General features: G+C 42.6%; 2 protein-coding genes across 5 annotated transcripts; both read left to right on the top strand.

The window, feature by feature from the left end:
* The first annotated feature begins 23,643 nt into the window (after positions 1 to 23,643).
* Positions 23,644 to 93,868, top strand: KLKB1 (kallikrein B1). 2 transcript variants are annotated; one of them, XM_045986523.1, is made up of 15 exons: positions 70,224 to 70,301; positions 70,887 to 70,945; positions 75,331 to 75,493; positions 77,086 to 77,192; positions 79,074 to 79,233; positions 79,654 to 79,763; positions 83,172 to 83,331; positions 84,063 to 84,169; positions 84,330 to 84,492; positions 84,592 to 84,704; positions 84,870 to 85,038; positions 89,537 to 89,715; positions 90,680 to 90,775; positions 92,707 to 92,846; positions 93,382 to 93,868. In XM_045986523.1, exons 2-15 carry the CDS (start codon positions 70,888 to 70,890, stop codon positions 93,559 to 93,561), a joined length of 1,905 nt encoding a protein of 634 aa, XP_045842479.1. In that variant the 5' UTR covers positions 70,224 to 70,301; position 70,887; the 3' UTR covers positions 93,562 to 93,868. The 2 variants fall into 2 exon arrangements, with proteins under 2 accessions (XP_045842488.1, XP_045842479.1); XM_045986532.1 differs by lacking the exons at positions 70,224 to 70,301; positions 70,887 to 70,945 and adding an exon at positions 23,644 to 23,746.
* Positions 93,869 to 99,514: 5,646 nt separating this feature from the next.
* Positions 99,515 to 118,253, top strand: F11 (coagulation factor XI). Of its 3 annotated transcripts, none has more exons than XM_045997893.1 (15): positions 99,515 to 99,843; positions 100,876 to 100,931; positions 102,883 to 103,045; positions 104,729 to 104,835; positions 105,488 to 105,647; positions 106,971 to 107,080; positions 107,740 to 107,899; positions 110,048 to 110,157; positions 110,260 to 110,422; positions 110,512 to 110,618; positions 113,850 to 114,018; positions 115,117 to 115,292; positions 115,897 to 115,992; positions 116,723 to 116,862; positions 117,497 to 118,253. In XM_045997893.1, exons 1-15 carry the CDS (start codon positions 99,812 to 99,814, stop codon positions 117,656 to 117,658), a joined length of 1,911 nt encoding a protein of 636 aa, XP_045853849.1. In that variant the 5' UTR covers positions 99,515 to 99,811; the 3' UTR covers positions 117,659 to 118,253. The 3 variants fall into 3 exon arrangements, with proteins under 3 accessions (XP_045853849.1, XP_045853852.1, XP_045853850.1); XM_045997896.1 differs by having other exon boundaries at positions 107,878 to 107,899; XM_045997894.1 differs by lacking the exon at positions 100,876 to 100,931.
* Positions 118,254 to 144,179: the final 25,926 nt, after the last annotated feature.

Here is a 144,179-nt window from a genome sequence, read left to right on the forward strand (position 1 = left end):
GAGTATCATGCCTCCCTCAGAAAGGATGAATACCCAACTTTTGTATCACCATGGACGGGACTGGAGGAGAGATTATGCTGAGTGAAATAAGTCAAGCAGAGAGTCAGTTATCATATGGTTTCACTTACTTGTGCAGCATAAGGAATAACATGGAAGACATTGGGAGATGGAGAGAAGTGAGTTGGGAGAAGTTGGAGGGGGAAACAAACCATGAGAGACTGTGGACTCTGAGAAACAAACTGAGGGTTTTGGAGCAGGGGTGGGGGGTGGTGGGAGGTGGGTTGAGCCTGGTGGTGGATATTACAGAGGGCACATATTGCATGGAGCACTAGGTGTGGTGCATAAACAATGAATTTTGAATTTTGAAACACTTGAAAAAAATAAAATGAAATTTTAAAAAATGTCTTTGTTGTTTTTCATTTTGTGTGGGCAAAAACATGTTTGTTTTAATATTAGGGATAATGATATGCTTATCCCCATCAATGCCAAGCCAACCTGCAGAATAGGTCCAGGATTCCTCAGATAAGCAACCCCAAACTTGAAAACTGACCCCAGCCTACCTTTCCAACATTATCTCTCTTCTCAGACTCCACATTCCAGCTAGACTGGAAGGACAACTCTTTTGTCCTGGCCAACACCCTCTGTCCATTTCTCTCACGGTCTCTTCGGGCCATCTGCCTGTGGCATCCTGCACAGCCTATGAATTTGACCTTCCTTTCCTAGAGCCGAACTCCTTCCTCTCCCCCAGTCAAAGCAAGTTCTCTGCCCTTGCCTCACAGCATTTGGTTATATCTCCAAGAACACTTGGCAGAGTCTGACTTGCACTCTGGATCTTTGTTAAATTCTTCAAGACAGGAAGCAGGTATTATTCACTCTAGAATTTGTTTATTCTTCCTCACACTCAGACATAATAATATATGTTTACTTGTTAAAGTACACCGGGGACAAGTAAATCAAATTATCACAAACATTAAACTATTTCTTGTTTATAAAATTAACACTTTTTGACAGGTCAAGATGTCTATCTATAACTATGATATAATGGCATTCAGTTACATATATAGTGTATATAGAAAGATTGAGATATACCTATATAGATAAAGATACAGGTAGACATCTCTGTAGGTAGATCTTTGTATATACATATACATATATATATATATATATATATATATATCTCCTTTAAATTAATGAGAAACAATTCATTTAAAATTGGCAAAGGATGGGGTGCCTAGTTGGCTCAGTCAGTAGAATATGTGACTCTTGGTATTGGTGTAGTGCGTTAGAGCCCCATGTTGGGAGTAGCACTTACTTTAAAAAAAAATTAAAAAGGAATTGAAAAGGATGCTTGGGTGGCTCAGTCGGTTGAGTGTCTGCCTTCAGCTGGGGTCACCATTCCCGGGGCCTGGGATTGAGTCCTATATCAGGCTCCCCAATCTGCAGGGAGTTTGCTTCTCACTCTCTGCCTGTCGCTTCCCCTGCTTGTGCCCAGGACCGTGGGAATATGACCTGAGCCAAGGCAGGCGCTTAACAACCGAGCCACCCAGGTCTCTGAAATAAAATCTCTAAAAAAATCAAAATAAAAGGAAATGATCAGACCATTCACGTAAATGAAAACTTAATGACCAGCATGAGAAAACATTCAACTTCACTAGCAATCAGGCAAATAAAAACGGATACAAAGAGATACCTACTAGATTTAAAATATATAGATATTTGATATCTATTCTATTCAGTAGAGTAGACAACCAGTGATTTTGCTGAGTTCTCATGACACTTGAAATGAGTTCTCAAGAGATTTCTGAGATTTGGGTAGAAATTTCGTGAGAATTGCCTGAACTCTCAGGATATTTGGAATGAGATCTCTTGAGATTTGGACTGAGGTCTCTCACGATTTGGAATAAGTTCTCATGGGATTTACACCAAGATATTTTGAGATCTGGACTGAGATCTCATAGGATGTGACTGAAATCTCACAAGATTTGTAGCGAGTTTTCATGAGATTTGGACATAGATCATGAGATATCCCTGAGATGTCACAATATATGTGAAGAGTTCTCACAAGATTTGGGTAGAAATTTGGTGGGATATGCCTAAATTCTCCTGAGATTTCGGTTGAGATCTCATGAGATATGGACCATGATCTCATGAGATTTGATTGAGATCATGTGATTTCCCTGAGTTCTCATGATATTTGAAATGAGTTCTCATGAGATTTCTACCTAAATCATGAAATTTGGGTAGAAATCTCGTGAGAATTGCCTGAATTCTCAGGAAATTTGGACTGAGATCTCTGGAGATTTGGACTGAGATCTCGAGATTTCCCTGATATCTCAAAATATTTGGAGTGAGTTCTCACAATATTTGGGTGAAAATCTTATGAGAAGTGCCTGAATTCTCATGAGATTTGGACTGAGATCCCACAAGATATGGATTGAGATCTCAGGAGGTTTGGAATAAGTTCTCAGGAGATTTGAGTAGAAATCTCATGAGAAGTGCCTGAGTTCTCACTACACTTGAACGGAGATCTTTGGAGATTTGGATTGAGATTTCTCAAGATTTGGAGTAAGTTCTTATGATATTTGGAATGAGTTCTCATGATATTTGGGTAAAAATCCATGAGAACTGCCTGAGTTCTCATGAGATTTCGATTGAGATCTGATACCTCCAGTGGTGGGAACCAACACTGCCCCTCCTTCCAGCATCTTACACTGCAGGTCACCATTGCCTCTGGTGGTGACAATCTGCACAGCCACGCAATCTCTGGTCCCACACTGCATCTCGACACTGTCTCTACTGGGAGTGAAGAGCACTACAAAACCTTTCAGCTTCCCTCACACTGCTGCTGACCCCTGCCTCCAGTGGCAGGAACAGACACTGCCTTTCTTCCAGCATCTCATACAGACATTGCCATGTCTTCCAACATCTTGCACTGCAGCTCTCCACTGTATCCAGTGGTGTGAAAGTGCATTGCAACTTCTTCAGCCTTTTGCATTAGAGCTCACCACTGCGGGAAATGACACTGCAACAAGTTCTGGCATCCTTCGCACTACAGCTGACCACTGCCTCCAGTGTCAAGAATCGACACAGTTCTTCTTTACTGTCTCACTCTGCAGCTCACCACTGCCTCCAGTGCTAGGTAACTAGACTGCCACTCTTGCAACGTCTCAAATTGCAGCTCTCCACTGCCTCCAGTGGTGGGATACATCCCTGGCTCTCCTTACAGCATCTTGCATGGCAGCTTAGCACTGCCTCCAGCAGCAGCAGGCAGCGCAGCCACACCGTCCATGGTTATGCACTGCATCTCAACACTGTCTCTAGTGGCCATAAACAGCACTGCAAAGCCTTTAGGAATCCCTCATACTGCAGCTGACCACTGCCTCCAGTGGCAGGAATGGACAAAGCCTCTCCTACCAGCGTCTCTCCCTGCAGCTCAACACTGCCTCCAGTGGTAGGAAACTGCACTGCTACTCCTCTCAGTGTCTTAAACTGCAGCTTGCCACAGCCTCCAGTGGAGGGATAGTTCACTGTCTCTCCTTCCGGGTCTTGGGTGGCAGCTCAGCAGTGCCTCTAGTGGCAAGCTGCAGAGCCATCGCATCCATGGTCTCACACTGCATTTCAACACTGCTTTAATGGCTGTAAGCAGCACTGCATCTCAACACTATCTCTAGTGGCCATAAGCAGCACTGCAAAACCTTTAAGCATCTCTCGCACTGCTGCTAACCACTGCCTCCAGTGACAAGAATCAACATGGCTTCATCTTCCATCCTCTCACTATGCAGCTCACCACTGCTTCCAGTGTTAGGTAACCTGAGGGGCACTCTTACATCATCTCAAATTTCAGGTCACCCATGCCTCCAGTAGCAGGAACTGACACTGACACTTCTTCCAGCATCTCACACTGCTGCTCACCACTGCCTCGTGTGGTAGGAACCTGTATGGCCACTTTTGCAGGTCTTGCCCTGCAGCTCTACACTGCCTCCAGTGACAATAAGCTGCACAGCCACACCACCCTGGTGTTGCACTGTCTCTCACCACTGCCTCCAGTGGTGGTAAGGAGCACTGCAAAGCCTTCTGGCATCCCCGCATGGCAGCGCGGGCAACACACTGCATCCAGTGGCAGGATACTTCACTGACACTCCTCCCAATGCCTTGAAGGGCAGCTCAGCACTACCTCCAGTGGAGACAAGCTTCACAGACCATCCATGGCCTCACACTGCCTCTAGTGGCCGTAAGCAGCTCTGCAAAGCCTTCAGACATCCCTCACACTGCATTGACCACCCCCTCCAGTGGCGGGACCGTCACTGCACATCTTCCAAGGTCTCCTGGTCTCACACTGCAGTTCCACACTGACTCCAGTGGCCACATTCTGCACCAGCATGCCATTGTCTCGCACTGCAGATCATCACTGCCTCTAATGGCATTAAAGAACACTGCAAAACCTTTAGGCAACCCTCGCACTGCAGCTGACCACTGCCTCCACTGGTGGAAACCAACATTTCTACTTCTAGGATCTCACAATGCAGCTCACCACTGCCCCCCAGTGGCTACAAGCTGCATTGTAGCCATTGCAGCTCAGCACTGCCTCCAGTGACAGAATTCTGCACTGCCGTGCCATCAAGCAGTTCTCCTAATTCAGCTTTCCACCACTGGAGGCAGTGCTGAGCTCCAGTGCAACAGATGCTGAAAGATGGGGCAGTTCAGCTTGTTGCCAAGGGAAGCAGTGCTTAGCTGCAGTGGGTGAGACACTGCAAGATGTGACGCTGGTGCTTCCTGACAGTGGATGTAGTGAACAGATATAATGCAAGGCACAGGAAGGAGAGACAGTGCGGATTTTTACCACTGGAGGCAGTGCTGAGTTGCAGTCTGAATGATGGTAGAAGATGTGCCATTGTGGCTTGAGACCAGTGGACCAGTTGTGAGCTGCAGTCAGAGACCCTGGAAGGCCGGGCAGTGCAGGTTCACACCACTGGAGGAAGTGATGAGCTGCAGAGTGAGAGTCACTGGAAGGCATGGCAGTGCTGCTTGCCACCACTGGAGGCAGTGGCGAGCTGGAGTGTGAAAGACGCTGGAAGAGGAGTCCGTGCAGCCTGTCAGCACTGAGGGCAGTGGTGAGGTGCTGGGTGAGAGACCCTGAGAGGCGACACACTGCAGCTTGTTTGTACAGAAGACAGTGGTGAACTGTATAGTCTGTTTCCCTAGGCTCAAGAGTGGTGGTAACAAGCCCTAGAGCCGTCCACCAACTCACCATTGTGCCCTGTGTCCCTGGGTTTGGTGGTAATGGGCTGTCAGGATGGTGCAGGAGGGACCTCCCAGTTGGGGGTCTGGAGTCTGGAGGAAACCAGACCCAATTCATGTTGCATTTGAACCAATGAGCGCTTTTTGGAAGTAACTTCACTTCTCCAAAAGAAAATGACATCAGTTGACTTTAGAATGAAGCTAATTACTACTTAAGAAACAGGCATGTGTCTCCCCTTCTTCCATGAACTGGAGCAGGTGTATAGGCCTTAGGTCAGAGGTCCCTTATCCCCACCTGACAACACTTCTTCATTCTAGCTCCAGAAGACCCAAAGTTTTGAACATCAGCGTATGAGTCAGTCATGCAGCTCGTCACAAGACATCAGCGTTCAGAGAAAGCAGCAGGTACATTGGGCGCAATGTCATATTCATGTCAGGATGGGAGACAAAACTTCTCTTTAACCCCAAACCTCCTGGGCTTTTCTCTGTCTCTAGTGGAGCTATGAAGTAAAACTGAAGCAGCTGTCAGCAATCTAGAGTGGGAGCAGGAGTTCCTTAGTTTCCCTGCAGGTAGAACAATGCAGGGGTCCCATTTTCTCTGTTCATTTCTGGCTTACAAAGGTATTTGGAGCATCTCTTTCCCAGGCAATCACTTTGATTAGAAAGGGAAGATGAGATTTACTCTGTGTGTTTTTAACATATAATTTGTTCCTTCATCTAACAACGTTTATTCCATTGGGCCCAGGTTGTGGTGGAGTGACCAGCATCTAGAGTTATGTGACTTTTTGTGGTCAGATAGAGACTTGGATGGTGTCTTATCATTTGTCAAAGGTGATGTTTCCTAATTGATTAGTCTTTTCTTTTTTTGAAAAAAGATTTTATTTATTTATTTATCAGAGAGAGAGCACAAGCAGGCAGAGTGGCAGGAAGAGGCAGAGAAAGAAGCAGGCTCCCTGCTGACCAAGGATCCCAATGCAAGACTCAATCACAGGACCTGAGCCAAAAGCAGCGGTTTAACTGACTGAGCCACCCAGGCATCCCTGATTAGTTTTTTCATCCAAAGAGTTACAAAGAGGGTGGAGGGAAAATTAAAAATGATTCCAAGGAGCCTTTTATGGTTTAAAAGTGACACTTGACTTTCTAGTTTCACTAAATGGATTATCTAGATATTTTGATGTGCCATATTTCCTCTGTAGTTTCGTTGGTGCTAAAGTCAGAAGGAGAGTCTTAGGGGATTCTCCTGAATAGAGACATGCTGGGGGCTTCAAGGGGCTTGGTGTCAGGAACCCTGGAGTGAATTTCTGAAACTGCTTGCCTGATGCTGGGTGAGTCAGGTTATCCCACAGGTTTTCCGTTTCCTCCTTAGAAAATTGTTGTGCTTAAAGCAGACTGCTCCTGCACTATTGGTGGGCGTGCAGGCTGCTGCAGTCACTCTGGAACAGTCTGGTGGTTCCTCCGAAAGCTAAGAACTGAATGATGCTAGGATCCAGCAGCTGCAGTCCTAAATATTGACCCAAAGGACACCAAAATGCACATTCAATGGGGAACAAACACCGTGATGTTTATAGCAGCGTTATCAACCATAGTGAAATTGTGGAGGGAATCCCAATGTCCATTCACTGATGAATAGAGAAAGGAGTTGTGGGAGATAAAAACACAATGGAATAGGACTCAGCTTCACAAAGAATGAAATCTTACCGTCTGCAAGGATGCGGATGGACCTAGAGTGGACTAAGCTAAACAAAATCTGTAAGGAAAGACAAATACCCCCTGACTTCACTCCTCTGGAATTTCAGAAAGAACATGGTTGAACATAGTGAAGGGAGGAAGATAGACAAATGAGAAAACAGACCCAAACTCAGCACAAACCAAGAGTTGCTGGAGGGCAGGTGCCTGTTGGGGGAAGGGCTAAACGGGTGATGGCTATTGTGGGGGGCACTTGTTGTGATGAGCCCCGGCTGTTCTATGCAGGTGAGGAATCATGAAATCCTACCTCTGGAGCAAAAGAATGAACACTGCATGGAAGCTAACTGGAATTGAAGTCAACGAAGAAAAGAAAAAGACCATGTTCTGCTTCATGAAGAGTGAAGTAAAAATGGAGTGATTTTCGCTCTCCTTTTCTGTAGATGATAGCTTTCAAACACACTGTGGTAGGATACACTAGTTTCTTGCTGCACAAGGAGTCCTCAGACAGCTGCCATGAAAGATTCAGATCTCAGAGAATGTTCATGTTCCATTGATATGTTACTCACAGTTTGCCCAGGTAGGAAGGTAAGTGCAGAGAACTACAACAGAAGAGGAAAGGAGGTGTTAAGCATTCAGGAGGGAGCCTTCTGCCTTTCTCATGAAAGCCTTGGGCCAGTGTAATTTTGGAAGGGGGATGTCCTGGAGCTTTACAGCAGAAAGGGGGGCTCCAGGCCTGCCTAGAGCTGACAGGGGTTCCGGAGGAGAGTGGAGTGTGTTCTGCAGGAGGCTGTGGGCAAGGCCAACTCCAGGGGTGGCTGTGTGTCCCCAGTGTGACAGTTGTGACAGGTCAGGGCTGTGAGCAGGTTCCTGGCTGAGGACAGCTGAGGCCCAGGTGGAGAGCTGGCCGAGCACCTGCTTCTGGGCCACCAGCCTCAGCCACACACATGAGCTCTTTGTTTGTCCCTGTCACTCCAATTCAGACTTCTCCGCATTGCCAAGCCGAGACACTGGTTTGGGCTTTGTCCCTTGCATGTGGGTGAAGTTTTAAAAGTTAAATGGTGGAAATGATGGGTCATCAGAACATCTGTTCCTCTTTTATTTCCTGCTCTTCTTCCAGTCACTGGCGTGAATCAGACCTGCTAGTGGAAGGGACAGTCTGTGTGTTTTTCTTTCCTGTTCTAATTAAACAATGGAAAAACTGTCTTCTGAAATAGTCAAAGAATCCTTTGTGGGGGTTAATGTTTTTCTCTTCTGTGAACCACTTTCTCATATTCAAAATTATTTTTGAGGGGCACCTCAGTCGTTAATCATCTGCCTTCAGCTCAGATCATGATCCCGGGGTCCTGGGATTGAGCCCCACATCGAGCTCCCTGCTCGGTGGGGAGCCTGCTTCTCCCTCTCCCTCTGCTGCTCCCCTGCTTGTGTTCCCTTTCTCGCTGTGTCTCTCCCTGTCAAATAAATAAATGAAATCTTTTTTAAAAATTATTTTTTAAAGTAAAGCACAGCCTCAGAGCTGTAACAGGGTACAGTGTCCTTCATGAGGGGGGAGAAAAGGAGGAGGAGTGTGGGTTGTTCAGGAGCCCAGAGAGTGACTCATTGTGCTCCCAGTGGAACACAAGTCCCTGTTAGCCTTCCCTGGTGGCAGGGTGGGAGGTGTCCTGCTCACCTGGTGGCCCCTCCTGGGCTCTGAAACCTGACCAGGTGAATCACTTGTGATTTGAACTGGGGAATTGATGAAGAAAACAGAATGAACCCTGGAGGGTGCCTGCATCCTTTGCACTTGGACAAGTCCATGGAGCAAAGGGATTCATCACCCGTGAGGCCTGCCAGGATCCCTGAGGGTGTGGGCTTTGCTTCCTGGGAAGAGGTTGTGTCTTCATCCGTATCTGAAACAGAGCTTCTGGAGACCCAGACCTTTACGGGACCATGTCGTTATTATTCTTCTTATTTTAAGAGAGAAATCTAGGCATTGAGTTCGGGATATAAATATCTAAAGGAAAAACAAAAGATCAACTATATATTGGATGACTGAACTTGTATCTCTCGTTAGTATGGGCAGCATAGGGCTGCCCAGATGAGAAAGAACAGGAGATTCTATTTGGGTAGAAGTGTGCTCTACACACACAGTGCTTTATTCTATCCTCTTACTTCTCTGAAGGGAAAATAGAGCAGTGCCTGGAGCTTGGTTTCTGATTTGAAGGAATGGGAGACAAGAGATTTGAAAGAGCAGTGTTCATGCTGACGTGCTGCTCTGTGCCCTGTGAGTGAGGTTTGAAGCTTGGACTTGGAAGCGTTGTTGTTCAGGGAGGAGGATGTTCAAGTTTCCTGTATACAGAGTTGGCTGGTCTGCCTAATCGGATCTGTTCCTGCCTTTTTTTTTTTTTTTAAGATTTTATTTATTTGACACAGAAAGAGAGATCACAAGTAGGCAGAGAGGTGGGGTGGCAAGGGAAGCAGGCTACCCGCTGAGCAGAGAGCCATATTCAAGGCTCAATCCCGGGACACTGAGATCATGACCTGAGCCGAAGGCAGAGGCTTCACCCACTGAGCCACCGAGGTGCCCTCTGTTCCTGCCTTTTGAAGGGCAGCTTGAAGGTGGCTTGAAGCCCTAGGGTACCTGAAGAATGATCTGGAAGGGACACCTGGGTGGGCCAGTGTAGACAAACCCAGGGAATTCCAGAGCTAACAATGAGCATGTTTCTGAGGCTGGAGTTGGCTTCTCTGTGAGTAGCATTGAGCTGGGGAGGAAAGCAGTCTCTGGGTCTTAGGAGTCACCATGTCAGCCAGTGTGAGCCTGGCAGGGGAGTCGGATCAGATAGCTGGGAGACTGTGAGCCATGGCAGTGGCCTTCACTCTTGATCCACAGGCCATCGTGCTCCAGGGACAGGGCTCTGCTCCCCAGCCAGCCCTTTTGCTGCAGATGTGATAGGAAACTTGCTTCCTGTTTTGTTCTCCAGCCCTTGTCTCAGCAGGGGGCTTGGAGGGAAGCAGCTGACAGGCAGCATTATGGACTCTTGCCCAGTGTGCCCCTTGCTTCCTCGGATGAGGCACTGCAGGTGTCCTCTGCCTGGCATCTGTGATTTCAGCCACCAGAAGCTCTTCTTCCAGAGCCACACCCTTGAGAAATCCTCCCCTTTCCTGTGCGGTATGGAAGAGGCCAGTTTTCATCTGGAACTGAAATCTCAGCTCCAGCCATTAGGCTCCAAGGCCACACAGCACACCAGTCTCCTTGACGCTCTAGTTCCACATGGGGCCTCACGTGTGAGACTGAGATGGAACCTGGGCAGCCTGCTGCTGCTGCTGCTGTTGTTGCAGGTTCCTTCCTGAAAAGTGTGCAGCAAAGCCTGGCTTGTGATGATGTCCCAGGAAAGAGGGACAGGTGTACCATTCTGCCCCAGCACAGGAGGATGCCGGACATCAATCACAGGTGTCTGGTGCAGGAAGGAGAGATGTCTGTTTCCCAGGCATCCCTCCCTTGGCCAGAGGGAGATTTGGACCCTGGGATGCTTCTTTGCTCAGCTTTCTCAGATGAGCTCCTCAGGCAAGTGGAGGAAGTGTGTGTGCTCTCCTGCAATCGAGGAAGAAAGTGCTTTCAGGTTTCATGTGCAAGTGGATTCCTCTTATGGCTCATTTTCCTGATGGTCTTCAGGGTTCCATAGGTGGGCCCATTGTCCTGGGCATTCTGGCTGTGCAAGGGCTCTGGTCATCTTTTCCCCCAGGGCTCTGGACTAGGAAATCAGAGGGGGTCAGTGGTGAAACAGTCCGAGTAGGGTCCCTTTCTCCCAATGGCCTGGTGACTGTGATGACTGCTCTGGAACTGTGAAGCAGGAGACAGGGCTGGGGTGCTGGAGGGAAGGTGGCGGTGGTGCTTGCTATTCACATAGGGGTCAGGTGGGACTTCACCTGGGAGGAGATGCTTGAGTCAAGTTCCACAGAAGGTGAGTGATATCACATCAAGAGACTTCTAAAAGGAAGGGAAAGCATATGCAAAGACCCTGGAGCAGGAGCATACCAGGTATGTCCAGGAGCAGCAAGAAGGCCCTGTGGCCACAGGAGACAACTTAGGACATGACCTCAGGGAGGTGAAAGTAGGATGACAAAAAGCCATCACAGGGCTGTGACCCCATGGGACCCTGTTTCACTGGGCCATCCTGGCTACAATGTTGAGAACAGATGACACAGGGTTGAGGATGGGCAAGGGAGGCTTATGATGAAGCTTTTCCAGGAACTCAGGCAAGAGTGGGCTCTAGTGTAGACCAGACAGGTGGCCTTGGAAGGAGGGATTAGTGCTATTCTGGATACCTGTTGAAGATGGAGCTCACAGGGTTTGCTGATGCGTTCAATATTAGGAGTGGGCAAAAGGAGGAATTGGGGTAATTCCCAGCTCTTGTTGGTTGTCCTGAGCAAGGTGAAGGAGGAGGTTTCTGGGGGTAGGAGGTAGGCCATGTTCCACATGCTGTTGTTTGTGTCTGGGAGAACTTTGAACTTCTACCCCTCAGCAGCTTTCAAGTACAAGTCTCCCTGACTTTTCTCAAAGTTCCTGGTAAGACACTTGGCTTTTTGGGAAGATCTACATTATTACCCAGCTCCAATAGCAGGAAGAAACCCAAAGAGGATTTCCCTCTTATGAAAAAAGTCAAAAAGTGGGCATTGCATTCAGCATCTGTTTTGTGGGGAACCACTACAGAGGCGGCATGTACCCCAACCAGCTCCTTCCTGGGCGTTGCACTCCGTGTCCAGCCACAGCACTTTGAATTGTGTCTGTGAGCATCTGCTGTGCTTTATCTCCATGTATTTTGGGCATCCGTTAGGATGTTGTCTTCTGAGGCCTAAGAAGCGCCATAGAAAAGGAACTTTTGGGGTCTGAATATGCTCACTCATTTTTCTATAGAAATGAATGGTCATTCCTTTTTCATTTTACACCATTTCTGCTGTGAAAGGCTTCCTAGGAACACTGTACTTTCAAGTAGCGGGGAAGCCTGTACCCCATCTTGTAGGGTTAGCTTTCATCTCCATGCTGCACAGAACATTCCGTTATTTGTGGATTTTGTCACTCGACATGGCACCTTGGACCACCTTCACCCCTTTCCCCCTTCCCTGAATCTGGCAACCACCAATCTGTTCTCAGTATGCATGTGTTCAGTACTTTTTGGATTCCACGTGGAATGTCCATGAGAGTCTCCGAAGTTTGTCTTTCTGTGTCTGAATTACTTAGCATACTGCTCCCAAGATCGATGTTTCCTTGTCTGGTTATTGTGAATAATGATGCCGTGAACATGGGAGTGCATCTCTCTTTTTGAGGGAGTGTTTTTGTGTTCTCCAAAGAAATACTCAGCAATTACTGGCTCATGTGGTAGGCATATTCATTTTTTCCCTGGACCTTCCATAGCATTTGTCACTCTGGCTGCCCCAATTGGCATTCGCACCAACAGTGCACAGGGTCCCTTGTGTACACACCCTTGACCACGCCTGGTGTCTGTCTCTGGGACAACGGCCATTCCAACAGTTGTGAGGTGAGAGCTGATTGAGGTTTTGACTTATGTGTCCATGATGACAGTTAGTGATGTTGAACAACTTTTTCTGTGTCTGTTTGCCACCTGCATGCCATCTTTGGAAAGTATCTGCTCACATATTCTCCCCAAGTTTTATTCAGTTTTTGTTTAGCTTTGAAGGAGTGTTTTGTGTGTTTTAGATATTAGCCTCTTCTCACACATAGGATTTGCAGATATTTTTTTCTCACTGGGGAGGTTGCCTTTTAAGGATTTGATGGTTTCTTTTGTCATGCAGAAATATCAGTTTGATGTTTTTCTACTTGTTTTTTTTTTTTTTTTCTACTTGTTTATTTTTGCTTTTGCCTTTGCTTTTGGTGTCTGATGTAGAAGACTTTTCCTCAAAACCAATATTGAGACAAACCATAAATGACTCTTAATCTCACAAAACAAACTGGGGGTTGCTGGGGGGAGGTGGGATTGGGAGAGGGGGAGGGGGCTATGGACATTGGGGAGGGGAGGCGAACCATAAGAGACTATGGACTCTGAAAAACAACCTGAGGGTTTTGAAGGGTCAGGGGTGGGAGGTTGGGGGAACAGGTGGTGGGTAACAGGGAGGGCACGTTTTGCATGGAGCACTGGGTGTTGTGCAAAAACAATGAATACTGTTATGCTGAAAAAAATAAATAAAAATGGGAAAAAAAAACACCAATATTGAGAAACTTACCACCTGTGTTTTCTTCCTGGAGGTTTAGGGATTCAGTTCTTATGTTCAAGTCATTCATCCACTCATAATTTGTATGTGTGGTGCAGGAAAGTGATCCAGGCACATTCTTCTGCATTTGCTGTCCAGTTTTCCCAGTACCATTCACTGAAGAGACAGTCCCTTCCCCCATTGTATATTTTCTGCTGCTGTGTTATAAGTTAAGACCATACACATGTGGATTAGTTTCCAAGTTTCTCAGGTTTGTTCTTTCTTTCTTTCTTTCCCTTTCTTTCTCCCTCCCTCCCTGTCTTTCCTTCCTTCCTTCCTTCTGGTTTTACAGTTTATTTTTTGGGAAAATATTTTTCCTGTCGGACTATATGCAGTGTGGACTTCATTGGTGACACTCTCTGTTAGGACTTTTCTCTGACATCTGTGTTTTTGTAAATGAGTAGTTGGCTCTATAGGTTTCAACAGGTTGAACATTTGGACAGAACTACTTAAGTGGTATTATATTCTTCCATCAGACACCAGATTGTGTCTGATTATCTTCTTTTGTGATGTTCTCAGTTGTGATGATGGATATCTATATTTCTTTTTCTGCAGTAGGTTTATTAAAGTGAATTTAATTTCTCTTAAAAATGTGTATTCTATTGGCCATCTGGATGTCTTCTTTGCAGAAATGTCTGTTCATGTTCTTCCCATTTCTTGATTGGATTATTTGTTCTTTGGGTGTTGAGTTTGATAAGTTCTTTATAGATTTTGGATACTAACCTTTTATCTGATATATCATTTGCAAACATCTTCTCCCATTCTGTCAGTTGTCTTTTGGTTTTGTTGACTCTTTCCTTTGCTGTGCAAAAGCTTTTGACCCAGATGGTCAATAGACACATGAAAAAAATGCTCAGCTTCACTCGACATCAGGGAAATACAAATCAAAACCACAATGAGATACCATCTCACACCAGTCGGAATGGCTAAAATTAACAAGTCAGGAAGCAACAGATGTTTGTGAGGATGTGGAGAAAGGGGAACCCTCCTATGCTCTTGGTGGGAATACAAGCAGGTGTAGCCACTCTTTTTTTTTTTTTTAAATATTTTTTATTTATTTGACAGAGAGAAATCACAACTAGGCAGAGAGGCAGGCAGAGAGAGAGGAGGAAGCAGGCTCCCCGCGGAGCAGAGAGCCCGATGTGGGGCTCGATCCTAGGACCCTGGGATCATGACCTGAGCCGAAGGCAGAGGCTCCAACCCACTGAGCCACCCAGGCGCCCCAGGTGCAGCCACTCTTAAAAACAGCATGAAGATTCCTCAGAAATTTGAAAATAGAGCTACTGTATGACCCAGTAATCACACTACTGGGTATTTACCCTAAAGATACAAATGTAGTGATACAAAAGTGCACCTGAATATTTATAGCAGCAATGTCCTCAATAGCCAAACTATGGAAAGAACCTAGATGTCCATCAACAGATGAATGGATAAAGAAGAGGTTATACACACACACACACACACACACACACACACACACACACACACACACAATGGAATACTATGCAGCCATCAAAAGAAATAAAATCTTGCCATTTGCAATGACATGGATGGAACTAGAGGGTTTTATGCTAAATGAAATAAGTCAATCAGAGAAAGACAATTATCATATGTTCTCTCTGATATGAGGAATTTGAGAGGGAGGGTGAAGGGTTTGTGGGGTAGGGAAAGTTAAAATGCAGTCAAATGCTTTACCACTGAGCTATATCCCCAGGGAAGGTTAAAATGAAACAAGATGGGATGGAGAGGGAGACAAACCATAAGAGACTCTTAACCTCACAAAACAAACTGAGGGTTGCTGGGGGTAGAGAGGATAGGGAGAAGGTGGTTGGGTTATGGACATTGGGGAGGGTATGTGCTATGTTGAGTGCTGTGAAGTGTGTAAACCTGGTGAATCACAGACCTGTACCCCTGGGGCTAATAATACATTAAATGTTACTAAAATAACTAAATATAAAAGTAGATTTTAAGTCATCCTAATTTCATAATATATATTTATAGAAAATAGTAAGTTTAAAGAAATTGACTTATTGGAAACAATGGTTGGAACAGGACATAAATATTATTAATTCCCATTCAGAGTTAATAATTCTATCAGAACCAAGTTTAAATATACCTTTAATATACTAAGAATAAACTTTGAATGAATAAGCTAAAAGTACTATGATTATCAGTTTCTGAGTTTTCTATCATGTTCCATTGGCCTGTGTGTCTGTTTTTATGCTAGTACCATACTGTTATGATGACAACAGCTTTGTAATCTAGCTTGAAATTGGAGTGTGGTGATGCCAAGTCATTTAATCAATTGTTTCCTTGCTTGCTTGCTTTCTTATCAGTGAGATGATATATTTATTTATTTTTACTTAGTTTACACTTATATTCTAAATGTTTTTGTATTTTGTGGTATCATTATAATAGCTCATCTTTCTTTTTTAAAAGTTTTTTCCACATTTTAAAATTTAAATCAGTTAGCTAAGGTATAGGTTTTGATGTAATGGTCAACAATTCATTAGTTGCATATAATACTCAGGGCTCATCACCACATGTCCCCTCCTTAATACCCATCACTCAGTTACCCCGCCCCAAACCTACCTCTCCTCCAGTTTGTTTCCTATGATTAAGAGTCTCTCATGGTTTGTTTCCCTCTCTGATTTCTTCCCATTCAGTTTTCCCTCCCTTCCCCTGTGGTCCTCCACACTATTCCTTGTGTTCCACATAAGAGTGAAACCATATGATTATTGTTGTTCTCCACTTGACTTATTTCATTTAGCATAACCCCCTCCAGTTCCATACATGTCGATCCAAATGGGCATTCATCACTTTTGATGGCTGAGTACTATTCTAGAGCATGTATGTACCACATCTTCTTTATCCATTCCTCTGTTGAAGAACATCTCAGCTCCTTCCACAGTTTGGCTCTTGTGGACATTGCTGCTATGAACCTCAGGGAGCATATGCCCCTTCTTTTCACTGCATCTGTATCTTTGGGGGTAAACACCCATTAGGGCAATTGCTGAGTTGTAGAGCAGCTCTATTTTTAACTTTTGGAGGAAACTCCATGCTGTTTTCCAGAATGACTACACCAGCTTGCATTCCCACCAACAGTGTTAGAGGGCTCCACTTACTCCACATCCTCGCCAACACTTGTTGTTCCCTGTCTCGTCAACATTAGCCATTCTAACTGCTGGAAGGTGGTATCTCATTGTAGTTATGAATTCCTTGAGACAAGTGATGTGGAGCATTTTTTCATGGTCTGTTGGCCATTTGTGTGTGTTCTTTGGAGAAGTGTCTTTTCCTGTCTTCTGCCCATTTCTTGAGTAGATTCTTTGTTTCTTGGGTGTTGAGTTTGAGAAGTTCTTTGTAGATCTTGGATACCAGACGTTTATCTGTAATGCCATTTGCAAACACCTTCTCCCATTCTGTAGGTTGCCTTTTAGTTTTGTTAATTTTTTCTTTTGCTGGTGCAGAAGCTTTTTATCTTGATGAGGTCCTAATAGTTCATTTTTGCTTTTGTTTCTCTGGGCTTTGGAGACATGTCTTGTAAGAAGTTGCAGTGTCCAAGGTCCATTGGAGGTTGTTGCCTGTGTTCTTCTCTAGGATTTTTATGTGAGACAGGAATCCATTACCTTTCTTTCCTGATTGCATTTGAGCTCTCTCTCTTTCTTGGTGAGTCTAGCTAAAAGTTTGTCAGTTTTGTTTATCTTTCCAAAAGAGGCAGCTCATATTTTCATTGATTTTTTTGTCTTTTTAGTCTCCATTGGATTTATTTCCACATTTCATTTGTTATTTCCTTATATCTACTGACTTGGGGCTTTGCTCTTTTTTTCCCCCCGATTCTTTCCCCTGTATATTAAGTTGGTTATTGGAGAGCTTTCAAGTAGATTGATGGGGATCTGAATTTCTATGAACTTCCCTGTTAGAGCTACTTTTGCTGCATTCCATAACTTTTCATATGTTCTCTTTTTCGTTTGTCTCAAGGTACTTTTAAAATTTCTTTTGATTTTTTCTTTGACCATTGGTGGTTTACTAGCATGTTATTAAATTTCTGCATATTTGTGACTGTCCCATTTTTTTCTGTGACTGATTTCTACTTTCATACTGTTGTGGCTGGATAAGATTAGAACCAGAGCATGAAGGGAGCATTCAGTTTAAAGTTTAGTTTCCTGGGGTATTTTCTGAGGGTAGACCATGACTTCCATGAAGACAGAGGAAGGTTTTGTGAGACTGGGAGGAGGGTCTTGTTAGAATTACCGATGAGTACCATGCAGGCACTGTACCACTGTTCACACTGTAGTCCTGATGGACTCGTACTTCCTTAGAAACCTTTTGTAGGAGGTGCAGGGGTGGCCTTCTCTAACAGAAAGTTGCTTGTGGGTTCAAGTGTTTCTACATCAGGGTAGATGATGCAAAGTATAGTTTCATAGTAAACATGACAAAAGACATTTAAATGACAGAATAGCATGTCATTAAATGTACTCTATACTATGGCAGTGACAGGAAAAGTGAATGATGGGGTCAAAAGGGGAATGGGAGTTCCAAGAAGCAGGCTGGAGTAGTTGGGGGTAGGGGGTGTCACATGGAGGAAGGGACCAGGAGACTTGTCACGGGTTACAACAGTACAGCTTCAGGGTGTGCACTCTGCCTGACCCACAACACCCAGGGGCATTGAGGGCGTTCTAGATTCAGAGGATCTACAGTCTGCAAATTGGCCTGAGCAGAGCCTCTGTGGTATGTCTTCTTGGTTCCTGGGTGTGGCTCTTTCTCTGCTTCTGGAAGTTGTTGATTCTCTTTTTGTTTTCCTCTGAGTTGCACTATTTTGTGTGGATTCAGTACTGTTAGTTGACACAAATTCTTCCTGAAAAGGAGTGGACTAGAAGTCACCCTTTTCCCCCATGTAGACCTGAATATATTTAATAGTAATAGCATTTTCCCAGGCCCCTGGGCCTTCATCTGTTCACCAACTCTGAGATTTTTGGAAACATCTTATATTTTTAACAGGTTGAAAGAATTGGTTTGGTTTTTAAAAAATTCAACAAGGTCACACTTTTCATAATCTATAAAATGAGCTGTAAACACTGAACAAGCCTTGACAGGATGAAGGAAGAATTGGCTTTGTGGTGGGTCTTGCACCAAGGTTTACTCATTGTTGCCCCCGTGTGGCCACTCTTCAGATAGCATGTGGCCGAATGTGTTCCAACTTAGGAGATTCAAGGGAGAATAAGAGAAAGTTGGTCCCTGAATTCCTTAGCTCCAAAAAAACATTCTCTAATTTATGACCGATATTCTAAATAGAGTATATCTTTACTAGATATTAGGGTTAGGGTCAAGGTCAAGTTGTATACATTAACTATGGACTGCTTTTTGTATGTCACTCTTACCTGCCTAAATTTTTTTTTTTAAGATTTTATTTATTTATTTGACAGAGAGAGATCATAAGTAGGCAGAGAGGCAGGCAGAAAGAGTGAGACGGAAGCAGGCTCCCTGCTGAGCAGAGAGCCCGATGTGGGACTCGATCCCAGGACCCTGAGATCATGACCTGAGCCGAAGGCAGCGGCTTAAACCACTGAGCCATCCAGGCGCCCCCTTACTTGCCTAAATTTTTTAAAAAAAATACAATGAGAGAGGATATAGTCACCAAAGCACTGAGCACATTACCTGTCTCAGGAAATAGTTAACTAAACATAATTATTGTTTCATCTTACTTGAGGAGCAGGAGGTGGGCCTATAGGTACTTGGCAGGTAGCATCTATGACTAGCTGGCCATCTCCCTCCAAACACCCTCACCCAGCTCAGCCCATCCTCTGTTCTGTTCAAGGGTAGCAAACAGATGGACCAGGTACAGGTGTGACTCCCTCCTGTCAGACGTGGTTTGCTTCCAACAGGTAGAGAAGTGGGCCAGCTTACATACACATGACATGTTCTTTTGGTTCCTTGATATCTGCCTCCCCTTTCTGTCATCCTGGTTCTGAACCTTTAGCTCCTGTGAGAACTTGGCTTTGCAGATTTCTATTGACATTTCGAAGTGTAGATCTGTGTTGCCTTTGTTCCTTGTCCTTGGGTCAGAGATGAAGGCAGGAGAAGTCATCATTCTCTGAAAGCAACAAAAAGAAATATCAGGTATGCTCTGCCCCCCCGCACCTCAGGCTTGAAAGCAATGGCCAACTATGTACTTCATGTTCTAGGGAACATGAGTCTAGGGACTCACAGATGCATGTGAAATGAAATTGTACCAAAAGAAATCTTGTTACTGAACTTTTGCCTTGCAGAAGACAGTTTAGGGACACCACCGCTCGCCCACCCTGTCATTTCCGGTCTGGCCAATGCCCAGTCAATCTGACATATGTAGCCACACAAGGGCACAACTGTGACATCCTCCTGGATCCTGATCCTGATGCCCCCCATTTTGGCCAATCCTTCACACCCCAGTGCTCCTGAGTGTCCTCTGTTGTGGCACTTGTCACACAAAGTTGTTGTTTATTGTCTCTTGGTCTCTCCTTTCTGCTTGGAGTAGATCTCTCTCACAGAAGCCTGGCTGCATGACAGGTAGATGAATGGTTTTGTGATCTTTGGTCCTGGAACAGCAGGTGTCCTTCAAAACCCTGATAGGCAGGGGGAGTCTCTATTCCTCTGTGTGCCCCCAGCCTTGGTGGAACATAGTATCCAGGACAAGGGATTTGGGAGTCCTCGCAGATGAAGTTTGTTCTATGAAGGTGGCTTCCTTCCGAGATCATTATGGAACCACATTGCATGGCCGTTCCTGTGAGACAGAAAGCATGCTACGGTACTGTATTTTCCTTGCACACTGTGGGTATCAAAGAGGAAACACACACTCACATTCACAAGTTCACACTTACACCTCCATTTCGGAGCATCACTACCATGTAAATTACAGTAAATTCCCATTGGGCTGCAGACATGTAGACGAGCCATTCAAGGTGTAAATAGAGGAGGATGGGAGGATGGTTATGGATTTCTGGCTAAAAGGATGGAAGTCCTTGCCTTTGGGGGTGAGGAAATTAGATTTTACCCAGAAGGCACTATGTTATACTCAAAGAAGTGACATAATCTTAGGATCTTTGAGACCAGGGATCAGCACAGACTTTTCTGTAAGTTCTTCTGTAAAGATTTTCTGTTAGGTGTTATAATCCATGTGGTCTCTCTGACATTGATTCCTCTCTTGGACTGTGGCTTGAAAACAGCCACAGACCATCCATAACTAATGTTCCAGACACACTTGATTGAGAGAATACAGAGGGAGGTCCCATTTTTCCCATGGGTGGTAGTTTCCCACACCCCAGATCTGCAACATGATAGATGATGGGGGAGAGGGCTCCTTTTTTCCAATGGCAGTGGGAGTACGCTGGGATCTATCCTGCCTGACCCTGGCCCCTCCACTTGAAAGGAAAAAAAAGAGAATAGTGAGACTGGCCAACAATCAAGGCCTCAGCAATTCCCCTGCATTTCTCTGTAGGCCTCGAGCTTCCCACGAGATGTTTGTTGGTGGTTGAATTCCATGTAGGTATTGTTTGGAGGAGTATGTCCCCACTGCCTGGAGGGTATATCTTGTGGGTTATATATCACACAGATGGTCATCTTGTTCAGGCCAAGACCATGAGAACATTTAGGGTTCTCCTGAGTTAGCGGAGGATCTAGCATGTGTGGGCTTCAGGATGAGTCCAATTCAGCTCTCAGCAATGTTATGGAGCACCTGGCTTCCTGGGCCTTGGCCATTTCTGCAGTTGCAATGGAAAAGTCCCCAGCATGGGTGGTCCACCCCATGCTTGGCTCTTTAGACTGAGACCCAAGGTTCCTCCCACCTTATTGGCTGAGATCAGGTCCCGTGCACATGGATGAACCAATCGCTGAAGCCAGGGAGTGGAGCTGTGGAGATTAGCACAGATTGTCAGAACCTCTGTTGTAATGACTTTTCTAATGGCCATAGTCTCGAGATCTTCTGGGATGCATCTGTTAATAAAATGGATATTAATTTCTGATAGTAAGTGCGTCCAAGGTGCTAGCTTAGCACCTAGCACCTAGCACCTCAGTCCTAGCTCCTCGGTACAACTGTACCACTCTGCAGAGACAGTGGCTGAGGATGAGCAAAGCGGATGGGAACTGGAGTGCACAAGGGAAGGGTGTGTGTGGGAGGGGGGATTGGGAATAATAGCGCTGGCCAAGCTGTATCTCCAATTTACCTAGGTTCAAAAGGTGCAGGGAATCCGTGGTGTTTCACCATCCATTTTGTAGATGGAGAATATGCCTTTTGCATGGAGTATGACGAGACTTGTTCCAAGTAGTCTCTCGTTGGTATGAAAGTTGGGAAGAGCAGCACCCTCCATCTGCTAGGATAGGTGTGAGAGGCTCCATGCTCTCAAGCAGGTGTCTGGCTTTCACAGGGCTCACTGTGAGCCTGCACACAGGACTGAAGAAGACAGTTCATGTTTCTGTTCCTAGGATGGATTCTTGGAAGAATGCGGTGTCCTGTGTAATCCCAGGGAGGGTACAGACCTGGAGTCCACTGTAGAGTTACTTCATGGGAGTGGTGGTGATCTGCTGCATCCGCTTCATGAGATGTCTGTCCTTTATTAAATTCTGGATGGGGTTTCTGTGACTTTGTCCTACTGGCTGGGATTTCCAAGGAGTGGGATTTTTTGGCTTCACTATAAGAGTTGGTCCACCGGGACTGGGCAAGTCCCGTTGTGCTGCTGAGAAGTGTGTCTCTAGAGGTTGGAGTGTGTATGACAAGCCTAGAGGTCAATGGTGAGGAGGTTACAGTGGCCAGCACGCTATTGTTATTGATGATTTTATGGGTGACTTCCATAGGATGAGATGTTAGATCTTATGGTTAGGTATCCTCATTAAATGCCCATAAAGGGTGCTTTTTCTGAGTTTCATATTTGATATCTGTTTATTACTACTAATAGCCCTCCTTGTACTTGGTATTCCAATGAGCAGTGCATTACAACATTGCCTGCATTTAACCTGTGTGTTAATGAGGATTTGAGAAAGGAAAATGTTATCAATGCTCCCACAAATTGTACAGTGGAACAGCCAAACAATAAAATGTTATTTCTGACACAAAGGAGGATGTATCCTGCTGTGATTCTTAGTTTAAACCAGGGGAGGGGGCCCTCTTTTGGTACTGGAAATGAGTACCATAGGCCTTCCTAGGGAACATTATCAGGTTCTATTGGAAACTTGGTCTTTGTTATTGTGGAAGAATCAGGAGTCAACCAATTATTTGTCTCCTGTTTCATTTTCCCTGAACACTTCCCCAATATTTCATTTCACATCTCTACCATTGTGAAATCATCCCAACTTTGGCACCAGCTCACCCTTCTCTGCCAAGAGTATGTTTGGGCCAAGAAAAAAGCTGCTTCTGGGTGACTGGGAGACTCTAGGAGCAGAATGCTCTCAGTAGGGAGTTACTGGGACCCTAAATTCCAAACCAGCTTCTGACACCCAGAGGAAATACATTTCAGATTTAGAAACTTCAGATAGAAATTTTCTGTCCATGATGAGAACTGAAGAAAATGTATCATCCCTAAAACTAAGCTTAACCCCTAACTTCAATGCTGAAACCTAACCTGACCTTAAAGCCCAAACTGGGACCCTGAATCCCAAACCTGAAAGTGAACCCAAAGCCTGGACTCTGAACCTGATCCTTGGAGCCAAACCATGAACCATGAACCCAAACCCTAAACCAGAACTCTGAGTCATGAACCCTGAACCCAAATCCCAGCATGAACCCTAACCCCAAATTTGACCTTGAACTTTATCCCAGAAGCCCTGAGCCTTAAACCCTAAATCATAAAGCTAAAACCCTAAATTCTAACTCTAACTGTTCCCTTGCCTCTCACTATAAATCCTTACCTGACCCTAAACCCAAAGCCTGATCTAGAACTCTGACTGAAACCTGAACCCAAACCCAAATTCAAACTATTCACCACACTTTGTTTATGCATTCACCATTGATGGATATTTGCAGTTTCTACCTTTTGATTCTTGTGAACATTGTTTGCATTGGTGGCTAGAGTTAGGGTCTTGGACTGGGGTCAGGGCCAGACTTGAGATCAAGTTGAGGTCAGAGTACAGGTCTGCCTTAGGGCCAGGGTCATGTTCTGTGCCGCGGTTTGGGTCAGAGACTGTTGTCATTCCATATTGTTTCCAATGTATTGTTCCTTAGCTATTTTTGGAGAAGTTGGGGGATATTTGGCTCCATGCATCTTGAATTTCCAGAATGAAATGGCTTCAGCTGGACTCGGAAATGAAGCTGGTGCTTCCCCTGAAGGGTGAGCTCCCCTAGTCCTGCACTGCCTCCACCGCCTGCAGAGGGCGCAGGACCCCCAGCTCCCGCCCTGAGCCTGGCCTGCGCAGCCGCAGCTGGGCAGGAGCTGGGCCTTCTTGGGACCTGCTGTGGAGACTTCTGGGGGATGTGGGGCCGCTCCCAGGCTGACAGGAGAAGCTGGGGAGGATGTGGGTCCACATCTACACTGACAGGACCCGCTGTGGAGGACATGAGGCTGCGTCCACACTGACAGCAGTCTAGCCTCCTTATGATCCGCCGCTGGAGGAGAAGGTGAGGGGAAGCCGCCTCAGTGGGGACTGGCGAGGGGGTGCGTGGTCTCAGGATCCCACGGAGGAAGGGTGCGCTGTGTAGACACTGGGGCTTCCGTGGTTTTGTGTGTGGTGGCCTGGTGCTGTGCATGGGGCTGTGGGGTCTCCCCTTTCTGGGCGCAGGTGTTCTCCGGAGTCCCACGTCTGTGTGCGCCCCCGGATTCGGTTCCTCAGACAGTTGGCAGTCAGGGAGCGGCCGCAGGCTCCGTGCTCCTGTTTCCCCTGCCTCGGCCCTGCAGAATCCTTCCGGTGTCCACACCGGCTTCAGGGCTGGTCCGGAGTCTAGAAGTTCGGGAGCTACAGCTCCGACTGTGTAGACGGCTTTGGGGAGAGTAGGTATTTTCCCAGTGTCGGTTCTTCCCTGAGCACAGTGTCTTTCCATCTCCGTGTGTCTCCCCCACCGTCTGTCATCAGTGTCCCACTCTGTCAGAGGACAGGTCTGTCACCCCCTTGGTTCAGGGGACTCCTAGGTATCTTGTTCTTTTGGATGCAGTAGTAAATGAGATCATTCTCCATAGTCTCTTTCTGATGGTTCCTTCGGAGCACGTAGAAATGCAATTGATTTGTGTATATTGATTTTGTTCCTTGCAAGCGTCTTGAGTTTCTTAGTTCTGTTCGCCTTAAACTCAAACTGCCAGTTACTTGACCAGCAACATAGGTTAATTTGGGAAGAACAGAGAATGGCAATCTGGGCTGAGCAAGCTGCGGTCCCATCACAGGCAAGTGCAAGAAACAAAGGAACATTATTTCATGGAGAAGGAGGAAGAAGTTGGGAGGGTTGTTGGGAAGGAAAAGTCCACTGGAGAAAGGCAGGGCTTCGGGGTGATGGAGGATTCTCACCGGCTGAGCTGCGGGGATGGTGGAGAGGAGGGAGCAGGCTCCCTGCTGAGCAGAGAGACCGATGTGGGGCTCGATCCCAAGACGCTGGGATCATGACCTGAGCCGAAGGCAGAGGCTTTAACCTACTGAGCCACCCAGGCACCCTGCTTCAGTGTTTTTGACCCCAAACAGGAACAATGTCCCTAGAACCACTATGTAACCCCAAGTGAGAAAATCCTACATTTGAATCCAGACCACAGGCCCACTTCAGGTTTCACCCCCTGCCTGATGGTCTGAAATGTCTTCTTCATTTGGATCCAGTTTTCTTCTTCTGGAACTTCTTCAAGGACTTTTCCTTCTTTGGGTAACCTTGGTGGACTTAAGGAGCACAGACAGCTCCAATCTGAGTGGTATTTCTACATGGCTAATGTCACTGGGGCTGTCTTCAGTGTCCATCCACATTGTGACATGCATTAGTCCTTCATTCACTTCTTCACAGTGACTAAACATAAGAACACTGCCCCTTAAAACATTTCCGATACACAGTTCTCTGGCCTTAGCTGAATTCCCATGGTTGTACATCATTCTCCAGAACTTTCTCATTCTTCCTGAGGGAGACTGTGTGCATGAAACACCACCTTCCCACTCCCCTTTCCCCTTGGCCCCTGCAGCTGCATACAACATTGTGTGTCTGGATACTTCATATAAGTGGAATCATACAGTATCTGTCCTTCTGTGACTGGCAGATTTCACTCAGCATAATGACTTCTGGGTTCAACCTGTGTTGTAGCCTGTGTCAGAATTCCCTTCTGTTTTAAGGCTGAATCGTTTTCTATCGTGTATGTACCACATTTTGTTTGTCCATTCATCTGTCAGTGGATGCTTGGGTGGCTTCCACCTTTTGGCTGTTGTGAGAAATGCTGCTCTGAATATGGGTACTTGTACTTTCAGTTTTGGGGAGGGGAGCATATAGGCTGCAGTGGAATTCTGTGTTTAATACTTTAAGCAACCACCATATTTTTTCCCCACAAATGAACCATTTTACTTTATTCCTTCATAGGGCAGAACAAGATTGTGACTTATGGATCTACCTCCTTTTCTTTATCCTTTTCCCCATGGGTGGACATTTGCATAATTTCTGAATTTTGCCTATTGTAAACACTGCTGCTTTGAATATCCCTGCACATTTTTGTTTGTTTGAACCAGTGTTTTCAATTTTGGGGGTATATATCTAAGAGTACAATTGTTGAGCCAGATGATAATTCTGCTTTGATCTATTTGAGTAAATGCCAAACTATTTTATGCATAGACTGCACCATTTTTCACAAGCAAGGTTTAAGGGTTTCAGTTTCTCAACATCCTTTTTTATTTTTAGTTTTCTTGATTATAGTGATTCTACTTGTGTAAAAGGACATCTAACTGGTTTAAATCTTCATTTCCATGAAGACTAATGATGTTTAACATCTATTCATATGCTATTCACCATTTGTATGATTTCCCTGGAGAAAGGTCTATCCAAGTCCTTTGTCCATTTTAAAAATGGGGTTGTCTTTTTGTTGAGGAATTGCAAAAACTCTTTACATATTCTGGGCAACAGACTCTTATTAGGTAAATAATGTACAAGTATTTCCTTCCATTCTGGGGCTGTATTTTCACTTTCTGGATAGTATCGTCTGATGTACGAATGTTTTTAATTTTTTTACATTCCTTTTTTAAGAGTGAGTGAGAGAGAGTGTGCAAGTGGACAGGGGAAGAGGGAGAAGGAAAGAGAATTTTAAGCAGGCCCCACACTCAGTGTAGAGCCTGATGTGGGGCTTGATCTCATGACCCTGAGATTATGAGCTGAGCCAAAATTAAGGCTGGATGTTAACCAACTGAGCCACCCAGATGCCCAGGACAGATTTTTAAGTTTGAGGACATTATTTTATCTATTTTTTTCTTTCCCTTCTTATGCTTTGGTGTCAGATCTAAAAGCATTGCTAAATCCAAGGTTATGAAGATTTATCCCCATTTGTTTCTTCTAGAGTTGGTAATTTTACCTCTTACATTTAAGCCTTTAACTTATTTTGAGTTAATGTTTACACGTGGTGTGAGGTGAGGGTCAAGTTCCATTCCTCTGTACATGGATAGCCAATTGTCTAGCACCATTTGTTGAAAAGACCCTTCTGTACCCCCAGTGTAATGTTGTCCACCCTTGTCAAAATTCAATGGACCATAGATGAAGGGGTTTATTTCTGGGCTCTGAGCTAAATCCCACTGATCTGTATGTATGCTTAAAATTTTTTATTTTATTTTATTTATTTAAAAAATTTAAAAAATATAAATTAAACTAATTAACATATAACATATTATTTGTTTCAGGGTGTATGCATACCTTTATGACAGTATCACAATGTTTTAGTTACTGTTGCTTTGTATTAAGATTTGAACTTTGGAGATATGAACTTTCACCTCTGATTTTCTTTTTCAAGATTGTTTTGGCTATCTTGTGGTCCCTTAAAATTATATAGGACTGTTACAATTAGCTTGTGCATTTCTTCCCGAAGGCCTTTGTAAAATTTCTTGGGAACACATTGAATTTCCACATTGCATTGTGTATTGTTGCTGTCTTATCAGTAGTACGTCTTTTCATCACCTTGGGGTGTCCTCAGATTTGTTTAGGTTTCCCTTTCTTTCAGCAATGTTTTATAATTTTCAGTGTATAAGACTTACACTTTGATTACATCTATTCCTAAGTATTTTGTCAATGTTGATGTTCCTTAAAATGGAATTGTTTTCTTAAATTCCTTTTTGGATGATTCATTGCTAGAGATTTTTTGTGTATTGATATTTTGTACTGTAACATTGCAGAATTAGGGTGTATATTACAAAGGTCGGCGGGTCATGCAGGGGGTCGGTAAACTCCCGGTCAATCATTGTCTTGGGGTCCATCTCATGGGTCTTGCTGGCATCTGGGAGTGGTTATTGCTTGAGGGGTCATTTTGGTGCCTGCAGTTTCTTTGGCTTGAGTTAATAGATGAGCCAGAAGGAGGGAGGTCGTCATTTAGGAAGTACAGATTAAGGTCAGAATGGAGATGGGTAAAGGCCTCTTTCACTCTGAGAGTGGGGAAGTTCTGAACCTCTGCTACACACCTTGCCCGGCTGATCTCTTCCAGCTGCCTGATCCCAAGTGCTGTCCTTTTAATGAACTGGTCATCCAGGAAGTAACATGTTTTTCTAAGTTCCATGATCCACTAGAGCAGATTATTCTAACCTGAGGAGGAGGTTGTGAGGATCTCCAATCTGTAGCCCATAGCTCGGAAACACAGGTGACCTCTCTGCCTAGCCACTGACTGCCCACTAAGTTAACAGCACAGGGATCCAGTGACCACACACAACAAAGAACACAGACTTGACAAAGTCATTTCAGAAAAGTCACTAAGCCAACAGTAGCAGCCACAACAAGCAACCACAACATGAAGCTTGAGGAAGGTCTGATTTCAGGATGCTTCCATTATAATCATTATCACACCCTGGACTTGTGAGTGGGGCCAAGTCGCCTGGCTGGGGGTCAGGTAACTTCCTACATGTTCCACCTGCCTCTCCCTGGCTCCCCCAGCCTTGCACAGCCCTGTATTGCTTCCCAGCAGAGGGCGGTTTTAACTAAGGTCAAAAAGACAGGATGGGTTTCCTGACTCCACCTGCCACCCCTCCCCCTGCTCCCCAGTGCTGCAAGATGGGAAAGTTTCCTTCAACTCCTCTTAAGGTCCCTGACTGGATCTGGAAATTGACAAAGACAGATGAACGGGAGAAAAGCAGCCAAAGTGTACTGATTTTTTTTTGGTGGAAGCCTCACGTGAACATGGAGACCAGCAGAGGTGACTGGAACAGACAGCTCTTCTACCTTTTAGACAAAGAAGCAGTCAGTGTGTGAAGAATTGAGAGACACCAGACTTTGGACTAGGGTGGTAAATGATAAAGAAGTAACTGGGAAGATAAAGGTTAGCCTTTGTGGCCCTAAATTCCTTAACTCTGGTGATAAGCGTGTCCTCCCTGCAGTCTGGGCAGAGAAAGTGCCATATGGGAATATTCTGACTTGCTTCATGGAAGAAGGGCTGGTGGCTGGGGATCAGAGGGTCCTTCCTGCTTCTGCTCTATCCAAAATTCTTTCAGTTTCTATATTTAATTTGCGAAGGTGCCATATTTGGGGCAGTGTGCCCTGACCCTCACTGGCCTGGTGCTGTACTCCATCTCCTCCTAGTATCCAGTGCTGCTGTGGAGACCTCCCAGCACTGGGGCAACACCTTGTCCAGGGAGGCATCTGCCTCCAGGCGAGGATTGCCTACGACTTTCCACATGGGTGCCCTGTTTCTAAGGGTGGCCCCCGCTCCTCTGAGAGATTGGGTGAGAGTGTGCAGATCTTACTTTGAGAAACTGACTTCATTTCCTGCAAATGTCTACCCGGTGGTGGGATCATACAGGAGTTCTATTTGTAGTATTTGGGGGAAACTCCATACTTTTCCCACCATGGCTGTGCCAACCTCCAGATGATTTTACCTATGAACCAGAGATTTTTCAAGAACCTCTCCAGCAGAGAACATGAGAAGAACGTTTTCAAGGCCTTGCAAAGTATACTAACCATAGGAACAAAATGGTAACTCAGAAACTATTGCCATGAAAAACTGGTTCTCCTTCTTCCGTTTCTGGCTAGTGTGCTAGTCTGTGGCTGGATCCACCTCAGGCAGCTGGAAGGTTGACCTCCCAGGTCGGCTGCCACTGAGATGGCTACCATTTCCAGAAATTCTTCAGAGTGTGGCTGGGTTTCCCCACCTGTGCACAGATCAGTTTGGTGACCTCTGACAGTGGAGCCGTGGATCCTCCAGACATGGTCCTCCCCCATCCCCCACTGGAGCCATCACACTGAGGGTTTAGGGAGTCAGGAGCTGCCCCGAGGCAAAACCACCCGAGATTCCCACTGTCCCTACCTGACCTCCAGATGCTCCTCAGTTACTCCTGTGCCACTGGTGTCTTCCTGGAGCCCTGACCTGGCTTTTTTCAGACAGCTCGTCTAGCAGTACCCTCACTTTCTGGGAGGGGGATTATCTGGAATCCACAGTGTGTCCTGCTGCCCCACCTGGATCGCTTTTTTTTAAAAAATATTTTATTTATTTGACAGAGATCACAAGTAGGCAGAGAGGCAGACAGAGAGAGAAGGAGCAGCAGGCTCCCTGCTGAGCAGAGAGCCCGATGCGGGACTCGATCCCAGGACCCTGAGATCATGACCTGAGCCGAAGGCAGAGGCTTTAACCCACTGAGCCACCCAGGCTCCCCCTGGATCGCTTTTTGAAGGCACATCGTCTGGGGCATCTGAGGACCCAAGACCACGGGCCTGTGGCCTGGAGGGGTTCTGAGCAGAGCTGGTGGGATGGGAGGGCTGCAACGCTCAGAGGCAGGTTTCCAGAAAGCTGTCTGGGGTCCCTGGCATCATACCGTTTTTGAATCAAAGCCCCGAGATCGTTAAAATGCCAGCAATGTTACAGCGTGGGCCAGAAAATCACATGTCTCCGTGCGCCCAACACCACCTAAACTACGGACCATTTCTTGTCACTTGAGCTGAGTACAAAGGGTTGGGAGTTGCAGCTTGAGGGGGGGGTCCTGGGCCAGACTTTGTGTTTGGGGACACAGGTCATCCAGACAAGCTTGTGCTGAGCCTGAGGAAGGGACCTATGTGGAGAGCCCAGCAGCAGGCACTGCTGTCCGCTGATGTTCCCTCAGCCCGCCCAGTGCCCCTGCGCTGGGGGAGTGCCTGCCTCCTCCTCTCTGTGGAGGACTCTCTCCTGCACCAGCCGTGCCCCTCCCCTGCCAGTCACAACAGCCTGCAGCCTGGGATATCCAAGGGACTCCAGCCCTGGGGACAGATCCGGGGCAGGGAGGACGTGGTTTCCCAGCAGGCCTGAGTGCCAGGTCTCCATGGTGCTCACTCTCCTCCTGCAGGCTCACTGTAGCATGTCCTCCTGTGGGCTCTCTGGGCCTAACTCTTCCTCTGCTCAGGGACTGTCCTTGGCCCAGGCTCCACATGGTGGGACTGGGAGCAGGTCGTCTGGACCTTCTGGACTTGTGCCTCCATGGCTGTGACCTGGGCACAGGCTGATCTCACAGATTTGTCAGAGGGGACCCAGTGCAGGAAGTTGCAGGCCACTGCAAGGGAGATGCCAGGTGACCCCAGAGGGAGAACACAGGACTTGCAGAAAGCATGGGGCTCATGGAGCCCAGTGTGGGATGTGGGCACCCAGCCAAGGGGCACAGGGAGTCCTGGCGAGGGTGGCCCTGGTTGGGGGAGGGGAGACCACACAAGGGTTGCAGAAAAGACAGGAGATGAGGAAGAGGACAGGACAGAGCTTCCCAAGAGGTCGATGGAAGGATCAGAGGCTCGCAGAGACCCTTGGGAAACTCGGAGGCCCGGGAGATGTTGGCTGAAAAATCTGTCCTTTGGTCAGAAAAGTTGTGTCACAAACCCCCAGTCAACGCTGGATGATTTACTCTTTGTTTCTTCTAGGAATCCTGGCATACGAATCATTAGCATTCACATTGCATGACATCTAGAATATATTTACTTTTCATCACTTTTCAGGACTAGTTTTTTCTAGATGATGTTCTAAGCATGGGTCTCTCCATTCTTTTCTTTGTGCAACCGGCCTCTGTTTTCAGGAGCAGATTCCTAGTGCTCATCACCACTGCTAGTCCTGACTAGCAGGGGACGTGCCCCCTGTCACCTCCCACAATGGACAAGACCATGTGGGTTGGGGGGTACTCACTGATGAAGCCCCAGTGCTCAGTACAGAGCAGGGATCCCAGATCTGCTGAGTGAAGGAGGGCATGAGAGAGGGAAGGAGAGGAGGAAGGGTAAAGAGGGAGGGAGAGAAAAGAGGGAGCAAAGGAAAGTAGGAAGGGTGGGGAAGGAGGGAGGGAGTCAGGGAGAAAGGGAGGGGAGAGAAGGAGGATGGCAGGGTAGAAGGGAGGGAGGAGAAAGAGGGAGGGTGAAAGAGGGAGGGGAAGGAGGGAGGAGGGATGGGAGGGAGGCAGGGAGGGTGGTGCAGCGAGGGAGGGAAGGGAGGGGTGGAAGGGAAGGAGAGAGGGGGGTAATGAATGAGTGAATAAATGATGTAGGGAGGGAGGGAGTGAAACCAGGAAGCTGGGTGCATATATCAGGAGCCATTATTTAGGGTGAGGTCTGAGGGCATCACAGCCCAGACCCTGGATGGTGGCATGGGGCACATCCATCTGTCCTCCCACTGCGGACCTTCCTTCTCCTTGGCCCTTTGTCATCCTAGGTCCTCTCCACCTCCTCCAACAATTCTAAATGTTCCCAGGAGCAGGGTGGCAGGAGGGGGTCTCAGGAAGGGCTTCCCCGATCCTGTGCCCAGACAACACTGGGACAGTAGCTACAAGACATTCTACCATGAGAACTGGGACCAAGGTTCCTATCCATCTCCTTGGGCATTAGCGTTGTTCCATTCCCTGCTCTCTCCACCACCGCTGTGCTGAACACTCCAGACAATACATCTGTGAAAAACCGTGCCAGAGTTTCCAGGGCTGAGTCCCAGGTTGAGCGCTGCTAGGTGATGGGTGCACCTGTGGCCTGGGATGGGTGCTGCTCACTGTTCTCCCAGACAGGGGTGCCCATCACCCTTCTCTCCAGGAGACCTGCTTTGGGCTTCCAGTTCTTCACATTCTACCCAGGGCTGCTGGTCCCAGACCTGACACCTGCCAGCCTGAGGGTGACCACTGCTGCCACCATAGGGTTTCCTTTGCCAGAGTCCTTCCCCGGGAGCTCCCGCATCTCTGACACATACTCCCCACGTGCCTGTCCTCCCCCTGGATTTGCATGCATTTGGTCTCTGTCCCTGTGGAACCTCGTGATTTGGAGTCTGGTTTGGAGCACAGTTAGGTGAAACCTTGGGTTTCACCTCTGGCCTTGGGTTGTGAGCAATGTGTTTGCCCCCTGTGGTGTGTCTTCCAGCTTTCTTCTTTTCCCTGGGTGGGCCACAGGATGAACCAGCCATGTCCTGTCTGGGGTCAGGCTGTGGTGTCCCAGCAGGAACAGGGTTCTCGGCCCCTAGATTGTGCCCATAATTCCTAAAGGGGCCTCTATGATTACATCTCATCTGTAATCCATCAGGGGTTTCAATAGCGAATAAGGGAAATTCTATGTCACTCAAACACAGAAAAAAACGAGTTCCCTTTGTAAATCGGTGGGCAGACACAAACACACTTATTGTGTGATTACACATACAGAACCATCCAGAACAGATAAAGGAACAGAGAGAGAAAGCAGCATAGGGGTTGGGAGCGGCTGTGCTGGAAGAGAAATGGGCAGAGAGGGCTTTGGGTTCAGGGTCTCCTTTGGGGAAGGAGACATCCTGCAGCGATGTTCTGTGGTGTGGTGGCACAGCCTTGGGAATGTACTTAATGCTCATGATGTGTTCAAGTGAAAACAAGTAATTTTATTTAAAACAATAAACAGTATGCAGACCATGGAAAGATAAAATAACAGTTACTATGTACCAGAGAGAAAGAATATACAGGTAGGGGAGGAAACATTCCTGCAGGCCGTTAGGGTCCGGGGATAGAACAAGGGATAGTTGTACGAGGAGCAGGGCTGCGGGCTCTGGATGTGGCTGTGGGAGCCCTGCAGGGGCAGGCATAGGGGCAGGGGTTGCGATAGGGGCAGGGACAGGAGCCAGGACAGATGCAAGAGCAAGAGCCCAGGCTGCGGCAGGGAAGGGGGGGTGGTTCTGGCAGGGACAGGAACAGGTGTGGCAGCATGGGCTGGGGCAGGGACAGGAGCAGGAACTGTAGCAGGAGCAGGGGCTGGGGCAGGGTCAGGGGCAGGTACCAGCTCTTCTGGGACAGCATCAGGCTCTCTGTGGACAGGTGCCTTGTCAACTGCTGGGTCCTACTGAAGTCTCTCCAGGCACTCTCCAGCCACCTCTAGAGCTGTGGATGGAATTGGGGCCAGCTCTAGCTCTTCAGAGCTAGACACAGGACACCAGGCACCCACATTCCAGAGACAGACCCCTGCCCAGTTCATTTCATTGGAGATCCTTGAATTAAGAATGACTAGGGCGTTGAGCTGGGCAGCCTTCTCTGCCACCCCTTCACCCATCAGGGACAGTGTGGATACCCCAGTTTCTGGCCTGGGTCTCCTCCCATTGACCAGATCCAGTTCTGCCACTCATCTGCCAAGTTGGCCCAGGGAGGGCTAGGCTGGAAATGAGGCGGATCTGAGGGGAGTTCCTTAATATACTCAAGTTTCTGGATAGTTCTGGTCCCTGGGGCCCACCCTGGGGTCTGCACCAGGATTACGGAGGATGCGCCAGTGAATCCTCCCAGCCGTGGACTTGTGCACACTGACCCAGACCCATGCCTCTTCCCCATCCTTCTCTTCTTTCCTCATCTAAGTGCCTGGCAGATGAAGGAGTTTTCAGGAGCTTTTCACACTATATAACCCGCCCTTTTTGTATGCACAGTGGGCGGCTTTTGTATGTACTTGCAGCGTAGGGTGGGGGGCATGGGAGGGAGGGGTGGGCCCTAGAGGAGGTGGGGAGGGTGGGTGACCCCTGCCTCACACCTTTGTTGTTGTTGTTGTTGTTTGTTTGTTTGTTTTTTAACACTCCCTGCTCTCAATAAAGAAGCCTTTTTTTAAAAAAAAAAAAAATGCCTTTGCAGAGACAGAGCTCAGCCCAGCGCTCTCAGAGAAGCTACCACCAGGAGGGAACCCTCACCAGGACATCATCCTGACTACAGTCCACCTGCTGGGTGCTCTGAGCCCAGTCCTTGCTTGTGGCCCCACACCAGCCTCTGGGGTCTCCTGCCTGTGGGGCCTGGCACTGACCCACCCCCAGACACCCACGTACACCCAGCCCTGGCCTTCTCACCCTTGGGCTCAGCTCTGTGAGCTCCGGGTGCTGGACCACAGCCTGGTGTGGCCACTAGGGACACCTGGTGTACCACTAGGGACAGTGGCCTGGGCAGTGTCAGAGGCCTTCCTAGGTAGTCCCCAGTCCCTGCTCCTGGAGAGCCCCCTACAGTCACTCCCTGTGTCTGGGAAATGGAGCAGGTGTCCACCAGCCTTCTCCCTATTTCATCATCCCTGGTGTTCTGCAAAGACAGGGACTGAGATCTGGCCCGGACACATCAGAGCCCTGTCTGGCCATCCTCACTGTCCTCCTGCCCAGTCCCCTGCTCCTCTCAGATCAGACACAGACCTGTTTGTGCACAGCCCCACACTTGGGACAGGGGCCCATACCTGCAGGACACAGGATAAACCCTGGGGAGAAGCTCACACCCCCCCGCACCTTATCTCACCCAGCCAGCCTTGACCTGGGGTGTGAACATGATCTGCCCACCGGGCATCTGACTCTTCATCAACTTGCTCTTGAATGGGGTGGGTACACCCCACATGAGCCTGCTTTACACACACACACACACACACACACACACACACACACACACACACGGGGAGGGGACCTGGATGTCCAGGTTGGATCAGAACGTATAGAGCTGGGGGCTGGCTCTGGGCCTCATGGTGTCACCTTTCTGTCCTTTTGGCCAAATGTCCAGAGATCTTGGGGAGCCCTGACACAACATCCCCAGAGAGGGAAAGTGTTTGCAGAATGCCTTTCCTCTGCCTGCAGCCTCCGGACTTTGGGATGCAACATGTAAACATGTTCTTCATTCGAGGATCTCCAACAAAATGAGCTGGGCAGGGGACTGTCTCTGAAATGTGGGTGCCTGGTTACCTGCATTCCAAATTCTGTTGGGCTCTGTTGTCAGGGAAGTGAGGTCACCACTACCTAGGGTCCACTTACCTGACTTCCTCCTCACACAAGAGCTCCCTGAGGGCCCCCCATCCCCACATGCTCAATGTTCACCCTCTACCCCATGCCCGGTCCATACAGTGACACCCACACAGCCCACCCACAGCCCACACGAGGCCTGGGTGTAGCTGGTGTCCCTGCTGTGAAGACACAGAGCTGGGTTCAGACTGGGTTCTTGCTCATGCACAGGGGTGTGACCCTGGACAGACCCTGTGCCTCTCAGGGCCTCCCCAGGCTCCCATATGCACAGTGGGGTCTTCTGGCTCCTACTTCTAGGACACCATCAGAGGTAGGACCTCTGTGTTCCATACCTGCTATTACTGGAGGCTGGTACATGCACTTGGCAATGCAAGAATGAGTTGGGGGGCTGGTCAGGGCTTGGAGCACAGCTCAGAGGGGCCTGGATCTGCTCCAGGGTCCAGGCAAAGCCACCCTCCTCCTGCCTGTCTCCCAGCCCCAGGGGGAAGGTTGCAGTGAACTGATTCTCACCTTGTCTTCTTGTGACACAGACTTTTTTAGGGGCTTATATTAGGTGTAAGCCCAGGTCCCAGGGCCTCATCTGTGCCCTTGTGCTGGGCAGTCCTCACAGTGGTTCCTGGCATTCCAGAATCCTGGTCACACATGCCTGTGGAATTCTCTCCCCTCCAGAGTGGATAGCCTGTGTGAGTGTGCTCTAAGGAACAGAATGGAGCAACACGATGAGATGTTGTTTCCAACCTGATTGAAGGAAGTCTGTCACTTCTCCTGGTTCCTTCTCTTGTGTTCATTCTCTGTCTCTGTCTTCTCTGTGTGTCTCCTAGGAGCAGGACCTGGGGGCTCTGGGGGTGATGTGAGAAACCCCAGAAGCTTCTCTTCTCCCCATTTCTCTTTCCTGTCCTGGTGCTTGTTTCCTTCCTAAGGCCTCCTCACCCTGACCAGAGCACTGACTCAGTAACCTCTTCCAAATGGGGACCCTGAGGCTGCAACAAGGAGGGTCCTGACCTTGGTCCCCAGACCAGTGATCCAATGTTGTGCCACGTTTTGCAAACCCAGGTCATCAGGCCCCCAAGCCCGTAGGCTGACCTTAAGGGGGTACAAAGCATTTTCCCAGGACTGGGAGCACAGTGGGTCAGTAATGGAGATCCAAGGCCAACAAACTTTTCTACAAGCCTGTGGGACCCTAGGGACACCCCATCTCTACAGTCCAATTGACAGAAGAGTAAGCTGAGGCCTTTTGTGCTGTAGCCCCATCTAAACTTGGGGGAGTGTCTCTTCCTACTTCCAGTAGCCCAGGATGGTGATGGACACCAGACCCCAGACCCTGTCCTCTCCCAGTGCCCTGGCAACCCTCCGGGCCCCTTGGGGACCCCCTGACCAGTAGTCTGGCCTGTCTCCCCTCCCCAAGCTATGGATCTGGATTCTTGCCAGGGGTCCTGATGCCCCTGCCCCATGGCCCAGCTATCTCCAACCTCTTTCTTCTTTCCCTTGTCACCCACCTTGCTCCCAGGGTGTCCGCCCCTTCTCACCCCCAGCTGGGCAATTAGAGTGGTGTGTGTGTGTGTGTGTGTGTGTGTGTGTAGATGTGCACATGCCTCTACCTGGGAATGCCCAAGGTCATGTCCCCACATGGGACAGGGTAGGTAGCTATCCCTGAGGATCTGAGGGGTTCTCACCCCCAAAGTGAACCTCAAGGGAGGGTTGGGGCTGGCCTAGGACTGGGGAGCAGCTCCGCTCCTTGGACTCTGTACCCCTCATTTGTCCTGGGCCAGTCCCTGCCTCTCTTGACCCCAGGTTCCCAACTGTCCCTGAGGGTTGAACATGGAAATGCTTGAACATGGCCACTCCTCCAGGGGTAGATGGAGGGCGGTGTACCAGGCACACAGGTCTCCCTCCTGAGAGAGCCAAGTGTGCACAGGGGACCTGCACACAGCACTTGTACCATGACCCAGACCCACGGAAGATGTGCACGAGACCCATGGCCCCGCACCTGGCCCATCCCCTGTGTTCCCTCACCACCATCAAGTGCTCTGTGGCCCTAAAGTCCACTGAACCCCGGAACCATGCCCATCCCAGGCAGCAAGGCTCAGGGTACAAGGCCGAGTGGGTTGGACATCTGGGGATGCAAAAGTCACTGAATACCCCCACCCAGCTGGCCGGGAATGCAGACTCCCTCCCAGGGTCCAGCTGAGTGCAGGGCTGGGCCAGAGGACCTGGAGGCAGCAATGGAGACTGACTCAGGGCAGGGAGGAGCAGTCCACTCCTTTCCCTTCTCCTCTTTGCCTTTTGCTTTGTCTTCCCGGTAGTACCCTGGGACAGAGGTCCACCCTGTCCCTGGCTGCAACCCTGGCTAGAGTCAGAGGTGTGGGAAGGAGGACAGGGAGGAGGAACTCACCACCAGGATGCCTGAGTATGGAGGATTTTAGTACTCTAATGAGGGACCCTGTGGGCATTCAGGGATTTCAGCCCTCTTTAGGCATGAGCAGTGGCCCGAACTCAGCCCCTGCCCCATCCTTTACCTCCCACGAGGCCCCACATCTCTCCCAGCCCAGTCCTTGTCTGCAGCCAGTCCTCCCTCCAGCCCCAGGAAATCCAGCTGCTCTGGGAGGCTGTAAACTCATTACAAGCTGGAGCTGAGCTAGCCCTTTGGAGCCTGGTTCCAGGTCCTGGAGCCACACAGTGAGGAGAGTGATGCAGCACAGGGGCTGGGAGAGGGCAGAGTGTTGTGTGCTGGCCCCGAGGTCACTCAGACTCCAGCTCCCAGGCAGGCTCCAGGAGGGAGACCAGAGTGTGGCTCCTGCTAGTTCAAAAGTGTCACTCTGTCCTGTAGCTACAGCCTGTCCCACCAGGTGCCCTCCCCTTCCTAGTTGGCCAGCAACACTCTCAGGGCCGAGAACAACAGTCCATCATCCAGCTCAGGGGCCAGTGTATGGCTGGGCAGGCAGGGGAGGGCTTGCTCTGGGCTCAGAGAGGCCCTGGCTGGGCTAACAGGGGCTCAGGAGGGCTGACCTTCCAGCCCCTCTGCTGACCAGCACTGTGACTAGAGCCATTTTCCACCCCTCTCTGGTCCTCACTGTCTGCCTCTGTGCGATGTGGTGATGCTGAATGATCGCTCCCATGGCAGGAGCATGGAGGGTGCTGGTGATTGACCTAAGCTGGGCACAGAGCCTGGACTGCAGAGTGCAGTGGGGGATGGTGATCAGTGTGACCAGTGAGCATCCCTTGCCCCAAAATCCATCCAGGCTTTCCATGCAGCCGTCAGGCACCTGGGAGACCATACTCCTGACACCAGGTCCCTGTGTGTGGCTCTTCCTAAGCAGTGGACAGGGTGGGGACCATGGGACATGGGGCCAGCTCCTCCCTCTGAGGGCATGAGAGAAAGGAAGACTTTCCCTGGGGCCCCCCAAGACCACGTAAGTGGGGAGGTGGCCACCCCCAAACAGGACATTGAAATTTTGCTTCTGTTAGAACCTGAGCATTGGGGTTTGGTTCTTTCACTTGCTGGGCAAACGAGACACACACAGCTCTCCATGACTCCTCCTTGAATAAAGAGATTTTATAGGGTCCCAGGCATTCTGGACCTGTGGAGGGGAGAGGGGCCAGTCCCCTCCCTGGCTCCTGAAGGAGACCTGTCCTCCCAAAGACATGATCATTTCAGGTCATTATCCCAGGCCAGGATGGGAGACAGCCTCTCATGGCTCCCAACTCTGAGGCTGAGGGGGCCTTTCTCAGACAGAGCAATGTCCACTGAATGCAGGGGCTTCAGAAAGAACACATGCCTGGACCAGGTCCTGCCCCAGGATGGTGGCTGCCTTCCCCAGCGCCGGAGGAAGGGGGACATTGTCTGCTTCTCTGGGTGGGGGTCGTCTGACCCACGAGCAGGCCCTGGAAGGGTTCTAGTCTGTCTCCGGGAGTGCACAAGCATTGAGTGGGCCAATCACTGTCCACACACGAACATGGACAATGTGCTAAGGAAGCACCAGAAGTGATCCTGTGCAATGGCCTGCGGCTGATGGGGCTGGCGGCTTCAGTGCCCTCCAGTGGGCCCTCTTTCCCCGGATGGGAATCCGCCTGGAGTCTCTGTCCTCAGAGCTCCCTTCCTGCTGGTTTCAGGACCAAGGGAGGGACTGTGGAGTGGCATAGAAGGCTCTACCCGAGCTTCCCCACTTTTGCACACATTACTGCTCCCCAAGAAGCAGGTGCTGCTGCTCCACGCAAGGCTGCTTTAAGGCACTCGTTCCCTCCATGGCCCAGGCTCTCTGGCTCTGTCACATACATGCTGGCCACGGCTGCCTGACTGGGCCAGGAGTCCTAGGAGAGCTCTCCTTTCCCAGGATCAGGGTTCATATTCTGGCCAGAGAAAGAAGTCCCATCTGTCCTCAGCTAGAGAAGGCGAATTCCTGGGCTGGGTGGCCCTCAGGTGCCTGGGGACATGGGGGTCCCCTGGAGAGAAGGGTGACGGGCACCCCTGTCTGAGAAAACAGTGAGCAGCACCCATCCCAGGCCGCAGGTGCACCCATCACCTAGCAGTGCTTGTACTCAGACTCACCCCAGGAAACTGGCACAATTTTTCATAGATGTGTTTTCAGGAGTCTTCAGAACAGCGGTGGTGGAAAGAGCAGGGAATGCACCAATACTAATGCCCACGGAGATGGATGGTGGCTCAGTCAGTAAAGCCGCTGACTCTTGATTTTGGCTTAGGATGTGATCTCATGATGTGGGATCGAGCCCCACGTAGGGTCAGTGCAGTGTGGGCTCATGATTCTCTCTCCCCACTCCTGCCTCTTTCACCACTTTCATGCCACGCTTTCTCTCTCTCTAAAATAAATTAATAAAATCTTTATAAAAATGGAATCATACAGAAGGTACTTTTAAAAAATTATAAAACATCCTAATACCGATTTTTCAATTTTAAACATTTTCAGTATAAAGTCCGGCAGTGTTGGGGCGCCTGGGTGTCTCAGTGGGTTAAAGCCTCTGCCTTTGGCTTAGGTCATGATCCCAGTGTCCTGGGATCGAGCCCCGCATCAGGCTGCTCAGCGTGGAGCCTGCTTCCTCTTCTCTCTCTCTGCCTGCCTCCTTGCCTACTTGTGATCGCTGTCTGTCAAATAAATAAATAAAATCTTAAAAAAAAAAAAAGAAAAAAAAAAGTCCAGTAGTGTTAAGTGTATTTACACTGGGGGAGCCTGGGTGGCTCAATGGGTTAAAGCCTCTGCCTTCAGCTCAGGTCATGATCCCAGGGTCCTGGGATCGAGCCCCACATCGGGCTGTCTGCTCTGCAGGGAGCCTGCTTCCTCTTCTCTCTCTCTCTGCCCGCCTCTCTGCCTACTTGTGATCTCTGTCAAATAAATAAATAAAATCTTAAAAAAAGTATATTTACACTGCTCTGAAACATATCTTGAGAATATTTCATCATGCAAATCTGAAGTTCTGTACCCATTATTATGTTTTTCATGCACAAAGTATCTATTTATTTATTTTCAGTTAACCATCATACAGTACATTAATTTTTGATTCATTAATTGTGTGTAACACCCAGTACTCATCACAACATGTGCCCTCCTTAATACCCATCACCCCATTACCCCCTCCCCCACCCCTCTGTAACCCTCAGTTTGGTTCCCAGAGTCCAGAGTCTCTCATGGCTTGTCTCCCTCTCTGATTTCTTCCCATTCAGTTTTCCCTCCCTCCCCCTGTGGTCCTCCACACTATCCCTTACATTCCACATATGAGTGAAACCATATGGTAATTGTCCTTCTCTGCCTGGCTTATTTCACTCAGCATAATTCCCTGCAGTTCCATCCATGTCAATGCAAATGGTGGGTATTCATTCTTCCCAATGACTGAGTATTTGTATATATGAACCACATCTTCTTTATCCATTCATGTGTTGATGGTCATCTTGGCTCCTTCCACAGTTTGGCTATTGTGGACATTGCTGCTATGAACATTGGGGTGCAAGTGCCCCTTCTTTTCACTATGTCTGTATCTTTGGGGTAAATACCCACTAATGAAATTGCTGGGTGGTAGGGTAGTTCTATTTTTAACATCTTGAGGAACCTCCATACTGTTTTTCAGAGTGGCTGCACCAGCTTGCTTTCCCAGCAGTGTAGGAGGGTTCCCCTTTCTCCACATCCTCGCCAACATCTGTCATTTCCTGACTTGTTAATTTTGGTCATCCTAACTGGTGTGAGGTGGTATCTCATTGTGGTTTTGATTTCTATTTCCCTGATGGCAAGTGATGTTGCCATCTGTCTGTTAGCTATTTGCATGTCTTTGGAGAAATGTCTGTTCATGTCTTCTGTCCATTTCTTGATTGGGTTATTTGTTTTCTGGGTGTTTAGTTTGAGAAGTTGTTTATAGACCTTTGTTGAGAAATTCTTTTTTTTTTTTTTAAGATTTTATTTATTTATTTGACAGGCAGAGATCACTAGTAGGAAGAGGGGCAGGCAGAGAGAGAGGAGGAAGCAGGCTTCCCCTGCAGAGCAGAGAGCCTGATGTGGGGCTCAATCCCAGGACCGTGGGATCACGACCTGAGCCAAAGGCAGAGGCTTTAACACACTGAGTCACCCAGACCCCGAGAAATTCTTTATAGATCTTGGATACCAGCCCTTTATATGACATGTCATTTCCAAACATCTTCTCCCATTCCATGGGTTGCCTCTTTGTTTTGTTGACTGCTGCCTTTGATGTGCAGAAGTGTTTTGTTTTTATGAAGTCCCAGTAGTTCATTTTTGCTTTTGTTTCCCTTGCCTTTGGTGATGTGTCTAGGAAGAAGTTGCTGTAGCTGATGTCGAAGAGGTGACTGCCTATATTTTCCTCTAGGATTTTGATGGATTCATGTCTCACATTGAGGTCTTACATCCATTTTGATTTATCCTTGTGTGTGGTGTAAGAGAATGGTTGAGTTTCAATCTTCTGCATGTGGCTGTCCAATTTTCCCAGCACAATTAATTGGAGAAACTGTCTTTTTTCCATTGGATATTCTTTTCTGTTTTGTCAAAGATGAGTTGACCATCAAGTTGAGGGTCCATTTTATGGGGTCTCTATTCTGTTCCATTGATCTATGTGTCTGTTTTTGTGTGAACACCATACTGTCACACCTTTGTAATATAGCTTGAAGTCAGGCATTGTGATGTCCCCAGCTTTGGTTTTCTTTTTCAACATTTCCCTGGCTGTGTGGGGTCTTTTCTGATTCCATACAAATTTTAGGATTGTTTGTTCTAGCTCTATGAAAAACACCAAGGGTATTTTAATAGGGATGGCATTGAAAGTGTAGGTTGCTTTGGACAGCATAGACATTTTAGCCATGTTTATTCTTCTGATCCATGAGCATCGAATCATTTTCCCTCTTTTCGTGTCTTCCTCCATTTCTTTCATAAGTGTTCTGTAATTTCTAGAGTATAGATCCTTTACCTCTGTGGTTAGGTTTATTTCAAGGTATATTACAGTTTTTGGTGCTACTGTAAATGGAATTGATCCCCTAATTTCTCTTTCTACAGTTACATTGTTAGTATATGGAAAAGCAACAGATTTCTGTGCATTGATTTTGTATCCTGCCACATTATTGAATTGCTGTATGAACTGTAGTAATTTGGGGGTGAAGTCTTTTGGGTTTTCCACATAAAGTATCATGTCATCTGTGAAGAGAGAGAGTTTGACTTCTTTGCCAATTTGAATGCATTTTATTTCTTTTCGTAGTCTGATTGCTGAGGCTAGGACTTCTAGTACTATGCTGAACAACAGTTGTGAGAGTGGGCATTCCTGTTGTTTCCCTGATCTTAAGGAAAAGGCTCTCAGTTTTCCCCCATTAAGAATGGTATTCACTGTGGGCTTTTCCATAGATGGTTTTTAGGAAACTCCGGAATGTCCCCTCTATCCCTACACTCTGGAGAGTTTTAATCAGGGAAGGGTGCTGTATTTTGTCAAATGCTTTTTCTGCATCAGTTGAGAGGATTCTATTGTTCTTGCTTTTTCTTTTATTAATGTGCTCTATTATGTTGATTGATTTGTGAATGTTGAACCACCCTTGCATCCCAGGAATAAATTCCAGCTGGGCATGATGGATAATCCTTTTAATGTACTGTTGGATCCTATTAGCTAGGATCTTGTTGAGTATTTTGGCATCCATGTCATAAGGGATATTGGTCTGTAATTCTCCTTTTTGATGGGGTCTTCGCCTGGTTGTGGGATCAAGGTAGTGCTGGCCTCATCGAATGAGTTTGGAAGTTTTCCTTCTGTTTCTATTTTTTGAAACAGCTTCAGAAGAATAGGTATTATTTCTTTGAATGACAGCCTTGCTGGATATGGTATCCTTGGCTGCATGTTCTTCTCATTTAATACCCTGAATATGACTTGCCAGCCCTTTCTGGCCTGCCAGGTCTCTGGGGACAGGTCTGACATTATTATGATGTTCTTCCCTCTGTACATAAGAAATCTCTTCCCCCTGGCTGCTTTCTGGATTGCTTTCTTGGTGCTAAGATTTGTAGGATTTCCATTTTGAATCCTAATAGTGTATTTATAAACTATTTTCTGTTTTGTATGTACACCCTCATGTTATCTGTGAATAGTCACAATTATTCCCTCAATTCTTATTCTTTTTGTTTCTCTTGCCTTATAACACTTGGTAGATTCTCCAATGCAATGTTGACTAGAGTAACATTGTCTGAAGATTTTAATATGCCTTTCTTGATATCTGGTAGAAAAAGCAGATGAAACATTGGTAACAAATGTGACCTAATTGACATATATGGAACATTCCACATTAAGTACAGAATGCATTATTTTCAGGTGGTCCTAGGATATTTACCCATGTAGATGAAATGTTGGGCCATGAAGCAAGTCTACACATTTTAAAGCCTGAAATTAACTAGATTATATTCTTAGATCACAGGGAAATTGAGCCATGTTTATGCAACTTGCTTCCTGTTGGGTTCGTAAGCACTTGTCTCAGCAGGGGACATGGTGGGTAGCAGCCCACAGGCAGTATTATTGATTCTTGCCCAATATGCCCCTTGCTTCCTTGGATGAGGCACCGCAGGTGTCCTCTGCCTGGCGTCTGTGAATTCAGCCACCAGAAGTGTTTCTTCCAGAGTCACACCCCTGAAAAATCCTCCCCTTTCCTGTGCTTTGTGGACAAGGCCAGTTTTCATCTGGAACTGAAATCTCAGCTCCTGCCATTAGGCTCCAAGGCCACACAGCACACCAGTCTCCTTGACGCTCTAGTTCCACATGGGGCCTCACGTGTGAGACTGAGACGGAACCTGGGCAGCCTGCTGCTGCTGTTGTTGCAGGTTCCTTCCTGAAAAGTGTGCAGCAAAGCCTGGCTTGTGATGACATCCCAGGAAAGAGGGACAGGTACACCATTCTGCCCCAGCACAGGAGGACACCAGACATCAATCACAGGTGTCTGGTGCAGGAATGAGAGATGTCTGTTTCCCAGGACCTTGGCCAGAGGGAGACTTGGACCCTGGGATGCTTCTCTGCTCAGCTTTCTCAGATGAGCTCCTCAGGCAAGTGGAGGAAGTGTGTGTGCTCTCCTGCAATCGAGGAAGTTGTCTGGTTTCAAGTCTCATGTGCAAGTGGATTCCTCTTATGGCTCATTTTCCTGATGGTCTTCAGGGTTCCATAGGTGGGCCCATTGTCCTGGGCATCCTGGCTGTGCAAGGGCTCTGGTCATCTTTTCCCCCAGGGCTCTGGACTAGGAAATCAGAGGGGGTCAGTGGTGAAACCATCCAAGTAGGCCTCCCTTTCTCCCTTGCTGAGATGGCCTGGTGACTGTGATAACTGCTCTGGAAATGCGAAGCAGGAGACAGGGCTGGGGTGCTGAAGGGGAGGTGGTGGTGGTGCTTGCTATTCACCTAAGGGCCAGGTGGGATTTCACTAGGGAGGTGATGCTTGAGTCAAGTTCCACAGAAGGTGAGTGATATCACATCAAGAGACTTCTAAAAGGAAGGGAAAGCATATGCAGGAGCATACCAGATATGTCCAGGAGCAGCAAGAAGGCCCTGTGGCCACAGGAGACAACTTAGGACATGACCTCAGGGAGGTGAAAGTAGGGTGACAAAAAGCCATCACAGGGCTGTGACCCCATGGGACCCTGTTTCACTGGGCCATCCTGGCTATAAGGTTGAGAACAGATGACATAGGGTTGAGGATGGACAAGGGAGGTCAATGATGAAGGTTTTCCAGAAACTCAAGCAAGAGATGGGTTCTAGTGTGGACCAGACAGGTGGCCTTGGAAAGAGAAGTTAGTGCTATTCTGGATACCTGTTGAATATAGAGCTCACAGGATTTGCTCATGGGCTTGATATTGGGAGTGGGCAAAAGGAGGAATTGAGGTAACTCCCAGCTCTTGTTGGTTGTCCTGAGCAAGGTGAAGGAGGAGGTTTCTAGGGGAAGGAGGTAGTCCATGTTTCACCTGCTGAGGAAGGTGCCTTTCACAGTGGATCTGCTGATGTTTGTGTCTGAAAGAACTTTGAGCTTCTACCCCTCAGCAACTTTCAGGTACAAGTCTCCCCCACTTTTCTCAAAGTTCATGGTAAGACACTTGGCTTTTTGGAAAGATCTACATTATTACCCAGATCCAGTAGCAGGAAGAAACCCAAAGAGGATTTCCCTCTTATGAAAAAAGTAAAAAAGTGGGCATCATGTTCAGCATCTGTTTTGTGGGGAACCACTACAGAGGCGGCATGTACCCCAACCAACTCCTTCCTGGGCATTGCACTCTGTGTCCAGCCACAGCACTTTGAATTGTGTCTGTGAGCATCTGCTGTGCTTTATCTCCATGTATTTTGGGCATCTGTTAGGATGTTGTCTTCTGAGGCCTAATAAGGGCCATAGAGAAGGAACTTTTGGTGTCTGAACATGCTCACTCATTTTTCTATAGAAATGAATGGTCATTCCTTTTTCATTTTACATAATGTCTGCTGTGAAAGGTTTCTTAGGAACACTGTGCTTTCAAGTAGCGGGGGAGCCTGTACCCCGTCCTGCAGGGTTAGCTTTTGTCTCCATGCCGCACAGAACATTCTGTGACTTACAGATTTTATCACTCAGACATGGCACCTTGGACCACCTCCACTCCTTTCCCCCTTCCCTGAATCTGGCAACTACCAATCTGTTCTCAGTATGCATGTGTTCAGTACTTTTTGGATTCCATGTGGAGTGTCCATGAGAGCCTCTGACGTTTGTCTTTCTGTGTCTGAATTACTTAGCATACTGCTCCCAAGGTCGATGTTTCCTTGTCTGGTTATTGTGAATAATGGTGCTGTGAACATGGGAGTGCATCTCTCTTTTTGAAGGAGTGTTTTTGTGTTCTCCAAAGAAATACTCAGTAGAGCAATTACTGGGTCATGTGGTAGGCATATTCATTTTTTCCTGGACACTCGATAGCATTTGTCACTGTGGCTGCCCCAATTGGTATTTGCACCAACAGTGCACAGGGTCCCCTTGTGTACACACCCTTGGCCATGCCTGATGTCTGTCTCTGGGATGACTGCTGTTCCCACAGTTGTGAGGTGAGAGCTGATTGCGGTTTTGACTTATGTTTCCATGATGACAATTAGTGATGTTGAACAACTTTTCCTGTGTCTTTGGCCCCTGTATGCCATCTTTGGAAAGTATCTATTCACATATTCTCCCCAATTTTTATTCAGTTTTTGTTTAGCTTTGAAGGAGTGTTTTGTGCATTTTAGATATTAGTCTCTTCTCATACACTGGATTTGCAGATATTTTTTCTCATTGGGGAGGTTGCCTTTTAAGGGTTTGATGGTTCCTTTTGTCATGCAGAAATTTCAGTTTGATGTTTTTCCATTTGTTTATTTTTCCTTTTGTTGCCTTTGCTTTTGGTGTCTGATGTAGAAGACTCTTCCCCAAAACCAATATTAAGAAACTTATTACCAGTGTTTTCTTCTTGGAGGTTTATGGATTCAATTCTTATGTTCAAGTCATTCACCAATTCAAAATTTGTATGTGTGGTGCAGGAAAGTGATCCAGTCACATTCTTCTGCATTTACTGTCCAGTGTACCCAGTACCATTCACTGAGGAGACATTTCCTTCCCTCATTGTATATTTTCTGCTGCTATGTCATAAGTTAAGACCATACACGTGTGGATTAGTTTCTGAGTTTCTCAGGTTCCTTTTTTTTTTTTCTTTCTCTCTTTCTCTCTCCGTTTATTTCTTTCTTCTTTCTTTCTCTCTTTCTTTTTTGGGAATGGTTTTTTTTCTTGGGAAAATATATTCTTGGGAAAATATTTTTCCTGTCGGAATATATGCAGTGTGGACTTCTTTGGTGACACTCTCTGTTAGGACTTTTCTCTGACATCTGTGTTTTGTAAATGAGTAGCTGGCTCTATAGCTTTCAACAGGTTGAACATTTGGGCAGAACTAGTTGAATAGTATTATATTCTTCCATCAGATACCAGATTGTGTCTGATTGTCTTCCTTTGTGATGTTCTCAGTTGTGATGATGGGTATATATATTTCCTTTTCTGTGGTAGGTTTATTAAAGTGAACTTAATTTCTCTTAAAAATGTGGATTCTAAATCATCCTTATTTCATAATATATATTTATAGAAAACAGCATGTTTAAAGAAATGCATTTATTGGAAGCAATAGTTTGAACAAGACATAAATATTATTAATTCCTATTCATAGTTAATAATTCTATCAGAGCTAAGTTTAATATACCTTTAATATACTAATAAATAAACTTTGTCAAAAGTACTATGGTTATCAGTCCAACCTTTCTATCATGTTCCATTGATCTGTGTGTCTGTTTTTATGCTAGTACCATACTGTTTTTATGACAACAGCTTTGCAATCTAGTTTGAAATTAGAGTATGGTGAGTCCAGGTTGCTTAATCTCTTTCTTTCTTTCTGTGAGATTATTTATTTATTTTTACTTAGTTTACATTTGTATTCTTTTTTTTTTAAAAGATTTTATTTATTTACTTGACAGAGAGAGAGAGAGATCACAACTAGGCAGAGAGGCAGGCAGAGAGAGAGGAGGAAGCAGATCCCTGCGGAGCAGAGAGCCTGATGCGGGGCTCGATTCCAGGACCCCGAGATCATGACCTGAGCCGAAGGCAGCGGCTCAATCCACTGAGCCACCCAAGCGCCCCTATATTTGTATTCTAAATGTTTTTCTTTCCTTCTTTTTCATAATGATCATATAATGTGTTATTTATTTCAGGGGTACAGGCTTGAGAACCTTCAGTTTTACACAACACACAATGCTCACTACAGCACATACCCTCGCCAGTGCCCATCACCCAGCCACCCCATTCCACCACCCTACTCCCCTTCAGAAATGCTGTTTGTTTCCCGAGTTTAAGTGTCTCTTATGTTTTGTCTCCTTCTTTGGTTTCATTTTGCTTCCTTTTTTTCCTCTCTTCCCCTATGATCCTCTATCTTGTTCTTAAATTCCACATATCATTGAGATCATATGATAATTATCCTTCTCTGGTTGACTTATTTTGCTTAGCATAATACCCTCTAGTTCCATCCATGTCATTGCAAATGGCAAGATTTCATTTTTTGATGGCTGCATAATATTCAATGGTATATATATCCGTATATATCCATTCATCTGTCGATGGACGTCTGGGTTCTTTGCATACTTTGGCTATTGTGGGCATTGGCGCTGTAGACATTGGAGTGCAGGTGCCCCTTCAGATCACTACATTGGTATCTTTGGGGTAAATTCTCAGTAGTGCAATTGTAGGGTTGTAGGGTAGTTCTATTTTCAATTTCTTGAGGAACCTGCACACTGTTTTCTAGGGTGGCATCACCAACTTGCATTCCAACCAACAGTATAAAAGGGTTCCCCTTGCTCCACATCCTCACCATCACCTATCATTTCCTGACTTTTTCATTTTAGCCATTCTGACTGGTGTAAGGTGGTATCTCATTATGGATTTGATTTGTACTTCCCTAATATTGAGGTATGGTGAACACTTTTTTATTTTGTCTGTTGGCCATTTGGATGTCTTCTTTGAAGAAATGTCTGTTCATGTCTTTGGCCTATTTCTAGATTGGATTATCTGTTCTGTGGGTGTTGACTTTGGTAAGTTCTTTCTAAATTTGGATGATAGCCCTTTATCTGATATGTCATTTGAAAATATCTTCTTTCATTCTGTTTGTTGTCTTTTGGTTTTGTTGATGGTTTCCTTTGCTGTGCAAAAGCTTTCTATCTTGATGAAATCCCAACAGTTCATTTTTGTTTTTGTTTCCTTCACCATTAGAGACGTATCCAACCAGAAGTTGGTCTGGCTGATGTCAAAGAGGTTGCTACCTCTGTTCTCCCCAAGGATTTGGATGAATTCCTGTCTCGCATTGAGGTCTTTCATCCATTTGGAGTCTATTTTTTGTGTATGGTGTGAGGAAATGGTCCAGGTCCATTCTTTGGCATGTAGCTGTCCCATGTTCCCAGCACCATTTATTGAAGACACTCCCTCCCACCCCATTGGATAGTCTTTTCTGCTTTGAAGAAGATTAGTTACCCTAGAGTTGAGGGTTACTTTCCAGTTTCTCTGTTCTGTTCTGTTGATCTATGTGTCTGTTTTTGTGTCAGTACCATATTGTCTTAATGATTACAGCTTCATAATAGAGCTTGAAGTCTGCAATCGGGTTGCCACTAGCTTTGATTTTCTTCTTCAACATGATTTGGCTATTCGGGGTCTTTTCTGCTTCCATACAAATTTGGGGGTTGTTTATTCCAGTTCTGTGAAAAATGTAGGTTGTATTTTGAGTGGGATTGCACTGAATCTGTGGATTGTGCTAGGTATCATAGACATTTTCACAGTATTTGTTCTTTCAGTCCATGAGCAGGGATGTTTTTCCATTTCTTTGTGTCTTCCTCCATTTCTTTCATGACTACTGTATAGTTTTCTGAGTAGAGATCCTTTGCCTCTTTGGTTAGATGGATTACTAAGTAGCTTATGGTTTGGGGTGCAATTATACATGGGATGGACTCCTTAATTTCTCTTTCTTCTGTCGCGTTGTTGCTGTAGACAAATGCAAGTGATTTCTGTGCATTGATTTTATATCCTGCCACTTTAAAGAATTCCTGGATGAGTTCTAGCAATTTTGGGGTGGAGTCTTTTGGGTTTTCCACAGAAAGTATCCTATTGTCTGCAAAGGGTGAGAGTTTGACTTATTGTTTGCCTATTTGGATGCATTTTTTCTCTTTTTGTTGTCTGATTGCTGAGGCTAGGAATTCTAGTACTGTGTTGAACAATAGTGATGAGAATGGGCATCTCTGTCCTCTTCCTGACCTGAAGGGAAAAGCTCACAGTTTTCCCCATTGAGAGTGATATTTGTTGTGGGTTTCCCATAGATAGCCTTTATGATGTGGAGGTATGTACCCCTCCACGGTGAAGAGTTTTGATCAAGAAAGGATGCTTTCCTTTGTCAAATGCTTTTTCTGCATCTATTGAGAGGATCCCATGCTTCTTGTTCTTTCTTCTATTAAGGTAGTGTATCACATTGATTGATTTGTGGTGGTTGAGGAACCCTTGCAGCCCACGAATAAATTCGGTTTGGTGGTGATGCATCATCCTTTTAATGGACTGTTGGATCTTATTGACTAGTATGTTGATGAGAATTTTTGCATCCATATTCATCAGGGATAGTGGTCCATAATTCTCCTTTTGGGAGAGGTCTTTGTCTGGTTTTGGGAGCAAGGTAATGCTGGCCCCATCAAAAGGATTTGGAAGTTTTCCTTCCAGTTCTATTGGAAAAGTTTCAGAAAAGGAGGTATTACATCTTCCTTAAGTGTTTGGTAGAGTTCCCCTGGGAAGCCATCAGACATTGGTCTCTTGTATCCTGAGGGATTTTTGATGTCTGCTTCCATTTCCTTGCTGATTATGGCTTTATTCAGGTTTCCTTTTCTTCCAGGTTCAGCTTTGTTTGTTTCTCTATTTCTGGGAATTCATCCATTTCTTTGAGACTGCCTGATTTGTTGACATAGAGTTGCCATCCAATGTTCTTATAATTGTTTGTATTTCTTTGGTATTAGGTGTGATCTCTCCTTATTGATTTATGATTTTATTGATCTGGGTCCTTTCTCTTTTCTTTTGGAGAAGTCTGGACAGGGGCGTCTCAATATTACTAATTCTTTCAAAGAACCAGCTCCTAGTTTTGTTGATCTGTTCTACTGTTCTTTAGGTTTCTACTTCATTGATTTCTGCTCTCATCTTTATTATTTTTCTTCTCCTTCCAGATTTAGGCTTTCTATGCTGCTCTTTCTCCAGATCCTTTAGGTGTAGGGTTAGGTTGTGTATTTGAGACCTTTCTTGGTTCTTGAGAAAGGCTTGTAGTGCTACATACTTCCCTCTTAGGACTGCCTTTGCTGCATCTCAAAGATATCAAACAGTCATGTTTTCATTCTCTTGTGTTTCCATGAATTTTTAAAATTCATCTTGAATTGACTGGTTGACCCATTCATTCTTTAGTAGGATGCTCTCTAGCCTCCATGTATTTGAGTTCTTTCCACCTTTCCTCTCGTGATTGAGTTCCATTTTCAAAGTATTGTGGTCTGAAAATATTCAGGGAATGATCCCAATATTTTAGGATAAGAACGAACATGGTGGATTCCTAATCTTGGCCCCAGAGCTGAGAGCTCAGGGTCCCACTCCTCAGTGTACCCCCAATCCTTTGTGTCTTCCTGGTCTCTGTCTGTGCTTCATGCTCACCAGATCTATGACCAAGCATTTCTATCTCTGGCACATGACCCCATTTGGAGTCATGAAATCTCACAGATTCCTGCAGCATGCTCAGGCAGCACTCCTCCTGGGGGAGGAAGGGGCTCTCCCTAGTTGTGTGCTTCTTCGGCCCCTTCTCAAAGAGCAGTTGTCAGACTGCTGTTGATCAGTTTATGGCAACCTCCAGCTTAGAATCCACTCTTGGGCTCACTCTTTGTAGCCAGCTTCCCTGCTCTGATACCTGGGAGCCCTGTTGCCCTGAAGTGCCCTTGGTCTTCCTGGGACCCCGAGGATCCCGAGACCACACTGTCCCATTGAGGGTTCCACCCCCCTGCTTAGCTGCCAGAGTGATATCCCTCACCAGAGCAGATTTTGTGCTCTGCTGCCCTTAGCACTTGGTGGTAGACTGAGGCTCCCACCCCCCACAGTTTATCTTCCCACCTATGGGCTTAGACTAACTTTCCTGTACCTTCTACCTTGCAGAAAGTGGTCACTTTTCTATTTGTAGAGTTGCAAGCTATTCTTTTCTTGGATCTCTGCTTGACTTTGCAGGTGACCAGAATGGTTTGATAGTTAGCTAGCTAAATTTCTTGGACCAGATGAAATTAAGGTCTCCTACTCCTCCACCATCTTGGACTCTCTCTCTCTCCTTTCTCCAGATTGTTTTGGGTATCTGGGGTCTTTTGTGATTCCATTCAGATTTTAGGACTGTCTTCTATTTCTTTGAATAATGCCATTGGAATTCAGGTAGGGATTTCATTACATCTGTAGATTGCTTTGGGTATGTTGGATATGTTAACATTATTAACTCTTCCAGTTAATGAGCATGGAGTATGCCTCCGTTTATTTGTGTTATCTTCCAAATCTTTGGCTCATACATTCACCTACCAACACGTACATGTTTTTCTTTCCTTTTCTGCCATGTGTTCAGTACACCAGATCTTCCTTATTCATGGTTACTTTTACTCCTATTTTTTTTTCTTGATGCAATTTTCAATGGCATTGATTTCTTAATTTCTCTTTGTGAAAGTTGGTCATCAGTATATAGAAATACAAGTTGGAGCACTTAGGCGAATCAGTCAATTAAGTGTCTGCCTTCAGGTCAGGTCATGATCCTGGAGTTCTGGGAATGAGCCTGGCATTGAGCTTCCTGCTCAGCAGGGAGTCTGCTTTTCCTTGACCCTCTGCTGCTCTCCTTGCTTGTGTTCTCTCTCTCCCACTCTGTGTCAAATAAATACATTCTTTTAAAAAAAGAAATGCAACAGGTCTCTGTATATTGACTTTGTGTCCTGCAGCTTTACTGAATTTGTTTATTCTAACAGGTGTTTGTTTTGTTTTGTGGACTCTTTAGGGATTTCTACATATAGTATCATGTCATCTACAAATAGTGACCATTTTATTTTCCTATTTAGGTTTCATATCTTTTCTTTGTTTTATTTTTTGTCTAAATGGTTTGACTAGTGTTTTCAATATGATGATGAATGAAAGTGATAAGAGTAGGCATGTTAATCTTGTTCTTGCTGGTAGTGGAAAAGTTTTCAGCTTTTCACCCTTGAATATCATGTCAGCTGTGGGCTTTTCATATAGGGCCTTTGTTTGGTGACATATGTTTCCTCAGTACCAGATGGTTTAGAATCTTTATCATAAATGCATATTGAATCTTGTCAAGTGTTCTTTCTGCATCTATTGTAACAATCCTAGGATTTTCAAAAAAGATTTTATTTATTTATTTGACAGAGAGAGAGAGATCACAAAGCAGGCAGAGGGGCAGGCAGAGAGAGGGGAGGAAGCAGGCTCCTTGCTGAGCTGAGAGCCCGATGTGGGTTTTGATCCCAGGAGCTTGGGATCATGACCTGAGCTGAAGGCAGAGGCTTAACCTGCTGAGCCACCAAGGTGCCCCCAATCCGAGGATTTTTGTCTTTTATTTTGTTAAGGTGGTGTCTCCCATTGGTGGATATGCAGATGTGGAATCATCCTTGCATCCCTGGAATAAATCCCACTGAATCGTGTTGTGTGATTCTCCTGATATATTGTTGAATTAATGTTGTTTGTAATTTGTGGAGGATTTTTGCATCTCTGTTCATGAGGGATATTGGCCTTTCCTTTTCTTGTAGCATCCTTGTCTTGTTTTGGTAGCAGGGTAATGCTGCCTTTATTTTTATTTTTTTTTAAGACTTTATTTATTTGATAGAGAGAGAGAGACAGTGAGAGAGGAACACAAGCAATGGAAGAGGGAAAGGGAGAAGTAGGCTTCCCATGGAGCAGGGAGTCTGATGTGGGGCTCCATCTCAGGACCCTGGAATCATGACCTAAGCCGAAGGCAGATGCTTAATGGCTGAGCCACACAGACACCCGTAATGCTGCCTTTATAAAACGAGTTTGGACATACACCCTTCTCTGCTTTTTAAAAAAAATTTTTGAGAAGGGTTGGTATTAATTCTCCTTCTACTATCTGGTTGAACTCCTTCAGTAAAACTAACTGGGGTTGGGCATTTGTTTGTTGGGAGGATTTGATTATCGAATCAATCTTTTTCCTAGTGATCAATCTGTTCATATTTTTTGTTTCCCTTCACGGATCATTCTAGGTTGTTGTTAGGAACTTATGCATTTCTTCTAGGTTGTCCAAGAGGTTGGCCTCTACTTGCTCATAGTATTTCTTATAATCCTTTGTATCTTTGTGGTGTTCATTGTAGAAGTTCATCTTTCTTTCTTTTTAAAAAAAATTTTCACATTTTTAAATTTAAATTCAGTTAGCTAAGGCACAGCTTTTGATGTAATGGTCAATGATTCATTGCATATAACACCCAGGGCTCATCACCACATGTCCCCTCCTTAATACCCATCACCCAGTTACCCCGCTCACAACCTGCCTCTCCTCCACTCTCCTCCAGTTTGTTGCCTATGATTAAGAGTCTCCCATGGTTTGTCTCCCTCTCTGATTTCATCCCATTCAGTTTTCCCTCCCTTCCCTGTGGTCCTCCACACTATTCCTTGTGTTCCACATAAGAGTGAAACCATATGATTATTGTCGTTCTCTGCTTGACTTATTTCATTTAGCATAACCTCCTCCAGTTCCATCCATGTCAATCCAAATGGTACGCATTCATCCCTTCTAATGGTTGAGTACTATTCTAGAGCATGTATGTGCCACATCTTTATCCATTCCTCTCTTGAAGGACATGTCAGCTCCTTCCACAGTTTGGCTCTTGTGGACATTGCTGCTTTGAACCTTGGAAGCATATACCGTTCTTTTCACTGCATCTGTATCTTTGGGGGTAAACAACCGTTAGTGCAATTGCTGGTTATAGGACAGCTATATTTTTAACTTTTGGAGGCATCTCCATGCTGTTTTCCAGAGTGACTACACCAGCTTGCATTCTCACCAACAGTGTTAGAGGGTTCCCCTTACTCCACATCCTCGCCAACACTTGTTGCTTCCTGTCTTGTCAACTTTAGCCATTCTAACTGCTGAAGGTGGTATCTCATTGTAGTTATGAATTCTTTGAGACAAGTGATGTGGAGCATTTTTTCATGGTCTGTTGTCCATTTGTGTGTCTTCCTTGGAGAAGTGTCTCTTCCTGTCTTCTGCCCATATCTTGAGTGGATTCTTTGTTTCTTGGATGTTGAGTTTGAGAAGTTCTTTGTAGATCTTGGATACCAGAACTTTATCTTTAATGCCATTTGCAAATACCTTCTCCCATTCTGTAGGTTGCCTTTTAGTCTTGTTAATTTTTTCTTTTGCTGTGCAGAAGCTTTTTATCCTGCTGAAGTCCCAATAGTTAATTTTTGCTTTGTTTCCCTGGACTTTAAAGACATGTCTTGTAAGAAGTTGCAGTGTCCAAGGTCCAAGAGGTTGCTGCTTGTATTCTCTATTCTCCTCCTCAGTTATCTTTCTTTCCTGTATTTGAGTCCTCTCTCTTTCTTGGTGAGTCTAGCTAAAAGTTTGTCAGTTTTGTTTATCTTTCCAAAAAAGGCAGCTTGTATTTTCATTGCTCCCTTGTCTTTTTTGCCTCCATTGGATTTATTTCTATATTCCTTTTTGTTATTACCTTATTTCTACTGTTATGGGGCTTTGCTTGTTTTTTTTTTTTTCCCCTTCCCACTTCTTTCCCATGTAAAATTAAGTTGGTTACTGGAGAGCTTTCAACTGAATTGAAATTTCTGAACTGAATTTCTATGAAAATTCCCCCTTAGAACTACTTTGTTGCATCCCCTAAGTTTTCATAGGTTCTCTTTCATTAGTCTCAAGGTACTTAATTTTTTTTTTAATTTCTTCTTTGACCATTGTTTGTTTAGTGGCATGTGGTTAAATCCCCACATAATCCTGACTTCCATTTTCTTCTTGTGACTGATTTCTACTTTCATACCATTGTGGTTGGGCAAGATTTGAAACAGAGGGTGAAGGGAGTGTTCGGTTTAATGGTTAGTTTCCTGTTCTCCACCCCCCGCCTCCTGAGGAAAGACCATGCATTCCATGGAGACAGAGGAACGTTTTGTGAGACTGGAATGGGAAGAGGGTGGGGGTCAACCCTTGTTAGAATTACTACTACCATGCAGGCTGTGTACCACTGTTCACACTGGAGCCCTGATGGACTTGTACTTCCTTAGAAACATTTTGTAGGAGGTGCAGGGTGGCCTTCTTTAATGGAAAGTTGTGATATGGGTTCATGGCATGGTCCCAGGTCAGCAACCAGGATGTATGGTAAATTGGGGGATCAGAACCCAAGTTTCTGTTGGAAGTGAAAGAAATGGGGCATGGTGTGCTTCATGACAATAGTTGAGGTCCCGAGTGACCCATTGATTGTTGTTGTTGGTGGTGGGGTAGCAGGGCCTGTAGATCTGTCTCATCATACCCTGTGGAATTCAGGGACACCCTCCTGTCTTTTGAGTTGTATAGAAACAGGTAGACAGCAGTCTCTGGTCAGGCACAAGGGTTTCACTAGATTGCCACCAGAGGGGCAGTGTGCAGGGGGAATGACTCCTTTATTTCCATACAAACTGGCCAGGGTCTGTGACTATGATTCTTAGCAGCAGCATGGGGAAAGGAGGGCAGTGGTGGTTCACACTACCTAGGGTTGTGGTCAGGACTACCAAGGTCAGCCATGCCTGGCTCAATAGGCACCCAGTCACTGTAGGTGTGAGCATGGTACCCATGGTACTTTCCAGCTGGCCCCCATGCTGCAGCCTCCTACTTTTTATCATCTTCATGGTCATGAGCCTCTGCTTTTCCCCATGGCTCCCCAGGGTATTGCCCTCCATCCATCTGGCCCTCCTCCCTGGGCCCTGTGAAACCCAATGTCAGGATAGCCTTCTTGAGAGGCCGCTCTGTCAGTCCCCTGGTAGAACACTTCCATGGATCCCCTGTGAGGTGAGGATGATGCCCTGCCCTGAAAGGGGGCTGCAGGTCCCCAATCAGGAGAGCATGTCTTCCTTTTCAGCCTGGCCTGCCCTCCCCTCAGTCCTCCTCAGGGAAACTGTCCCCACTTCCTGAGCTGACAGCTCTGACCTTAAAAGCCAATATTTTTTTCTATTTTTCCATGTGTTCATTCATCCATGGCATGTTCGTGGGTTTTCAGCAGTCCTGCAGGGCTGTCTGCTCAAAGAGGAGATGACCTGGGAGAGGCAACACCTTTCCCTCTCACCTTCCTCAGCATGTCCCTGAGCCCTGGGGCCAGCTGTCCCGCTGAGGGTTGAGGGACCGGAGCCAGCCCATCCTGAGCCCAGGCTCTGTGTCAGCTATGTAGACAGATGTGTGCCAGGAGCAGTAAGCAGCTAGCATGGGCCAGGGCAGAAAGTTTGTCTTTCTCATTCCTCTCCCATCCCCCACCCCAGAGGTAGCTCAGAGTTCCAAGCCCTGCATCTCAAGATTCTGTGACCTGTGCCTCCTCCCTTCATTTGGTGACTTTGGTGGTCCCCTGTTCCCTATACCTCCCATACCTGCTCCCATGGCAGTTACTGGATCAGGGGAGGGATCATACCCTTGTCTGTACTTTAACCTCTTCCTGTCCTGCACCAAGCCCACCCACCTTTGCATCTTCCATGGATGAGCTTGGAAGGAAGCCCATTCACAGGGAGGTTATTGGCCAAATGGAGCCAGGGAAGAACCATTGAATTAGAGATCCAGGATAGAAAACAAACCTGCTCTGAAACCTGTTCCACACTCTGTGACTATCTCACATTAAAACAGAAATAATAGCTTTCTGGACTGTGATGTGGCATCTCTCTCTATTTACACTGTTGAATGCCTAGGTGCTGAAAGAGACCATGGCTCCTGTGGGCTAGGATTAACAGTTTAAGTATAAGAACTCAGTGAAATTTGAATTTGAGGCCTAGAGTGAATAAATGCTATTGAGGAAATACTCCCAAGTAGGGCTTATGAACATGGCACAGCAAAAGCTTTTTCGAATAGGTTACTGAAAGAAAAATATTTTTTATGTTTTAATTCCAAATTTAATTTAATTTGTGTTAATTGATTTAACATACAGTGGTATATTAGTTTCAGATGTACAATAGAGTGATTCAGTAACTTGATAAAATACTCTGCTCATCATGAAAATCATACTCTTAATCCCCTTCACCTAGTTCACTCATCCCTTCATCCTTCTCTCCTTTGGTAACCATCAATTTGTTCTCTATTGTTAAGAGTCTGTGGGGTACCTGTGTGGCTCAGTCAGTGAAGCGTCTGCCTTTGGCTCAGGTCATAATTCCAAGGTCCTGTGATCAAACCCCACATGGGGCTTCTTGCTCAGCAGGGAGCCTGCTGCTCCCTCTCCCTCTGCCTTCCATTCTGTCTACTTGTGCTTTTTCTCTAGCCCTCTGTCAAATAAATAAATAAATAAAATCTTTTGAAAAAAAACTTTGTATTTTGGTTTGTCTCTTTTTTCTCCTTTATTTTTTTCTTTCTTAAATTCCACATAAGTGTATTATCCTATGGTATTGTCTTCCTCTGACTGACTGATTCACTTAGGATCACTCTCTAGTTCCATCCATGAGTCTGCACATGGCAAAATTTCATTCCTTTTTATGGCTGAGTAGCATTCCATTGTGTGCAAATGTGTGTGTACCTATCTATCATTTATAAATAGATATATAAATTATAAATATAAATATATAAATTTATAAATGACACTTGGATTTCTTCCCTATTGTTATATTGTAAATAATGTTTCAAGAAACAGGGCTACATATATCTTTTTTTTTTTTTTTTTACATATATCTTTTTTAGTTATTGTTCTCCTATTCTTTGGGTAAACACCGGTCGTGTGACTGCTGGATCACAGGGTAGTTCTCAATTGAATTTTTTGAGGAACATCCATAATGTTTTCCACAGTGGCTGCAACGGGTTGCATTCCCACCAAGAGTGCACGAGGGTTTCCCTTTATCCATATCCTCCAAACACCTGTTGTTTCTTGTGCTGTTGATGTGAGCCATTCTGATAGGTATGAGGTAATATCGCATTGTACTTTGGATTTGTATTTTCCTGACGATGGGTGATGGTGAACATCTTTTCGTGAACATTTGGCCATCTGTATTTCTTCTTTGGAGAAATGTCTGTTCATAACTTCTGCCTATTTTTTTTCCACTGGATTCTGTTTTTCAGGTGTTGAGTTTTATCCGTTCTATATATTTTGGACACTATCCCTTTATTCTGTAGGATATTTGCAAATATCATCTCCCTTTCAGTAGGTTGTCTTATGATGATTATTTTTCATTGTTTTGCTGTGTGGAAACTTGATTTTGATGTAGTCCTGGTAGTTTATTTTTGCTTTTGTTCCCTTTGCCTCAGGGAACATGTCTAGAAAAAGGGTTGGTATGGTCCATGTCAGAGAAGTTACTGTCTGTGCCCTCTTATAGGACTTTTATGGTTTCGGGTCTTCCACTGAGGTCTTGAAACTGTTTTCAGGGGCACTTGGGTGGCTCAGTCATTGGGTTTCTGCCTTCAGCTCAAGGCATGATCCCAGCGTTCTGGGATCCAGCCCCACATTGGGCTCCCTGCTTGGTGGGAAGCCTGCTTCTCCCCCTCCCTCTTCCCTTGCTTGTATTCCCTCTCTCACTGTCTCTCTCTCTCTGTCAAATAAATAAATAAAATCTTAAGAAAAAAAGAAACTGTTTTGAGTTTTTTTAGTTTGTATGGTATAAGAAAGCAGTCTAATTTCATTCTTCTGTGTGTAGCTGTCCAGTTTTCCCAACACTATTTTTTTGTAGAGACTGTGCTTTTCTGTCTTGATATTCTTGCCTGCTTTGTGGAAGATTAATTGGTCACATAATTGTGGGTTTATGGCTGAGCGATTGTATTGGCTGTTCAGTATCTTTGGTGGTTCCATACAAATTTTTAGGAGTGACTGAATTGTTTTTTTAAATTTAAATTCAATGAGCCAACTTAGAGTACATCATTAGTTTCAGTTATAGTGTTCAATAATAGATCAGGGTGTGTATAACACCCAGAGTTCATTGCATCATGTGCCCTCCTTAATGCCCATCATGCAGTTACCCCATCCCCCATCCACCTCCCTTCCCACAACCCTCAGTTTGTTTCTGTAGTTAAGAGTCTTGGGGTGCCTGGGTGGCTCAGTGGGTTAAAGCCTCTGCCTTCGGCTCAGGTCATGATCCCAGAGTCCTGGGATCGAGTTCCGCATTGGGCTCTCCGCTCCATGGGGAGCCTGCTTCCTCCTCTCTCTGCCTGCCTTCCTCTCTGCCTGCTTGTGATCTCTGTCTGTCAAATAAATAAATAAAATCTTTAAAAAAAAAAAGATTTAAGAGTCTTTCGTGGTTTTTCTCCTCCTCTGATGACTTCCCATTCTGTTTTCCCTCCTTTCCCCTGTGATGTTCTGTGCTGTTTTTTCTGTTTCATGTGTGAGTGAAACACTAGGGCAATTTTCTTTCCGATAGACTCATTTTGCTCAGCATAATACCCTCCAGTTCCATTCAGGTTGATGTGATGGTAAGTATACATCCTTTCTGATGGCTGAGTAATATTCCATTGTATTTATGCATTCATCTGTCCATGCACATCTGGGCTCTTTCCATAGTTTGGTTATCGTGGATATTTCTGCAATGAACATTGGGGCACAGGTGCCACTACTTTTCACTCAATCTGTATCTTTGGGGTAAATACCCAGTAGTGCAGTTGCTAGGTTGTAGGATAGCTCTATTTGTACCTTCTTAAAGAAACCCAATACCATTTTACAGACTGTATGAGCTTGCATTCTCACTAGCAGTGGAAGAGGGTTCCCCTTTCTATCCATCCTCAACCACATTTGTTATTCCATGACTTGTTAGTTTGAGCTATTCTAACTGGTGTCAAGTGGTACCTCATGGTTTTGATTTGTATTTGCCTGATGGCTGGTGATGTTGAGCACTCCTTCCTGTGTCTGTTAGTCACTTATATATGGTCTTCAGGAAATGCTTGTTCAGGTTTTCATCTGTGTCTTGAGTAAGGGTTAGGGTTAAGGCTCAGGAGCATAGAAAGAGTGATCTGCTGATGTGAGGAGAATGTCATAGAGGACTTATTTGAGGGCTACAGATAGGGAGAGTAATAGACTCCGGGTTTGTGTTCAGTATGGTAACAAACATATACATAAACAGGGAATTGCTGATTATTTCAATCAGAATTCTCCTGTGCTGAATCCTTTCTGGAGTTCCAAATGGCACAGTTTCTTCCTGGGTGGCAGGCTGAATCTTCTGGTATGACTCAGGTGTCCCCACTCTGGCTTGGTTGCCAGGCCTCTGGGAACAGAAGCCCGAAAACCCAAACTAGGGTAAGGGTTAAAGCATAGGGGCATGGAAGGCCCAATCTGCAGGAACTGAGGCAAAATCCCCCAGGGGTAGGGGATGCTGAGTTGAGGACATGTGTCAGGCTGAGTGTCAGGCTCTGGGTTTTTGTCTAGGGGGCCGTCTAAAGTGGGGGTGGCCTCAGGTGGGCATGCAGATTTCTCCTGCTCTGAAACCATTATGGAGTTCCAAAAAGCACCGTTTCCTTCTGGGTGGAAGGCAGAGTCCTGCGGTATGGCTCAGGTGTCCCAATCTGGAGGCCTTGGGTACCAACCTTTGGGGACAGAAACCAGAAAATGCAAAGTAGGGTTCAGATTAGGAACTAGGGGCATGGCAGGTCCAATCTGCCTCCACTGATGTGAGCTCCCCATGGGGCTGAGTTGAGGGCATGGGTCAGCCTGAGTGTCAGTCTCCAGGTTTGTGTCCAGGAGGCCTCTTAAAGTGGGAGTGGCCTCAGGTGGGTATGCAGATTTATCCAGCTCTGAATCCTTTGCAGAGTTCCAGATGGCTCGGTTTTCCTTCTGGGTGGTAGGTGGATTCCTTTGGTATGGCTCAGGTGTCCCCAATCTGGAGGACTTGGGTGCCAGACCTTGAGGCACCAAAGCCAGAAATCTCAAGTGAGGGTTAGGGCCTAAGGGCATGACAGGCCCCATCTGCTGGTGCTCATGTGAGCTCCCTGTGATGCTGAGTTGAGGGAGTGGGACAGGCTCCCCACTGCCTCTGGTAGTGGCAACCTGCACAGCTACGCCATACATGGCCTCACACTGCATCTCAACACTACCTCTAGTGGCAGTAAGCAGCATTGCAGTGCCTTCAGGCATCCCTCACACTGCAGGTGACCCCAGCTCCAGTGGCGGGAGCTGACACTGCCATGCCTTCCAGCATCTCCCACTGAGTTCACCACTGCTTTCAGTGTCAGGATACTTCACTCACACTCCTTTCAGCATCTTGTATTGTAGTTAGTGTAGTTCATCACGGTCTCCAGTGGTGACAAGCTGCAAAGCCACGCTATCCATGGTCTCCCACTGTGTGTCAACACTGCCTCTAGTGGTGATAAGTAGCAATGACCACTGACTTCCCTTCCAGCATCTCACCCTGCAGCTCACCACTGCCTCCAGTGATAGGAAACTGCACTGCTACTCCTTGCAGCGTCTTAAACTGCAGCTCAACACTGCCTCCAGTGGTGGGATACTTCACTGCCACTCTTTTCCAGCATCTCTCATGGAGGCTCTCATGGAAGCTCACTGCCTCCAGTGGCGACAAGCTGCACAGTCACACCGTCCATGGTCTCTCACTGCATCTCAGCACTACCTCTAGTGACCATAAGCAGCACTGCAAGGCCTTCAGGCATCACTCACACTCCAGCTGACCACAATCTCCAGTGGTGGGAACCTGCACTGCTATGCCTTCCAGGGCCTCACACTGCAGCTCTCCAACAGGTGTAGTGGTGTGAAAGTGCATTGCAACTTCTTCCAGCCTCTCGCACTGGAGCACACCCCTGCCTCCAGTGGCAGCAATCTGTAGTGTCCCGTCTTCTAGCACCTCTCACTGTGCAGCTCACCATGGCCTCCAGTGGTGGGAACTGGCAATGCCACTTCTTCCAGCATCTCCCACTGCAGCTAACCACTCCCTCCAGTGGCGGTAGTCAGCACTCCAACTTGAGTTATAATGAGATTTGGACAGAGATTTCATGAGATTTGGACTGAGGTCATGTGATTTCCTTGAGTTCTCACAGTACTTGAAATGAGTTCTCAAAAGATGTGGGTAGCAATCTTGTGAGAAATGCCCAAGTTCTCAGAAAACTTGGACTGTGATCCCATGAGATTTGGGTTGAGATATCATGGAATTTGGACTAAGACCTCATGAGATTCCCCCAACATCTCATTATATGTGGAATGAGTTCTCATGAGATTTGGGTAGAAATCTTGTGACAAATGCCTGGGTTCTCATGAGATTTGGACTGAGATATCATGAGATTTGGATTGAGATCTCTAGGGATCTGAGTTCTCATGAGATTTCAACTAAGCTCTCATGATATTTGGACAGAGATCATGAGATTTGGACTGAGATCTCATGAAATTTGAACTAAGATTTCATGAGATCTGAATAAGATCTCGTGAGATTTCCCTGACATCTCATGATATTTGGAATGAGTTCTCATGATATTTGGGAAGAAACTCATAAGTAACTGAATTCTCATGAGACTTGGGCAGAGATCTCATGGAGATTTGGACAGAGATCTCATGAGATTTGACTGAAATCTCATGATATTTGGAAAGATTTCTCACGATATTTGTGTAGAAATCTGATGGGAAGTGCTCGAGTTCTGAGGTTTGGTCTGAGATCTTGTAAGACTTGCACCAAGATCTTTTGAGATCTGGACTGGGATCTCATGGGATTTGATTGAAATCTCACGAGATTTGGACCGAGATCTCATGAGATTTGGACATAGGTCACGAGATTTCCCTGAGTTTTCAGAATATTTGAAATGAATTCTCACGTTATTTCTACCCATGTCGTGCTTGCCTGCCCTGTGCACTGTTGGGTTGTTCACTCTACCCGGCAGCCCAACAGCCAGGCTATTGTCATTTTGCTTAGGTTGATGGTCTTTCATTTCTAACCAGAGGCAACTTAGTATTTGTTAGCTCAGCTGTGGGATGAAGAAATTTGCTCCATTCTTCAGACATGATCTTAGATCTTCATCCTCTTTCTGCTGTTCAATACTTCTCTAGGCTGGATAACATCAGTCAATAACATATGTCTGCTAATCATTTAGATGCTATCGAATTTTTTAAAATTAAAATTTAACTGACATTATATTAGTTTCAGGTATATAACAGCCATGATTTGATGTTGGTATGTATGTGAAATGATAAATGCAATATCATTTCAGGAAATGCAGGTTTTCCATCTGCTACATAGTAGCAGAATTAAAAGTCCAATACTTTATTTTAGAGTACAGCAGGTATTAGCCCAACAGAAGAGTTGAGTTTCTCAGCTACATTCTGATGTATTCCCCAGACTAGCTCATCGTTTTTTCTTGCTTTAATTAAGCCAGATTCACCTCAGTTTTCCTTCTGGCTAGCTGTATTCCAAATACCAGGGACAATTCCAGGGACAAATCTCTCATCTGTAATTACTATGAATGGACTGTGTATTCTCTCCTCTGCTTCTTTTGCAGAAATTCACAAAATGGGAGTATTTCTTTGGGCCTTTTACACTGAATTCAATTTCTAAGTTTACTCCCAGACTGTAGCTGTTTCTCCTGCTCTCTGGATCCCATGAATTACCTTGTGGCGCCTTCTTTTCCCATCCCATTACTTCCTGCCTCCTCCTCCCCAGCATTTTCTTTTGGTTGCAGTTTACATGAATTCTTTCCTGCCTTTCCTGGTATTAGCCAACATATGTCTCCTGTAAATAAAGGCTGTACTCAAACTCCTATTTCTATATAAAAACTTATGATAGGCTTTTCCTCAAAGTAAAAATTGTTACTGTATTTAGGCATGATTTTCTTATTTTTAGAACGTTTTAAACTTATTTATGAATGCTATACACAGTTTAAAAGTGTGAGTTTTAGCTGCATGGTAAAGGGTGTGTGGGCACAAGCATGCTTCCTGGGCACTCCCGGGATGGAGGCCTTCCTCTCTTTCACCGTATTGTACTCTTGGCCTCCTTTCTTGCTCAAGTAGGTTGCCAGTTTGATGTATGCTTCTGGAAATAGAGTAAATTAAGATTTTTAATCCACTCAAGCACAATTAATGTTTTCCATAGGCCACAGCTTCATAGGCATGTGATTGTCCTTCAGGCTTTTGACCTCCTGTGCCTTCTTCATTAATTGTTTTCCATCAGTAATGCTTGATGTTGTACCCAATACTGATTCCTTATCACTGGAAACAATGTTGTTTATGAAAGCCAAGGACTGCAGTGTTTCCGACTGAGCAATTGGATGGAACCTCAAGAGGACATCTGCTCCCCACAGAGGGTATTCATGGGATTAAGGCCAGTCTGGCTATTTGTCTAGTAATCACTGTCAGGGTTATCTACAACTGGAAGCTCATGCTCATTTACCGGAGTGACAGTGACTTTCATCCTTGACTTAGATGGTCCACAGCTGTGGGTAAAGGCCATCCTGTCCTCAATCTCTACCTCTCTTCCTTTTCCTTCTTTCCTTCCTTTTTCCCTTCTCCCATCCCTCCCTCCTTCCTTTCTTTTCTTTCTCTCTTCTCCCTTCCCTCCTCCCTCCCTCTCTTTCTTTTCTTTTCTTCTCTTCTCTCCCCTCCCCTTTTCTCTCCTTTTCTTTCTTTCTTTTTTCTTTCTTATCTCTCTCTTCCTCCCTTCTTTCCTTTTTTCCTTTATTCCCTTCCTTCTTCCTCACTCCCTCTCTTTCTTCCTTTCTTCTTTCCTCTCTCTTCCTTCCTTCTTTTAAGAACATTTAATTTCTTATTTATTTACATATTTATTCATCGTTTCACTCTTTCCTTTAATAAATGTCTGCCAAGTACTACTCAGGGCTCTGGGAACAGAGATCCAAGCCTATCAGCAAGGTGTGAGGGCTGGCTAGCATGCCACAGAAAAACAATATAAAAATGAGCAAAGGGCACACGACATCAGATAGTTGTAGGTGCTATGAAGAAAAATAAAGTATAGTAGAGACTTGAGGGATGGAAGATGCCTTTTTAAATGAGATGCTTGATGATGACATCTTGTGTTTCCTACTGCCCTCTTTCCTCTTTTTGGTCCTTTACAAATAGCAGTCTATTCTACCCTCCTCTCCCAGCTGTTGCCCTACCACACCTGTTCTAAGATATTTATTTTGTAATTTATCCTGTTAATATGTATTTTATTTATGTGTATATTTATAGTAGCAGTGATGTATATATATCTCATAGGCATATATATTATATATTATATATATATATAATATATATATATTACCTTACTTCTCACTGAGGTGCACTGGGAAGAGCAGATCCTAGGTGTGACCCTTTGCAGGGACATTTAATGCCGTAGAAATGTGGAGAGCAGAAATCTTTCAAGAGTCAAAGGTGCACCACCAAAGACCTTCCTCAGTGACCTGAGATTCTTTTCTTAATGAGCAGCAGAGTGTAGTTTTGTTCATTGATCTCCTTCCTGATCACCCCATCTCCTGGCCACACAGCAGCTTCAATAGACTCAGGGCTTTTTCTTAAAAACAAAACAAAACAGAACACTCCAGAGGTTCTCTGAAAGCTCCCATGGCAGATCACCACCCTGTAGCCAGCCCACCTTCCCACCCAAGGGCCCTGTCCTCCCTAGGGACTCCTCCATTCCCTCCCCCCAGAAGTGTCCAGCTCCAAACCCCCCTCTCTCCAGGCCACTGTCACTTTTGATATTAACTCTTCTGCATTAGTGTTCTTTTGCGGTAATAACTGACTGCCATCCTAGCAGTTTAAAACAACCCTAATTTACCTTTTTGCATTTTGTGCATCAGTAGGTGGGCTTAGCTGAGTTCCCTCCCTTTTTGACATCTCACAAGCCCCAATCAAGGTGTGGGTGTCATGGGAAGAATCCTCATCCAAGCTCATTCAGTTTGTTGGAAACATTAGAAGTGACTGTGGGGGCTTTGCCACACTACCTCCCTCTCATGCCTGGATTCTGCCTTCTCCTTAGGCTAGCAGCAAAAGAAAACTGTGATTTCAAAGAGCACCGTCCACCCCGCTCCAGGATGGGATTAAGCCCCCACATCATCTCCATTTTAATTAGCTCAAAATCAACTCTTTAGCAATCATAATTTCACCTGCAGAATTGCTTCTGTCATGTAACCCAGCACAATCATGGACAGACAGGGCATCTCATCCTACATTCAGTCCCTGGGATTAGACTGGGAAATCTCGGTGAACATTTTACAATTCTGCCTACCATTGCCTCTTTTCAACTTATTTCTGATTTCATTCTTCTAAAATAGAAATTTTTAGTTTTATTGTATTACTAAAACATAACATGTTTTGCTGTAAGAAATGTTCAAATGGGACACAGAACGATATAAAAAGGTTAAAATCTGTAATCTCACCTTTTAGGGATACAACCTCTAGGGTTTCTGCTGTGCTTTGGAGGCAAGGTAGCTCTGTTCCTCTCATCTCTTTTTGTTGTTGTTGTTGAGGCTTGTAACAGATGAGATCCCAAGCTTAAATTCTTTTATATTAGGGCATTTGGGTAGCTCAGTGGGTTAAGCCTCTGCCTTCAGCTCAGGTCATGATCCCAGGGTCCTGGGATTGAGCCCTGCATTGGGCTCTCTGCTCAGCAGGGAGCCTGCTTCTACCCCTCCCCTCTCTCTGCCTGCCTCTCTGCCTACTTGTGATCTGTCTGTCAAATAAATAAATAAAATCTTTAAAAAAATTCTTTTATATTGCACAAAGCAGAGGGGTTTTTTGCTGATTGCTGATGTACTAGTTGATACCCTGAATCTACAAGGTGGCACAGTGGGCATATTTGAAATATGCTACTTCATTACAGCCAGAAAATATTTTACCGGAAACATTATGCTACATTTTTAATAAACACGTTTCTGCATTGCAGTAGTATGCATAAAATATTTATATAAGAATCAACTTCCTACAGACATGATTTACTAGTCAGAATGATGTACTATAACTTTGAGGGTTAGGAAACAAAGGAGATTTAGTGGGCGAGTGATTGTGGTCTTCAAATAGTTTAAGAAGCACACACAAAAAAGAGAATAAATTGGGGCATCTGGGTGGCTCAGTGGGTTGGCTAAGCCTCTGCCTTCGGCCCAGGTCATGATCTCAGGGTCCTGGGATCGAGCCCCGGATCGGGAATCTCTGCTCAGCGGGGAGCCTGCTCCCCACGCCCCCGCCTGCCTCTCTGCCTACTTGTGGGCTCTCTCTGTCCAATAAAAATAAATAAAATATTTAAAAAAAGAGAATAAATTATTTTGTATGGATCTAGTGAGTAAATCTAGGACTGAAGGATAGAAGTTGCAAGAAGAGGGTACCTGGGTGGCTCAGTTGATTCAGCGTCTGACTCTTGATTTTGGCTCAGGTCATGATCTTAGGGTCGTGAGACTGAGCCCTGCATTGGGCTCTGTGCTGAGCATGGAGCCTGCTTAAAGATTCTCTCTCCTTCTCCCTCTACCCCTCCACTCACTTGGCTCCACACACAGGCTAAATAAATAGATAAGTAAATTTTAAAATATTAAAGTAGTTGCAAGAAGGTGCATTTCAGTATATAATGAGACTTTTTATTAAAAATAAAATAGAGGGGCACCTGTGTGGCTCAGTAGGTTAAAGCCTCTGCCTTTGGCTCAGGTCATGATCCCAGAGTCCTGGGATCAAGCCCCACATCAGGCTTTCTAGGAAAATAGGCTTTTTTTTTTTTTTCCCCCCAGATGAGGCATCCTGACAGAGAAGTCTGAATTCTATTAGGAGTGCCATATACAGCAGGTTTCTGCTTACTTCATCTGAAAAGGACCAGATAATAAACTTTTTCTGCTTTGTAAGCCATATTGTCACAACTACTTAACTCTGTAGTTGTAGAATGAAAGGAAGTATAGACAATTATATGAATGAATGGAAGTGGCTGTGTTCTAATAAAACTTTATAAAAACAGTCACCAGGCCAGTTTTGGTCTGTGAACTGTGGTTTGTCAACTCCTGCTATATATTATTTCCTAAACTGGGTATGAGAAGGACCTAATCATCCTCCAATTCCCTTCCATACTCAAAACTTTGGTGTTACATGCTTCTTTGATGAGGGTATGAAAAAGCACAGATATCATTCATCAAAAGATCCTGCCAGAAGAGCTACTCATATCCATACCTTATTCAGTTGTCATCCAGGTAATTGCAATGGGAAAAGTTCAATAAGATTTAAGCTGCATGATTCCAAATAATGGGAAAAGTTATGAACATTTAAAAAAATAGAAATCTAGGGTGCCTGAGTGGCTCAGTTAGTTAAGCAACTCCCTTTGGCTCAGGTCATGATCCCGGAATCCCCAGATAGAGTCCCACATTGGGCTCCCAGCTCCATGGGGAATATGCTTCTCCTTCTTACCTTCTCCCCTCTGCTCTCTCACTCTTTCTCTCTCTCTCAAATAAATAAATAAAATCAATTTAAAAAGGAATAAAAAAATAAAAATAGAAATCCAGGCATGCATTGCGGGGCCCTAACATGAAATAGTTAATATATTAAATAGCTGAACACAGGAATGGGACGTTCACAGAATATGTTGACAGGACAAAAAGTTGAAACTGTTGGCAGAAAATCAAAGTCAATATCAGAGCCAAGCAAATAACGGCCTGCAGTGCCCCGTTAGGAAAGCTTGAGGACCGTCCATTTTTAAGTGGCGAGAGACACCCTCACCTCCAGAGCCATAGAAGAATTGTGCTCTCAGGTAGAGAATTTCTTTTATTTTGATTGCTTCCAAATAGGTTTTTTTTTTTAATTAAGCATAATTCTACTTTGAGAAGAAGCTATCAGTATATATTCTAATTTCTGGTGTGTTTAAGAATATAGGAGAAACTGACATTCTTATGAAATCTTTTAGTGTAAGATATTTTAACATCAAAGAGGATATCGACTGCTTTAAAATTTTTCAATGAGCTTTAGTATTTTGAGAGATTTTCTTAAGGATTCTGGACCGATATGCTGGCCATTATTTACAATCATTTTCTTTTTGCTCAAATCAAGAGGTTTCACAACTGTTTAATTTCCTTCTACCAATTCTCTTTCCATAATTATCAATATCGGCGACAAGTGAGCTATGAACGCAGTAGTAGTCTAGAGATCTCAGTTTGTATCTTGTGCCAAGTACCTGGCATAACATATACAGAACGCGCTTGCTCCTTGTGTTGGTAATTATGTGCTTAGACTTGCAATGCGGACATTTATACGAAGATCTCTATTACCTTAAATGAAGGTTCATGTTAAATGTGACCTGTCCCCAGCAGGGTCATGCATGTGTTGCTTTCTCTTTTAGGATGATTTCACCCACGCAAGCAACTTATCTCACTTGCTTCTTTGCTACTGTTTCCTGTGGTGAGTGAATTGGCTCTAAAATCTCAAATTGTGTGTGGGAGAGGAATAGTTAACCGGACATGCCAGACCTGGAGAAAACTATTGAACAGACAGCTTTGGGAAGGAGGCAGACCCAAGACGTCAGGACACATATTCTTTTAATATCCAGGGGCAACTGCCACTTCTCAGATGTATTGCCCTTGATGTACGGGATTGGGAGCCCGGAAGTGAGAATGTCTTTGTGCCTGTGTTAGCAGAAACTGCTCTTGGCAAACGGCTCTCTACAAAGCAGATCTTAAACACTCAGCCCTCTATTTTTAGTATCAATATATTTTAAAAATCAACTTTATCTTAATATTTACTGTGTAGGCATTTTGTAATATCTGGATCCAAAACCCAAGTGTTGTAATAGGTACCAGTGCATATTTTTACTCTTTTGGCCACAGGGGAACTGCTTCAGAAACAAAAGTGTTTGGTTTAAATTTAAATTAGTAAATCATCCCTTTGACTAATTCTGGTTTGAACACCAAGTTTTGAACGTATTTCTCTCTCTAGCCATTCTGTTAAATTTTCAGGGAATAAAGACGATTCTGGACACAGTTCTTTATTAATCGTTATAGAATGGCATTTTCTCTGTGCCATCGTTATGGATAGATTTTGAGTCTGTGTTGACTTAAGATGGACACCACAGTGATTATTTACCTACCTCTCAGATGTATGGCTAAGATAAACACCTTTTGCATAAAGGTTACATTTATAAAAACATATAATTTTTTTCAGGAGGAAGCTCTTTTTCCCCTCCTAAACCAACACCCCTCCATGTCTAATTGTTTTTTTTTGAGCCATGATCATTAAATCCATTAAATGCTGAGGGGTAGAAACCAGAGATGCTATGGACCATGGCCATTTCAGTTTTATCTTTTTGGCCAAAAAAAAAAAAAATTATGATCATGCTAGGAAAATTAGAGGTGCAGGTAAGCAGAAAATGAGAAATTGCCTATTATCTGTAGTCCTATAATATGGAAATGACTACGGTTAAAATATTTTTTTAGTCTTTCAGATATTTTTCTATATGCCTATTTACACATCTAACAAAGGTGTTATTAATTATAGATACTTTGTTTATAATTTATGTTACCCATTTATAGCTATCTTTTTTTATATGTCATATTTTTGGAACTTAGTAATTTTCCCTAGTGATGGTATTTTTTATTGCACATTCTTTTTTTTTAAAGATTTTTATTTATTAATTTGACAGAGAGAGATCACAAGTAGGCAGAGAGGCAGGTAGAGAGAGAGGGGGAAGCAGGCTCCCTGCTGTGCAGAGAGCCCCATGCGGGGCTCGATCCCAGGACCCCGAGATCATGACCTGAGCTGAAGGCAGAGGCTTAACCCACTGAGGCACCCAGGCGCCCCTATGTGCACATTCTTATACACATATTCAGTTATTTCTGTAGCATAAAATTTTGGAAATAAAAATGTTAGATAGAAAGGTGTGAATAGTTTGGAAGGTTCTGTGATGTACATCATGAAATTATCTTTCAGAAAGGTGATTCTCCAGTTAACTCTCTCCACCAGCTGCTAAGAGTGATCATTATGCCACTTGGGCCAACTCTAGTAGTTTTCTATAGGGCTTGGCATATATTCACCTTTCTGGAAACTGTATCCTAATCTGTTTCTGGGAAACTGCTGCCTCCAAGTTTGGGTCTATGTGGCTGTGACCTAAGCTGACCTGAATTAGTAAACAGGGGCACACATCCTGCTGGCTACAGTGACCCGATCAGAGCCAAAGGGTTGCAATAAGACCTTTGCTTACACTTCTAGAAATAAGACTGTCCTTCTTATTATTTCCAATTGACTTGAACTATTGGAGAGTGCAAAGCCCTGAGCTTCTGGCATCTTGCCTCTATGTGGAACTTGAGAGCAACAGCAACACCGTGAACAGAGCAAAGGGATGAAGACAAATTGAATCTTGATGGGATCAGCCAAGTACTCTGTCCAGTGATTCCTGAAGCCTAATCTGCCATGGACTCTGGCTTCTGAACCAATACATTTCATTTATACTAAGTCACATTGAACTAGGATTTGTTTTTTTGTTGTTGTTTTTTTTAATCATGCGCAGCCAAAATCAGTTTATCTACACTGGTAACTTAGATAATTAAAAATTGTTGTTAATCTGGTGAGTAAAATGGCATTAACTATTTTGACTTGCCTGCATTTATGATAGTTTCCATTTTTGTATACTTACTATTTGCTTGTGTTTCTTTTGTAAATTACCTTTTTATATCTTTTGCCCAATTAAAAAAATGTAGTGGTTTTCTTCTTCTTATTGATCATGTAGATTTTTTTTTTTGAACAAGACCAAATAACCTGCCCAAAGTCCATGGACACAGGAGGCAGTGTGATATTATTTTATGTTGTGGATAACTTTTATAACAGTGCTTTAAAACACTCAAAAATACAATACCAACAAGCCTATCATCGATATCGTCATTACCATTATCAACCTCATTACCAGCTTATGAGGATAAGCAAGAACACCTGTTAGAGCTTTCCTCCCAGCCTGCTCCAAAGTTGGTGTGTTTCTGGTTGCCCCTTTCCACCCATCAAGTTGCATGGCTGTTCACAAGGCTTAGCTGCAGAATGGGAACTCCCAGGCTAGCACAGGGTATTGTACTCATGTTTGTGGGGATGGGGGAAGGATGGCTGCTTGGTAACTAGGAATCAGCCAAATACACCAACTGTTTAAAACACAGGTAACTTTGCAGTTAGTGTTGTCACTGGACCAGCTACTCAGTGTTTTGTGTGTATATGAAATCCAGGCATATACACCTGGCAACTTCTAGGGAATCTCTGCTTTTTTCAAAATATGAAACTTACCCAAGGGTTAGTCGTCTTAGCCAATCCTCTAAGAGGGAGAAAAGCAATCTTCCTGGGTTAGGTCATCCTAGCAGAGCTCAGGGTTAGACTCCCCAGAGGGGTAGGATAGTGCAAAGGAAATTTTAATCTTCAGTTCTTAATGAAACACATGTGTCTAAGCTGTCCATTCCCTGAAGGGCAATACAAAAATAGATGTTCTAGGGGATGGACAGAGTTGCCATTGGGATATCCTGTGGTTAACAGACTGTTGACAGAAAAATGTGCTGCCTGAGTTGGAAAAGCTTATTAAGCTGACTTTAAAGTGGGTCTTTCAAGGTAAACTCAAATTCATGTATTAAAGTTTACTTTTAACATATGAAACAGTAGAACAGTAAAGGTAGCACGTAATATTCTAATAATATGTGGGATGCAGGGTACTTTAGAACTGTGAACAATTCTAAACAGCAAATAGTCCAGAATGGATTTTCAATTTAGCATATGCACACATTTGCATTTGCTTATAGAAACCGAGCAAATAAATGTACTGATCCCAGTAAGTACCCAATAACTCTTGGTTTATTTAAATTAAACTGAGATGAGGAACATTTAACATTGCACGCTAGAAAAGGGAACAGGACTGGGAGTGAAAAGAGCTAGGTTTCTCTCCTAGGACATTATTTAGCCACGTGGGTCTTGCACAAGTCTGTACTGCCCTAAGGCTCAGTTACTTAACTTCTTTCTGTAAAAATACAACACAATAAAACACAATAGTCAGAGGAATATAATGAGTCTGTCTCTAACTCTCCTTACAGCGATATTTGTTATGGAAAGGTTTTGAGAAAGAGATCCTACATTGTTTTTTAAAAAAAAATTTTTTATTTGACTATAGTTGACACATAATGTTAAAATAGTTGCAGGTATACAACACAGTGATTCAGCCTCTCTAAACATTCTGCTATTCTCACCACAAGTGTAGCTACTCTCTGTCATCATGCAACACTATTGATAGATAGTATCATTGAGCATATTCCCTATGCTGTGCCTTTTATGCCCATGACTTATTTATTCCATAACTAGAAGCCCGTTATATTTTATTTTATTTTATTATTTTAGTAGGCTTCATATCTAATAGTGGGGGACTTGAACTCATGACCCAGAGACCCTGCCTGTTTTGTTTTTGTTTGTTTGTTTGTTTTTTTAAGTAACAGCATTCTCATAGCACATTAGGCCATAGGGAGAAACCAAGCTAGAATTGTATTTTCTTATGGATAATTTATATGCAAATTATTCTCTGATTTCATACAAATCAACCAAGTTTTTTATGTAGAAGTACCCATAGACTGACTTTAAATAACATTATACCTTGTTCAAATGGTCACCTTAATATGTTTCATTCTTCCCCTGTAATTAAAGTCCTGTTGTAAAGCTCTTTGGGTATTTAGGGGAGGAAGTAAGAAGGCTCAGAGCACAGACTTATTTCTATCAAAATAATTATTAGCATTCATTGCAAATTAATGCCTTTTTTTTTTTCAATGATTGTATCATAGGATGCCTGACTCAACTATATACAAACACCTTCTTCAGAGGTGGGGACCTCACGGCCATGTACACCCCAAATGCCCAACATTGTCGGATGATGTGCACATTCCATCCTAGGTGTTTGCTCTTCAGTTTTCTTCCTGCAATTGCCACTAATGACACAGACAAAAGGTAAATGCTGATATGTCACTACTGGAGAAGCCAGTCATTTTTCAAAATAGAACCAGTTGTATGCAAGAAGGTGTAGATATTGTAGGGTTATGTTTCTCAAATGGGGTCCTAGGGCAAGCTTCACTGGAATCATCTGGAGTGGTTCTTATTTTTTTTTTTTTAAAGATTTTATTTAGTTATTTGACAGAGGGAGATCACAAGTAGACAGAGAAGTAGGTAGAGAGAGAGAGAGAGAAGCAGGCTCCCTGCTGAGCAGAGAGCCCGATGTGGGACTCGATCCCAGGACCCTGAGATCATGACCTGAGCCGAAGGCAGTGGCTCAACCCACTGAGCCACCCAGGCACCCTGGAGTGGTTCTTATATTAGCAGATTCTTAGGCCACAGCCTCAGACCCAAATGGTTCAGCTCACTGAACCCAAGTGTCTTGGGCCTGGCAGTGTGCATATCAAACAGTTGCTGCATTGACCTAGAGTCATAGACACTAGTCAGGCTTTATCCAAGGCCTCAGAGAGAATGCTTGAAAATCATTGGGTTAAGTGATTGTCTCCAGAAAGTGTCTAAAAACAGGTGAATATTTCTCCTGAGCAAGGAAACACACTATCTAAGTCAGGATTATATTTGTGGATAGCACAGGCCTAAGAAAATATAATGGAAGGCAAATATTTTATTGAGAATATTACTGAGTAAGATCCAGAGCTTGTGACCTCGGGAAAGGTCTGTTCGGAATGGGCCTGTAGGGGGCATCTGTGATGTAGAGTGTGTGTGTGTGTGTGTGTGTGTGTGTGTGTGTGTGTGTGCCTCTGTGCATGAGTGTACACACACAAATATATTATTAACTGGCATTTTGGAAAAGTAAGAGCCCTGAAAAAATAGTCATTAAAGATCTTATTAGGTCATAAAGTTGACTGAGTGTGGCCTTGGTTTCATCATAATTTTCTTTCACTTTGATCAATATCCAGAATGAGCATTTCTTCATTGTTCCTATTTCCATATCCATAAGTCTATTCTTTTATCTTAATTCCATTTGAATTTAAAAACTAGGAATTAGATCATCACCCCCTGATTCTACGTGTTAAACTTGTACAGAAAACCCACACTGTGGGTGAGAGGCATCAACTTTGTTGAGTTAGGTTCCAGAATCTTTATGAAAGAACACCGTTAGGATTAACAGCAGAGATAGAATGAAGTCTACCATTAGTGGGAACCAGAAGCAGTTAATAAGAAAGCTGAACACTATAGATAGATCCAACTCTCATGACTGATTTAATTTCTTAAGTAAAAACAATGACCAGGTGAGAACATCATTCCCCAAATTGTAGGAACACAGGAAAAATCATTACCTCTTTAATATTATCAACTTTCTGTACTTAAAAGTGTTTTTTTAAACAAGAAAAGAATGCTGAAGTTAGGTATTACAAAGACTGTTAGATTTTGTGGACTTTCTTCTAAGAGTGTTCTTTCCAGCAAACGTCAGGGAGGCTCTATTATTTTCCTTATTCCTGGACATATTTATTAGTGTATAAAAAACGTTAGACATCTCCTCAATGTGTGTTTATTATTCTGCTTTTAACTGAAAGTACTTTTAAAAACAGATTTGGTTGCTTCTTGAAAGACAGCGCTACAGGAACCCTGCCAAGAGTGTCACGGACAAATGCAATTTCTGGACATTCCTTAAAGCAATGTGGTCATCAAATAAGTGGTAAGCTGTTGATTTCTTAGCTAAACCTGAGTGAATAATGCATTTACCTTAAAATGCCTTCTGCCCAAACTCTGTACTGCCTTGGACTTTTGAAGGGAGTACTCAGAAAGATAATGGGGGGAGGGCGCTATTAACTCGTTGTATCCTCCCTCTCCCATTATCAGTTCCAGGCTCAAGGGCCCTATTACTTATGAGGTTAGCACTACAGGGTATGATTTGCCAAAGTGAATACACATTCAAATGGTAGCTGCCCCCTTCCCCCATCCCTGACTTTTTAAGAATCTTAAAGAGAACACCGAGGGCGGTCTCTCTCCCTGTTTTACTTGAGATAATTTGCACACCTTGACCAGGGGTGATTTTGTCCTTCATCAAGGGCACATTTGGGAATGACTGAAGACATTTTTGGTTGTCACAGCTTAGGGGGTTGCGACTGACATCTGGTGGATAGAGGTCAGAGATGCTGCTAATCACTCCACAAGGCCCAGGGACGCCCCCCTGATAAAGATTTTCTGGTCCCAAATGTCAATAATACAAAAGTTAAGAAATCTCATTAAGCCCCCAAACTAAAGATCTGGGCTCCGTAAATCTTGCTAATGAGAATCATACTTCTTAGAAGAAAATGTGAGGACTAAGAGGCCAGGAAATTTAAATTCTGACACTTATCGCTACTAATGTCTTGGGAATTTAAGGGAGATGAACAATTTCTCTGACATAACTGATCTATCTGAAAGCGAAAAGTACTAAAAAGATTCTCAGCTGCCGAGCTGGCAGAAACGTGAAAGAACCATGTTGCGACTGTCCATCATTGCTATTTTACCTTTACTATTAACAATTAATTTTGTAGTTTCAAATTTCAGATGTTTTAAAGTTTTCTATCCTCCCTTCCCCCATTAACACCACTCCCTCAATACACATGTATGCTTTGTGTCTGCTGTTTGTATGGGAACCTGTCCTTAGTTAGGGACACAGGGATATGTGACTTAGTCAATATGTAGTTTACCTGAGGATGAGTACATGTCCTATGTTATAAGGTCAAATTTGTATCTTAATACAGTTTAGGGCAAATCATTCATTTAAGCATTATTTTTAATTATGCTATTATAGCAAAAGTTAAAGAATGGTATTTTGCTTTCCTCAATACTCCTAGTTATTGTTACTTTTTTCTCAAACTTCGTCCTCCAGAACTTGATTTAATATTCCCTCCTAACTCTCCCCAAGTATCTTAAATTAAAGTGAGTAATTACTCCCAACGACATAAAGTCCCTAAACTCGGGACCAGTTTTGGTTTAAAACATTTATAGGTAGGTTTATAGCTTTCCACTGATCATAAAGAAAAGTTTTTACTGTGTAAGTGTCCTATCCCTGCTCAGCTGGTTTCTTTTCTCGTGTGCAGCAGAATTGGAAAGAGACTTCATTTCTAGAATCTACAAAGTTCTATGTGCATGAATCACTGCGAATTATCCACTGCCCTGCCCACCTCAATATACTGTTGTCCTACTAGTTTGTCGAGGACACATGAGTTTGTGCTAGGTCCCTAGCACAATCATCAGGGCTCTCACTATTACTGCCTTTTTTGTCTCTTCCATTGCTCATTGATAATTTCAGGGTGAAATATTACTTATACAGCTGCATACACCATACAGTTTTGGAAACAAACCCTTTCCCCCTGCTTCTCAGGGCTAGTGCTCTGAGACATTCTGGAATGTGTTTATTTCAAGAAGAGTTTGATAATGTCGTGATATAACAAAAAATCTAAATGTCATAGTTAAAAGTGCAGTTGTGAAAAACAAGATGGAATCCTTCGAAACTACCCTGACTCAATGATGATGTACTTCTGGAAGGAAACTTACTGAATTTTCTCTGTGCATTTTATTTGTGCAGCTTGTTACCGAGACATTCATAAAGGAATTGATATGAGAGGAGTTAATTTTAATGTCTCTAAGGTAAAAAGTGTTGAAGAATGCCAAAAAAAGTGCACCAACAGCATTCACTGCCAATTTTTCACGTACGCCACTGAGAGATTTTATAGTTCAGAGCACCGGTAAGTAACATGCGTAGTGTTTGTTCTTTCTGGTGGTGTTTTTAAGATTTAATTGTACTCTTTGTAACCCCCCCCCCCCACCCATGGAAGACCAGACAGGGCCTTCAGACCTAACCATTTTGCTTTTTTTATTTACTCAGTTTTGGTGTCATTTTGCTAAGGAGAGTAATTTCCATTGGTTGGAGAGTGAGGGTTTGGTTGAAAAATGTCTCCCATCCCATTCTCACCCTAACCTTCCTTGTGCAGAGCAAAAAAATGTCTCTTTGATTAAAAATACAAACTCTGGGCCAATCAGTGTCAAACTCGTTATTCTGATTGTTTTATTTTCCACTGACCAAGGATCATTTCAACGAAAAAAAGGATTGCTACACACGTCTTTGCAATTTAGGAAGAGAAGTAACTTCTTTTCTTCACATTTAGAAACAGCTGCCTTTTAAAGCACGGTCCAGGAGGAACGCCCACCAGTATAAAGGTGCTGACTCATGTGGCATCTGGATTCTCTCTGAAGCCCTGTGCACTCTCAGAAGCTGGTAATTCCATGGCTACTGTTTCCTGTGTGATTGTAGTAGGCAGAATTGGAGTCTCCCAAAGACATCTGTATCCTAATTCCTGGAACATGGCATTACATGGCAAATGGGGCTTTGCAGATGTGATCAAGCTAAAGACTTTGAGAGAGGAGATTATTCCAGGTTCTGTGAATGGGCCTGATATCATCCCAAGAGTCCTTATAAGGGAAAGAGGAAGACAGAAAGATCATAATGAGAGAGAGAGTTTTAAAGAGGTTACACTGCTCGCTTTCAAGATAAAGAAAGGAGCTACAAGCCAAGGAACACAGGTAGCCTAGAAGCTGGGAAAAGCAAGGAAGTAGGTCCTCCCATATGGTTTCCCAAAGGAACAAAGCCCTGCTGATATCTTGATTGTAGTGGGGTGAGACACTTTTCAGACTTCTGAACTTCAGAATGGTGAGATACTAAATTTATATTATTTACAGGCACTGCATTGGTGATAATTTGTTACAGCAGCTCTAGGGAACTAGAGCAGCGACAGTGCGGAGAAAACCCTAAGATCATTTCTTGGTGGTGTCCATTGCATAGAGAAATGACTCAACATAATGATAGAGAAAGTGCTATAGTTTCAGACATTTAGGTAATTTCAATTCATTTTTTTTTCCATTTTATTTATTTTTTTCAGCGTAACAGTATTCATTCTTTTTGCACAACACCCAGTGCTCCATGCAAAACGTGCCCTCCCCATTACCCACCACCTGTTCCCCCCACCTCCCACCCTTGACCCTTCAAAACCCTCAGGTTGCCCCAACCTCCCACCCCTGACCCTTCAAAACCCTCAGGTTGTTTTTCAGAGTCCATAGTCTCTTATGGTTCGCCTCCCCTCCCCAATGTCCATAGCCCGCTCCCCCTCTCCCAATCCCACCTCCCCCCAGCAACCCCCAGTTTGTTTTGTGAGATTAAGAGTCATTTATGGTTTGTCTCCCTCCCAATCCCATCTTGTTTCATTTATTCTTTTTGACAAACACTTGCAAGGAAAAAGCTGGTAATACTGAAGGAAGCTCTGAGTCCTATCAAATAAACTCAATCCTTGTGAGAGGAATTTTCCTGAGAATTTCCAGACAGGTCAAATAATGGTTTTAACTGGGGATGGGAATGGAGCCTTGGAGTAGCCCAAAACCCAGTCTGCCCCTTCTAGGGGTGCTGGACTACTGGCTGGTTTCCAGCATGATGGTGGGGCTGTTTTCAAGGCTTCCATGGTACTGGGTAGAGGAGAATGGGAACAAGGCAAATGAAAATCCCACAAAACTCTCTGTTCTTATAGAGATTCAGTCATTTTTCTTGAATAAGTGCTCCCTGGACTGTTGTGATTTGATTAATTTTGATTAATTTCTAGAGCTCTGAAAACATTGATTTTGACAATTTTGCCCGTGCTCTCATTTCTTCTATGGAGGTGAGGATTTTCAGAGCTCCTTCCTCTGCCATTTCCACTCGCATCCTTTATTGCTTTTGATAAAACAAAACAAAACACACGAAACCAAAAAACTAGCTTTAAAAAAGAAAATGGTTCTTAACAAGCTAGCTCCTGTGTTTTTGTCATCTGGATGGGCCAGGGAGTGACCAAAACATTGTATACAGCTCGTGTTGCATATGTGGTATGTAGCAGTGGTCAATCCTGAGCATTTCAAAAGGGGTTAGCCTGGAGAATAAGATATCTAGAAGTAATGGAAAACACAAAATTGCTAGAGGGACCAGTTAAAGGCATTTAAGCTGAAAAAAAATAAGGATGACTGTCTTAATTTTTGTTTATAGAGGCTATCATTAAAGAAAGGATTAGATTAATCTGTGTGGTTCCATTAGACAGATTAAGGTAGATTCTCCTATGAAGAAAACAGGAAAAACATACCTAACACCTAGAATGGTCCAGAAAAGAATTGGGCCTTGCCATGAGGTAGTGAGCACCTCATCACTGTGAATATCTTAGTAAAAGGTAAACAACTTGTCAGGAACATCTTTCAGGGGATATAGTTGTAGATTGGCATGGTGATCCATAAATTCTCTTCCGGCTTCTAGAGTCTGTGTGTGTTGTTGCTGCTGTTGTTGTTGTTTTGGAAAGATTTAACTAGCTGAGGCCTAATTTCCTAGACTGGCCCTACATAGATATTATGTCACGGAGTATATTATCTTGATACAACTATGTTCATTTAAATTAGTACTCTTTTTGTCCTTCCTATAATGGCTAGCATTATTCCATAATTTAAATAAAATTTGGGTAATCAAATTGAGTAAAGTGAGTAAATAATAAGAACACTAATAAAAGTGTAATTAAGACATAAGATTAGAGGTATAGGTGGCTCCGTCAGTTAAGCATTTGACTCTTGGTTTCAACTCAGGTCATGATCTCAGGGTCCTGAGATTGAGCCCCATGTCAGGCTTGGTGCTCAGCATGGAGTCTGCTTGTCCCTTTCTCTCTCTACGTCATCAGTAAATAAAATCTTAAAAAAAAATAAGATTGGGGTGCCTGGGTGGCTCAGTCATTAAGCATCTGCCCTCAGCTCAGGTCATGATCCTGGGGTCCTGGGATTGAGCTCTGCATCAGGCTCCCTGCTCAGTGGGGAGCCTGCTTCTCCCTCTCCCACTGCCCCTGTTTGTGTTCCCTCTCTCACTGTCTCTCTCTAATTAATAAGATCTTTTAAAAAAACAAATAAAAAATAAATAAAAAATAAGATTATATATGGAAAATAAAAGTGGCCTTTCTCCTGTTCTAATTTCAAGGGGCACACGGCATTTTTCTTAGCTACCTGATGTTTTTGTTAATCTGTTTTTATCAAAATCTTTTTCATAATATTCAGGAAAATGTAACACAAAACCTTATCTCCTAAAATCTGGAATTCAGGGTAATAGAAAGAAAAGCTGAGCATATGCTAAGTAACCTAAATATTTTACATGGGTTAGGATGGAGCTGAGAGCCTAGGTTGAGGTGTTTCATTTCTCTGATATAAGAATATATCTCTTATCAGATTTAGACCAGTTTTTCCTTCTTCCAAATGGCAAACAAGTCTGAGGATATTTTGTTTATTTATTTATTTATTTTTAAGATTTTATTTATTTAACAGAGAGAGACACAGTGAGAGAGGGAACACAAGCAGGGGGAGTGGGAGGGAGAAGCAGGCTTCCCACTGAGCCGAGAGCCCGATACGGGGCTGGATCCCAGGACTCTGGGATCATGACTCAAGCTGAAGGCAGATGCTTAACGACTGAGCCACCCAGGTACCCCACAAGTCTGAGGATATTTTGACTGACACTTTTTTCACTCAGGATATCTGGTGCTATAAATAACAGTCATAATCTCCTTAGCCGTGATGACAAAGGACAAGTCACTGGAGCATGGCATCACCTGCTGAGGGCTGTCTTCCATCTGTGAGTTCACAGGTTGCCGCATGGACATTTTCCAGCACCTCGCATTTTCAGATGTGGATGTCGGCAGAACTGTCACCCCTGATGCTTTTGTGTGTCAAACTATTTGCACCTACCATCCCAGCTGCCTCTTCTTTACATTTTACACAAAGGCGTGGCATCTGGAACCACAAAGGTGAGTGAGACTGTGTCACATTTGCTCCTGTCCCGTCATCACTGTAATTTTATAGTTCTGTTCATTTCCCTCCAAGCACTTGAAGCCACGGGTGAAGGAGGTACTTTCCTGCCGGGTGTAGATGAGTTAAGAGCTGAGCCAGCTTTCCCGCCTACCTTCTCTTCCTGAAACATAGCGTTGGATTCATGGAAGAAAGGATCAGATACCTTTCTAACTGATCTTCATATTTTGTCTTATTAAATTGAAGTAAAAACCACTCACTGGCAGCATAGCCATTAATGTCGTCTCTGATTCCTGTGTTTCAGAAACTAGAGCCCTAATTATCCTGATTGACCTCTTTACCCTCTGATAACTTGCCCTGTTCCTTCTACACAAAGACAGAGCTAAGAGAGGGATGCATAGTTATACAGTAGCCCCCAGAATTTGGTCTTGGCTCTTTTTCCCTTTTCTTTTTTTCTTTTTCTTCTCAATGAGAAGGTGGAACTTTACCATTCTCCCCTTTCCAGGTTATCTGTGCCTATCAGTTTTCTTCAGAAGGAGATGTGGCTTGGTTTACATTTAATCTCTGTGATTTATTACAGTCCTGTGGCCTGCTTTACTTTGAAAAGAGTTTCTCAGAGAAATAAAATTTGCAGAGGTGCTTTCCAAAATATGATGCGCTTTTGTGTTTGCCTTTAATGCAGTTTTGTTACTCTCTCTTTTGCTTTTTTTTTTTTTTTTTTTTATAATAGAAATGTTTGTGTTCTTAAGACTTCCAGAAGCGGGACACCAAGTTCCCCTACTCCTCAGGAAAACACCATGTCTGGATATAGCCTTTTAACCTGCAAAACCTTGCCTGGTAATGTGATTCAATAATAATAGTACATAAAATGTGATACACTTTATGATCTTCTAACAAGTAATAGCGATGAAAACAGTCTTCAGTACCAAAAACCTGGATAAGTGTGGGTTTATTGCTGTTTTCGTTTTATAACTTTTTACATCTCTAATTTACACAGAGCCCTGTCATCCCAAAATTTACTCAGGAGTTGATTTTGAAGGGGAAGAACTGAACGTGACCTTTGTTGAAGGAGTGAATGTTTGCCAAGAGACTTGTACAAAGATGATTCGCTGTCAGTTTTTTACTTATTCTTTACGCCCAGAAGACTGTAGAGGAAAGAAGTTAGTGAAAATTTATTTTTCAAAGACAGTCAGCAAGACAGTTTCATGAATTATCCCCCTCTGTGAAGGTTTAATCTTTATACCGATCATTTTATCTAGGTGCAACTGTTCCTTACGATTATCTTTGGACGGTTCCCCAACTAGGATTACATACGGGACAAGAGCGAGCTCTGGTTATTCTTTGAGGTTGTGTAAAAGTGGAGATAGTTCTGGTAAGTCTGTCTCACTTTTTCATGTAACTGTAAAGGGATGTCTGTGTTGTCTCAATAGCTTGCTTGGTCTTCGATAATGGAACTATGTATTCTGTTTTCCTTATCTGAGGTGAACTCTGACTCACCTTGCATTCCAACCATTAAGGTCAAGACTCTTCTTTTTAGTTTGCACAACAAAAACAAACACACGCATTGTTGGAGGAACCAACTCTTCTTGGGGAGAGTGGCCCTGGCAAGTCAGCCTGCAAGTGAAGCTGAGGGATCAGAGCCACCTGTGTGGAGGGTCAATCATTGGACACCAGTGGGTGCTAACTGCTGCCCATTGCTTTGATGGGTAAGTTTTGGATGCATTTTATCCAGGGTCTTAACTTGCATTTTTGTCTTGAAGAATCTGTGACTGGTGTCTCGATCATCCCATCAGTGTATTAATCAAAAACATTTTAAAGCAAGGCTGGTATTCAAATTGTTGAATGACTCATAGGGTCTGAGCACTGAATGAACTGACCCAGCAGAACACAGTGTGGTCTGTTCACAGGACTGACACTCTGGGGGGAGGATGTCACTCCCGCTTTAAAGAATAAGGGAGAAATGCCCACCTGCTGCCACCTCCATCTGCCACTCCCCAAGTATATTCTTCAAAGACTTAATTTCCAGGCCGGTAGAGATTTTACTTTCAGCTCTTCGATTCACAAATGTGCTAAAGAACAGTAATAGTGAAAACCAAAAAGCAAATTTACTACCCTATATATTTCAGTGGACAAAATCTGATATAATATTTCTAAAACACTTCAACTTTGTAGTTAAAACAGGGCTTGAGTCCCAGCTCTGTCACTTATTAGAGGTATGAGTGACCTTGGGCGATTTGTAAATCTCCCTAAGCTTTATTTCCCTATCTGTGAAACATGAATAGTAATGATATCTAATTCATAAGGTTATTGGAAGGGTTAAGTGACACACTTAAAGACCTATACCTGGAACATAAAAATTACAAAAAAAAAAAAGCTATGATTAAATAAGAAATGTTAAAATGGACAAAGCATAGGAATAGCAAGAAATACTAACAGCCCTAAAAATAAAAGATACTCAGTTTCTCTTAGAAAGTTGTCCCCCCAGTGCTCGCTTCGGCAGCACATATACTAAAATTGGAAAGTTGTCCCCCCACCCCATAAAATTCTCCCTCTTCCCCTGACTAAATAAAAGGGTAGGGCTCTGGTTGCCGTGTGTCAGCATCGAGCATCCGGCCGCTGGAGTGTATCAGAGTGGGGGACACAGCCGGCAGACAAGGCTCCTTCCTGGTTTCCGCATCGCAGCATGGGAGCTCCAGTCAGTGGCCCTGCTCCACGTGGCATTGCTAAGGGGAAAGCTATTGACTTGGAAGGAAAGACCCTGGGAAGGAGAATAGCAGGTCTCCTTTTTACTAAATGTACCCCAATTTGGAACCAAGATTTTTCATCCTTTTTTTCCAGCTTTACCAAGTGTAAATTTAAGGTGTATGATGTCATACTGTCATATAGGCATACACTGCAAAATGATTACCGTAGTAAGGTTAGTTAAGATATCCACAGATCCATCACCACACATGAATCACTTTTTTGTGTATGTGGTGAGAACTTTCAAGATTCACACTCTTAGCCACATTCAGATATTTCAGGTATGGGTAACTGTGGTCGTCATGCTGCACATGAGGTCTCCAGAATTTATTCAAGTTATACCTGGAAGTTTGTACCCTTTACTCATTCCTGCCGTGACACCCCCTTGACAACCACCAGTCTGTTCTCTGCTTCTGTGAGTTTAGTTTTTTAGGTTCCTCATACAGGTGAAAACATGTAATGTTTGTCTTTCTCGGTCTAATTATTTCATTTAGCATAATATGCTCAAGTCTCATCCATGTTGCTGCAAACTGCAGGATTTGCTTCTTTTTTATGGCTGAATAATATTCCATCACACAAACACATAGAGGCTTAAATACACATATATGTGTATAATACATATATTATGTGTGTGTGTATATAGGCACTGTACATATTATACCACATTTTCTTTATTCACTCACCCACTGATGAACACTTAGGTTATTTCTGTGTCCTGGCTATTATAAGGAATGCTGCCATGAACACAGGGGTGCAGATAGCCCTCAAGGAAGTATTTTCATTCTCTTTGAATATATACCCAGAAATGGACATGCTGGATCTTAGGATAGTTCTATTTTAAAATTTTTGAGGAACCTCCATATTGTTTTCTATGGTGGCTGCTCCAATTTATATTAAGAATTTTCATTCTTTTTTTTTTTTAAGATTTTATTTGTTTATTTGACACAGAGAGAGAGATCACAAGCAGGCAGGCAGGGTTGGGGGTGGGGGAAGCAGGCTCCCCGCTGAGCAGAGAGCCCAATGCGGGGCTCGAACCCAGGACCCTGGGATCATGACCTGAGCTGAAGACAGAGGCTCAACCCTCTGAGCCACCCAGGTGCCCCAAGAATTTTCATTCTTGAAGGCTCAGTTTTGTTGAGTTTATAAGAGATAATATACATGGAAACACTGATTTAATTGAAAGAAAAACACCTTGCCCCGAGCTGTATGATTTTCTTTAGAATTTTATGCAAATATATTTTGCATCTCTCAGTGGTGATAAAACTGTTCACATCTTTATCACAAGATAACACTTTGCTATAGATATAATTTTAGATTTACTTTGTATGTATTCATATTTTTAAAAATTAATTTAGAAGCACTTGGGTGGCTCAATGATTAAGCGTCTGACTTTGGTTCAGGTCATGATATCAGGGTCCTAGGATTGAGTTGGGCATTGGGCGCCACGCTCAGTGGCGAGTTGGCTTGTCCCTCTGCCCCTCCCGCTGCTTGAACATTCTCTCTCTTCTCTCAGATAAATAAGTAAAATCTTTAAAAAAATAATTAAGTAAAAAAGAATTAATATGTTTTCACACTCCTCAAAATGTATTTTATTATTTTTTATATTTGTTTTTATATTTTATTATATTATGATTTTGTTTTTTGGCCATGAGATGTGTTTTGTTTTCATTAACACAAATAATTTTCCCTAACAGTCCAGGGCAAACTGGAGGATTGGCAGTTTGAATGAGGGGTTCTCTGAGAACCCCACAGGCTGGTGGCTTCTGCTCAGGGTGTTAGGTTCATGGCGAAGCTTGTCACTCGTCCATTTTGCAGGTGGCTTTTCTCCATGTCAGGACTGGGCTGTCTCCAAGATGACAGGGGTGGAGAATCCTCTAGGTTCTTAGGAAATTTCACTCTGCTTCTCCTGCCCAGTGATCTCTGGAGGGAGACTCTGGAGCTTTCCTCAGCTTGGCCTTACAGAAGCTTGTGATTCGCTACTTGTCTGCTACTTTCTGAAATCACCGTGGAGCTCCTCTCAGAGTCCCATGCCTGGTGCTCCCACTCGCCTTGCTGCAGCCAGAGGCCTAGACAGAAAATATTTATTTATTTATTTATGTTTAAGTTAACATATAATGTATTATTTGCTTCAGGGGTATTGGTCTGGGAATCATCAGTCTTACACAATTCACAGCACTCACCATATCACATACCCTCCCCAATGACCATAACCTAGCCGCCCTATTCCTATACCCCCACCCCCCCACAACCCTTAGTTTGTTTCCTGAGATTAAGAGTCTCTTATGGTTTGCCTCCCTTCCCAGTCCCATCTTATTTCATTTTTTCCCTCCCTGCCCCCCATGACCCCCACCCTACCTCTCAAATTCCTCATATCAGAGAGATCAAATGATAATTGTCTTTCTCTGATTGACTTATTTCTCTTAGCATAATACCCTCTAGTTCCATCCACGCCATTGCAAATGGCAAGATTTTGGGGTTTTGATGGCTGCATAGTGTTCCACTGTGTATATATAGACCACATTTTCTTTATCCATTCACCTGTTGATGGACATCTAGGTTCTTTCCATAGTTTGGCTATTGTGGACATTGCTGCTGTAGACATTGGGGTACATGTGCCCCTTTGGCAACTTCTTCCTAAAACATTGCCAAAGGCAAGGGAAGCAAGAGCAAAAATGAACTATTGGGACTTTATCAAGATCAAAAGCTTTTGCACAGCAAAGGAAACAGTCAACAAAATCAAAAGACAACCAACAGAATGGGAGAAGACATTTGCAAATGACATAGTAGATAAAGGGCTAGTATGCAAAATCTGTAAAGAACTTGTCAAACTCAACACCCAAAGAACAATCCAATCAAGCAATGAGCAGAGGACATGAACAAACATTTTTGTAAAGAAGACATCCAAATGGCCAACAGACACATGAAAAAGTGCTTACCATGACTCGGCATCAAGGAAATATAAATCAAAACCACAATGAGATACCACCTCCCCCCAGTCAGAATGGCTAAAATTAACAAGTCAGGAAACAGCAGATGTTGGCGAGGCTGCGGAGAAAGGGGAATCCTCCTCCACTGTTGGTGGGAATACAAGCTGGTGCAGCCACTCTGGAAAACAGCATGGAGGTTCCTTATTTATATATTTATTTATTTATAAGATTTTATTTATTTGAGAGAGAGTGAAAGAGAAAGAGAACACAAGAGGGGTTAGTAACATTAAATAGCTACATAAATGTACATTTCAGTATTTTTAACGAAATCTTCAGAGATTCAGTACTGCAGCTGGTGGTGATGACAAACTGCAAGGAAGCAAAGAAACAAAATTAGGTCAGTAAAAATATGCCGTACGTAGTATTTCCTTCCCAGAAAAGTACTATTTTCAAAAGGTGAAGTTGAAAGGAAAATGGGCCACTATCAAAGGCTGGTCTTTCTGGTTTCACATAGGTCTTTATTTTTCCCTCCTAGGCTTCCCTTGTCGAATGTTTGGCGCATTTATAGTGGCATTTTAAAACTGTCAGAGATAACAAAAGAAACACCTTTCTCAGAAATAAAAGAGCTTATTACTCACCCAAATTACAAAATCTCAGATGGCGGTGGTCATGATATTGCCTTAATAAAACTCAAGACTCCTTTGAATTATACGGGTATGTATAATTCAAGCTATACAGCCGAGTTCAGTGGTTTTAATTTTCACATCAACTTGAACAAGAGGGCAGAATCTGGAGAGATTGTCTTTATTTTCTGCTTGGTGGAGTTGGGAGGCAAGGTGAGGAATTGCCAAGGGGGACAACCCCTGTGACTTGGATAAATCTCTTCTGTTTATGGGGTGAGAAATAGTAATTGGTTTCTTCAGGTAGGAGTAGAACGGCATATACATTATTGAAATAATGCATATGGTGAATGTCTTGATCATTTGGGAAGAATGGCTCCCTTTGACAAGAATAGTAGGATTACCATTGCTTTGGGCATATTAAGAATGCATGAAGGCAAGTAAGCCAGATACTAATTCCCAGGTCTAACTCGAGTAGAGACACCGATGCAGCAGGAACTCTAGGAAGCAGGTAGTGTGGTGGTGGGAGACAAGGCCTCTGGTACAAGGCACCACAGTTGGCAAATGCCCGCTGTGTCCGGTATCATTTCCACGACCTCAGGCAAGTTGTTTTTACCTCTTTGCACCTCAGATTTCCTCATCTGTAAAATGAGCATGACAGTCACCTGTTTGTTATAAAAATTGTCAGTTAATAATTTAAGTACTTAAACAGCACTTAAAATAGTGCCTGTGGCAATGGAGACACTTTGTTATTACCTGTGAAAGTATCACACACAGGGTAAAACACACAAACTTCTAAATGCTTTTGACAGAAATGTGTGTTCCGAGTTTTAAGGTTTAATCCAGAAAATTTGACACCCAAAATGTCATGTGAAAATGAGTCTGGTAAAGAGAAATTTTCTTGAACCATTGACCTTAGCAACTGAGTAGAAAGTGAAAGCGTGATTTTTCTTGGTGCTATTCTATAGAAAGAGAATATGGGAAAAAGAAAATGTGTATTTTGGGTCAATATCTGTAACTTTATTTAACCAAACTCTAATCTCAAAATTAACTTTCAGAATTCCAAAAACCAATATGCCTACCTTCCAAAGCTGATACAAATACAATTTATACTAATTGTTGGGTAACTGGATGGGGCTTCACAAAAGAAAAAGGTACAGTATGGCATTTTAAATGTTGTTCCTAAAACAAGTTTTTTATGTTAAAGTACATGGAGTGATTTAAATCAGTTTAACTGGGCTCTGTGTGAAATTTTCTCCAAACTCATGACCTTTCCAATCTATCCATTCCCAAATATTTACTCAGTGATTTCTGAGATGTATTTCTGTTTGGGTCTGGAAAACTTTATAAGGTAACCTTTCAAGCATCTTACTTAATAGTAAAGATCACTTGTTTGACTTCATATAAAGGACTGGTCCCATATGGGGCTAACAAGACCACTCAAGACTGTCCTGTCCTCACTATTCATAACGTTCCCATCTCTCAGTGCTGTTTCTCTGCCTTGCTACCGAGTGCCAGGAATATAGGCAGGCACACTGTCTCTCTTTCTGGAAGGTTCTAAATCTTTTGTTGTTTCATGCATCCTTCCGGCAGTCCGATGAAGCTGATAAGCCCCTTCTGTAATGGCGCTTTTAAACACTTAAAGAAAATACCCAGAAATAGGAAGGAAACCAGTGAAATTGCAAATAGAGTTATCAAAATACTTTTAAGAGATGTGACATGGTAACAAATGAGTTTCTTTACTAATATGTTAAATAGCAAGTGTTTCAAGTAACTACCACAATTTTGAAATTAACTGATATTTTCCGTTATTGGCCACATCTGTCATGTGAAAATATCATGACTGTGATGCAAAAATATCTGTGCCCTTGGCTGATGGCAAAGTCATCAAAGTCACTGCTGATTCTGCCATTTTTATTGCCTGCATTCATAACTGAAGGTAGCATTAGGCTTCAGTTGGAGACGGTGAAAGTAAAGATGCATTTTCCTCTCCAAGTTTATAGAGCAAGTGAATTCTTTCTGTGGACTCCAGTTTAAGATCCCCTGACTACGGGTAGTTGATATATCTCAACTGCCTTTGAATTTCCCAGGAAACAGACTATTCTCCCTTTCCAAAATTTTGTTCCTGATAGAGAATATAGGGACAGTATTGGCATCATTCTTTACGTATTTAGGCTTGTCAAGCTCTTTCCTAATGTAGTCCTTTATTCAAGGAATTCAAAATTTTCAAGTTTTTGACTAGGACCTTAAGACAGGAAGAAATTTTAAGAATAATCTTAACTAAACAAGGAAAGCTCCCAACATATGTTCAAGGGGAACCCAGACACCGGTAGAAATTCAATTATTTGTAAATAAATTGTTCTTCATGAAAAATACTTGCATTTACTCAAAGAACAAAATGCTCCTCTGTTGCCAGAGGTTCGGTGGGTGTTTTTCCCCCAAAATCATTTATTTTTAAATGATCATGTTGAATATATAAAACAAAAACTTAAAGGTAAGAACTTCCAGGTTTTGGGCTGGAGGTGATAAGAGGGAATTTCTGAGAGACTTCTTTTGAGCTAAGAGGATAGCAGAGAATCTGGAAGCAAAGTTTTTGGTCAGCCTGAGGTGCTGGGGTGGTCCTAACATTGCCCAGCACAGGCCAATACATGGCATGTGCTCTCTCTCTCTCCCTGCTTCTCAATTTCTTTCTCTTTTACTCTCTCTCTCTCTCTGTTGGTGTGATTAACTCTGCTTTTTCACCCTTACTATTTTTTTTAAAGATTTTTATTATTTATTCAACAGAGAGATAAAGAGCACAAGTAGGCAGAGCAGCAGGCAGAGGGAGAGGGAGAGGGGGAAGCAGGCTCTCTGCTCAGCAGAGAGCTTGACGCGGCGCTCAATCCCAGGACCCCGAGACCACGACTTGAGCCGAAGGCAGAGGCTTAACCCACTGAGCCACCCAGGCGCCCCTACCCTTACTATTTTTATCTAAAGAAATGACCTTAGTGAAAGGTTCATTATTCTGAACCTTGTTTTAAGACTTTAGTGTTGTCATACTCATTGTATTTCCTCCTTCTGAAGTCTCATGTTGACTATTTTCTAGGGGAAATCCAAAATACTCTGCAAAAGGCAAATATTCCTTTGGTACCAAATGAAGAATGCCAGGAAAAATACAGAGATTATGAAGTAACAAAACAGATGATCTGTGCTGGCTATAAAGAAGGAGGAAAAGATGCCTGTAAGGTAATACATTCAATTATGAAAAAACATACAGTGGTCTGCTTGAGAAAAATCAACCACAAAATATATTCTCCATAGTATATTTCATTATATTTTTCTTTAAAAATTCAGAGCCAAATAATCTGACAATTTCATAAGTAACCTTTGATGAACTGAATATACATGTATATAATTTATATTATATATGTATCTCACAATCTATGCAGAAGCATACTGTGTTTAAGGGAGCACCATTGTACATATAATAATACTAAAAATACATATAATAATATAAAAATACATATAATAAATAGAGCATTAGATATATTTGAAATTGAGATTATGATGTCAACATTTCCTTGTTGGACTAAACAAAAAATACAACCATGCATTACTGAATTAAATTATTTTCGTCACGTCCAGTAGCTACTGAGGAACGGAAGACACTTGAAGAACTATAAGGACCTGTATGTGTGTGTTGTGTGCAGCGTGACTAAAGAATTTGAAAGGCACATCTCTCAAACTTTCTATTATTTTATTTTTCCACCCACTGTGACAGGGAGACTCTGGCGGTCCATTAGTTTGTAAACACAATGGAATCTGGCATTTGGTGGGCATCACCAGTTGGGGCGAAGGCTGTGCCCGCAGAGAACAGCCAGGTGTCTACACCAAAGTTGCTGAGTATGTGGACTGGATTTTAGAGAAAACACAGGTCAGTGATGGTCACACTGGTCTTTGATGAAGACACCAGCATGAAGAAGCTTTCTAGAGGTGGGAAAGAGCCCAGTTTATAGCGTAAGTTTTGCAGGCTGGGCCCAAGCCAAATAGTGAGCCTTGGGGCACTTGTCTGCAAAAACGTGGAGAGTGGTATCTCCTTCATGTCCTTGTCATAAGGGCAAAAAGAGACAATGCACTCAAAGCTGCTGAAAGGAAAATGTTGTGTAGAGGCAGGCTTTAGACATTCAGTAACGATGCTAATAACAGGCGGTAACAACTGAACATTTCCAGGATTATTTGTTGTGAAATAAAATGGCAAAAGAATGTGATTTCAAGTGTTTTCTTCTGATTGTGAGACAAAATGGAAGGTAAGGTACTCCCGATTCTAGCACAGTGCTTGATCACTCTTGTCTGACTGCCTGCTCTGGGGCTCAGTCTCTCTTAGAGATGGTAATTTTTTCTTTCTTCCTCACCTGCATGGTCATGAAAACCTACTACTGCCTGCCTCACTTGGAGTGAAGAGCCGGTAAGCTTGGGTTTTGTTCTGCCAAGTACAGAAGATTCCGTTTTCCAAGAACGAGATGGGTTTTCTGAACGTGGGAGAGTAACAGTGCACTTTTACATCTGGGCCTTCCTACCTCATTAGCTGGTGTTGGCACAAGGCCCAGACTGGGTGTGCAGGAGAGGCCTTGGTGGGGGGGGCAATCACACAGCCTTCATGGAGAACAAGGGATCTGCTCTTTGCGGTGAGGGTGGGGATATCCGTGGATTTGGGTTCTGCCGTGGTTATTCAAGAAGCATTGGGTATATCATATATAGAGTATATCATAAATTCAGTCTTGTCAATTTGTGGTAGCCCTGGAGAAAAGAGTTGATGTAAATAAATCTGCCTAGATCACAAATTCCCAACTTGTCTAAGTTTACCACAACCGACACTGACCATTAATGGACATTCAGGTCCATTAAACTGAGTTCCCATTTACAAAGTTGACCATTGACAAAATATTGTGCAAAATAAGTAGAAAAAATAGAAAAGTGAAATTTCTAAATGTTTTTTTTTTTTTTTCCTCTTCCACACTCAAAGACACAGTAAGCGGTAGAAAGGGGTAAAGATGGGGGCGGGGGCTGAAGGAAAACCATGAGGTCTGAGTTAGTCACACCCCACACACTAGGAATCTGAAGACCCAAGAGTTTACTCCAAAAATGCTCTAGATTTTATAAAACGTGGCTGGGTTCTACGATATAAAAATAAGTACAGCTTCACCTTGTACTTTGGCATGCAATAGATACAGTGGCCCTTGTTCTGTGTGGGTGTCATTTTATCTTTAAAAGGAAAAAAAAAGTGGTTTGCTCTGAGAATCTCCTATCTCTGGCTTTTAGTACTATCAAACGGGCGTTTGAACAGGACTTTGGAACGCTTGCTGGACAAAACACTGGTCAGGGAATGACCTCATCTGGGCAATACCAGGAGGAGAGTTTTGAAATGTGGACTTCCCCTAGAGTATGAAAAAGTATTTTAAAGTTGCTGATCGGGGCCCGCGGTCCAGGCCTGGTCTCTGTTATTCACGTGTTGTCATGTATGGGGGTGAACAGAGGAGCCCGTCACGCAGAAAGCACCATGTGGGACTGAGAAATGTGAGAGGCTAAGAAGGCAAGGGGTTGGGATGACTTCACCCTCACGAGGAACAATGAGGAGGAGGTGTGGGTCCCCGGCTGTGCCACCCAGGAGAGGGTGGTGGCAGCGCCAGGCCTGGAAGCTGGCACTGCTCTTCTCAGTGTGTCCCCCAAGCGCCCACGTATCCCATAGGGGCACATCTAATCCGAGGTTAGCCCAGGGCTCCAACATCCATCTGGTTCCTCACCAAGGTGTGCGAAACCTCTGATTTAAATTAAAAACTTTTAATTATTGTTTACCTCTATCTCCTCACTAAATTGTGAGCAACGTTGAAGGAGGCTCTCCTTCATTCATGTTGCGTATAAATGGGCATTCAGTGAACATCTTATGAAAGAATGCGTCTTTATTCTAGATATGAGGCCGTGGGAGACTTGAAGAGGTACAAAGATGAGCTCAAGGTCACTGTCAAGGACAGATCCAGACTGAACATGGCATTCATATATCCCAGATTGTGTCTCTAGTCCTGATTATGTTGCCTCATTCTATGAAAAGGATAAAAGGTGACGGGAGCATTGAAAACCATTATTTGTTATTTTCATTAGCATCTAAAACAGTGGCTCTCAACTGCAAACAATCCCCACTCAGAGGACATCTGGCAAAGCCTAGAGACATTTTCCGTTTTCACACCTGGGCGAGGGGGTACATTCGGCGGATAGAAGCCAGAGATGTTGCTAACCATCCTATGGAGCCCAGGACAGTCCCTCACCACAAGGAATGATCTGGTCCAAAAATCAAAAATGGCAGTGTAGAGAAACCCCAATTGAAGGTCAGCATTAACACCTTATAATGAAAAGGGAATGGCAGAATGGGATTGTAGGATATGGGAGTCTGTGCCCCTTTTCAAAACAAATCTTGATGAGAGCAAGAAGAGCTCCAAGAGCAAACTGACTGTGGCTGTGACCTAGAACGGGGTCTCTACCTGCAATGTGTCTGTGTGGTTTCCTTTGTCCCAGATGGGGATTTTAGGTCACCAATGCTTATAAGCTCTGACTTGCACGTGGGTCTCTGTAGACTAAGTTCTAGATTCTTCCTAAGATTTTGTCTAGTAATTCCCTATTTCCATTAGCCTTCAAAAGCTTTTTCATTCACTGGGTGTTGGTGGGGGGGGGACTTACCTTTAAGATAAAAGCAGTTGATACTGGAATTCTAAACTGCAGTGGCATTAATTGAAAAAAGTCTTTAGAATACTTACTGTTGCTTTGAAAGGAAGGCCTACTTAATCTCAAAGAGTTTCCATGCAAGTAGAACTCCTATTCTGCTTTTATTTGAATGGACAAAAATATTCTGAAATTTTTATATTATTTCAAAGACTTTAGAAGTTTCACTATCTAAACCATACTTAGTAAGATATTATCTGGTTTCCCAGTGAAGTATTGCTGTCACTAGTGTCTTTCTGTTTCTCCGAAAAGTGTTGGAAGGTTATCATTATAGTCTTTTTTTATTGGAGCTTTAGGATAGAAATGGGGTTTCATGAAGTAAACAATACAAGGATGTAAGGACCTTATGTCACTTCACGTATCAGTTTTCCATATAAACCTGTCTTGGCATAAATTTGCCATTCTGTGTTTGAGCTTCTTAAAAAGCATCACATCATAAATATGGGCTCTTTGTTTGGCTGGAATGTTCTTAATTTCAAATGGGAAACTCAAGAAAGCAGCAGGTAATGACTCTATGTCAAGATTGGTCACACAATCTTGGCAATAGATGAATTAAAACTATCTGAAGAATTGCCTTCCAGATAGAATGTCACACATAAAGCCCTCTTCTGAGTCCAGATCCCCATTATCATTTTCTGCCCTCTGCAACATAACGCTGGCTTCTCTCTTCTTTTCAGAGAGTCTCCAATGAATTTATATGGGGCTAAGCTTCAAATCTACCTTACTTCACTAATGATACTCTCACTGTCTCCTTCAGTAAGTTCTCTTTTACTGCAGTTCCATTTCTGCAAATTTTGAAAGTGGTGTCCAATGTTCCTAATCTTTGCTTGTCTTTCTACACAGGCAGTTGGCCAGTGGAGACTAGGTATTCCACACTTTCATTATTGAGAACACATGTGAGTGCGGGTGGGGAAGACAGAGCGAGAGGGAGAATCTGAGCACTGGGTGTTATATACAACTGATGAATTGTTGAACACTACATCTGAATGTAATGATGTTGAACACTACATCTGAATAGTAATGATGTACTATATGTTGGCTAATTGAATTTAAATAAAGATTTTTTTTTGCCAAATAGTCTGTGTCACTTAACTGAGCCACCCAAGCACCCCAACACACTGTCAGAAACTGTTCAGATAATGTTGCTCTTGTTATAATGGACATAAAATGAGATTGTCTCTATCTCCAAATATTGACAGGCTCACAGTAACTGGTGACATTTTCTAAGTTCAGAAGATCATACTCATATCAGTACAGTGTCCCTGAACAAAGTATCTTTCCTCTGATACCAATTAACTTCAGCAAGATCTCAAATGGGGGCAAACCTCTAATTTTATTTCTTCTTTCCTCTTCAGAACTTTTTTAAAATTGTGACTTCATTTGTGAATGTAAAATCTTATTTTGCTTCTCTATGGAAAATAGAAGTCTTCTTTGAGCCATAAAATTATCTTTCTCTTAAATTTATTTATCTACATTATTTTTGTGAGGGAACTAAAATTTATGTAAATTGGACATATTGAAAAGGTTTTTTTTTTTTAAGATTTTATTTATTTATTTGACAGGCAGAGATCACAAGCAGGCAGAGAGGCAGGCAGAGAGAGAGAGCAAGGGAAGCAGGCTCCCTGCCAAGCAGAGAGCCTGATGCGGGGCTCCATCCTAGGACCCTGGGATCATGACCTGAGCTGAAGGCAGAGGCTTTAACCCACTGAGCCACCCAGGCGCCCCTTGAAAAGGTGTTGTTGTTTTTTTTTTAAAGATTTTATTCATTTATTTGACAGAGATCACAAGTAGGCAGAGAAACAGGCAGAGAGAGGAGGAAGCAGGCTCCCTGCTGAGCAGAGAGCCCGATGTGCGGCTGGATCCCAGGACCCTGAGATCATGACCTGAGCTGAAGGCAGAGGCTTAAACCCACTGAGCCACCCAGGCGTCCCGAAAAGGTTTTTAAAAAAAGATTTTATTTATTTATTTGACACAGAGAGAGCACAAGCAGGCGGGGTAGTGGCAGACAGAGGAGAGGGAGAAGCAGACTCCCCACTAGGTAAGGAGCCCTATGAGGGAGTCAATCCCAGGATGGTGAGACAATGACCTGAGCCAAAGACAGACACTTCTTTTTTTTTTTTTTTTTAAAGATTTTATTTATTTATTTATTTGACAGACAGAGATCATAAGTAGGCAGAGAGGCAGGCAGAGAGAGAGGAGGAAGCAGACTCTCCGCTGAGCAGAGAGCCCGATGTGGGGCTGGATCCCAGGACCCTGGGATCATGACCCGAGCCGAAGGCAGAGGCTTTAACTCACTGAGCCACCCAGGCGCCCCCAAAGACAGACACTTCTTAATGGACTGAGCCACCCAGGTACCCCCCCCCCCCCTTTTTTTTTAAAATTTCTTTAGGCTTTCAGGAGATCACATAGAAATCCTTAGGGCTAGTTATTGCCTAATATTATAAATGAGGAACCTGAGGCTCAGAGAGATAAGGCAACTTGGCCAAGGACCCACAGGTAGCTGGTTTACAGTGCAGCAATATGTGTTTCTGCTGCGGTTCCATGAATAGTAAACTAATGAAGAGTAACAAGAGGACATGCCTCATCCACGGCTCATATAGCGCTTTTAGCCCTTCTTTCAAGATCAATGGGAAGGCGCTCAAGGGTTTCTTGGTGAAACCCAAGAAAGTGTTTAACAAGCCTTCCTCTTGGTGAGCTGCACCAGGTCCTATCACTAGGGGGCACCCTCCAAGACAGAGAGAATCGACCTGTTCTGTTTCCATTGCTTTTCCTGCAAAAGCTAGACACGTGACTTCCCAGCTCTCCTTTTGTCTCAGGGCGCCAACATCCAAAGAAAGATACAAAAGCCTCATATTTTTCCGTTAAAAAAAAAAAAATAGTAAGTTAGACTTTCAGTGTTTGTGAGAGGAATAAAAAAGAGCTTGGCTGCTTAGAACTATCAGCATAGACCTCGGCAGAAGCCTCCAGCCTCCAACAGGTGAGGTTCCGTCCCACTGCTATACCGAGCATCAATTGGTCCATCAGGTCTTCCTTGTTTTCTTTGCAGACCTCGAGGCTCAGGTTCCGTTGGGTTTAATGATTAACAGCTGGTATTTGAACTTGTGGTTCAGTGAAGTGTTGGCAAGTAGGCATACTAATGGGAGTTTGCCCAACTGCTAAGGCACGCAGACAAATCCGAGTTCTCTAGCAATCTCTCTGGGCATCTTTCTTTCTTTCTTTTTGGAGACACAGTAAAATAAAACAAAAAGAGCAAGCAACTCGACCGACGAACATTTTTGATATGCCGAGATTTTAAGTGCCTTGCGGACGTGCTCCACAAAGAGACAAAGTTGCATAACATTGGGAACCAGTAAAAGTAAATATTAAAGTGAGTGTTACCTGCATAAGCTCATGTAGAGGAGGATGAAGACTATTTCAGAAGAAAAACACTCTTACTGAGAATGCGGCAAACAAGCAAACAAAATGATCTCAGGTATGATTTCGAAAGTTCTTATTTAAGGGTTCTCCCAAGCAATTATCCTTTTTCTACCACTGGGGCTTAAAAAATTTTTTTTGCAATGGAGAGTGATTGGTTTATTAAAATTTGTTGGACGTGACATTTTAGAAGTTATATCTCTAATCAGTTTGAGAGAAGATGCAGAATGAAAGAAGACTAATCATTTGTAATCAATGACAAGTATTTTGCAAATTAAAAAGGGTTTCAAGATCAATATTAAAAAATAAGTCTTGGGGCGCCTGGGTGGCTTGGTGGGTTAGGGCCTCTGCCTTCGGCTCTGGTCATGATCTCAGGGTCCTGGGATCCAGCCCTGCATCAGGCTCTCTGCTCAGCCGGGAGCCTGCTTCCCTTCCTCTCTCTCTGCCTGCCTCTCTGCATACTTGAGCTCTCTGTCAAAAAAAAAAAAAAAAAAGAAAACAAGAAAAAAAAAGTCTTGATTTTTCTCACTGATGGCCAGTTTTTTATAGAAGAGTTAAATCAGTGCTTTGTGGGGATGAGTACTTTTATGGATGACCAAGACAGTCTAGGAATATATTTGCAGCAGAATTTTTAAAATGGGAAACTTCGTAAGTAGAAAATCATTTGGAGCTCAATAGCTGTAGAGACTTCAGCGATGGAAAGTAAGGAAGCAATTTGTAAGGCAAAATAAAAGTGGAAAAATTGGAGTTGGGGAAGGGTCAGATGACGGCAGTGAGAAATCTCTGGTCAATGGTGAGGGGCAGGCGGGGTGGGGGTGTGGGTGGAGAGGAAGCAAAGATGAGGGGTGTAATCTCCCCTGTCAGTTCTGGGTTCTCCAGAACTAGGAAAGTGTTGAACTCTATACACAACCATGCTGAAGAATGTCCTGGGATGTGGGGAAAGTAAAATTCAACATTATGGTAAGAGCCCTGGGAACATATGGAATTAACCACTGCCTCCCTCCCTATGTCTTGTAAACACTGATGGCAGTAAGCTAATTATAAATTCACATTTTATGTTTTAAACACATGCACATTTTTCTCTTTGTAGGATGATTTTATTATATCAAGTGGTACATTTCATTTTATTTGCCTCAGTTTCTGGTGGTAAGTAGAGCTTAATCTTAGGTATGAATTGGAAAGAGCTTGGTTCCCTGACTTGAAAACTAGGAAACAAAAGGGATTGATCCCAGGGATGGAAATCACACTGAGGTCCCATGCCATCTATTCCAGGGAAAGAGATCATAATTTTATTTTTCACTTAAGGCTCTGGGGGTTTTCAAAACAGGGGAGGCAAATGAGGTACAGGAACTCTTCATAATAACAGTAATCTATATGTATGTCTATATACACATCTGTACCTATATTTATATCCAAATCCATATCACTCATACTAGTTTGGTGGTAATTAGTACTTGCTTTGTACCAAGAGGTGGGATGTGTGGGCAGTGGGAGTATTTTGAGCTGTCAATAGACTTCATTAAGGGGGTGGGGAGACTGCTGTACAGTTCTGTTGGAAGCAACACAGAACTTGGGGGGGGGCAGGTTTCTGTTAACCTCCAGGTCATTCTTGGCTAGCTGCCAATTTCGGAGAAAATTATGCTATCTGCAGAGGTTGTAGTTGGGTAATTTAGAAGGTGTATGTGGTGGGTTTTGAGCAGAGTCTATGGCAGGGATCCTTGACTCCTTTTCCCCCATAAATCCATGGAGACTATATTCTCAGAATAATGTCTTTAAAGGCATAAAGTAAAAATACACAGGATTACCAAGAAAATCAAGTATATTGCAATATAATTAATGTGTTAAAAAAAAAAAAAACACCCTGAACTCTGATATAAAAATAGATGTGCTTTGTATTAACACATGATGTAACAAGATTGAGTGGTAGGTCTAAAAATGCAGAGTAATAATTACTACCAAACTAGTTGTGAGTGATAATGGTATTTTAAGGTATCTGCAGGTAGTATTTTCTTTTTAAATCTTATAACTGTACTATGACAAAGTTGCAGATACTGGAACACTATGTGCTTTGTTACTCACATTAACAAGAGAAGTCTATGCCACATTTCAGTTAGAGGTTAGAGAAAATAAAGTTGGAATTTTCCCCATCCAAGGCCACGGGCTACCTAAATCCTATAAGCCTCTAGTGATAGTTTTCACTGTTCCCTACTTACATATTTTCCTATATATTTGGTATGTTGGTTATTGCCACAATAAGTATTTGAGTTATATTTTATCCTCCCAAAGTATTTCATTTTTACCAAATCTGTATGTATACATTTACATATATAGTATGCATATAGTAAATATATGTGAAAGATATTAAGACAACCATGGGCAGTTAGTAGTACTTCTTAATAGGACTATACCAAGATTAAAAACTACAACCTTTTATTCAGTGACTAAATAATAATGACCCAAAGAGTCATAATCTGTAATATTAGCTACCTCTTCCTAGAAACAGAAAAAAAATTAATCTTATGCACTTTGGCTTTAAAAGAAAAAAACACAAACCTGTGTATGGTTTCAGTTAGAATGGGATTCAGTTATTTTTCTGAGCATCTAAAGTTCCTGTTACTAAACTGGCCCATTTAAAATAGTAATATGATACCGTATATCATATCCAGGACTATTGAACACTATTGAAAAATGATCAGTCTGGATCCTTTGTTTCATATAAACATGGAGTTTCAACAAGCAAGCAGCTGGGAAAGGAAAAAGCAGGTGGCCCAGTCCAGACTTGGATGCAACGCTAAAGAACATCTTGGGCCAGTAAAGCTCTGTGCAATTATTCAGTCACCCACAAAGCTCCCGTGTCTCCCAGACAACCCCCATCCGTGCCATTCCATTAAGGCAAACATGCCATTTTGTGATTTCCTTTTCTGTCTGAGGCTTCTCACCCAATAAACTACCATAAAAGTATTGATTGCTCTGATTTCCAAGGTCAAGCATATTTTCTGTTACATAGACCTGCTCTGCTGGCCTTTGTGAGATTATTTTCTAATCAGATATGTGCAACTAATATCCAAAATAAGGTGTGTGGTGTATTACATCACAGACTGTGTGACTGAGCTGTTGACAGACACCTGCTTCGAAGGAGGAGACATCACTACCGTCTTCACGCCAAGCGCCAGGCACTGCCAGCTCGTCTGCACCCACCACCCACGCTGTTTGCTTTTCACCTTCATGGCTGAATCGTCTTCTCAAGATCCTACCAAATGGTAAATGTTTGCATTTCTACAAAGCAGAAATAGTTTTTACATGAGGATTACTTACCAATGAGTATTCATCTACCATTTTATAAAATGTACGGTCAATAGTTGGAAAACATACTGTCCTTCAATTGAAATACAAAATATTACAGAAAAAAAGGATGGTGTTTTGGCAGATAAGGGAGGAGCAGACGTGCCCCTCAGTGTGGACTTTCCAACTTCTCTGTGGTCTAGATTTTAATGGTGCACTTTCTCTCTTATTTCTCTCCACTTTTGTGCCTCTTTGCTTTTTGATTGATTATTGATGTTGGATGTTATTTAAACTGGTGCTTTTCCCTCAATTATTTTATTAGGAGATAAATATTTGTAATTGTAGTTTCAAAGAATAGTACAGTAGTCCCCTGACACCACCAAGACTTTTGCCATTTCTTCCCTATCTACCTCTCTTTCTATCATCTATCTAATTTATCTGTTTAACCACTTGAATTAATTTGAAGACATGGTAACATTTCACCCCTAAATATTTCAGCATACATTTTCCTATACAAAAAACATATAATTTTAACAAGAATCCTTTTATACCATCTCAGGTGTCCCCCAAATATAATTTATAGTTATTAACCAGAATCTTCTCCAGGTTCACAAATTGCATTTAGTGGTTTTGTGTCTATAATTATGGTTTTATTTTTATTTTTTTTAAAGATTTTATTTATTTGAGAGAGTGAGTGAGAAAGAGCGTGTGAGGGAGACGGTCAGAGGGAGAAGCAGACTCCCCACTGAGCTGGGAGCCTGATGAGAGACTAGATCCCAGGACTTTGGTTTCATGACCCCAGCCGAGGCAGTCACTTAACCGACTAAGCCACCCAGGTGCCCTAGAGTTACATTTTTAAAATTTTAGGACATTCCATCCACAACTTTTGTTTCCATGTTGAACCTGAAAATTCAGTAACAAAGCTTTACTACAGAATTAAGTTATCAACATTTTTGTGTCTTATTGCCACATTCATAGATACTTACATAGTACCCAGAACTTAAGAAATTACTATTCTAGAATCTAGAGCAGAGCTTGGCAAACTTTTTCTTGACAAGGCAGGGAATAGTTTGGGCTTTACAGGTCAAAAAGCAAACACAAGAATATTACTTAAGTACTTATATAACCATCTAAAATGTAACCATTTAAAAATATAGAAACCATTCTCGGCTCATGGGCCAGACAAAACAGGTGGAGGATCGTTTCGCCAACAGGCCAGAGTTCACCCACCCCGTTTCCAGGTAGTAGGGAATACAATATGTGATCTTTTAAGTGTAGGGATGTTGGAATGAGAAACAAATTTGCAGTTTTGCCAAGAAAATATTTGTTTTGGCAGGAGATAGAGGAGTTTGTTTCTTTCTCTTTGACTTTCTGTGTGCTGACTTTTAAGATCCATTCTTTTATTTTTATTTTTTTTTAAAGATTGTATTTATTTATTTGACAGACAGAGCTCACAAGTAGGCAGAGAGGCAGGCAGAGAGAGAGGAGGAAGCAGGCTCCCTGTTGAGCAGAAAGCCCAATGTGGGGCTTGATTCCAGGACCCTGAGATCATGACATAAGCGGAAGGCAGAGGCTTAACCCACTGAGCCACCCAGGCGCCCCAAGATCCATTCTTTTAAAATGTAAATTCTCATGCAGTAATTTTTTTTTTTTTAAAACAGGTTTACTTGTATCCTGAAAGATAGTGTAACAGAAACACTGCCAAGGGTGAATAGGACAGGAGCCATTTCTGGATATTCTTTCAAGCAATGCTCACACCAAATAAGTGGTAAGTTGTCTTATTGAAATTTGTAAATACTAGTTACTGTGATGTATATATATAGTCATATCACATATGGTTTTATAACTATAAAACAAAACCCTGCTGTATGGTCATAGAGTCTCCAAATGAAGTTAGTTCCTTCAGTGTAGAATAAAAACTAAGCATGCATATCCCCCCCATTCATTAAAATTGACATAATAAAAGGACATGATCTTACTACATTAGTCCTCACCATTCATTTGTTGTCTTTCTCTTTCCCAGTTTAAAGTTTTATGTAAAAGTCCTTATTAAACATATAACTTCGAATCAAAAGAGCAGCTTTAAAGGTTGAGATGACACTTGTCTTAATAGTGAAAAGAATCCTGGATAGTTTAGTCAATCAGTCAGAGGGATAAAGGAGATCAGGGAGGCCAGGGCAGAAAACTGAAACAGTGATTTACAAGTTTACATTGTTGCAGTATAAGAAGGACATTGGCATTGTTTTGCAGCTTCCACTTGAGGGTAGATATTAAGCAGGTTAAGATGAAAACAAAGGACTTCTGAGGAACAGTGGCAGTAAGTGTGGAAAGAGTAAGTCAGGAGGGACAGTTGCTAAGGTAGCATTATTCCGGTTGCCCCTGGAATCTGGAAGATTGCCATTTTCTGCTTTTGTTTCCAGCTTGTAACAAAAAGGTGTATGTGGGCTTGGACATGAAAGGCATGAACTATAATGGCTCGATCGCTAGGAATGTTCAGGAATGCCAAGAGAGGTGTACAAATGATGTGCACTGTCACTTTTTCACATATGCAACAAGCCAGTTTCCCAGCGCAGAGCATCGGTGAGTGAGCCATGGGCTGAGCCCAAGGACAGTAAGTAGATCATTACATTATCCGATGAAAAACATGTATTGCATGGAGCACTGGGTATGGTGCAGAAACAGTGAATCTTGGAACACTGAAAAAATAAAATTTTTTTAAAAAGGAGAAAAAAAAAAAGAAAAACAAAATTTCTCTTCAGCTGAATGCCAGAATTTACTTTTAGCCCCTAAATGACATTACTACAGTAAGTACAGTGCTGATAGTCTTCTTCACAGAAAGTGCATTTAAAGCCCAACTCGGATGCATTTCCTTATAGTAAGGAGTCTGTCTTTTACTGACATTGTTACATTAAAAAAAAAAAAAGATTAACCCATCTCCTAACTAATTTAAAAATGACACATTTCTTCATTGACAGTTTTGAGAGTTATAATTGGTCTGACTATGCCATTCCTGGCCTAAAGGATTATAGAACCCAAAGGAAAAACCCACTCAGGCCTCTCTAAATGAAAGTTTCTTACCTAAGACAAAATAACTGAAACCCATGTGAAGTGTTTTAAAATCTTTCCCATATTGGATTTTGAAATATTCCAGAGATAAATGGGTAGGATATAAAAATGACTTGATCTCTAATGATGAATCTGTGTTCTCTTTTTAAAAAAAGTTTAGGGAAAAAAATGTCACTGACTTTTATATTTAGAAATATTTGTGATGTTTTTGAGTTCTATGGTAAATTATACTTTTCTAGAATCCAAAAGAGAGAAAGAGAAATAAGTTCAAATGACTAATATTTGGATTTACCTTTGGGTTTTAACATTGCCATTCTCCATATTCACAACAAGGACATGAGTGCAAAACAAATAAAGCAATAGAGATTTATTTCAAAAACAATGATAAAACCCTGAATTTAATAAGCAAGCGTTCATGGTTTGTATTTAGCTTAGTTCATATATCTTTTTACATATTTTATATCTAAGACTTAACACAATGGGGACAGCAAGCCAGGAACTTGGGAGTTGCTGGGCATTATAAAAAAGTTAAACTGCTAAAATTGAGAAGGGCTTGAGAATTCATTACTTCCCACCCGATACTCTTTAGACCATCCTTCCTCCAAAGCTCGCATTTTCGTGATGAAAAACAAATTTGACAAAATTCACAGGCCCACCAGGTCTTGGCAGAGCAAGGACTGAAGTCCCGCTGTCCAGTTCTCAGATCCATGCTTTTCAGAGCGATCCCTTAGCTGTAATGCCCAGGCAGTGTCTGCATTGGAATTTCTTATCACCTTATGTTTTTTCCTACTTGTATTTAGAGGAGTAAAGCATTTTTCCATTTTTGTTTTTATTCAGTAACGTTTGTCTACTGAAGTATACCCAAATGGGACTACCAACCAGAATAATGAAGCTCGGTTCAGTGGTGTCTGGATTTTCATTGAAATCCTGTGCACTTTCTAATCTGGGTAACTATTATTACTTTGTGAGATGGTTTGGCCATTAAACAGTAAGTGCTGACGGTATGTACAATGGGTGCTCACTGATGAAATGGACCAAATGATCTTTTACCTTCTTCCTGTGAAAAAATTCATTATGTCCTATATAATTAGAGCTACATTGGAATTTAAAATAATCACTTTACATTTCCTCATTTAAAAGAAAAATTTGAAGATCCTGAGATAAAAAAAAACTTTAAAAAGTTGTTATCGAGACTTTATTACTTTAGAGCAATTTTAGGTTTGCTGCAGAATTGAGGGGAAAGTAAAGATGCCCCATACACGCCTGTGCCCCACCCATGCGCAGACTCCCTCATGATCAATACTCTCCTCCAGAGTGGTACGTTCGTTACAGTTGATTAACGTACGTGGACCCATACTAATCCCCTCAAGTCCATGGTTCACTTTCTCATGCACTCTTGGTGTTGTGTATTCTATGAGTTTGGACAATGTCATTATAGTATCAGAAAGAATTTCCACTGCCCTCAAATTCCTTTGTGCTCAGCCTATTCACCCCTCCCTTGCCCCCTAACTAACTTTTCATATGGCATTTACAAATATGATAACTGGGATTTTACCAATTATGTGGGTGAACTGATTCCTTAAGCATAGTGTCTTCTGTTGTGCAGCTTGCATTAGGGACATTTTCCCTGGTACAGCGTTTGCAGACAGTAACATTGACAGTGTCGTGGCTCCAGATGCCTTTGTCTGTCGCCGCATTTGTACTCACCATCCCAGTTGTTTGTTTTTTACCTTCTTTTCTCAAGAATGGCCAAAGGAATCTGAAAGGTAAGGAGTTAAGATTAAGAATGTGGTATCTTTTAAACAACTGCTCAAAATCCATTGTTAACAATTCTGAGCTGCTACACATTTGATCTAAATGCCTGCATAGAGTAGATCAAATTTGTGAAGAAGAATTCCTAGCTCCTCTTTCTTTCCGTTCCCGACCTAATAGCCACAAATCCCATGTTAGCAAGGACCCTTGTTTTCTTTACCTGCGGGAGGTCCCTGCCTTCAGCAAAGAGTTGCCTAGCTCTTAACACAATGAAGAAAACATGGATGATCATTAAGAGGCAACTTCGTCTAATGCCCAGTTTGAGATCATTGAGCAGAAAAAGCTAGGAATACCAGTGAAATGTCCAATCAATGTGAAGAGAAGGGGAAGTGAAGGCCTATATTAATGAAATTGAGATAATTGTGGAGGGAGGTTTGAGACTTGAGATAGTGTTTCCTTACTGATGGGTATTAATACAGGAAGCCATAGTAAAGCATAGGAATTGTCTTTGATCATTAAAGGGTTATCTTTTGGGGTTGCTGCCCCTCATTAATAAGACTTACTAAAAACAACAAACAACAGCAAAACCCTTAAGATTAAGTCTGCTTCAAAATCTAGGTTCTCTATATTATCTGAATCAAAATTCTCAGAATCCTTGGTATTTGCTTGATTTGGCTGCCCACATGGGGATTGTGTCCCCAAGAGCAATCCAGCCAGGGTAGCCCTTAAGTTCCTTGCCCATCAAGCAAGCCTGGTTTTCCATTGAGCAACTTTTAGAAGTATTAAGGCTGTCACATGAAAATATATCTGTTGCTTTCATTTACTCAACAACATAATGTAATTTATTCGGTGCCTACTGTATACTAGGCACTGTTCTAAACACCAGGGATACTATTAATGAACTAAACAGATAAAAACCCTGCCCTATTTGGACCAGAGTGAAAGTGAGAGAGAAGTAATCAGATTGGGATATATTGTCCATGTAGGGCCAATAAGATTTGCCGATGAATTTGACATCGGCTCTGGAGGAAAGAAAGTCAATGATAGCGCTAAGACTTTTGGCCCAGGGAGCTGAGAGGATGAAAACCCCATCACGGGGATGTAGATTTCAAGAGGGAAGAGGTGCCTAGTAGACATCCAGAGGGAAGTGTTGAATTGGCAATTGGAAAGAGAAATCTGGAACGAAGAAGAGAGGTTTATGGTCTAGATCTGTGTCCAGGTGTTACCAGCATACATGGTTATTGAAGTGACTGAAACTGGGCAAGAACATTAAAGGGCTGAAAGCAGGCAGAGAAGAAAGGGGGTTCAAAGATTGAGCCTTGGGACATGATAAATGCCACAAATTAGAAAGATGGCTTTGATACCATTGGGTTCATCCCTGTTCTTTTTCTTTGTACTCCTTTTATAAAATTCTCAATCAATGTCTGTACGAGGAGTAACACATTGGATCCTCAGTACAGGGTGAGGGGTGGATGAACACTACAGGCCAAGACTTGCCTTTTTAAATTTAAATTAATTAAAATTAAATAGAAGTATATATTCATTTCTATAGTTGTCTTAGCCACATTCCAAGTGCTCACTAGCCACATGTAGCTAGTGGCCATTGCCTCGGATGGCACAGACGTGGACTATTCCCATCACTGTGGAAAATTTTGTTGGATAGCTCTGCTCTACACTGTGATTTGGGGCTAATTAGGAAAAGTTACTTCTTCCAGGAAGATGCTCCCTGTGCGGAGTTTGTGTTGGAATACATTTATCCCTGTCTAAGCCAGGAATAAATCTGCCATCCAGAGTCACCCAGCAACTCTGGACGCCAGATTTCTCCGCTAACATGAAAGTGATGGAATCTTTGAGTTGGGCTAGGGGATTTGAAAGAAAGGGGGCAAAGAAGGAAAGTGCTCGGAACACTGACAATAGAACCAGCTCAGAAAATTTTTATGGAGGCAAGTGGTTTCGTTTTGAAGATCTGTCTACTACCTGTGGATCATGGGGTCTGACTCAATGATTTATGAAAAGTACTTGCAAAATGAGAAATTTTTCACTGTCCAGGACCAACATGAATTAATTGCCTTTTGTGTGTGCTATAAAAAGTGGTTCTTTTCTTTGATATGTCTTACATGATATATTTACATTACCCCCACCCCTTTTTTTTTTATGGTCAGAAATCTTTGTCTCCTGAAAACATCTGAAAGTGGATTACCGAGTACACGCATTAAAAAGAACAAAGCTCTTTCTGGGTTCAGTCTGCAAAGCTGCAGGCACAGTGTCCCAGGTAAGCTGTGAAAGCACTTTCTACTGCTTGAGCTCAGCACAGCTGAGGCTGACCAGTGCTGAGGATTTGTGTCTCATATCTGATCTGTGGTTTGCTGCCTAGTGTTTTGTCACTCCTCATTTTACCACGACACTGATTTCTTGGGAGAAGAACTGGACATTGTTGATGCGAAAGGGCATGAAGCTTGCCAGAAAATGTGTACTGACACCATACGCTGCCAATTTTTTACCTATTCTCCATCTCCAGAATCTTGCAACGGAGGGAAGTAAGACCTATGAAGAGTTACGTAGACACTCTTGTCCCATCTTCTAGAGGGGTGCGTTATGTTTATACTCTTCTGTTTCCAACTTGCAGGGGTAAATGTTACTTAAAACTTTCTTCAAATGGATCTCCAACTAAAATACTTCATGGGAGAGGAGGCATCTCTGGATATACATTAAGGTTATGTAAAATGGATAATGGTGAGTTTAATGTTACCTGAGGAAAAATGTATCTGAAGGAGTTACTCTGTACCAAATATATCATGACAGAGAGAGTCATTAATAGCCACAAAGGGAGAAAATTAGTATGATAACAAACTTAGATGCAATTTTCTCTTATTTTTGCTCCCGTCACCCAGGCTGACCATTTTTTATGGGTAATTATTGGGCCTTAACTAAACTCTGCATTGCCTAGTATTAAATGAATATTTTTAAAATTTGACACATTTTACACAGCTGGTGTTTCATGGTGAGACTCAGGTTTAGCCAACACTTTGATGTTTGATTCTTGTTATGAAGGCCAGTGATCTTCCTTATGATCCTTTAAAATTGAATATCAGCCAGCATTTTGGTTAATCAAATCATTCATTTTCTGTCCATTGACCATGACTTAACTTTTAACTGAAAGATAAATAATTATCATATGTTTGAAAAATTATGTATTTATTCAAAAAATAAAGCAGTTCCTTCTCAGGGGCCTTCATTCTTTCTGATTGCCTACATGTGTTCTGTATATCTATTACTATTGGCAAAAATTTACAGTAAAACCTTTTTAATTTATAACAATGAGTGTGGTAGGGTAGAAAGGAAATAAAAAGATTGTATATATTAAAGAATACCTATACTAACATAAAAATTTTAATGGAAATCAGATCAGCCATGGCCAATTCCAGGGTCTAATTTCTAAGCATAGTACCAAGTGCTGGTTTTTAGGCAAACAGACGATCTAAGGGACAGAATCCCCGAGAGGAAAGAATATACCACGCTCCTCCCTAAATTACCCATTATGACTTCAGTACTTACTGATTTACATAAAACTACATTTTAGACTTTTGTTGCTTAATGTCCAGTATTATAAAGCACTACAAATTTAAGATTCAATGAGATTTAGTGAATAAAAAGGAGTGATGATTATATTTTGTAATGGTTTTCAGAGTATGAAAGTTTTTTGTGTCAGAATTACTTCTCTACTGAGAAGATGAGTAAATCCTTAACTTCTGAGAACTTGTCACATAGCATATACCATATTGTGTCCAGTGCTTAATATCCTAACTAGGAAACCGTGCCTTCCTGGGGTGTAGAGGGATCTGATGGGAATCTTTGGATGGCCCGAGCTCCTTTAGAAAGCCAGCCAATGATGTTGTATCTCACATATTCTTTTTTCCTCACAATACATTTATTTACCTGAGACAGAAGGAGCATTTATGATAATTCGGTCATCTGCTAAGCACTAGAAGGGACGCTTGACATTTGGCAGATTTTGTTGTTAGTGATATTGATATAGTTTCTAAAATGGGAATCACACTTACACCTTAAACTGCAGAATCCATTCCCCATCCGCCTTCTTTCATTAGCTTTTTCTCTAATGAATGTATGGATTCTGGTCCGTGAAGGCTACAGTACATATCACGTAGAAACTGATAGCTGAAGCAGAAAATACAAGATAAAGGGAAATAAAATCTTACAACTTTTTAGGGCACCTTCTGAAACTAGATAATTAGATTTTCCTGCACTCTACTAGATGAAATAATACCCTAGTGGGAGGGGATTCCCACTGGAGATAGTTCCCATGTCTTATACTGCCATTGGTCTTCATAACTTCTTGAAAATACAGAACAATTGCCATAAAAAAAAAAAGTTTCCTGACACAAAAATCTAACGCTAAACACATTATCTTCAGCATTTTGTTTAAACTGAGAGACAAAAGGGAATGAACAAGACCATTATCCCTAAGATAGACTTTCTTGTTTGTGACATATTTTAGTTACGGCTTACCTATTAATTTTCCTGAACTTTGTCGTTCCTTTCTTGTAAATCATAATGGCTTCCCTGAAATTCCAGAATCTAGTCAAAATCTTCAAAATGTTACTCTGAAGCTAATCTCACTCCATCTACTCTCAGGTGAGAACTCTTCTCTCAGCATCCCAGCTGTTTAAGCTTTCTCAAGCCCATCAAGCTTCTTCCTGCCTCCACATGCACCAACTGGTGTTTTCTCCAGGACTCCTTTTCCTGACTTCTCCTTTGATCTGCAGTCTGCCCCAGGATGATATATCCATTTCCCTGTTGAGGAAAGAAAGGGCTGGGGAGGCTGTTTTACAGACTTTGTGTTTACCCACAAAACCAGGAAGCGGACCATCTAGGACTTGGCTTCTGCCTAGTGACTCTCTTGCTAATTTCACACTCCTCCTTTAGCTAAGGCCACAAAACTTCCCCGATCCTCCGGGCCTTGCTATTCTAAGTGTGGTCTGGGTATAGCATGTTGAGGTTACCGGTAAACCTGCTAGAAAAAATTTCAGGTTTCACCCTAGACTGAATCAGAATCAGTATTTTAAAAAACAATCAGGTGAAAAAATAAAGTAAAAATAAAATAAAAGATAACCTGGTGATACATATGCTCATTAAAATATGAGAAGAATTGCTCTAGAACACTGTTGTCTATGAGCATCTCATTCCCATTCTGCCTGGGTTGCTGGGCCAGATTTGGCCAAGGTTCCCATCAGGAGAGTGGGTGCTCATGTTTGACATCTCAGGAAGTGGAAGTAGAATGGACTGTCCTATCCAGGGCAGCTAAGACAGGAAGAAACAGAGGGGTAAATCAGAATCAAAGTCCTTGAGAGAACATCCAACTGTCAACAAGACCCAAAGGCAGAAGCAGCTCAAAAACAGAAGAGCAGTTCAGGTTTGGATGGAACGCAGCTGGAGCAGGAGAGACTGGGATCAAAGGTCAGCCCGAGGGGAAGAAGATGGGGGGAATTGGAGAGATGCTGTAAACTGAGTGGAAGGATATTCTCAAGCTTCAGGGCTGATTGAAATTCAGATTCCTAAGCTCTGCTGTCCAAGTTTCTGATCTATCAGGTCTGAGGGAAGCTCAAGAGGTTGCATCTCTAACCAATTCCCAGCTGATGTGATAGGTCCAAGGGCCACCCTTGACAATGACTTCTTTGGAAGAACCATCAGGGTGAGGGAGGATAAGACTGCATACAATACCGGATGAGACTTTCTTTGGGAACATGTAATTACCAGGTGCCTCAGTCATTCAGTTTTCCTGTGTATGCTTCACTTGCCAACTTGATTACAAAATTTCTTCAAGTCAGTGTCCTGATAAAATACGAAATCGAGGGAAGGTTTTCTCCTCTCTGAACCTGAAGGGATGTAACTACTGATGGAAGAGGAAGATTTAGGGGGCTCCTCATTGCCATCCCTCTGTTGCAGTGTGTACAACCAAAATCAAACCCAGAATTGTTGGAGGAACGACATCTGTTCATGGCGAGTGGCCATGGCAGGTATCTTTGCAGATCACGTCACCCAGCCAGAGACACCTGTGTGGAGGCTCCATCATTGGAAACCGGTGGATACTAACAGCTGCTCACTGTTTCGACGAGTTGGTACCATTCCTGTTTTTATTAGTTCCCCAGGCTCACACATATATCTAATCTGTCATTAGCATTTTAGTAAATACTTTAAAAATGCAAATTATCCTATTTGCTAAATTAAATTTCTAGAGTGAAAAAAAGAAGTGTAGAAGGGAAGAACCACTTATGGTCTGCCAGCGTCAGATGAGGTGCAGAACCATGATGGCATACTATTTCACATGCCCATTTAAACGCATCCAAATGCCCGGGAGTGTTCTTGGTAGTTTCCATCAGGACATATCTTCTGTGCATTGTCTTGGGCCTTGGGTCCAGAACTAAACACAAGGAGAGTTTCCCCTTCTCTAAATCTAATATGTCATTCTCTCTCTCCCTTGCTGCTTCTTCCCTGTCTCTCTTTTCTCTTCCCCCTCCTCTCTCTCTTTCTCTTCTCTCCCTATGTTTCCAAATACAGAAGGAAGAGTTCATTATAAGTCCTCATTGGATTCCCTACTTAGGTCAGTTTCAATATTGACCAGACTTAAAAGCCCCATCGGGAGATGATGTGTATCCCAGGGAGTTTTAGTTGGCCAAACTTGCTCTTTGTACTTCAGAATTCTCTGAGTTTCCAGACATGGTATTGTGTTTTTTTTTGTTTTTGTTTTTCACCAATATGTAGCATACTCACATTAAAAGTCACAGATATGTTTGAAGTCCATAGTCTCCTTAACCTTTTTTTTTTTAACCTTTTTCCTATGGGAAAATGGAGTACCAGAAAAGCCGAGTGAATTTCTCAGGATCACAGCTAATAATGCTAGGGTTGAGACTAGAACCTGGAACTCTTCATGAGAGGGAGACTGAGAGAGAAAAAGAGAACATATGGGTGTGTGTGTTTGTGTGTGTGTGTGTGTGTGTGTGTGTTGGGTGAAAAGAGCCTTCATTCATTTTTATGTGCTTATTATAGTATATACTAACCCAGAGTTTTTTTGGGAGGAATATGTGAGTGAAAAAGCTTACTATGCAATCACTCCTTTCCATCAAAAAGCCCACCACCTGTAGAAAATATTAGTAATAGGTAATTAGCAATTTGGTAATGGGAATTTCTTATCCTCTTATTGTTTTTTCCTTAGGGTAGAGTCACCTAAAATCTTGCGTGTCTATAGTGGCATTCTAAACCAATCAGAAATTAAAAAGGACACATCTTTCTTTGGGGTTCAAGAAATAATAATTCATGATCAATATGAAGTGGCAGAAAGTGGGTATGATATTGCCTTGTTGAAACTGGAAACCGCAATAAATTACACAGGTATGTTGGAATTTTAAATGGGAAGTTATCAAGAATGATTTCCTACATGTAATGTTTAACACCTCCAGATTCATGACCTGACCTCAGCAATCTCAAGGTGGTGTGATCGTGGAAGAGAGAGGATCTGCAAAGCTAGTCTTTTAGTCTGTTAAGACTGGCACTCTTTCCTGATTATTAAAAAAAAATTATAAATAAATTTTATTGTGGGATGTGGGTGAAGAACTAGTTTTCTGCAGGTTTTCTCAGATGTACCAAATGACATAACTCTATAACATATTGGAATATTAAAGATGATTTATCTCTCTCTTTTGGAGACAAAGGGATTGCAGGTCAGAACAAGTAAGCAATTTCTACAGGGTCACAGACCTAGTTAGAGAGATGGAACACGTGGAGAGTGCTGTGCCTTCTCTCTCCCTCATTCCCTCACCCATCTAGTATGTGACGGATAATGCTGAACATGAGTGAAAATGAATGGAAATGAGGCAAAACCCAAATATAATAGATAGAGAACAACGACATGATATAAAGCTAAAGAAGAGAGTCTCTCCTGGGAGAGAAGATATATTTTGATTCTGATGACTAAACTATGATTTTTAAAATTTAGATCTTCAGAGGCCCATATGTCTACCTTCCAAAGGAGATAGAAATGTAATATATACTGATTGCTGGGTGACTGGATGGGGGTACAGAAAGTTAAGAGGTAAGAAATGATGTTTCTCAGTGTGCTCCATCCTAAAGGTAAAGAACATAGCTCAATTTACCCTTATCTGCTGTATCATGGCATACAGGTAAAATGTGAGTAAAATAATCATGTCCTTCAACTACAGAAAGCATGTTAATAAAAATGAAAGGCAGGGCACCTGGGTGGCTCAGTCATTTAGGTGTCTGCCTTCGGCTCACGATCTCTGAGTCCTGGGATCAGTCCCCACATTGGGCTCCCTGCTCAGTGGAGAGTCTGTTTCTCCCTCTCCCCCTCCTCCTGCTCATGCTCTTGGTCTCTCTCTCTCTCTTTCTCAAATAAATTAATAAATAAAATCTTTTAAAAAATGAAAAGGTAAAGTTGCCCAAGTGAGGAGGATCCCACATCTGTTTGATTGGAAATTTTAAACATGACAATCTCATTTAAAGACTATTTTTAATGATGTTTAATGTGAAACCTAGCACTTTTCATGAAATGTCCTGGCCTATTTAGTTATTTTCTCTGGGCTATAATTCCAGTTAGAGGCATACTTAGTTTTGAACTTAATGTTCACAAATAATCTCTATATTTTATAATTATAAAAGGTTTATGAGGTAAACCTAATATTTTTTCTAGATTTTTATATAAGTATGATTATACTATATATATATATATAGATAGATATACACACACATATATATATATATATATATATATGATCATTCCATTAACAAACCATTTTTTTTTTCAGGCAAAATACAAAATACTCTCCAGAAAGCTAGCATACCCTTGGTGACGAATGAAGAATGCCAGATAAGATACAGAAGGCATAAAATAACGAATAAGATGATCTGTGCAGGCTATAAAGAGGGAGGGAAGGATGCTTGTAAGGTAAGAGTGTTTTCAACCAGTTGAATACATTCACATTAGAATGTTTAATGCATTTTTTTAAGAGAGAGCGAGAGCGAGCACATGCACACAAGGGGGGAAGGGCAGCAGGAGAAGGAGAGAATCCCAAGCATGATCCACACAAGGAGCCTGATGCGGGGATTGATCTCATGACTCTGAGATCATGACCTGAGCCAAAATCAAGAGTTGGACACTTAACTGAGCCACCCAGGCACCCCAGAAAGTTTAATTCATTTAAAAAGCAGTCTTCTGGAAACCATGATATATTATTTTATTTACATTGAAGTTTATTGAAGAGCCAAGAACAGAATTTTTTTTTTTTAAAGATTTTATTTATTTATTTGACAGACAGAGATCACAAGTAGACAGAGAGGCAGGCAGAGAGAGAGAGAGGGAAGCAGGCTCGCTGCTGAGCAGAGAGCCCGATGCGGGACTCGATCCCAGGACCCTGAGATCATGACCTGAGCCGAAGGCAGCGGCTTAACCCACTGAGCCACCCAGGCGCCCCCCAAGAACAGAATTTTAAGCAAAATCACTCTGAGGGAAATGTATTTAGATGAGAAGCATCTGAACTCATATGTGCACCTTTTCTTCCCCCTTCTTCACCCCATCACAGGGAGACTCAGGGGGCCCCCTGTCTTGTAAACACAACGAGGTCTGGCATTTGGTGGGCATCACCAGCTGGGGAGAAGGCTGCGGTCAAAGGGAACGGCCAGGGGTTTACACCAACGTGGTTAAGTATGTGGACTGGATTTTGGAGAAAACTCAAGCAGTGTGAAAGAGTCCCCACATGCCATCTGACACCTGAAAGGCAAACCAGATTATTTCTGGGAGGAGGGTTTTGATTGCACTGAAGACAGAGGCTGGGCTGCCATTTTCTCCACAGGTTATGGTACTGAGATAGTAACACATTGAAGGGGGAGGGTATTTGTGAGAATGTGCCAAGAGAAACAAATGATCATCTTCAAAACTTCCATTCTATGATAATCGTTGTTTTCAGCATCCAGTCTCTTGGTTTTTGATCACATGTTACTGGGCCAAAGAAATACTCTATGGTGATTTTTTAAAAATTCAAGTATTGATATTTTTTATGATTCAAGAATCAGATTGTGGCACCAGAGGCTCCGGTAGAGCTGCCAGAAGCAACCACCATAAAAAGATTCGTGAAATGAGAACTGGGAGCTGGAGAAAATGGGGACAAGGACAGTCACCCTCATTTTGCAAGAATCTGTACTCTGCCTACATGAACATCTTTCTTTTGTGAAAGAAGAACTTGACTGGATTCAATGGCTGGTTTTCAGAATAATCAGGAATTTTTGTCATTTCGATTTTTTTTTTTTTTTTTTTGAGAGAGCAATGGGTGGGGGGTGGGGCAGAGGGGAGGGAGGGAGAGAGAATCTTAAGCAGGCTCTATGCTCAGCACAGAGCCTGATGCAGGATTTGATCCCATGTCCCTGAGATCATAACCTGAACCAGAATTGAGAGTTGGATGCTCAACCAACTAAGCCACCCAGGCACCCCTGTCATTTCGGTTTTTAATATGTTTTTAAAGTAGTTTGGGTGGACATGAACCATGAGTGCATGTGAATGTGGACTCTAGGATTTCTATATGGGAAAGAATTGAAGGCTGTAATTCACCTGGATATGGTATCTTCAGGGAAGAATCTTAAAGTTGTACTTGCCTAGAAAACTACTAGTCCGTAGATTGTATATTTATTCGGTGTGATTCTGGGTAAGGGAAGCTGGAGGTGAGGGGAGCAAGCTAGAGCTTTCCGAAGAGAAGTTGCCACGGTGAGTGTGAGTTTACAAATCTGCATTCATGGTAATAAAGGGTTTGGACAGAATTCAATACAAAGTACTTCCAGACTTCAGGGAAAAAACAATTTGGGAACAAGTGGATGGCTCTTGTAGAGTCTTCTTTATCTTCAAAACAGCTCCTTGTATGCTAAGTGTTGGGGCTTTCCGTCTAGTGCGAGTATTTGGTTATTGTTTTTGATGACTAGACTGTGCACTCTTTTCACTGCCGTTTTCAACCTGTGTCAACAACATTACATCTTATCCAGTATGAAAAATACTTAGGGAGCACACTGAACTATGAGGACATAGTGGTAAGCAAAGTGATATGTCTTTACCGTCATGGAACCCCAGTCTAGTTAGCATGAACAACAAAAATCAAAGAATTACACAGTGTAAAACTTCAGTGGGAGGGATGTACAGGGCTCTGTGACAATGGACAAGAAGAAGAGCATTTGGGGCAGGTTCAAAGACTGGGATAAAAAGGAGCTTGTGCTGAGGAGGACAAAGGAAAAACAAAAGCAAACAGAACCCTAAATCAAAAAGACCAGGATGGTCTAAAAGGGCCAGATCCAAAACACTTATAGAGTCAAACAAGACTGAGACTGAGACTTGAGCACCGTTAAAATTACCAAACAGTAGTAATAATTTTCTTATTATCTGCTTATTACCTTAGTAGTCTTGATGTAACACTTCACATTTAAAAAAAAAATTGGGATCTAATTCTTCATAGGAAGAGATCTTCCCTCTACATTCCCCATTTGTGTCTTTTTTGTATCAAAACTAGAGGAAGAGGCATGAAAGGGGGAGGACACCATGTGTTGCTAATCCATTTCTGAATAAATGTTTGCTCTTTAAAAGAGGCAGAGAAAGATCTTTCTGAAAAGTCTTCCCTGACAAATATTTGAGAAAACACACACCTTAGTTTTGTCATACTTAACATTGAATATTATCTTAATTTTTTAACAGTAAGCATATGCCCATGATTCAGAAATGAAAATACTGGGAGAACATATAAAATATACCTTATACCTGTAAGGAGAAGGTTCCCTGCCCCACACCAAAAGACTGCACACCCTAACAATGTTCAGCGCTGTTCTCCTTTTCATACTCTGCCTTGGAAATATTTCTGATTGGTACCCAATGGGCTTCCTCAGTTTGTATTTTTTACAAAAGTATGGTATTCCAGTGTGGGGATTCCAAACACCAGCTGCCTACTGATAGACACTTACATGGTTTTCAATATTTTCACTCATATGTGGTAAATTCGTAGCATATATTCCAGAAGTAGAATTGCTGAGAACAAAACCAAACCAAAAGAGTAAATGCATTTGTAATTTTAGTGTTATCCAATTTCTCTCCAAAAACCTTTGGCAATTTTCTCTCCCATTAGCAATATAGCAGGGCCACCCTTTGGCTATCTTGATGATATTAAACTTGGGAATTTTTGACAGCCCGATAGTTGGAAAAAGGTGTCTCAATATAGTTTTGTTTTTGTGATTTCCTTAATATAAATGACATTAAACATCACATGTATAATGTCACCAACTTATTAACAGCTTAATTTTTATTTAAATATTTAGTAGTTACCATGTAGACAAAAATAGAGTATGATCCGTGCAGCCTTACAACATGGTAAGAATTCTTGCAAGGAAAAAAAAAAAACACAGAACTTGCAGAACTTAACCTGTTAAATCTGGACAGTAGCTCAGTATTGTGAAAATACTGGTTGGCTGTCCTTCTTTCAGGTTACAGGCATAGATTTGGTGTGGAAGTAGTGCCATCTCTGGTTCCTGCTCTGTGGCTGAGCAGGTCTAGGCAGCTGGCACATGGTCTCCCCCAGCTCCTGGGATTGGCTCGGAGATATCAGTCTGAGCAACATGTAAGACTTTAATTGTTGAGGGAATGGCTTTGTCCTCCTCCTCCATGTGAATGAGGAAGCACTCATGGCAGCAAATTTGAGAAGCCAGCCCAGGGCCCACCGAGACATGGAGACAGAATGCCCGAAGGCTGAACCAACGCTGGGCTTCCTTATTTCATAGCAGTAAATCAATCCCCTTTTGTGTTTAAGGCAGTTCAAATTGGGTTTTCTATTACTTGCAGCTGAAACACTGGGATGCACTGGGACTTAGTGACCTCAAGTATTATTACTACCCTGATCCAATTAACTTTAGCCTATATGTATTAGGCACTTAGAACTGTACTATTTGACAGCACATCATTTATTTTTTCTTCTAATTTTAGAAGTTTCTATTTTCCTGAATAATTTTGGTTGGGACTCTTTATAGAGCCATGTGTCTCTCTGAGTGGTGCTTGGGAAAGCAAATCATGAGGCCACACATGGGTCACACCTTGAGCGATTCTCACAGGCTGCCATTACCATAGATTCTAGGAAGTGAACCCAAACTTTGGAATGAGAATCATATACAATATTAAGGCATTTATTTAAGAAAGACTTTGTAAATAAGACATTTTGTATTATATATTTTACTCTTAGGGCCCTACCTGTTGCCCAACTTCATTAAAGACTCAGGGTACCTGATGCATTTTGATGAAGAGACAGCTTTCCCTCTGGGCCTGTTCAGTCCCTCTTCTCTCTTCATCCTCTGGGCTCTACATTGTGTTAACATTCCTTTTTTGTGTGCTTTTCCACACCTTATACCAATCTGGGTTAGAATGGCTTTTCCCTTTCCTTGCGTGAGAGGATTTTCCACATCCTGGTTGACAGTGACTAGAAGGTCACCTTCAGAGATTTCACCAACCACATGGATGTCCCAGCAGCAGTTACTGGTCGTGGTGTGTTGTCACAGTAGGTTTTGTCAGTGTGCCTTTCTACGTGATGTCTGTGGGCGAGCTTTTTCTCCTTGAAAGGGCTTCTCTTCATGTCAGGAAGAGGTGGAGGCCAGCTGTGGTCTGTGGGCTCTACCCAACTCCAACTCACATCGTGCGCATGTGGTGTCCATTAATCAGAGCAGCATGGGCTTCTCTTCCTTTTGGGAGAACATTTTTGCCGTTTCCAAGGTCATCCCATAGGAATGTACCTCTGTGTGTGTGTGTGAGAGAGAGAGAGAGAGAGAGAGAGAGACAGAGAATGAAATGAATATTTAACAGTCACCTCAGCTTCTCCTCTCTGGGTCTCAAAGCTGCTTCTTCACATGTGGTTTTTGTCTTATGGCTTCTGTAACAAATTACAACAAACTGAGTGTTTTAAAACAACAGAAATTTATTCTCTCACAGTTCTGAAGACTAGATGTCCAAAACTGAGGTGTCAGCAGGGCCTCACTCCCTCTGAGGCCACCAGGGGAGGGTCCTTCCTTGCCTCTTCCAGCTGCTGGTGGCCCCTTAAATCATTCTGGCTTCTGCCTGCTTCCCTCTGGTCTCTGCCTTTGTCCCCACATGGCCTCCTCCCCTTTGTTTCTTCCCCTGTTCTTATAAGGATGCTAGTCATGTTGGATTAAGAACCCCAACCTTCCGTGTAAAATAGTGTATCATTTACTGTCATTGTCCATTTAACCCAAATGTTCAGAGAAGAGACTATTCAAATGACTCATGTGGTAACTGGCACGAAGCATATCCAATAAATGACTTCCCTCCCTTTTGTCCTCGGGGTATCAGGTAATTTTGTGACGAATGTAATAATAAATGGTGGGATTTCCAGATGGAGATGATAATTGTGTATGTACGTGTTTGTTTTACCTAAAAAGATGTCAACTTTTATCTACTGAGGCAGCTTTCCCACTTCATCCAACACCCCCCAGTGAACAGGTACACAATCTGTAACCACAAGATACTTTCAAAGGACACTGCTGTGCACAGGCAGGAATTTTCTAAATTTGGTGAGGATTTGTAGGTAATATCAATGCTTGGATACTCTTAAAAGAACAGCCAGGGCAGCGCTCATGATCTTGGCTGGAAAGGCACCTTAACATATGTATACAAAAATATGAAACCTTGGTTCTTTTTTTTTTTTTTAACCTTGGTTCTTTTTTTAAAAAAATTTTTTCTTATTTTTTATAAACATATAATGTATTTTTATCCCCAGGGGTACAGGTCTGTGAATCAGGTTTACACACTTCACAGCACTCTTCATAGCACATACCCTCCCCAATGTCCATAACCCCCCTCCCCCTCTCCCAACCCCCCCTCCCCCCAGCAACCCTCAGTTTGTTTTGTGAGATTAAGAGTCACTTATGGTTTGTCTCCCTCCCAATCCCATCTTTGAAACCTTGGTTCTTACATGGAAAACCGTATCAACCACAAAGTAGGGGTTTTTGACAAGTTTCTGCTGCCTCAATTAAAATAATTAGCCCCGTTATAAGAATGGTAAAGCAGTGAAGAGGAATCAGGGCTAGAATTTCCTTTCTCAGGAGTATCTACATAACCACATGATTAATTTGGATTTGGCTTAGAGGATCTGGATATATTTTTCAAGTCATTCCTTCACTTAGTTGAGGGAAGGATTAATAAAGCTATTTTAGAGTGATATTTCTGCCTCATCTGTATTTCAGCGTGTAGAGTGGTAGCAATCAAGGTAGGACTATTTTCCCAGACTCGAAAGTTAATTTTCCTTTATTCAGAGTCTACTTTGTAAATGAGAAACGGAATGAAAATCTCAGGTGTGACTGGCAGCTTTGACGTTCTGACATCAGTACGTGAGTTTAACAACATATTGATGACTCATTATGAAAACAGTCTGCAGCTCCATTAGAGCTCCGGCTCTCAATTTGCTCATTGGTCCAATTTATCTGAATTCCGGGCATTTTACATTGATATCTATGTTTCCAGTCTCTCCCCCACCTCCCTGCTCCGTGGTACTCAGGGTATTAAATCCCATGTGAAGAGAGTTGTCTCTGCTGCCCTGCGGGATGCATTAGAAAAAAACAGGTTTCGGGGCGCCTGGGTGGCTCAGTGGGTTAAAGCCTCTGCCTTCGGCTCAAGTCATGATCTCAGGGTCCTGGGATCGAGCCCCGCATCAGGCTCTCTGCTCAACAGGGAGCCTGCTTCCCTTCCTCTCTCTCTGCCTGCCTCTCTGTCTACTTGTGATCTCTGTCTGTCAAATAAACAAATAAAATCTTAAAAAAAAAAAAGAAAAAAACAGGTTTCTAAGATGCCGCACGTTACCCACAGGCATTTTACATTTAGCTGCTCTTCTGTGTGCTCCCATGGCATCGACACTGAAGATATTTCAGTGGATGTGTGTTCTCCTCTCTACTTCCTCCAAACTTCAGCAGCTTCTAGTTCAGTGTTGGGGAATACTGTATGTGGAAAGAAACTTCTTGAGCAGCCTTTTAAGCAATCCCATGGAAGGGGTGACCATAAGACTATCCCATCATTATCATTTCGTTCTATCCCCCAAAGAGTTAAAATGGACGTTCTAGAGTTAAGCGGAGAGCTTGTTAAATGGGTATCCTACACCTGAGGTTCAGTAGGCCCAACAATCAGTGATTCATATTGTTAATAATAATATCATTTGATTAACAGAAATGAGAAAAAGAATACAAATAAGGAATTCCAATCTCTACCTCTTCCGGAGTGCCTGCTACGTGCTGCACGCTGTTCCGTGTTCTTAACCCCTCCTACCGCCTTGTACCCCTTATTACCACCATGTATAACACGGTATTATAATTTCCATAATATGATGTTACTTGTTTTTACAGGGAAAAAAATCCCATCAGCTGGTACATATTTTCAGCTTAATTCTCCATCGTCCCACTAGATGGCACTTTGATACCTCTTTTTGTTACATTTTAAACCACAAGAGTCCAGATAGAATGAGCTTAATTTATCTAAACAATTCTATGTAGCTACAGTATCTGGAAATATTGGATCAACTACATCAATTCAGATACGCTTGACTTTTCAAATATAATTGTTGTAAATATCTAGTCTCTGGATAGTTTCTCCTTTGAACAATATGCTCCAGAGTCCTCAGCTTTGGGGGAACCTCGCTTCCTTTTAGCGACTGACCACTGTGAGCCCCCAACACTGGGTGCACAAGGGGTTGAGGTGCACAGCTGTGCCCCTCAGACACCTGGAAGGCGGCAGGCGGACAGCTCTCCTTTGTTCCCCCAAACCATCCCTGTTGTCATTTGCCATGTAGCTGAGTCACGTGGCTCAGGATTCCTTCTTGCCACCTCTTTGTAGACTCCTTTAAGCCTTTACTGCCCTCCCCACGCCTTTCTACCGCCCCCTCAACCCTCCGGTCACTCCCTGCCTCTCCACCAACAGCTGCTTTGCTGAAAATGGGAACGCAAGGCCCTCCCTTGATTACTCAGAATATTAACATCAAGTTGCAATATTTAAGGTGGTCTTTGAATACTAGAGGTTTGAGAACAGAGAAAGAAAAAAAAAAACGCTCCCACAAACGTATACACATACAGGCAAACACACAGACACACACACGCACCTGCTCAGAAGTGGACATGGACACAGTGACTCCGAAACTCCAGGGGTCAAGGTCCTTCCTGGAGGTTTCCCTGCGGGCTGTGTGTGGCAAGGCCCGGCTTCAGCACACTCCAACCACAGAGTCCACAGGGCAGACGCCCATACAGATCTGTGACCCCAGGAGTCCCTACCGTCTGGTTTCAGTTACCCCGGGTCCAGAAGCAGCTGTTCCTCCTTCTGACGCAGCGTCATAACGTCAACGGCAGCGTCACCCTACGTCACAAAGTGGCTGCGGGATATTTACCTCACTTCCTCCCCTGCGACGGCATTTCATCGTCTTACATCACGGGAAGAAGGGTGAGTACCTTGGGAGAATATGTTTAGAGGGAGAGCGAGACCGCATTCATATAACTTTTATTTCGTCATATTGTTACAGTTCTGGTTAATTACTGTTAGTCTCTTACTGTGCCTCATTTATAAATTAAGCTTCATCACAGTTACGTCCACATAGGAAAAAAAAACAACAACAACATAGTATACAGAAGGTTGGGTACTATCTGCGGTTTCAGGCATCTGCTGGAGATCTGGGAACGTGCCCCCAGGCATGGTGGTGGGGGGAACTACTATTGGCCCTAGGGCCAGAAGGTTCATCTGGTTTTGGTTTGTCCAATTCACGTGAACAGAGCAAAGGCTTCACGCATGGATCTTCCCTGACTCGTGGACAGTGTGCAGTCTGTTGGCTAGCTGGCTTAGGAGCTTCTAAAAAGAAAATAAAAAACTGGTGGAAAGACAGTGCAGTGAACAAATACTAAGGATGCAGTTCTTTGTTAGTTAGTGTGAAATCTTCATAGCTTCCAAAGGTGCCCACCAGAGGGTGCAGTTATCCTAAGAACTGGCATGCCAAAGCCAGGCAGCAGAATTTCCAGAAGTTGAGAAATTGTTTGCAGCCTTAAAATGGCATTCCCCCTCTGCCCACCTTATCCTGCCTCCAATCTTTAGCCGTCGTGTTTTCCAAAAGCGCCTCGCTGGAACAGCCTATACCAAAATGATCACTCAGCGCTACCAACTACAGATACTCAAGTGTTGTGGAAGGTCCTGTGGTGCAGAGCTGCTGGGAATTTGCAGATACTATACATTTTCATCTGGTTCCCATGAAGGCTGGCTGGAGAACTCTGCCGTGCCTGGGCATTGCAGGAATACACTTGAAATGTCTCCCCAGCTCCGTCATTACACCACTAAGTTAAAATCACCTGTGGAAATGTTTTTCTTAAAAGCTCCCTTCAGAAAGTGAGCTCAGGTGATGACCCTCTGGCAAGAGGTGCCTGGTGTGCAGATATTTGAGAACCACATAATTTGGGGGTGGGGAGTGAAGCCTTAGAAGTCATACTTTATTGAGATGTAACCCATTGAATTGTTTACCTAAAGAAGAGAGTATAGTCTCTATTAAAATACAGAGCAAACTTCTACACAAAAGTATTATGAATGAATTTCACTTTAAATGTTTCTTTTTAAACTTAAATAATGATTGCTACAAAGCAGAGGACGCAAAGATGCAAATACCAAAATACTCAAAACTTCCAGAGAAAAACTAACAAAAGGAACTGTCTCACCCATAACCCACTTCATCCAAGAATAATCATTAAAATTCATTTTGAGACCGTACCTGTCATTTTTTATAATGGAGGGTAAGAGGGAAGAAACTTTTAAAACACAATTGGTAACAATATAAATGAGAAATGTTAAGTGTTCTATGAGAACTTATTGAAAATATTTTCATTATATTTCACATACTGAAATTTTTTTCTCCAAAACAATGGGTGAATTTAAAATATAAATAATGCATAAATATTAATATATAATTCCTTAAAGATTTTTTTGTGTATATTGTACATCTTAAAAAGTAGTTATATAAAATCATAAAATTTCTGTTAAATATCTGAAAAACTTTGCTAAATACTATCTGAAAAACTTTGTTTTCTTAACGAATGGAAGCTTTTGGCCCAAGTTCACTTTCAAAATACCAAAAATAATGATTGAATGCCCTTTAAAACGTGTAAGAATTTTTAATGGAATTTTAGGACTGTAAATGTTTCTTGAAACTTGCAAAATACAGTACAGAGATGTGAATAAAAAGCACTCTCAATCCCAATGCACTGCTCATGCTCTGACTGAATTCTTTCCAGTCATTTTTATATTTCTAGAACCTAATAAAGATAGCTTGAAAGGGAAACTTCAGAGCAGTGTTATATTTGAACATAGAAACATCCAACATGAAACACAGGTGCATAGAATCCAGATTTGGATTAAAATAAAGACCTAAATCATTTTATTACATGTGAATGGGTCTAAACTGATTTGATCTCTCCAAAACGTCAGGTTCTTTTGGTGAATAGCTTCTTGTGGGCTAGAGAAAAGTTAGCTGCCTTACACTCCCTTCCCCCACTAACTGCCTATAAGATAGTATGTGACAGAGAAAGCAAGTCTTGGACCAAATTCTGCCAAACATATAAATATTTGTTAGCAAGCATGTACAAAAGGTTATAAAACCTATCTGTGTAGTTTTGAGGTATCATCAGGTTTACTTTTAGGGGGACACAGAATTCTGATAAAAGGATCAGTCTACCTCAAGGTGGAATTCAGTAGACAAATCGAGAATCAGTGAGGCAACAGCTCCAGACCTTGAAGGCAGACTGAAGCCACAAGCGTGGGCTTGCAGGCTTCTCATACTCCACTCAGGCAAGGGTAGTGGGGCCTGTGCAGATGTTTCCAACTGGCTTTCAACCATTCTAAACAACACAGTTGTGCTTCTTTGTTAATTTTGCTAACTGCCAAACCCTGTGGTGGATTCTGATAGCGTCCTTTGAAATACTAAGGAACCGTCTCTAGGTTACTAATTCGTGATGCAAGTACATTAGATCCTAAGTAAGCATTCCTGTTACTTTTGAGAGTAACCTGTCACACACAGACATCACACTGTTCACACCAGTCTCCTCCATTTAGTCCTTCCTTCCCTTTATCCGGTGTCAACCTAGGAGTCAAAGTGACCCCTTTAGAACCTGCCTCATGTAATGGCCTATTGGATCCTCATCAACACACACCTGGCATATGGAGGGGAAAGGCTCAAATATTTTTGTACGAATAACCAAACCAAAAAACCAATGGATATGGAAGTATTTAAAAAATAATCTACCATACAGGCAACATAATAGAGTTTCTGTTCTAGTTCCAGTGAGTTTTTTAAAACCCCCTTCCTCTAATACTCTTAATTCTCCAGCTGCAGTGTATTTGCAGAATGAAAAGCTGCTCAACTGCCCTAAAGGGACTCCTGAATTAATCTGGAGATAATTTAAATATGGGAAGAACCTTGTTTATTATGAATTTCATTTTTAGCACCAGTGCACCCACAGTGAGACCAAAACATCATGCCATCAAATAGTTAGTTGTGTATTTTTCATTGGCATTCATATCTGGTACTCTGTTTATTAGGAATCGCAGATAATCACTGTCTAAGGCTTTACAGTCTTCCATTTCCCCCCCACGTTTTAAAGTCTTACTGGTCCACAAATACTTTTAAGAAGCAAATAGACCATGATAAATCTTATGACAGTCAAGGCCGCCAAAATTAAGTTGATGCCTTGAATGAGATTTTACTAATTTGATGGCATTTTTTCAAATGTCTTATTTGTTTTTCTTATTTTTACTTCTAGTAAGTTATTTTTTAAAGTCAGGAGTTACCAGTTGTATTCTCCCTCCCTCATTGCACATTGCAGAGACCATGATGTGAAATTTGACTACAGAGGATATGGTAGGCTGGGGTATTCTAACTGCCACCCACCCACCCTCATGTCCATGTCCTAATCCTCAGAACCCATGACTTTGTTAACTTACATAGCAAAAGGGACATTGCTGAGGTGATGAAGCATCTTGTGATGGGGAGGTTATCCTGTATTATCCCAGTGAGCCTCATACAATCACTGGGTCCTTATGAGGAGACAGGAGGACCAGAGCCAGCAATATGACCATGGAAGCAAGAGGTTGGTGAGAGGCAAGGAAGGGCCACTGGCCAAGGAGTACAGGTCCTTCTAGAAGCTGAAAGGGCAAGGAAAGGGATATTCCCCTCAGGGCCTCCAGAAACACTGCAGCCCTGCCAACAGCTTGACTTTCGTCTAGTGAGACTGAATTGAGACTTCTGACCTCTGGAACTGTTCGATGATACATTCATGTTGTTTTAAGCTGCCTGAGTCTGTGGTAATTTGTCAGAGCAGCAATAGGAAATTAATGCCCATGCCTTTAAGAACCTCCCTGTAGGTGGAGTTGGCTGCTTTTTTATAGAAGACCATTAAAAGTGCGAATGCATACATTAAAAACGTTTGCTTTATGGGGGCGTATTTCTGTTGCTGCTGAAATTCTGCCCTGAATGCTAACTCCTATTATTCAAAGACACCATCTGTATTAGCAGATTTTTTTCTTAAGTGTCCTAAGAATAATGATCTTGTCAGAACTGTGTGAGGCTCCACTGTGGGAAGGATAAGCAAAGGGAGACAGTGAGGAGGCTGAAGGAGCTGCCCCCACTCTGAACTGTTCTATGGTGAACCGACAGAGGAAAGGTCAGCCATGTTGGCGGTCCATTGCTCTGTTCCACACGCACTTAGTAGCATTATTAATGCACCCAGGGGAGTGCAGAACTGATTTTGTTCAACTGTGGGAAGACAGGGTTGGGAAGACAATGCTGGCCCAGACAGATTTGGCTTTGATCTCCCTGTTTCCCACATTCATGAATGTATAGCTTCTGATGAAAATTAACTACTTTCAAATAAAGCCTCTTACTTCCCTTCAAGTAAGAAAAATATAGTGGACATTTAGTAAATCAAAACTGTAAATTTCTCTGAGGTAGCTAGGAAATCTAGGCTAAGATACTCTACCTCACCCACGGTTTGTGTGACCACCCCCCCCTTCCGATATTTTCTGTATTCTTGGTTGAATAAATTGTAATTTTACAAGGTGTAAGTCTGTTCCCTGAATTCAGGAACACTGACCTTTACACATCTCATTGATCAGCAGGGTCTTTGCTTTTCAATTTCAGTACCTCTTCTTTGCTGCCAGGCAACACCCACCCACCACCTCCACTTTCCTGCCTGAACTAATGCGAGTCTCCAAATGGTTATCCTTACCATCTCTTGTTGTTTTCTTACAATGCGTTCTCTTCAAGTAAGCAGAATTTTTCAACATAGGAAGCAGATTATTGGACTTCTAGATCATATCTTTCTAAGGTCTTTGATTTTTACGTAATTCAGATTCATTGCCTGAGACTTCTCATCCCTGACCTTTCTGGCTCCTGTATCTTTGACCAACCTCCTTACCCATCACTCCCCATCCTTGTTCCCATTCTCCGCCAATGCACTTTGCTGAGGCCCTCGGCACTGGCTTCTCTGTCTGGAAGTTACCATTCTCAGCTCTCACTTGAGTGGATCTTATTATTTTAATATATAAAAATATTTAGATATTAACTTAATATAGTTTAACATTATAAATTTAATAAAAATGCCACATCTATAGGGAAGTCTTGCTTATCCAAACTAAACCCTGACATGAGTCCTCACTGACACAATAACTTTATGACTTTATCACAATAAAATATATCTTACATTTTTTCCCCTATTTTCTTTTTTTTTTTTTTTTTAAGATTTTATTTATTTATTTGACAGAGAGATCACAAGTAGGCAGAGAGGCAGGCAGAGAGAGAGAGAGGAGGAAGCAGACTCCCTGCTGAGCAGAGAGCCCGATGTGGGGCTCGATCCCAGGACCCTGGGATCATGACCTGAGCTGAAGGCAGCGGCTTTAACCCACTGAGCCACCCAGGTGCCCTCCCCTATTTTCTATGACATTCTACTTCTAAAATATAGTTGATCTTCAGTAACTATTTGTTGAGTGAATGAATACACAAATGAGTTAATGAATATGCAGAAAGCCAGTTGCTTCTTGGGGGTTTATCCTAAACATACATTTATAAAACCAGAGTAACATAACATTTCAATTTATAATGCTTTTCTGTTTTCCCATGTTTGTTACTGGAAATTCAAATTTCTGTGTAATTTTCCCTAATAGAATGTAATTGCCCTGAAAGATCTGTCCCCTGGAATAGACATCTGTCATAATGAAAGCATTACTGTTAAAATGGCAAATAAACAACTGAATAGATTCTTCTATTCTCTAAAAGGGATTCTATCAGAGGCCAACAAAATGTTAAGATTTACTTAGATTCTTTAAGAAGTTGCCATTTAAAGTTTGGAGTGGGTCTGAAATGTGCTTTGGAACAGAGCAGAGCAAGAAATGTGCTTTGGAATAGAACAGAGCAATAAATTTTCTGCAGCCCAGGCTGTGTTCTTCACTCAAGACCACCTCTGTAGCTCTGGAAAGAGGTTGCATTCCTTTCAGAAGTCTCATTAGCATGTCTGGATTGTTTTAATGCTGAGTCATCTCCTATCAGGTAGTGGGGCTGGGCAGGAAGGGGTGTTGTTTGAAAACCAGAGGATTCTTTGCCTGGGCACCTGGGTGGTTCTGTCATTAAACATCTGCCTTGGCTCGGGTCATGATCCCAGGATCCTGAGATTGAGTCCTGCATAGGGCTCCCTGCTCAGCAGGAAGACTGCTTCTCCTCCCACTACCCCTGGTTGTGTTCCCTCTCTGACTGTCTGTCTCTGTCAAATAAAATCTTAAAACAAAGAAAAAAGATTCTTTGCCTGGATAGTAACAAAATGTCTCTGAAAACATTGGACAATTGCATTTGGGGGCTTCGATATTTTCTCTCTGCATGGTAGACTTTGTTTTTGAGTTATTAACATTTGAGCTGAAGCTCTTAAATAGACTTTCACATTCATTGCCATCCCTCCCCACAACGCTGTAGGACACCCTGGCTGATTCCACCATCATGAAATGCTCGCGACTTAAAGGCTACTTTGCAGTGCACATGTGAGCTTCTGTTCACTGACAGCCGGCTTCTGAACTGCCTGTTTGTTTGCATGTCCAGAGCACCGCTACTTGTTATTGTAAAATAGTAATTTACTTATAATTACATAAGCCTGGACCTGAAAGAGTTCCCATGACCAAAGCTGGAACAATTTGAGTAGTGAAATGAATAATGTAGCATTGGATTATATTCCAAAGCAAAAAATACAAATACCCATGAGTTTAGGCTGATTAAAAAAACTACTGAAAAAAACATAAAAATGAGTGAGAACGGAGAAATAAAACTCCTACACAGAAGAATTCCAAATAACTTGTGGAGGTATTCGGGGTTAATCCTCTCCCCATTTCTTCCGATGGCTAGAGGATGGAGAGGGATGAAAAGGTAATCAGTCTTATAATGTGAAACCAGCTAGGTGAATGAGGTTAACATCATCCGTGGTAAGTCACGTTAATAAGTCATCTGTAATAGTAGTATGTATTCTTTTAAAAAACAGATTTATTGAGCTATAATTCACAAACGCTAAAATACACTCATTTGAAGTGTACAGTTCAGTGATGATGATTAAAATATCCAGAGTAGTGCAACTATGAGTCTAATTTCAGAACACCTTCACTCTCAAAAAGAGACCTCATACCCATTAGCAGCCATTTGCCATCCCATCTCTGCTCTCCCTCCCCTGTATCCTAGCCATCTGCTTTCCCTACCTATAGGTTTGCCTATTCTGGACGTTCCATGTAAATGGAATCCTACAGGATGCCATTTTCTTGTGTCTGGCTTCATTCCCTTACCAAAGCATTTTCAAGATTCATCGATGTAGTAGCATGTATCAATACTTCATCCCTTTTTTATGGCCAAATAGCCACTGTATAGATGTACATGGTGCTTATCCACTCATCAGTACATGAACATTTGGATTGCTTCCTCATTTTAACTATCATGAATAATGCTGCTCTTAAATTCAGACACGAGATTTTGTGTTGACATACATTTCCCTTGCTCTTGGGTATATACCTTAGAAGCAGAATTGCTCGGTTATATGGTAACAGTATATTTAACGTTTTGAAGGACTTACAAACTTTTTTTTTTTTAAAGATTTTATTTATTTATTTAACAGAGAGAGATCACAAGTAGGCAGAGAGGCAGGCAGAGAGAGAGGAGGAAGCAGGCTCCCCACGGAGCAGAGAGCCTGATGCGGGGCTCGATCCCAGGACCCTGAGATCATGACCTGAGCCGAAGGCAGCGGCTTAATCCACTGAGCCACCCAGGCGCCCCTACAAACTTTTTAAGATTAGAATATAATTGACATGTAACATATTGGTTTTGGGCATACAACATAACAGTTTGATATTTGTATACATTTTGAAATGACCACAATAGATCTAGTTAACATCTATCACCACACATAGCTGCAATTGTTTTTTCTTGTGAGAAGAACTCTAAAGATCTCTCAGCAACTTACACATAAACAATATGGTGTTAATTAACTATAGTCACCATGCTGTACATTGAATCTCCGTGACTTAATTCTTTTTTAATGGGAAGTTTGTACCTTTTGACCTCTTCACCCATTTTGCCTACCTCCCATCCCTAACCGCCAACTTGTTCTCTGGCAACCGCCAGTCTGTTCTCTGAATCTATGAGTATGGTTTTTTGTTTTGGGGAGGTTTTCTTTTCGGACTCCGTATGGAAGTCAGTTCATATGTACTTGTCTTTATCTTATTTCATTTAATATAATGCCTTCAAGGTCCACCTATGTTGTTGTAACTGGCAAGAGTTCTTTTTTATGGCTGACTTATATTCCATTGTGTATATATACCACATTTTCTTTACCCATTCATCTATCAGTGGGCACCTAGCTTGCTTCCATACTTGGCTATTATAAATAAATAATGCAATAAATGTGCAAAAAACATGGGAGTGCAGATACCTTTTTGAATTGGCGTCTTTGTTTCCTTTGAATATCCAGAAGTGGAATTGTTGAACCATATGGTAATTCTACTTTTAATTTTTTTTAGAAATCTCGATACTGTTTCCACCAATTTACATTCCTACCAACAGTGCACAAGTTCCTTTTTCTCCATATTTCCACCAACAGTTGTTCTTGTCTTTTGTTTTTCTCTAAAGAGAGAGGGAGAGAGCGAGTGAGCATGCACAAGCCAGGAGGAGTGGCAGTTAAAGGGAGAGGGAGAAGTGAACTCCCCACTTCACAGATTGCCCATCTGGGGCTTGACCTCAGGACCCTGGGGTCATGACCTGAGCCGAAGGCAGATGCTCAACTGACTGAGCCACCCAGGCACCCCTCTTGTCTTTTCGATAATACCCATTCTAATAGATGTGAGGTAATATCTCATGGTTTTGATTTGCATTTCCCTGATGATTAGTATTGAGCATCTTTTCATGTACCTGTTGGCCATCTTTCTCCTCTGGAAAAATACCAAATTGGATCCTCTGCTCATTTTTTTTTTAAAGATTTTATTTATTTATTTGACAGACAGAGATCACAAGTAGGCAGAGAGGCAGGCAGAGAGAGAGGAAGGGAAGCAGGCTCCCTGCTGAGCAGAGAGCCTGATGTGGGGCTCATGACCTGAGCCGAAGGCAGAGGCTTTAACCCACTTAGCCACCCAGGTGCCCCAATCCTCTGCCCATTTTAAAATCATTTTTTTTCTATTGAATTGTGTGAGTTCTTTATATATTTTGAATATTAAACCCCTCATCAGATACATGATTTGCAAATATTTTCTCCCATTGGATAGGTTGCCTTTTCATTTTATTGATGGCTTCTTTTGCTCTGCAAGAACTTTTTAGTTTGATGTAGTCCCACTTACTTATTTTAGCTTCTGTTGCCTTTGCTTTGGGTGTCAAATCCAAAGAATCATCACCAAGACTGATAGCAAGGTTCTTTCTACCTATGTTTTCTTCTAGGAGTTTTGGGGATTCAGGTTTTGCATTTAAGTCTTTAATCTATTTTGAGTTGATTTTTGTGTGTGGTGTAAGATAGGGGTCCAGTTTCATTCTTTTGCACGTGGCTGTCCAGTTTTCTCAACATCATTTATTGAAGAGACTATTTTCCCTATCATGTGTTCTTGGCTCCTTTGTTTTAAATTAATCGACTATATATGTGGGTTTATTTGGGGGCTTTCTGTTCTTTTATTTATCTGTTTTTTGTGCCAATACCATACTGTTTTGATTACTACAGGTATGTAATATAGTTTGAAATTAAGAAGCACGATGCCTCTAACTTTGTCCTTTCTCAAGATTAATTTGGCTATTTGGGATGCCTTGTGGTTCCATACAAAATTTTAGGATTGTTTTATTTTTGTGAAAAATGCCAGTGGAATTTTGATAGAGATTGTACTGAATCTGCAGCTTGCTTTGGGTTTTCTCAAATTTTTAAAATTACTGATTTAATGTCTTGATTTACGTTAGGTCTATTCAGGTTATCCTGTTCTTCTTGAGTCAATTTCAGTACTTTATATCTTTCTAGGAATTTGTCCATATCTTCTATGTTAGTTGCATAGAGTTGTTCATAGTATTCCATTATAATCCCTTTTTTTAATCTGTAGGATTAGTAGTGATGTTTCCTCTCGGTCCTGATTTTAGTCATTTGAGTTTCTCTCTCTCTCTTTTTTTTTTTTTTTCTTGTCTCACTAATAGCTTGTTGGTTTTATTGATATTTTCAAATGAATGACATGTTTTCATTAAGTTTATTTTTTTTTTCTCTTCTCTCTTTCATTTATTTCTACTCTATTTCGATTATTTCCTTCCTGTTGCTTGCTTTTGCTCGGCTTACTTTCTAAAGTGCAGTGGGCATACAAGTCATATTTTATTTGGTTTCCCTTTTAATAGGCCTTTTGACTATCCAACTACCAGTTCCAATGGCATGTGAAGCAGGACTCCTGAAACATTACCATTTATGGTTTTAAAATGGTTTGTTTGCTTTTCCTCTCAATGTACTTGAATATCATTTGGGGAGATTTTGTTCTATGTGATAATTAAGATACTGGAGCAACATTTTAAAGAGATTTCATAGGGCACCTGGGTGGCTTAGTGGTTAAGCATCTGGCTTAGGCTCAGGTCATGATCCCAGGGTCCTGGGATTGATGGAGCCCCATGTCTGGCTCTCTGCTCAGCAGGAAGACTGCTTCTCCTTCTCCCACTACCCCTGCTTGTGTTCCCTCTCTCCTTGTCTCTCTGTCAAATAAATAAAATCTTAAAAAAAAAAAAAAGATTTCACTAGATATGCATTAACATCTCTGAATCCCAATCACATCTTTGTATGCCACTTTTAATTGAAAATTGAATTTAATTGGAAATAGAAAAATTGGATTTAATTGGAAATCAAATATCAAGTACTTAGTACTAACAATGTACTAGGCACTTACTGTATGAGGTACTATTATTGTTATAATTTTGCAGATAAGAAAACTGAGGCAAAGAGAGATTAAGTATCAGAACTAGTAAGAGGTAGACTAGAAAATCAAATCCAGAGTGTCTGGCTCATGAATCTGTGCTTTTCTCTACTACACAATGCATTCCTGTTTTTGTAAATGAAGTTGTATTGGAACACAGAATCATTCATTTACAAATTATCTACTTTTGCACTATAATGTCAGAGTTGAGAAGTTGCAACAGAGACCCTATAGCTCATAAAACCTAAAATATTTGTATCTTGTCCTTTACACTTTGGCTGGTCCCCACACTATGCTATACTGACTCTGATCATCATAATACCTACATTGTGGTTATTATGAGAAATAAGTAATGTGACTAAAAGTCACTAGAGAATATCCAGCGTACACATAGACCCTCAACAAGTGGTTACAATTATTGTCTTGCTGGGTTACATTGTAAACTTAAAATAAGTTCCTTTGCTTAGCAGTCTCCCTGTCATTAACTGTATCCTAAATTACTTATTTTGATCTTAGAAATCAGGTTACACCTATTAGTCTGCTTTCCTTTCTCCTTTTGAGCTTTCCCGAGCACTACTTCCCTCTTTCCATTACTCTAATATGCAAGGAATGTCATGGTGTTTATCATGGAAAAGTGACTGTGTTCTTTTACTTGCAAAGGATGATGTTGTGACCCACACAGAGAGAAGAAAGGCTGATTTCTAGAGAACAAGATTCTGGTTTTTGACATTGTCCACGACCAGATCAGGGTAGATGACACTGTGCATTCCTGTCCCAATAGAGGAGAGAAAAAAAAAATCCAATTTAAAACCAGCTCTAACTAAATTTTGCTGCGAAATAGAAGAAGATATTGAACTAAATAATTCAAGCTTTTATTCAGAAGTAGAGGGAATGTATGGAACACTCACTGTGTGCAGGCAAGAGCCTGGTGATAGAATTTCAGCTGCTTTGCTTCCAGCTTCCCACCTGGCCACCTTAGAAAACTGTCCCAAACTGCAAACCGCACCCCCACCCCCTGCCCCCAGCTCACCTGCTGGAGCAGAGTGGCTAATTTGTGAAACCAAAGATCCTCTTCCCATTTCTTCCCTTTAGGTCCATTAAAAACAGAATATATTCTCAATAGGGCTTATAATGGAATAAAACCAGTTTCGCTCCCACTGGAAAAAATGGTTATCTAACTCAGGTGAGGTGGGTCAGGGAGCACAGGAGGAACATTCTTTGCAGAGGTAGTAACTTTTCGGTTTGTTTTCCTGCATGGAGTTCTCTCCAGTCTCTCCCACTCAGCTCTTCCCTGCCCCGTACAAGGCAGTGCCGTTCCCCCTCCAGCGTTGCCAGTGGGTCCTGTAGGGGCTGCAATCACAGAGGTCTCTCTCCAGATGGCCTGAGAGTCCATGTAGGTTGTCAGCCACATCCTGCTCCCAGTAATTGGTCTAAAGCCAAAGTAAAAATAAAGTATTTCAATATTTAATAACCTTATTAGCCAGCTCTTTCAATGTATTTTTACACCTATTTGATACCTATTTGATATGGGCAGAGTACATAGCTAAATACCCAAAGGAAAATAATGAAGGGAAGAACAACTCCCTCTAAGCTATAGCCAATCAAATAACTTCTTTGCTTTGCTTCCACATCTCCTCTGTAAAAGCCTTTCCTGTAGTTTCTGTTGGTACAGTGCTCCTAACCAGTTTCAGTTAGGCACTGCCCAGTTGGAATTAATGTTTGTGCAAATAAACTCACAAATTTTAGCATGCCTCAGTCCGTCTGCTAACAGTTTGAAGGTTTATTCTTTGTGATGTTCAGTTCTGTAGTATTTGACAAAGTTAGTGTCATGCATTTGCCATTGTAGGATCATACAGAATAATTTCACCGGCAAAATAACCTACACACCTTATATTTAATACCGTGCCCCTCTCCTCCCCTCCCCCATCTTTCCATGAATCCCTGGCAACCACTGGTCTGGTTACTGTCTCCATAATTTTGACTTTTCCAGAAAGTCACATAGTTGGAATCATGTAGTATGAAGCATTCACAGACTGACTTCTTTAACTTAGCAATAATAAGGTTTTTTTTTTTAAAGATTTTATTTATTTATTTGACAGAGATCACAAGGAGGCAGAGAGGCAGGCAGAAAGAGAGAGAGAGAGAGAGAGAGGAGGAAGCAGGCTCCCTGCTGAGCAGAGAGGCCGATGTGGGGCTCAATCCCAGGACCCTGGGATCATGACCTGAGCTGAAGGCAGAGGCTTTAACCCACTGAGCCACTCAGGTGCCCCAGCAATAATAAGATTTATCTATGTCTTTATATGGCTTGTTTGTTCTTTCTGATTACTAAGTGATACTCCATGACAGATGTATCAATATGTTTATCCATTCACCTATTGAAGGACATCTTGATTACTTCCAATATTTTGGTGAGTTTGAGTTAAGCTGCTGTAAACATCTGCATGCAAGTTTTTCTGTAGACTGTCTTCAAATCATTTGGGTAGACACCTAAGAGCAAGATTGCTGGGTCAGATATTATGACTATGTTCCGCTTTGTGAAAAACTGCCAGCTTGTATTTCTAAGGGGCCATACAACTTGTTTTCTTGTCAGTCATGGCTGGGAGTTCCTGTTGCTTCACATTCTCACCAGCAATTGGTATTATCAGTTTTTTAAATTTTTACCTATTCTAATAGGTAATTTAATTTGTTTTTTAATTTTTTTAGTATATAGAATAAGTATTCTTTTAATGAAAAATATATTTTATCTGTTAAATCATTATAATCATTAATAGGAAATTTATTTGATGTTTTGATGCTCTGTTTCTCAGTTCATGTTCTTTTCTTGTTTAATTTTTTTTGTTTAATTTTTAAATTTTTTTTATAAACATATAATGTATTTTTAGCCCCAGGGGTACAGGTCTGTGAATCACCAGGTTTACACACTTCACAGCACTCACCATAGCACATACCCTCCCCAATGTCCTTAACCCCACCACCCTCTCCCGACCCCCTCCCCCCAGCAACCCTCAGTTTGTTTTGTGAGATTAAGAGTCTCTGATGGTTTGTCTCCCTCCCAATCCCATCTTGTTTCATTTATTTTTTTCCTGCCCCCCAAACCCCCTACTTCCTCATATCAGGGAGATCATAAGATAGTTGTCATTCTTCAATTGACTTATTTTGCTAAGCATAAAACCCTCTAGTTCCATCCATGTTGTTGCAAATGGCAAGATTTGATTTCTTTTGATGGCCACATAATATTCCATTGTATATATGTATATATACCACTTCTTCTTTATCCTTTCATCTGTTGATGGACATCTAGGTTCTTTCCATAGTTGTGCTATTGTGGACATTGCTGCAATAAACATTCAGGTTCACGTGACCCTTTGGATCACTACGTTTGTATCTTTAGGGTAAATACCCAATAGTGCAATTGCTGGGTCATAGGGTAGTTCTATTTTCAACTTTTTGAAGAACCTCCATGCTGTTTTCCAGAGTGGTTGCACCAGCTTACATTCCCACCAACAGTGTAGGAGGGTTCCCCTTTCTCTGTATCCTCGCCAGCATCTGTCATTTCCTGACTTGTTAATTTTAGCCGTTCTGACTGGTGTGAGGTGGTATCTCATTGTGGTGGTTTTGATTTGTATTTCTCTGATGCCGAGAGATGTGGAGCATTTTTTCATGTGTCTGTTGGCCATCTGGATGTCTTCTTTGCAGAAATGTCTGTTCATGTCCTCTGCCCATTTCTTGATTATTTGTTCTTTGGGTGTTGAGTTTGCTAATCTCTTTACAGATTTAGCTCTTTATAGATTTATAGATACTAGCCCTTTACTGATATGTTGTTTGTAAATATCTTCTCCCATTCTGTCAGTTGTCTTTTGGTTTTGTTAACTGTTTCCTTTGCTGTGCAAAAGCTTTTGATCTTGATGAAATCCCAATAGTTCATTTTTGCCCTTGCTTCCCTTGCCTTTGGCGATGTTCCTAGGAAGAAGTTGCTGCGGCTGAGGTTGAAGAGGTTGCTGCCTGTGTTCTCCTCAAGGGTTTTGATGGATTCCTTTCTCACACTGAGGTCCTTCATCCATTTTGAGTCTATTTTCATGTGTGGTGTAAGGAAATGGTCCAATTTCATTTTTCTGCATGTGGCTGTCCAATTTTCCCAACATCATTTGTTGAAGAGGCTGTCTTTTTCCATTGGACATTCTTTCCTGCTTTGTCGAAGATTAGTTGACCATAGAGTTGAGGGTCTATTTCTGGGCTCTCTATTCTGTTCCATTGATCTATATGTCTGTTTTTGCGCCAGTACCATGCTGTCTTGATGATGACGGCTTTGTAATAGAGCTTGAAGTCTGGAATTGTGATGCCACCAACTTTGGCTTTCATTTTCAGTATTCCTTTGGCAATTCGAGGTCTTTTCTGGTTCCATATAAATTTTAGGATTATTTGTTCCATTTTGTTGAAAAAAATGGATGGGATTTTGACAGGCATTACATTAAATGTGTAGATTGCTTGAGGTAGCATAGACATTTTCACAATATTTGTTCTTCCAATCCAGGAGCATGGAACATTTTTCCATCTCTTTGTGTCTTCCTCAATTTCTTTCATGAATACTTTGTAGTTTTCTGAGTATAGATTCTTTGCCTCTTTGGTTAGATTCATTCCTAGGTATCTTATGGTTTTGGGTGCATTGTAAATGGGATTGACTCCTTAATTTCTCTTTCTTCTGTCTTGTTGATTTAAAGAAATACAACTGATTTCTGTGCATTGATTTTATATCCTGACACTTTACTGAATTCCTGTACAAGTTCTAGCAGTTTTGGAGTGGAGTCTTTTGGGTTTTCCACATAGAGTATCATATCATCTGTGAAGAGTGATAGTTTGACTTCTTCTTTGCCGATTTGGATGGCTTTAATTTCATTTTGTCTCATTGCTGAGGCTAGGACTTCTAGTACTATGTTGAATAGCAGTGGTGATAATGGACCTCCCTGCTGTGCTCCTGACCTTACCAGAAAAGCTTTCAGTTTTTTTCGATTGGGAATGATATTTGCCGTGGGGTTTTCATAGATGGCTTTGATAATACTGAGTTATGTGCCCTCTATCCCTGCACTTTGAAGAGTTTTGATCAGGAAGGGATGCTGTACTTTGTCAAATGCTTTTTCAGCATCTATTGAGAGTATCATATGGTTCTTGTTCTTTCTTTTATTAATGTATTGTATCACATTGATTGATTTGCGGATGTTGAACCAACCTTGCAGCCCTGGAATAAATCCCACTTGGTCGTGGTGAGTAATCCTTTTAATGTACTGTTGGATCCTATTGACTAGTATTTTGGTGAGAATTTTTGCATATGTGTTCATCAAGGATATTGGTCTGTAATTCTCTTTTTTGGTGGGATCCTTGTCTGGTTTTGGGATCAAGGTGATGCTGGCCTCATAAAATGAGTTTGGAGGTTTTCCTTCCATTTCTATTTTTTGGAACAGTTTCAGGAGAATAGGAATTAATTCTTCTTTAAATGTTTGGTAGAATTCCCCTGGGAAGCAGTCTGGCCCTGGGCTTTTGTTTGGAGATTTTTGATGACTGTTTCAATCTCCTTACTGGTTATGGGTCTGTTCAGGTTTTCTATTTCTTCCTGGTTCAGTTGTGGTAGTTTATATGTCTCTAGGAATGCATCCATTTCTTCCAGATTGTCCAATTTGTTGGCGTATAGTTGCTCATAGTATGTTCTTATAATTGTTTGTATTTCTTTGGTGTTGGTTGTGATCTCTCCTCTTTCATTCATGATTTTATTTATTTGGGTCCTGTCTCTTTTCTTTTTGATAAGTCTGGCCAGGGGTTTATCAATCTTATTAATTCTTTCAAAGAACCAGCTCCTAGTTTCGTTGATTTGTTCTATTGTTTTTTGGTTTCTGTTTCATTGATTTCTGCTCTGATCTTTATGATTTCTCTTCTCCTGCTAGGTTTAGGGTTTCTTTGTTGTTCTTTCTCCAGCTCCTTTACGTGTAGGGTTAGGTTGTGTATTTGAGACCTTTCTTGTTTCTTGAGAAAGGCTTATATCACTATATATTTTCCTGTCAGGACTGTCTTTGTTGTGTCCCACAGATTTTGAACCGTTGTGTTTTCATTATCATTTGTTTCCATGAATTTTTTCAATTCTTCTTTAATTTCCTGGTTAACCCATTCATTCTTTAGAAGGATGCTGTTTAGTCTCCATGTATTTGGGTTCTTTCCAAATTTCCTCTTGTGATTGAGTTCTAGCTTCAGAGCATTGTGGTCTGAAAATATGCAGGGAATGATCTCAATCTTTTGATACCGATTGAGACCTGATTTATGACTCAGGATGTGATCTATTCTGGAGAAGGTTCCATGTGCACTAGAGAAGAATGTGTATTCTGTTGCTTTGGGATAGAATGTTCTGAATATATCTGTGAGGTCCATCTGGTCTAGTGTGTCATTTAAGGCCTTTATTTCCTTGTTGATCTTTTGCTTGGATGATCTGTCCATTTCAGTGAGGGGAGTGTTAAAGTCCCCTACTATTATTGTATTATTGTCGATGTGTTTCTTTGATTTTGTTATTAATTGGTTTATATAGTTGGCTGCTCCCACGTTAGGGGCATAGATATTTACAATTGTTAGATCTTCTTGTTGGACAGACCCCTTGAGTAGGATATAGTGTCCTTCCTCATCTCTTATTATAGTCTTTGGCTTAAAATCTAATTGATCTGATATAAGGATTGCCACCCCAGCTTTCTTCTGATGCCCATTAGCATGGTAAATTGTTTTCCACCCCCTCACTTTAAATCTGGAGGTGTCTTCACGTCTAAAATGAGTTTCTTGTAGACAGCATATTGATGGGTTTTGTTTTTTTATCCATTCTGATACCCTGTGTCTTTTGATTGGGGCATTTAGCCCAGTAACATTCAGGGTAACTATTGAGAGATATGAATTTAGTGCCATTGTATTGCCTGTAAGGTGACTGTTACTGTACATTGTCTCTGTTCCTTTTTGATCTACTACTTCTAGGGTTTTTCTCTGCTTAGAGGACCTCTTTCAATATTTCCTGTAGAGCTGGTTTGGTGTTTGCAAATTCTTTTAGCTTTTGTTTGTCCTGGAAGATTTTTACCTCTCCTTCTATTTTCAATGATAGCTTAGCTGGATAGAGTATTCTTGGCTGCATGTTTTTCTCATTTAGTGCTCTGAATATATCATGCCAGTTCTTTCTGGCCTGCCAGGTCCCTGTGGATAAGTCTGCTGCCAATCTAATATTTTTACCCTTGTATGTTACAGACTTCTTTTCCTGGGCTGCTTTCAGGATTTTCTCTTTGTCACTAAGACTTGTAAATTTTACTATTAGGTAATGGGGTGTGGACCTATTCTTATTGATTTTGAAGGGGGTTCTCTGCATCTCCTGGATTTTGATGCTTGTTCCCTTTGCCATATTAGGGAAATTCTCTACAATAATTCTCTCCAATATACCTTCTGCTCCCCTCTCTCTTTCTTCTTCTTCTGGAATCCCAATTATTCTACTGTTGTTTCATCTTATGGTGTCACTTATCTCTCAAATTCTCCCCTTGTGGTCCAGTATCTGTTTGTCTCTCTTTTGCTCAGCTTCCTTATTCTCTGTCATTTGGTCTTCCATATCACTAATTCTTTTTTCTGCCTCATTTATCCTAACAGTAAGAGCCTCCATTTTTGATTGCACCTTATTAATAGCTTTTCTAATTTCAACTTGGTTAGATTTTAGTTCTTTTATTTCTCCAGAAAGGGCTTTT

This window comes from Meles meles, chromosome 2, assembly GCF_922984935.1.
Source record: "Meles meles chromosome 2, mMelMel3.1 paternal haplotype, whole genome shotgun sequence".
Classification (NCBI taxonomy): domain Eukaryota; kingdom Metazoa; phylum Chordata; class Mammalia; order Carnivora; family Mustelidae; genus Meles; species Meles meles.

Bases quoted from the DNA above. Each gene is read 5' to 3' on its own strand.
- KLKB1 (XM_045986523.1), top strand. From the start codon at position 70,888: ATGATTTCACCCACGCAAGCAACTTATCTCACTTGCTTCTTTGCTACT. The intron at 79,234-79,653 runs GTAAGTAACATG...CTTCACATTTAG, and splicing joins TTTTATAGTTCAGAGCACCG to AAACAGCTGCCTTTTAAAGC. The intron at 90,776-92,706 runs GTACAGTATGGC...ACTATTTTCTAG, and splicing joins GGGCTTCACAAAAGAAAAAG to GGGAAATCCAAAATACTCTG.
- F11 (XM_045997893.1), top strand. From the start codon at position 99,812: ATGCGGCAAACAAGCAAACAAAATGATCTCAG. The intron at 100,932-102,882 runs GTAAGTAGAGCT...ATTACATCACAG, and splicing joins ATTTGCCTCAGTTTCTGGTG to ACTGTGTGACTGAGCTGTTG. The intron at 107,081-107,739 runs GTAACTATTATT...TCTGTTGTGCAG, and splicing joins CTGTGCACTTTCTAATCTGG to CTTGCATTAGGGACATTTTC.